Source organism: Theropithecus gelada, chromosome 11, assembly GCF_003255815.1.
Source record: "Theropithecus gelada isolate Dixy chromosome 11, Tgel_1.0, whole genome shotgun sequence".
In the NCBI taxonomy this organism is placed as follows: Eukaryota; Metazoa; Chordata; class Mammalia; order Primates; family Cercopithecidae; genus Theropithecus; species Theropithecus gelada.
The window spans coordinates 66,714,378-66,858,556 of record NC_037679.1 but is presented as its reverse complement, the minus strand read 5'-3'; the positions used below and the strand labels follow the sequence as shown (position 1 = coordinate 66,858,556).

Sequence of the window (144,179 nt, the reverse complement as noted above, 5' to 3'; positions counted from 1 at the left end):
GTCACCAAGTGAATAAAAGACCTGTGCAAACAGGACACAGCCATGATCTGATCCACAGGGTGTTTTCCTTTCTCCCATTGCAGGTGGAGTTCACGGTCAAAAAAACACTGGACATATTCTAAGAGCACTCCCTTGCTGACAACAAATCTAAGTGATGAGAAAGCAGGGACTCTCTCGCCTGCTTTTGTCTAGAGACCCTTCCTGGCTTCAGCTTCCTGATAGGAGTGAGGCTCTGAGGTGTGGTGTGAGAAACAGAAGTCCCAGTAAAGAACTATGACCATCCACTAGAGTCCCTGGAAACAGCCTATCATTTAGATGGTGTGGGTTTGTGTGCAGGAGGGTTGGGAAGTAACTAGGGGTGAGTTGATGTGTAGTGATTGTGAATGTGTTTGTCAGTGTGTGTGTTTCCCCCAGGAAATGTGAACCCACATGCACAGCACAGTACAAGTGTCACTTTTCTTGAATTCCTGTCCTATAGTGACCCTTAAACCTCAATCATGTCATTTTTCGAATTAAAAAAAAAAAAAAACCAACACCGCCATATACTTCACATAAATCACCTCTTTCCTCCCTCACCACAGCTGTACCTGAAGGTCAGTTTAATATTCCTACTCCTTAGATGGAGATGGTGCATAAAAGAATAAACCCAGATTTTGACACCTGAATAGAGGAGGAAAGCATGAACCCAGACATAGGTTCCAGTGTTGACGCTCTGTTACTCAACGGTATCATCACTTAGGCATGGGATAAGGTGTTCCCACACCAGGGAGTTCTAGCATCTGTGAGTACACCTGGAACTGTGACAGCCTAAAAACGTGCCGAGCATTGCCCATCATCATAAGGTGGGCCCAGTGGTCACATAACCCAGGGTAGCAAAAGGTACAGGGAACAGACACCGGCATGGTCATTACTGTGAAATACACGTAGAAAGCCCACAGGCTTCGGGTCAGCTCACAGATTCTGAGAAGTGTATGGCACCACATAGAACAGTGTAGGTCAACATCTGCGAGTGCTGGGGTCATTCTTCAGCACTTGGTCAAAGCAGGGAAGAATAAGGAAAATACTGTATTGTATTTAATAACATGACCACCTCAAGCCAAAGAAATGCTCCAATCCATAGCAGATGGACAAGGTCCACTGCCACATCAGAACTCAGACACAACCTTGTTGTTAGCCTGGCGCCCGTCACCCTAGCTGGAGATCTCCCACACAGTTAGGGTAGTGAGGCTCAGCACTCACCAGGTGCTGAACCCCAGCACGGAGTCCCACTGCCGGGGGCTGGTGTGAGCATGACCAGCCACTGACTCGATGGATGCACACACTGTGAGAGTGGAGCAGGGCTCATTCCTTTGCACTTAGACCCTGGCACAGCCACATGCAACACCCAGGTCTGGTAGAAAACTGAGAAGGAGAAGCCTGCAGGCAGAGTTGCGGGATATCACTCCAACTGTTCCTGATGACATCTAACATTTATCTTCAGATAATGTTGCTAGGAATAGGAAATGCCACATTCATGTGAAAACTCAGTCTCCCGTTACTTAGACTAGTCATGGTTTCTGTGTGCTCTACTCAGGTTTGCTTGAGGGACTGAGCATCAGGGCAAGCTCTTGGGTTCCTTCCTAGGGGGACGAAGGAGAGGTCAAGCTTCACAAGGTGGGGAAAGACAAACTCAGCTGCGGGACATGAGAATCTCAGAATCCCTCCAGGGCCACCAAACACCCCCTAGTTACCTCTATGGTGGGATTTTAACAAGTCACAAGGTAATGTGACCCCCAGCCCACCCTTTCCCACATCCACCACATCCACACTGAGCCCAGCTCTCCCAGGCCCTTGCTCTGGTCTCTCAAATGGAGGTGTTTCAGGGCCTTTGGCCACAGGAGGGCAGGGCTGGGGAGGAAGCCCCTGCTGTGTTGGTGTGGAGGCCTCCAGCTGGGAGGGAGGATCCCTGTTCTTTGAACCCCAGCAGCCCCTCCATGCCACAGGCTCACTCGCCTTGTGCCTCTGCACCCTCATCTGGGCTCTCTGGAAGTTTCATTCCTGGGTGGCCACCTTAAAGATCCCTACCTGCCAGGTCAGGGACAAAGACAGTGAGGCTCTCCTCTCCTCCCCCAGTTATGCCTCAGCCACCTTGCCTTTGTACCATAGGGGACTGGCTTGAGCCAGCTGGCACAGTGCTCCCACTGCCCCCAGACAGCTCTGATTTTAGATTCAGGCTCAGTTCCACACTCACTAGGTGTGTCACCCGGCATGCAGCCTGGGCCCCCGAGACTGTTTTCTCATCTGTAAAATGCGATGGAAACCACACCTACCTCATAGATCATCCTGAGGACTCAGATTTCTGTAGCTATCACCATTGTTCTCACCATCATCCCTCTGAGGAAGAGCCAGGCAGGAGCACCCTCTAATTCCTTTCTTCCCTTGAGCCTCATTTCCACCCTGTGAGGCCTGCACTACAGGCCATGTCATCTTTATAATAATTCCATGGAGTGGGCTTGTGGTTCACATACAGGAACACAATAGTTGCAGTAGCCTGCCCAGGCTCACACAGCTGGGTGTAGAGCCCTCTAGGTCTAAGGTTGCTAAGCCTTTCATGGGCCATGGACATTTTTGAAAATGTGATGAGGCCAGGTGTGGTGGCTCATGCCTGTAATCTCAGCACTTTGGGAGGCCGAGGCAGGTGGATGATCTGAGGTCAGGAGTTCAAGACCAGCCTGTCCAACATGGTGAAACCCCGTCTCTACTAAAAATACAAAAATTAGCTGGGCGTGCTGATGGATGCCTGTAATCCCAGCTACTCGGGAGGCTGAGGCAGGAGAATCACTTGAACCCAGGAGGTGAAGGTTGCAGTGAGCCGAGATGGCACCACTGCACTCCAGCCTGGGTGACAAGAACGAAACTCCTCAGAAAAAAAAAAAGGTGATGAAAGCTACCAGGTTTTCTCCCAGAATAAAGCTATTCCTTACACCCATGTATGAATTTGTCCATAATTCTCGGGGTCTCACTGTTAAGAATACTCGCATGAAACTTGGTGAGCAGAGGGGGCTTCTCCCATTCATTTTTGCATCCATGGTGTGTAGCACTGAGCCCAGCACACAACAGGCACTCCAAAGGACCTTCCCATGGGCGTGTGGAGGGATGAAACAGTGAAGGTGAATGACAGACACACAGCCAGGTGTCGCTCCAATCAGCCTCAGCCCTGAAACCTGTGGGACGCGGAGGGCCCCTGCTCTGCTCCAGGCCTCCAGCAGCCAGGCCTTGGGGTCCCTACTCAGGGAGGGCCATTCACAGATCCTGTGCCTGGTCCCTCTCTGTGTCTTGGCCCTTCTCCCCCACCTACCTGACTCTTCTCTGTGTCCCCCTGACCACCTGCTCCCTTCTCTAGGGGCACCTGGGTCTCATTGGACTGATTGGGCCTCCATGGGACAGGGAGAGAAGGGAGATCTGGGCCTTCCTGGCCCTCAGGGCTGCTCTGGGCAGATGGTGAGGGGTAAATCAAGGGCCTGATCCTGGAAGGTGCAGGGATGAGGGCGGCGACTCAGGTTGGGGGTGGGAAAGGGGGAGTTGACACTCAGCTGTGGGTGAGGGATCCCTGGGAGAGGCCAGCACAGCCCCTCCCGCGGGTGTCACACAGGCGGATGAGGGTCCCTCTCCCCAGGAAGGGGTGGGTTTCGGTTCAGTCCGCAGGGCCCCTCGCGGAAGGGGTGGGGATGGAGTGGGGGTAGCAGTGGTCCCCGGGGCCCCTGCCTGCCTTCTGGGGATCCCAGTGACCAAGGCAGCCCTGGTAGGCACCGCGTGTGTCTGAGCCCCCAGTAAGGCCCTTAAGCTCTCACAGGACGGATGCCGACTGCGAGGTCGGGGAAGCCCTGCTGCCATTGTGGGACTGCCCCTCCAGCCCCCAGCTTTCCGTGGTTCTCTGGGTCCCCTCTGCAGTGGGGCCAAGACAGCCTACCCTGGAGGGACAGAGCTTGAGGGACCCCCCACTCAGCTGCAGCCAGGCCGCTTCCTTTTGCGGATGGTGAAGCTGAGGTCCAGAGGAGGGCGGGGCATGTCCTGGGGGCCACCCAGGGAAAAGGAGCCGACCTCAGGGGTCGGGTCACGGGGAGCGCTCTGCAACCTCTAGGGCCCTAGAACCCGGCAGGATGGGAGACCCATGGCCTTTTGTCCACCCCTGGGACTGGACAGAGGTTCAGCCAATGCCTCGCAACCAGAAGCTGCCCCTGGCAAGGCTGGGTCTTCAGCCCCTTTCTTTTTGAGAGGGAGTCTCACTCTTGTTGCCCAGGCTGGAGTGCAGTGGCGCGATCTGACTCACTGCAATCTCAGCCTCCCGGGTTCAAACCTTTCTCCTGCCTCAGCCCCCTGAGTAGCTGAGATTACAGGCATGCGCCATCATGCCCAGCTAATTTTTGTATTTTTAGTAGAGACAGGGTTTTACCATATTGGCCAGCTGATCTCGAACTCCTGATCTCAGGTGATTCACCTGCCTCGGCCTCCCAAAGTGCCAGGATTACTGGTGTGAGCCACCGCTCTGGGCCTTCAGGACCTTTTCTCTTACCTGTTGTTGAATTTTATGTCTTCCTTGCAGAATTGTCTATTCGGGTTTATTGCCAAATATTAGATTGGATTTTTTTGCACTTTGAAGTGTTTTCTGTATGTACACATTTCACAACCCCTCATAAATTATATTATTGCCTGAAATTTTCACCTAATATCTAGGATGCTTTTTTATTTGAAAGGTAGTTTTCTTTGCTGTGCAGAAAATTTTAAGTTTGATGCAGCCCACACGTTTCTTTTTAGTGCTTGATGCATGTGATTTTGGTCACCCATAAAATAAAGTATATGTCAGTGGAAGGAAAAGTATTCAGTTGTCAAAGAGATTTTTCTTCCAAGGTGTTTTTTGCTTGTTTCTCTTACTCTTTGCAAAGGTGAGCAGAGATTCATGTGGCTCAACCTGTGTTTTAGTTAAAAATGTTTTATGGTTTATGGTCTTTTGTTTTGGCCTTTAATTTTGGGGAGTGGATTTTCTTTCATTGTGTGAAATAAACATCCTATATCTGTCTTATGCTTATGGATATCATTTTTGTCAAAGTTCTTTTTTTTTTTTTTTTTCCGAGATAGAGTCTAGCACTGTTGCCCAGGCTGGAGTGCAGTGGGGCGATCTCCGTTTGCTGCAAGCTCTTTATGTTCAGGTACATTCATAGTTTAGTTCCCACTTACAAGTGAGAACGTGTGGCATTTGGATGTCTGTTCTGGCTGTAGTTCACTTAGGATAATGGCCTGCAGCTGCCAAAGATGTGGTTGTCTTTTTTTGTAGCTGTTTAGTGTTTTATGGTGTATACGTATCACATCTTTATCTTATCCACTGTTGATGGGCGCCTAGGTTGATTCCATTTATTTGGCCTTGTGAATGACACTGCTGTGAACATACAAGTGCCTGTGTCTTTTGGATAGAAGGATGCATTTTCCTTCGGGTACATCCCTAGGAGTGGGATTGCTGGGTCGCATGGTAGTTCGAAGTTCTTTGAGCAATCTCCAAACTGCTTTCCACAGTGTCTGTACTAGTTTGCATCCCCCACAAGACCACATCAGTGTTTCTTTTCCTTGGCTGCCTCGCCAGGGTATGTTCTTTGTCTGCATAGTCATTGCCATTCTGAGTGGTGTAGGATGGTATCTCAACCCGCTTTTGACTAGCATTTCTCTCTTAATGAATGAGTTTCAACATGTTTTCCTCTTTGTTGGTTGCTTGCACATTGTCTTTTGAGAAGTGTGTGTTCACGTCCCTTGCCCATTTATTAATGGGGTTTTTTGTTGTTTTTGCTGAATGATTTGCAAAGGTCCTTGAAGATTCTGGAATTAGACCTTGGTCAGAGGCAGTTTGGGAACATGTTCTCCCCCTCTTTAGGCTGTCTGTTTACTCTGTTGCTAATTTCTTTTGCTATGTGGAAGCTCTTTACAGTATTAGGTCTGACTTGTCCATTTTTGTTGCCATTGCTTTTGGGGATGTAGCCACGTATATTCTTCGCCAAAGCCTATGTGAAGAAAGGTATTTTGTACGTTTTCTTGCAGGATTTTAATAGTTTGAGATCTTCTATTTAGATCTTTTATCCATCTGGAGTTCCTTTTTGTGTCTGGTGAGAGGCGGGGACCCAGTGTTTCTCTTCCAGCCATGGCTAGCCGCTTATCCCACCACCACTAATTGAACAGGGCGTCCTTTCCCCCTTGCTTATTGTTGTGGATTCTGTCAAGGATCAGATGGGTTTTTGTGTGTGAGTTTACTTCTTGGTCCTCTCTCGTGTTCCACTGCTCTGTGTGGAGTCAGGTCCCTAACTTTTCTATAAAATTTGAAATCAGTGGGTGAGATGCATCTGACATAGTCTGGATGTCTCAGGATTGCTTTGGAAGAGATTCAGGGTGTTTCATGGTTCCATGTGAATTTTAGCATCATATATTTAAATTTCTTTAAACAAATTTGCCGAATAGTAAAGGAATGCAATGAGAGGGTAGAGTGCGATGTTTTGGTCTTTCCTTACATTGCAGAATGATGAAATCAGGGTATTTAGTGTCTCTGTTATTTTGTACCATTGTTTATTCTTTTGTGGCAAGAAGCTTCAGTATCCTCCTTTCAAACTGTTTTGAAGATGTAACCATACTCTTAACCCTGGTTACCCTGCTGTTGAATAGAAGAACAGGATTTCTTTCCTCTCATCTGTGTGTAACTTTGTACCCTTTTCATTCCCCCTCTTCTCTCCAACCTTTGGTAACCACTGCTATGCTTTCCAGGTCTTTGAGATACAGTTTCTCAGCTTCTGCATGAGAGGATGCACAGTTTGTCTTTCTGCCTGGCTCATTTCATTTACCATCATGTCCTCCAGGTGCAACCATGTGGTTCCCATGATGGGATTTCATTGTGTTTTTCTGGCTGAAGAGTATTCCAGTGTCTGCATGTGGGACAGCTACTCTATCCCTTCATCTGCAGATGGACAGGTAGGCGGATTTCTTATCTTGGCTATTCTGCATAGTGCTGGATTCCACCTGGGAACACAGATAAGCTCTTCTGTGTCTTGATTTCATGTGCTGTGTATATATACCTAGTAGCAGAATTGCTGGATGAAATGGTAGTTGTTGTTTTAAGGTTTGGAGAAACCTCCAAGTGGTTTTTTTTAACGTGTATACTAGTTTATGTTTCCACAAACTGTTGAGACAAGTTCCCCCTTTGTGGAAAATCCACACCATCATTGTTTTGTCTTTTAATATTTTTCAACTTTTTTGTAGTACCCAGTCCATCTAGAGTGAGATGGAATATGAGTGGTGGTTTTGATTTTGTGTGTATGTGTGATTAGTTACATTTACCAAGTTTTTTTTTTTTTGGTGGGGGGGCGGTTTTTGAAATGGAGTCTCGCTCTGTCACCCAGGCTGGAGTGCAGTGGCACCATCTTGGCTCACTGCAACCTCTGCTTCCTGGGTTCAAGCAATTCTCCTGCCTCAGCCTCCCGAGTAGCTGAAACTGCAGGCACCAACCACCATGCCCAGCTAATTTTTGTATTTTGAGTAGAGACATGGTTTTATTATGTTGGCCAGGCTGGTCTGGAACTCCTGACCTCAAGTGATCTGCCCACCTCAGCCTCCCAAAGTTTTGGGATTACAAGTGTGAGCCACTGTGCCCGGCCATTGTTGAACTTTCTATTTCTAAGAGATAATGTTGTTTAGAGATAAAGTTGATCTCATTCTCGCATGCATGAGGTCATGCAGTGTTTCTCTTTCTTTACCTGGCTCATTTCATTTAATGTCATGTCCCCCAGGTTTCTGCACATTGATGCAGATGACGTGATTTCAGGAATTTCTATGGCTGACGAGAATTCCATTTTGTACTGCGGTTTCTGTATTGCTTCATCTGTGGATGAACAGGTAGGTTGATTCCATATCTTTGCTATTGTGAATAGTGCTTCAGTCACCATAGGAAGGCCAATATCTCTTCAACATAACAGATTTCATGTGCTTTCAGTGCATAACCAGAGTTGAGATTGCTAGATGAAAGGGTAGTTGTAATTTAAAATTTTTGAGGTAACTTCAACTGCTTTGCATCATGTGTATAGTGATGTACATTCCCATCAATAATGTATAAAAGTTTCTTTTGGCAGGGTGTGGTGGTTCATGCCTGTAATCCCAGCACTTTGGGAAGCCAAGGTGGGCGGATCACCTAAGGTCAGGAGTTCAAGACCAGCCTGGCCAACATGGTGAAACCCCATCTTTACTAAAAATACAAAAATTAGCCAGGCATGCTGGCACATGCCTGTAGTCCCAGCTACTCAGGAGACTGAGGCAGGAGAATCACTTGAACCCAGAGGCAGAGGTTGCAGTGAGCCAAGATCGTGCCACTGCACTCCAGCCTGGGAGACAAAGCGAGACTCCATCTCGGGAAAAAAAAAAAAAAGTTTATTTTTCTCCAAATCTACATTGGCCATTGCCTGTGAACATATGGGGTTTTTTGTTGTTTTTGATAAGTGCCTTTCTAAGTAGAATGAGAGGTGTCTGCGTGTGGTTTGCACTTACACATTTGTGTGAGGATTAGTGAAGTTGAGAAACTTGTCTTTGACTTGTTAGTCAATTTCAAGTTTTCTTTTCAGATACAACTTTTCTGGTTCTTTGCCCAGTGTTAGATTGGGTATTAGGTTTTGTTCACTTTCCCAGTTATACTAGTACATTCTACTATCTAGTAGTATATTCTTGTACATATTAGATAACAACCCCTTTCACAGATATGATTTTGTCAAACTTTCTTTCAATCTATAGGATGCCTTCTTTTATGGCTCATTGTTTTTCTTCCCCATGCAGAAGCTCTAAAATTTTGTGTAGTCCCCATGTGTTTGTATTTGCATTTGTTAGCAGTGATTTTTGTGTCCCATCAAAAAAAAAGAAAAAGAAAAAGAAAAGAAAAGAAAGAAAAAGAAAAGAAAAAAGAAAAAGGAAGAGGGGGATGTTCATTTTTCCTCCCTGCAGAGGTTGCACTGAGCCAAGATCACACCATTGCACTCCAGCCTGGGTGACAAGAGTGAAACTCCATCTCAACAACAACAACAACAACAAAGCCTTAAAGATTATTGGTAAAATGTAAATTTTTGACTGGGCATGGTGGTTCACACCTGTAATCCTAGCACTTTGGGAGGCTGAGGCGGGTAGATTGCCTGAGCTCAGGAGTTCGAGACCAGCCTGGGCAACACGGTGAAACCCATCGCTGCTAAAAATATAAAAAATTAGTTGGGCATGGTGGTGCATGACTGTAGTCCCAGCTACTTGGGAGGCTGAGGCATGAGAATTGCTTGAACTGGGGAGGCAGAGGTTGTAGAGAGCCAAGATTGTACCACTGCACTCCAGCCTGGGTGACAGAGTGAGACACTTGAAACAAAAATGTAAATTTTTACCTAGGGTTAAAGGATTGTTTTGAATTAGATAAGATAAAGCTAAAAGTTCAAACAAGTTGTGGAAGGATTGTAAAAATTAATCTTGCAAAATAAATTCCATGTATGGGGCCAGGCACAGTGGCTCACCCCTGGAATCCCAGCACTTTGGGAGGCCAAGGTGGGCGGATCACTTGAGTTCAGGAGTTGGAGACCAGCCTGGCCAACATGGCAAAACCCTGTCTCTACTACAAATACAAAACTTAGTCAGGCATGATAGCACATGCCTGTAATCCCAGCTACTCAAGAGGCTGACGCATGAGAATCCCTTGAACCCAGGAAGTGGAGGTTGCAGTGAGCCAAGATCACACCATTGCACTCCAGCCTGGACAACAGAGCAAGACTCTGTCTCAAAAAAAAAACAAGAAAAGAAAAGAAAAGAAAGAAAGAAAGAAAATAAATCCTATGTGTGAACAAATTTATTAATTCAAAAGGGTATTATATAATTTTTCTGTAAATTGAGCATTGAAATAAAAGCACAATAAGGTACTCTTAAGGCACTTATCTGCTCTTTAGAAAAATTCGTAAAGCATTATAAAAGGTTTTTGCTGTTTTAAAATTTCTGAGTCATCATTCTGGCAAAATAAATAATGGTAATCTAGAATTCTGTTTTATAACATCAAGTGTTTTAAACTTCTAACATTTTTAACAGGCTTCCTAAAATCAAGCTTCAGTTTCAAAATCATCTTTCCTGACACCTGGATATTGAATGCTCCAGCAGGCCCCTGGAGCATCCAGAAGAGAGGTAAACAGGATCACCTGACATGTTTAGGTACATAGGATTACCAAAATTATGTTTAATCTTCTTCAGGTTATATTTTAGGGAATAATATAAATATTTGTTCCAAAAATTGTATGGGATTTCTTAAATTCTAGTGTCTGAGTATACGCTATCAGGCATAATTAAGGATGCTATGTTAAGTTATTGTAAACCACGAAGATAACCAAATTACTCTGTCAGTCAAGTTTATGACTGTAACTACCCTGGATATTTTGTTATTCACAGACAATTGTCTTGTTTTGATTCTCTTCAAAAGATGGTTTATAATCAGCTATAGAACTTTGACAGGTGCTCTCAAATGCAGGTTTCTGATAACTTTGGAGATTATGACATTGGAATAAAGGAAAAACATAGAGGACTCATGAAGAGCTGAAATGCTCACAAATATCAAGCAAAATAAGAGTTAACTGAATGGACTGAACTAGTAGAAAACTGAAGTAATCTTTTTGACTTTTGCTTGGAACATTGCTGATCTTTGTTTTCTTTTTCAGAGTCAAGGAAACTTATTTTGAGCTATTTATGGCCTTTAATAATTGAGTAAGGTATATTCCTGAGAACAAAATTTTGAGCATGTTTGTCTTTCTCTCTCTGCCTGGCTTCTCCAGATTTTAGAAACTAGTTGTGAGTATTCCTAACTTATGGCAATATAGTTATTTGCATCTGTGCAATAAGAATCCAGTTTCTTTTGCAACAGACAAATGAGTTGTTTTACCAAGGCTTTGACTGGAAGGGTATGCTTCCCTTTAAGGAGTCAAGTTCGACTTGCAGAGCCAATAAAATCCCTTGGGAAAATTGACCTCATTCCTTGTCTACACAGTCCCCATACAGGGTTCCTGGCCTGTGGTAAGTAAAGAATGTTTGTTTGTTTCTCTTTTCTCTCCCTTTCCTTCCTTCCTTCCTCCCTCCTTCCTTTCCTTTCCTTTCCTTTCCTTTCCTTTCCTTTCCTTTCCTTTCCTTTCCTTTCCTTTCCTTTCCTTTCCTTTCCTTTTCTTTTCTTTCTTTCTCTTTCTTTCTTTCTTTCTTTCTTTCTTTCTTTCTTTCTTTCTTCCTTTCTTTCTTTCTCTTTCCTTTTCCTTTCTTTCCTCTCTTTCTCTCTTTTTTTTTTTGAGATGGAATCTCACTCTGTCACCCATGCTGGAGTGCAGTGGCATGATCTCAGCTCACTGCAACCTCCACCTCCCAGGTTCAAGTGATTCTCCTGCCTCAGCCTCCTGAGTAGCTGGGATTACAGGCACACACCACCATGCCTAGCTAATTTTTGTAATTTTTAATAGAGACAGGGTTTTGCCATGTTGGCCAGGCTGGTCTTGAACTCCTGACCTCAGGTGATCCACCCGCCTCAGACTCCCAAAGTGCTGGGATTACAGACATGAGCCACCTATGCCCAGTCAAGAATGTCACTTTCTAACAGGCGCAGGAACCCTGTGCTCTTGGGACCTCAAGAAGAAAAGATTTTACCCAACTCACAGGTATTTGAGGATACAAACCCACGACTGGGCCCAGCTTTGAAAGTCCTATCTGATATTCCTTGTGGAACTGAGTTTCATCAAAACCAATCTAAGGCCTATATAAAAATAATTATTGTTGGTGTACTTTATACAAATAATCAGGCCAAGTATAAGACTAAAATCTATTTTGCAAACAATTCAGTCCTATCCTGATTTGTTTTTAACAAAAATGGGGACTGGAGCTAGAGAAATTACGTTTCAAAACTTAACATACATTTGTCATTAAATTCCAGACTCATTCGTTGTTTTTAAGTTTTTGCCTACATTTTAGACTAACCCTGCTTATTCCTGTGAACCAACCAGCAGTCTCCAACTGCAGCTCAGAAGGAACAAAAGGGATGGGTGACGTAAAAATCTGGATAAATATTCTAGTTCTGAGCAATTATCCTGCAAATCCTGCCCGGGTGATGTGAATAAACAGGGTTCTCATCACCCAGAGGTTTCCTTTTTGGGAAAGTAAGACCAAGGGAGCTAACCAAAGCCAAGCCCCATGCACCAAAATCTTAGCAAGCGTAACTATAGCCACCAGTTATCTGGGCATGTAACAAGCCATCCTTTTCTCTCCCTTGTTGAAGGAGGACTCAACTCCACAGCTTCACGTTAGCATTCGGCTTAAGGTAAGGAGTCCATACAACCCCCCACCTGAGACACATTTTTGTCCCAAACTCAATTCCAAGCTTTGTGTGAAAGCCCTAGAAAAGAAAACTGGATCTGAAGGATCCAGAGGCAGATAATAACATAAGTTAAAAGACACAGCACAGGTGAGCATGACTAATTCCTGCCAATTAAACCAACCTTCTTATTTCATGGATTAAAGTCATGCTAGTATCCATGGTATACATGAAGTCTAGGGAAGTCAAAGGCTCCTAACAGCAGGGAAAATAGTGCGTATCTGGATAACAGTGGATATTCCCGACCCCAACCCCCTACGTTAACGTGGGTGAAAGCTGCTTTGACACCCACGAGCAGCAAGCACCCTGTTGCAGTCGCCGGGTCTTGGGGATATGAGACCGGAAGAAAGAGAGCAGTGCCTCACTTTCTCTCCCTCATGTACCTCAGGTATTCACTAGGAAGAGAAGGGAACCTGGATGCCTCACTCCCCTCTTTCTAGATGAGTAGACATTCATCTTCAGTCTGTAGCCCTCTCGAATGCATCCTGAATCCCTGGGACTGCTTTGAAAAAAAAATCTTCTTTTTTCCTTTCTCCTCCTCTGTCCTCTCTTCACTGATCGGTCTCTGTACTACGGGACACTCTCCTCGGATCCATCCTCCAAACTAGAAAAAGTTAATTTCCCAAAACTTAAATTGGCTTAGGATTGGGCTTGGGGGAAGGGAACCCAGAGGCCTGATATGTCAGCAAAAGGGTAAAATTTTTTTTTTTTTACCAGTCAGACTTTTGACCTCCCTCTCCCAGTGCAAATCAGTAAAACGCCTTGGGGATTTTTGAGCTGTCCTTACCACCCCGTTCATTTTGACACATGCTTTCTAATAACCCGGTTTGTCTCTTCTCGCGTTCAGGCAATCAAACTCCATATAGTCTTGCAACTGGAGCCTCAGATGATGGCCCGTTTTGTCAGCAAGCCTTAGCTAGGCCTCTGAGGGAGATCTGACTGCTGTTTTCCCAAATCAGCACCCCCTGTCAGGAGGAAGCAGTTAAGATCAGTCTTTGTCCTTATCCTTATCCTTATAATAATGGCAGTTAGATGGACTTTGTTAGAGGGGGGAATGATAGATGCAGGAGGCAGATGAGGGAAGGTCGCTGGAAAATCTCCAACCTGCCCAACAAGTGTTTACATCAAATGCTTTTGTGCAGATGAGAGAACCTGCCCAGGGTCTTGTCTGCACATGCCTGCAATGGACTGGGGATCTGCCTGGGAGAACGGGGTGGAGCCAGGGGAAATTCGTGCCTTGTGCAGCGGGGAGCAGCCCGGCCTCTTCACCTTGTGTGTGATGGCCTGATATTCAGTCTGTGAGATGGGAGCCTATTGGCGGGACCCCTTTTCGCTTTGCTGAGGGTTTTTGTTTTCCTTTTCACCCAGTAAATTCTGCTGTCCTCACCCTTCAATGTGTCCATATGCTTAATTTTTCCTGGTCGTGACACAGGAACTCGGATTTAGCTGAAATAAGGAGCAAAAATCCTTCATTATTTACATATGAAAAGTCAAGTAACACAGGAGCTAACAATGATAGAGTTACCTAATGTTGAGCTTGAAGGAAGCTAGATGGCCCATAATCCAGCTTCCCAGGACCCACAAGGAAATGAGGTCCAGTGACACCAAGGAACTTGCCAGCCTCACTCAGCACATTGCTGAGAAGCTGGGTGACTGTGTCTTACAATTGACAAAATAAAAAGCAAGCCCTAGTTCTGCCCTGAGAAGGCATTTAGAAATATTCAATGAAGTGAAATGAACTCCACAAGGCAATTCATCACTCACTGAAGATGAAACAATGCATGCTATGGTTTCAGAAGAGGACAAGATCACTTCAGGTGTGAGGGTTCTGGGAACAGCATATATTTTCCCATCTTTCCTGAAAGAAACTAACCACTGTCAACTATGTGGGTGGTAGAGAGGGAGCAAGGCAGCTGAGGCCATCCAGGTGGCTGTTGGACATCTCCCAACCCAGAGCTGCTTACTTCATAAGACTCAATAAACTTCCACCTAGGGCACTGCAGGAATTAACACCTGCCTTCTCACATGATCCAAAAAGAATTAGCCTTTTTCTCCTTTTTAAAAAATTTTTATTAGTTATATAGCCGGCTGAACTGGAAATTCCACTAGGATATTCTGGACTCAGACCCTGAGGCATCTAGCAACAGAGAAGGAGAATCTTCCCTAATAATCTTAATAACTAACATATACTGAGCATTTCCTGTAAGCTAGAGGTTGTTTTATGTTGGAGGTAATTAAGATACTAAAAAGGCTAAAGCCCCTCCAGGCTACCCAATAATTAACCTGATAAATAAGAGCTCTGAAAGAATGTCCAGGAGTCCCTTGAGATGTTAATCAATGGTCCTTAAGTGTTGTGAGGTCAGGGATTTTCCCTAAGAATCTGTTCATACCTAGGCTAGACTCTTTCCCAGAAAAATGCACACAAAAGTTTGCGTATAATACATGGGGTTCATTGAATCATCCTTGTTAAGTCAGTGTGTATGTGTGTGTGTGTGTGTATGTGTGTGTGTGTCTGTTAGAGATGGAGGTCGGGGTGGCTGAAACATTATTTCCTTGGCAGAAAATAAGGAAGTGTTCAATGAATGATGAAGACTTGTCAAAAGGAACCAGCTTGAAGGGACTCCCATGGTCAAAAGAGGAACAATTTGAACATCAAAAATAAATAGTGGCTGAGGGCTAGGTATGGTGACTCATGCCTGTAATCCTAGCACTTTTGGAGGCCAAGGCAGGAGGATAACTTGAGGGCAGGAGTTCAAGACCAGCCTGGCCAACATGGCAAAACCCCGTCTCTACGAAAAATTTAAAAATTAGCCAGGTGTGTTTGACACGTCTATGGTACCAGCTACTCAGGAGGCTGTGGTGCAGATCACTTGAGCCCAGGAGGTCGAGGCTTCAGTGAGCTGAGACTGTGCTACTGCACTCCAGGCTGGGCAGCAGAGCAGGATCCTGTCTCAGCCAATCAATCAATCAATCAACCAATGCCAAAGCAGGAGGATCACTTGAGGCCGGGAGTTCAAGACCTGTGTGGGCAACATAGTGAGTATCCATCTATACAAAAACTTTAAAAATTAGCCAGAAACAGTGGCACATGCGTATAGTCCCTTGAGAGGCTGAGATAGGAGGATCACTTGAGCCCAGGAGTTCAAGGCTACAGCCGTGAGCTAGGATAGGGCCACTGAACTCCAACCTGGGTAACAGGGTAAGACCCTATCTCAAAAAATAAATATTAATCAAGTACAATTCACTAAATGAGTTCATGCTGGTGTGAATAAATGAATCAATGAGAGGGTAGGAAAAGTTCTTCCTTACAAGAGAATGCCAATCAATAAATATGGAGGAACTCACAGAAATAGAGAATCAACACTGGACAACCACTATGGAGGTGACTGATTCATGTGGGAACTGTCGATGAATACTAAGCTAGTTGATGAAAGTGTGACAAAGAACAGGATATTGGCATAATATTGGAATACCTCTCCTGACCACCGATACTAATCAATTACAAAGGTGAAATTAAGGTAGATAAACCCAACAGTCACCAACATGACTAGATGATTAAGGTCAACATCACCAATGGTAGAACAAGCCCATTCCTGGTGTGAAGCACTGAGAGGAGCACAGTGCCATCTCTGTGATGTTCCTGCCATGAGTAAGCGAACATCAGATGGACCTGAGTTGAGGGTTGTCCTACAGAATGTAAGGCCCGCATGCTTAAAACCATCAAGGAAATGAAATACAGGGAAAGGGTGATGACAAACTGTTTCAGATTGAAGAAGTTTGAAAAGACATGACAGGCTGGGCCCAGTGGCTCACACATGTAATCCCAGCACTTTGGGAGGATGAGGCGGGAGGATCACTTGAGGCCAGGAGTTCAAGACCAGTCTGGGCAACATGGTTAAAGCCCGTCTCTATTAAAAATACAAAAATTAGCAAGGCATGGTGGTGCTCGCCTATAATCCCAGCTATCGGGAGGCTGAGACACAAAAATTGCTTGAACCTGGAAGATGGAGGCTGCAGTGACCTGAGATCGCACCACTGGACTGCTCCCTGGACAACAGAGTGAGACTGTATCTCAAAAAATAAAAGTAAATAAATAAAAATTCAGAAACAGGCCAAGGGTGGTGGCTCACACCTATAATCCCAGCACTTTGGGAGGCCAGGAGTTTGAGAGTAGTCTGGGCAATATAGTGAGACTCCCTGTCTCTAATATTTTATTATAATTTTAAAAAAAGATAAAAATTCCCAAGCAACTTATGATAATTAGTACTTATTTACAGAGAGAGGGCAAAGGAGAAAAGAAGTAAAATGAACAATTAGGGAATGTGGGTAAACGCGAGATAGTTCTCTGTACTGTTCTGGCAACTTTAGTGTAAGTTTGAAATTAAAAATATATGATTTTGAAACGAAGAATGACACCTCACACACAAAGGACTTACAGTAGATCATTTGCCAATGGGGCCACAATTTCTCCCATTTTGGATGCTTCTTTGCAATGTTACTTTGTGGCCTTTCCCATGAAGAGGAAAAGCCTATTGTCCTGCCTTTTGAATTTAGGTAGCTTTGTCACTTGCTTTGACCAAAAGAAGGCAGACATTATGTGACTCCTGAGCCTTGGTCTTTTTTTGTTGTTTTTTGTTTTTTTTTTTTTGAGATGGAGTCTCACACTGTCACCCAGGCTGGAGTGCAGTGACGTGATATTGGCTCACTGCAAGCTCCACCTCCAGGGTTCATGCCATTCTCCTGCCTCAGTCTCCCAAGTAGTTGAGACTATAGGCACCCGTCACCATGCCCAGCTAATTTTTTGTATTTTAGTAGAGATGGGGTTTCACCATGTTAGCCAGGATGGTCTCGATCTCCTGACCTCATGATCCACCCACCTCAGCCTCCCAAAGTGCTGGGATTACAGGCGTGAGCCACCACGCCCGGCCAAGCCTTGGTCTTTAAAGGCCTTGCAGCCTTCCTTCTTGCCCTCCTGCTACTCTAAGATCATTGTGGAAAGAAGTCCAGACCTCCTTGAGGAGGAACGACCACATATAGAGAGAGGGCCAACCGTGAGCCATGTAAGATAGACCATCTTGGACCATGCAGCCATTCCAGCTGTATTCTGTCACTGGAGACATGAGCCCGGGGGACACAAGCCAATGGACCACTAGTTAACACACAGACTTGGGAGGAATCATAAATCATTGTTGTAAATTTTGGGGTAGGTTGTTACACAACATTAAATAATCTTCTATGTTACTATAATTAAAGATTTAATCAATATATTAAATATATTGCTTCGAATTTTTCTACATACCTGGACTATAGTTGTATTTTCTCTGCAAAGCTATCTCAAACTTCCATTAGAGAATTTGTTTGCACATGGGTTCATAGTGATAACAGCTCTTTATAGAGCTCTTCTATTTATGTAACCTAATTTCACTTTTACCACAACCCTATGAGACAGAATGGGTGTTCTACTTAACTTGACAAATGAGGAAATAGGTTCAGAGAGGTCATGTCACTTGCCAAGGAAACACAGCCCTTAAGGGGGTAATATCAGGACTGGAACCCAGGTCCTTTCTACTTTGTCAAGGTTTATCTATAGTCATGAGCTTTCTGGAGAGAACACTTTGCCCTCCCTTCAGATGTCAAACCAGAAATATATCAGGAAATGTTCTGAATCAACCTCAGTTGCTGTGAATATGAATGGGGGTGAATGAGAATTCCCCAATCAACCAGGACCCCAAATGCACTTTATTCCACCTGTCCCTCATTTTATTGTGTGGATACTGAGCTGTATAACAACTATAGGTCTCAAACAAGAAGAGCTCACAGGGAGACTTCATGTCAATCTTAAAATATGCTTGATTATGACTGAAGGTTGTCTAGTCATTTGAATGTGGTCGGCACTGAGCCTCAGAGCAGAGACAGGAAACAGATGTTGGGGTGAAAAGTAATTAAAAGTCATTGAACAACAAAAATTCTCTATTTTTCTTTTTAGCCATTATCCTTAAGCTTCCTATAAGCAATCAGTAACTATTTGCTGATAGATGAATGGACAGACAGATGGAGGAAGCCCAAATGAATGACATAATAGAGGCTTAGAGCACAGGTTTTGCAACAAGATGTGGTTTACTACCATTTACCTGTGTGATGCTTCTCAACCTCTCTAAGCCTCAGTTTCCTCAACTTTAAAATGGAAGTGAAATATAATACATGGCCTGTAGGATGGTTGTGAAGATCAGATGGGAATAGTATTTACAAGGACTAGGCTTGGTGCAGTGGCTCATGCCCATAATCCTAGCACTTTGAAAACCCGAGGTGGGAGGATCACTTGAGCTTGGGAACTCGAGACCAGCCTAGACAACACAGTGAGACCTTGTCTCTACAAAAAAAAAAAAAAAGAAAGAAATCTTAAAAATTAGCCGGACATGGTGGTGCATGCCTGTGGTCCCAGCTACTCAGGAAGCTGAGGTGGAGGATCACTTAAGCCCAGGAGGTGGAGGCCGCAGTGAGCTGTGACCGTGCCACCTGCACTACAGCCTGAGTAACAGAGTGAGAGACCCTGTTTCAAACAAAAGTTCGGGGGAATGGGGCACAGTGGCTCACACCTGTAATCCCAACACTTTGGGAAGCCGTGATGGGAAGATCACTTGAGCCCAGGAGTTCAGGCCCAGGAGTTTGAGACCAGCCTGGGCAACATAACAAGACCCTACAAAAAAATTTTAAAAAATTCACCAGGCATGGTGGCATGCACCTGTAGTCCTAGCTACTTGGGAGGCTGAGGTGGGAGAAGTGCTTGAGCCTGGGAAATTAAAGCTGCAGTGAGCATGACTGCAGCACTGAACTCCAGCCTGAGCAACAGAACAAGACCCTGTCTCAAAAATAAAAACAAAATAGTAATTAAAAAAATAAAGGACTAGCCTGCCTTATAATAGGCCCTCAGGAAATGTTACCTGGGAGAGAATATTTAATATTTAATACTTAATATTTAAATGGGAGAATCTGTGTTTGGTGGTCTTTTAAGAAAGAACAGATAGGCTTCCGTCCTGCACAGTTTAACCCTTATGTCTCTAAAATTCCCAGGATCAGATGAGGCCATTTCCCAACGCCCGCTCTAGTCCTATGACTCTGAGATAGGATTCCTCCTTCAGAGACTTTTTCTCATGGTCAGGGAAATGAGAAACAACTTCAGGAATGGCCCCCTCAAGGCCCGCTCTGTGGGCAGAAACCGGTTTGGAGAGTTTTCTCATCCGGACACACTTCCCTCTGCAGCATCTGAGGTTTCATTTCGGCCACGGTTCATGACAGTGAGTAACCCAACATGAAAAGGCCCCTGACAGTTCTTCACCAAAGGATGCAGCTAAAAAGCTAGGAAAGGATTAAAAAAAAACAACCTCACCACCCAGAGAGCCTGTGAGTAAAACACACATACACAACTTAGCAACAATAATCAAAGAGCTGGAGACAGTGCTATGGTTTCATGGTCCAATAAAGAAAATATAAAGCCCCTTCCGTCCGTCTGCCCTCTCCCAGCAGCCTGTCTGTCTTGAGGTGGAGATGAAAGAGCTGGCAATGGTTGACAGAAGGGTCAAAAGAGCTCGCCTAGGGGAACAGTCTGCCTTTATAGTGATCACTGTGAGAAGGATTCTGCGGGTCAACATTGCTATCAAAAGTTTCTTTCCTAGGGTGAAAAATTGGATTGTTAACCATTTTTGGAGATGATGACGATAACTTTGAAAGCTTTGAAGAAAACCTTTGTCTAGACAGAAACAGCTCAGAAAGCTTCTGGCGTGCACACCCATCTGAAACCTCTTGACTGGTTATAGCTGGAGAATGCTGACACAGCCTAGAGATGTTTTCCCCAGCCTGATTCAACTTGGCCCTCAAGTTCAGTTTAAGGCTTTGTGACAGTCCCTTTGGACTGCTATAGCAAAGTACTGTAGACTGGGCAGCTTAAACAACCATTTATTTCTCACAGTTCTGGAGGCTGGAAGTCCAAGATTAGGATGCCAAGATGATGGCTGGATTCTGGTGAGGGGCCTCCTCTGGGTTGCAGACTGCTGACATTTTGTTGTATCCTTAGATGTCACAAAGAAGATGAGAGAACTCTCTAGGGGTCCCTTTTAAGGGCACTAATCCTACTCATGAGGGCTCCAGCCCCATGACCTCATGACCCAATCGCCTCCCAAAGGCCCCATCACATTGGGGGTCAGGATTTCAACATATGAATTTGCAGTGGAGGAGGAACATACAGTCCATTGCAGGCTTATAGCACCTGGAGTCAGGAGGACAGGAATTAAGTCCCAAGGTCCAAGATTGAAGTTCTGTTGTCCACAGATCCAAAATTGCTCTGTGAAAGGCACAGACCCCATATCTTCAGATCTAGATGACTGAAGGGCATCTCAATTCGACTCTCCTCCAAACCCTGTTCTTCTTTGAAAGGTTTTTATTCTTCTTCCCCTGTTCCCAGAAATTCCACAAAGGAAAGAAAGTAAGGTACTATTTATTTCTCTCTAGCCCTTACTCTATTGCATTACTCTGTATTGGCTTCTTTGTTGATGTTTTTGTACATAAGCAGTGTATTTTTTTACCCCAGAAGCCACAGACAAAAGGAAATGAATGAATTATTGAGCACTTATTATTTGCTGCCAGATTCTTGCACAATGTATGTGGCATGAATTATCATTGTCTCATATAATAAACACTAGGCCAGGTGCGGTGGCTCATACCTGTAATCCCAGCACTTTGGAAGGCCGAAGCAGGTGGATCACTAGAGATCAGGAGTTGGAGACCAGCCTGGCTAACAAAGCAAAACCCCCATCTCTATCAAAATACAAAAATTAGCTCGGTGTAGTGGTGGGCGCCTGTAGTCCCAGCTACTCAGGAGGCTGAAGTGGGAGAATTGCTGGAATCCAGGAGGTGGAGGTTGCAGTGAGCTGAGATCGCGCCACTGCACTCCAGCCTGGGTGACAGAGTGAGACTTCATCTCAAAAATAAATAAATGAATAAATAAATAAACACTGCAGAACTTTCTGGAGATATTTATGGTTACAAAACCTTATACTATTAAATAAATATGAATATCATTTAAAATGTGCCATTACAGAGAAGATCTGTGTCATTTTTTTTAACCAAGTCATTAAAAACTGATAACTCAATGCTTTTGAAACTAGTTACCACCAAGGAACAATATTAAACCCACGCAGGTATACTTTTCATACAACCCTCATCTCATTTTCATCTCCACTGTCTGCAAATGGCAGAACCAGCTCCATCTTCTTCAATGACTTAAAAACCTACCTTAGTTTTAGTGCATTACCTTCCAACCCTCTGCCCTCCCAGTTATTTAATCTCTCCAATTCCTAGGACCTTCACCTCCACCTGATTTCAGACTCCTTGAAGCCTTGTCACCTCTGAGCCTCTGAATCAGCTAGACCTGTTTACCTGTAAGACCTCAGGCTCAGAACTATCTTTGGTATCCCATCCTTTCCTCCACTTGGGTCACACCAGCCCAGCTCTCTTTCTCCCTTTACTGTGAAGTATCTAGAAAGGGCAGTCTTCAAGTTGACTTCCACTTCTCATTTCGTCAATCCACTGTGCTATTTCTGCTCTTACAGAGGTCTCTAGCAATAGAGAGTGCTGAAGTCAGGACAGCAATCTAGGCCCTGCCTCACGCAGCACATTGCAGAGAAACTGGGGCCAGAGTGAAGGGCTCAACCCAGTGAGTTCCCCTCATACTTAAACCACCTGACCCCTCTGATTCATAGGATGCTGTCACCCACTCCCTCTTTCTTATATAATTATATCCTCATTTAATTGCCACAATTTCATACCAGCTTGATTCTTTTTCCAACTTCTCTGGCTCCTATTTCTCAGCTCTCTTCAAAGACATTTCTTCTTCTGACACACCTTCAATGCAGGCCTCTCCCTGCTTTCTTCTCTTTATTTATTTATTTATATATATTTTTTGAGACACAGTGCCACTCTGTTGCCCAGGCTGGAATGTAGTGGTGCGATCATGGCTATTGCAGCCTCAACCTCCTGGGCTCAGGTGATCCTCCCACCTCAGCCTCCCGAGTAGCTAGGACCACAGGCATGCACCACCACGCCTGGCTAATTTTTAATTTTTTCTGTAGACATGGGGGAGTCGCCCTGTGTTTCACAGGCTGGTCTTGAACTCCTGGCTCAAGCGATCCTCCTACCTCGGCCTCCCAAAGTGCTGGGATTCCCAGTGTGAGCCACCATGCCCAACTCTTCTCCTTTTCTCATCAACATTCCCCTGTGGAGATCACACCTACTTCTACTACTCCCCATAAGTGTGTGGCTCTTAAAGAAACAGCTATGCTTGACTTTTCTCTTGACCTCAACATCAGCATTTTCAGTTGCTTGTGGGCAGGAGTAGCCTACCAGTATTTTACATTCAGCATCTCCAAAACAAGACTCTTAGATTTTAAATCCACTTCTCTTTCTGTGCTCTCAATTTCAACCACAGTTGTCTTTAATTTCGCCCTCTTCCTCATCCCATCCCCCTCCTCTGAGTTGCCAAGACCTATCAGTTCCACTTGCCAATCCATCCCTCCCTTCCCATTCCCAATGACACTGCCAGAGTTCAGGCCCCCACTTCATTTCCTCTCCCTTAATTACAGCAATACCCTATTGGTCCGCTGCTTCCTACCAATGGGGTACCATGATCCTCAACCACATACCTTCTCCAAAACCGTCCCTCAATTTTTTTTTCGATAGTTCCCCATTGGTTAAAAAACAACTCCAAGCTGTTTTAGCTTGGCTGTCAATGTCCCTAGAGTCTTGCCTCAGCCACCGTGTGTAGTCTCCTATTACTCAGCCTCTCTGGGCTCTCCAAACAGTTCCTGTCTTTTCAGCAACTTTGTTCCTCTTGTTCCCTCTACCTGGAGTTCTCGTTCCATTCTTACCTACTAAACGCTGCATCCACCAAAGCCTTTCCTTCTTGTTCCCTACTCACTTGAGGCTGGACCAAATCCCTCTTTTCTTTGGCTCCTCATAGCATATCTTCCATTTTGGATATCAGTTATACCATGTATACCTTTTTCCTCATATTGAGGTAAAATGGGTCTATTTCCCCACCAGCTTGTAAAGAGTCTTCAAGTTCCATTCCATAAAAAAATTATAAAGCTTTCGGTGATTTTTTTTGTGTTGTTTTGTTTTAATTGGGAATGGTAACAGCAACTAGGAGTCCAAAAAAAAAAAAAAAAAAAGGTAGGCCGCAGCCTCAGGGCTGGATCTTTCTACTGGGAAGAGGGAAATATAGGAACAGAAAGCACCATGCTGTGTGGCAGGAAGTGGGCATGCCTTATTACATTCGTTTCCCCCAGCTGGGATTTGCACAGGTTGGATGCATGACGTTTTCCAGCTGGAAGAGTCTAAAAGATCATGTGATCCACTCTTCATGTGTCCTAGCATAGGAAACTGAGAACACAACAGTTAGGGACTTGCTCAAAGTCACGAAGTCAATGAGTGGCAAGAGCTGGATCCAGTCTCAGGGCCAGGGCACGCTCTGCCACATCCCAACACAGCCCCTCCCACTTTGCACGCTCCGGGTAGGGCAGGGTGGGGTGTCCCAGTGCAATCAAGTGCAATCAAGGGTTATGTCTGGGCTGAGTTGGAAAAATTAAAAAAAGGAAGATGTTGAAGGACATGAAAATCTTTCTCCTTTTATGAAAGCTTCATTGCCATAAAACTCCCCTCCACTCTTGCTTCCACAAAATTCACTGGAAATTTATTGTGTTCTTTTTGAAAGTCAAATTGTTCTAGGGTTAATGAAATGATCACTCACAGAAAAAGAGGTCAAACCTTTTTAAAGGCTTCATTCCCCGATTGGTGCTCCTCCTGTAAGTTACGAGAAAGGTCCCAGAAAAACTGCATGATTTTTTCTTTTAAAAAGTTACATGATTGCAAAAGGCTTTCATTTAATTATTATTATTATTTTAAATAGGAGTCTTACTCTGTGGCCCAGGCTGGAGCGCGGGCAGACACACGGTCATGGCTCACTGCGGCCTGAAACACCTGAGTGCAAGCAAACCACCAACCTCGGCCTCCTGAGTAGTTGGGACTATAGAGGCACGTCACCAACCCTAGATACATTTTTTTAATTTTTGTAGTGACAAGGTTTATATATGTTGCCAAGGGCTGGTCTCATGCTCCGGGCCTCAAGTGATCTTCCTGCCTTGGCCTCCCAAAGTGCCGGGACTACAGGCATGAGCCAGCACACCCAGCTGAGAGAAGGTTTTATTTTTATTTTTCCAAAAGGTTTCTCAAAATCATTGCCTTATTCTCAACAGGGCTTCAAATAAAACCACATTAAGGTTTCCAGTACCAGGGTTGGTCTCAAACTCCTGAGCTCAAGTGATCCATCTACATTTGCCTCCCAATGTGCTGGGATTACAGGGTGAACCACTGCACCCAGCCAATGATATGTTTTAACATGGATTTAGCGTTCAAAGCATGTATCCCAGAACCTTACCAAAGGAGGTAAGAGAGTGTGGTCACTCTGTCCCTCTTGAAACACTGAAGAAATCACACCAACTCCACCTGGAGATTTTATTCTTAATCAGGCTTTACTCTCCATAAACTGAGAAATAGTATTTCCCCCCAAATAATAAAACTACTAATTTATCATTGGTTAGTGCCTTGCAGATTACCAAGGTCATTCACATACACTTCCGTAAACATTTCTGTACAGGTAAGAAAACTGAGTTGCAGCAACATTTGCTCTGCTAGTAAATGACAGAGCAAGAGACAGCACAGTAAGGGAGAAAGAAATCCTCGGCTTTGGGTTCAGGCTCAGGACTTGATCTCAGCTCAAGGAATCCTAGCAACACTAAACTGGTCAAGGTGTGTAACCTCTTTGAGCTTCATATTTCTTTTAATCACAAAATATTTGTCATACCCACCCCACAAATGTATGAAGCTAAATAGGACAAAATGTAAAAAGTCACAACAAAATTCCTAGCACATAAAAGATGTCCATTGAATATATAGCCTGCCTTAGTTGCCACACCTGTAAAAGGGGATAATAAAATCTAAGCAAAATCCACCTGGAGGATGCACTGCCACTGTTAGTTCTCTTTGTCCATTTCCATCTCCCCTTCCTCTTCCCCCACAAACCAAAGCTGCCTCCATGGAAAGGACAATTCGGCATATTAGAAAACAACCTTAGGGATCTTTTCACACATCAGCAAGCATTTAACTTATCTACCAAACTCAAAATTGTTTCTCAGAAAAAAAAAAATGACCCAAATTAAATATTTTAAAAAGGTTTTTAACATGGCCATATATCATTTCCATATACTGTACCTGGGAGCTCCCATGGTGATAAAAATATTTGAGAATGTACCAACTTCAATCCATCCCTTTTGTCCCACATCTTTCCCCCATCCGGCTCAACCCTCAAAAAGGACTTCCAAGTAGATCTCTTTTTTATTTTTAAAGTCACAGTGCCACTTTAGTTTATCCAAAACTTAGATGGAGAGCTATAGGTCGGCGGGCGGGGGGGCGGTGCGGAATGCAGAGAAAAGGAAAATGAAGAAAACAGTGAACAAAACAATTGAGAGGAAAAACAAGTTTTCATACAAATCTGGGCTCTCTTCCAAAGAGATCATTCATTCTAAGATATTTTACTATCTGCTCAATGCTACGAAGCTTCCACGTGGCCACTGGATGAAACAGTGTGTACCAAGCCATGGCTTCCCTGGTACCATCATTCACACAGTCAACAGCACATGCTGGCAAATTCGTTCTCAAGTAGCAGCTTACAGTCTCCTTCACCCAAAGCAGGAGGTCAACAATTGTTTTCAATTACATTTCGAATACAATTTCCAAAGGAAAGAATGCAAGAAAATGTTCCTCACTTTTAAGGTCTGTTTTTGGCTGTTTGGGGTTGTTTCTGTTTTGGTGGCAGTAAAGTTCTTCTTTGGTTAAGGTTTAATATTTATGTATACAATTTACCCACACCACGGAAGGTGGGAAATTCCAGTTGTTCTCGCCCTTTGAGTTTTTAGAATAATCGTATTTACAATGAGGCGCTCAGAATCTGGAACAGTTTGCATTTTAGAAGTATAGGAAAAGAGTCTCCTTAATAAGCACCTATAAGTTGCAGGCACGTAACCAATAAGGGCAGGGGAGAAATTCCCAAAGGTAAAAACACCTCCCCCATCCCCCAAATCCCAGTACGCATTTCTTTTTCCTAAGATTTAGGCCTGGAGAAGATGCCAGATTAAGAATGTAAACCACCTTCGAAGAGGACCTTAGGCTGAGCGCCCAGCTGCGCGCTATGTGGCGGGCGCAGGGATCCTGGCCGGCCCGGGCGCTCGCTAGCTGCCCCCCTCCTCGGGCTCGCTGCTGGGCGAAGGCGCCGAAGAGGCCTTGGACTCCCCGTCGCTGTTGCATTCCGCCCTGCGGCCGGCCGCGCCCTCGGGACCCCGGGCCTGGCGCTCCAGCAGCTCCTGCAGGTGCTTGATGTAGCCGATGGCGGCGCGGAGCGTCTCCACTTTGCTGAGGCGCTTGTCAGCCAGCTCCCGGGGCAGGTGGTCTCGGAGGCGCGCATAGCCCTCGTTCACGTAGCGCACCCGCTGCCGCTCGCGCTCGTTGCGCTTGCGGAGGCAAGCGGGCTCGAAGGCGCCGTCCAGCGGCAGGGGCAGGTACTGCCGTTTCCGTGAGCAGCCGCTGCGCGCCCACTCCCAGCACGCGGCGTCCAGACGCAGGGCGACCCTTAGGGGTTCCCTCCGCGGGAGTCCGGCCAGGGTCCCCGGCACGCCCAGGGGCGCGGCGCGCATCGAGTATGGCAAGGCCAGCAGTCCCGCCGGTTTACGCGTCTCCATCATTTGCTGGAAAGCACACAAATCACCCAAGAGGTCAATCTCTCAATAGAAGAAGACGAAACAGAATCTTAGAAGCAGAGGTGCTGGTGCAGACTGCCTGGCTCAGCAGGTCTGTCTTTGGAGAAGTTTCTGGGTCCAGAAGTTAGGTTCCTGGACAGGCTTCAAGGAAGCGGTGCATGATTTCTGAAGTTCATTGCACTCTTCGATCTTTTTATGAAGATTTAGCAGAGGTGGTAGGCAAAGACGTGGGACCTCCTAATCCACACTTCAAACCCCGTCTTCCCCGCTGATCTTCTTTCAAAAGATAACAAAGGGGGTTCCTCTGCCTGGTCCCCCAGCCTGGTAAGGTGAGCTCACACCAGAGTCATCTTCCAAAGCCACCAAAAGCTTTTCAATGCCTGTAATCCACCACTCTAGGTCGTCAAGAGATGAGTCGTTCGCCAAGAGCCTAGCAATCTTCAGGATTTGAGAAGAGCTCCTCCCAGGAACCTGCAGACCTCCTGGCGGCGGAGGGAAAGGGGACCAGAGGCTTTCTCCTTGAAAATCACTTGACTGTCCTTTGTGGTTTCCCGCGACCAGGTCTAATGGAAGGAGCTTTTAGAGTGTTTGCAAACTTACACTTGCTCTTTCATTTCTGGGGTCTTAGCCTCATCAAAGGAAAAACTGCTCTCTTGCGGTTATCAAATGTGTCAAGTCAAGGAAGACCCGGGGCGAGGCTTGAGGTTTTTCTCCTTCCAAGCGGAATCTTTTAAAAACCCAATGAGGCATGTTTGAAGGGTACAGGAAAAATACAGACTGTAGCAAAGAATATAAGGGTCTGCATATTATGTTCCAACTTATGTTTGACTCAGGGTGTTTTACGGATATATGCGACTGTTTAAGAGCACATCAAAAGACTGAACAATAACAAACGCGCTTAGCCGGTAATTTCTCACAGTGCTTACTGTAAACACATCTTAAATACTGCTTCCCAACCTCCTCTTCTCATCTCACCCAGGATATAAGGACATCATCTTTCCATAGTGCAAAAAGTATTTTTCCATTGGATTCTTCTTCTTTTAAAAAATGCCATTTATTTTCTCGCTTGGGGGCAGGAAAGCAACATTTGAAAGGTGGAGACCCCCAGTTCCAAGGAGAAAGGATGACATCTTTGAAGACTTGTCTTTTTAACACACAGCCCCCCAAAAATGAATAATCAATCCATCCGTGTTGGTAAATCCTTTGAAGATGAAAGTGTCATTAAAAATCCAACTGTACTGGTTAATGTCAAAGAATATGTTATCACACTGAAAATCAGATTTCCTCTTCTGCAAACCAGTACATTAAAGGCGCCTTCTACTTTAAAAGTCCGACTTAAAAACAAGAGAAGCAAAAACCCCCTACATTAATGATGAGACCTTCTGCCTACCTCAGCAGACAAGGTGCTGCCCTAACATGTTTTTCTTTTTAGTTCGGCAAGTCCTGTGCTTCCCTGTTTGTTCTAAATGATCTGCCTGAAGCAACTCAAAAAGCAAGGCAAATAAAATAGAAATAATTATTCCTTTCAGGTATAAGTCAGTCACATTTTAAAAGGTGTAGCTTGGCTGGGTGCAGTGGCTCAAGGTTGTAATCCCAGCACTTTGGGAGGCCAAGGCGGGAGGATTGCTTGAGGCCAAGAGTTCAAGACCAACCTGGCCAATGTAGCAAGACCCCCATCTTTTAAAAAGAAGAAAGAAAAATTACAGTTGTAGCTCCCAATGAGGTTTGTACTGGCAAACAGCCTAATATATCATCACAATTTCTCAGTAGAATTGAGAAAGCCCTTTCTATTAGGAGAAAAGTCGACCACACAGGCAGGTAGGCTGTCATACCACAAGGTGCTTTTTGGCCATGTCAAATATTTTAACCTTTGAGAGTGACAGGAAGATAATGAAATATTTTAAGCAGGGAGGTGACATTTGAAGATCTGTGTTTCAAAAAAGATAACTATATCTGCAGATTGGGGACTAGACTGGAAGAGAGCAAAAGGAAGAACAGTTGAGGTGCCATTTCTCCTTCTTAGATTGGCAAAACTTTAAAAGATTGCTAACATTCAGGGCAGGCAAGGATTAGAGGAAAGGGTGGGAGCATAAATTGCTTCAAGAAACTATTAAAATTATTATTATTTTGAGACAGGTCTCACTCTGTCACCCAGGCTGGAGGGCAGTGATGCAATCTCTGCTCACTGCAACCTCCGCCTCCCAGGCTCAAGGGATCCTCCTCCCTCAACCTCCTGAGTAGCTGGGACTACAGGCTTGTGACTCCACATCCCAGCTGAAGAAACTGTTAAAATTAATAGTGCACATCACATCCTTTGATTTAGATATCTGTCCTGTTTTGTCCTACCAAAATAAATGTAGCAATACCTATTTATGAGTACAATAATCTTTATTGTAACATTTGTAGTGATTTTAAAAAAAGAAGAGTCCAGGTGAGGTGGCTCATGTCTATAATCCCAGCACTTTGGGAGGCCAAAATGGGTGGATCACTTGAGGTCAGGAGTTCAAGACCAGCCTCACCCCCAGGGTGAAACCCCATCTCTACTAAAAATCCTAAAAATTAGCCAGGAAGGTGGCATGTGCCTGTAGTCCCAGCTACTCAGGAGGCCGAGGCAAGAGAATTGCTTGAACTCGGCAGGTGGAGGTTGAAGTGAGCTGAGATAGGCTGAGCGACAAAGCAAGACTGTCAGAAGAAGAAGGAGGAGGAGGAGGAGGAGGAGGAGGAGGAGGAGAAAAGGGGAACAGCCTGAACAGCCTGAATGTCCATCAATAGGAAAAGAGTTAAAAATCTTAGAATATTATGCTATTATTAAAAATAATGAGTAAAATCTATATGGAAGAACTTGCAGACATATCCACAATGTGTTAAGTGAAAAAAGCAAATTGCAGAGTAACATATGCAGCGGGAACATAAAAACAATTCTACATGATGTGTATGTCCTTTATATGTGTTTCTGTGAGCATAGAGAATGAAATAGAAAGACAGACACTAAATAGTTTTTTGCATTGGTTGCCTAAAAAGAAAGGGTGGCACTGGGGAGTAAGGGGGAATGTTAATTTTTCTTTATAAATCTTTCTACTGTTTAACTTGTTAATAACAGCACTATTACTTATTTTTATAACTCAGTGAAACTTAATAAGAGAAAATGTGTAGAAAGTTCAAACAACACACCCTGATCTGGCCCAAACCAACAGATTTATCATTAGAAATTAGAATTCTTGGATCAGGGTTTCTGGCTCCTTATAAATTCTGTCTCTAAGGAAGAAGTAGCTACAAGACTTTTTCTCTCTCTCTCTCTCTCTCTCTCCTAATACCACAATCAAAATTGGTCAAGGCCAGGCGTGGTGGCTCATGTCTTAGTCCCAGCACTTTGGCAGGCAGATCGCCTGAGGTCAGTAGTTCGAGACCAGCCTGACCAACATGGAGAAACCCCATTTCTACTAAAAATATAAAATTAGCCAGGTGTGGTGCGCATGCCTGTAATCCCAGCTACTCGGGAGGCTGAGGCAGGAGAATCGCTTGAATCCAGGAGGCGGAGGTTGTGGTGAGCTGAGATCGCGCCATTGCACTCCAGCCTGGGCAACAAGAGTGAAACTCCATCTAAAAATCTAGTCAAATCCTGATCCTACAGTGGTCTTTTTATAGGATCCAAGTAATATAATGACCTAACTGCATGGTCACAAAGAATGCTGACAGAGCATTCTTTCCTAAAGGACAAAAGCATTGAAAATAAGTGACTTTTCCAGTAGCAACAGGACTGTTTTACTCACATGATGTGCAGGGTATGGGGGTGGGGGCTACCTTCTTTACGTAAGAGATCAAAAGAAGAAGTTTTGACTCCTGGTTACTCTCCAGTCAGTTTTGACCCAGATAAACATTCTCTCCAACCTAAAGCTGTCCTAAGGCTGGCTAGATCAAGTAACACATATGCTAACATATGCTAACCTGCCAAAAGCAACTGAGGCTGTAGTCTTATTTAGGTCTGCTCATGAAAGGGGGCAGATGGGCAAGTATATCTTAATCCTTTCCTTCTAGCTTTCGTCTGTTCTTCCTTGTTTAAGGCTACCTTCTCCTACCGCAAATTTTACAGGGCCTCCTCTTGTCTATATAACACCCTGGTGTGAATTATGAAGAGGCACCAAACTCAAGGCTTGGAGAATGAATGGCTGACTCTAAAATTCATCTGGAAGAACTTTTGGGCAAGGATTGCCCAAATTCGGAAAAGAAGACCAAAAAACGCAACGTGCACTTTTAATATTGATGAGGAAAAAACCACCACTTGCGATTCTAATTGAGGCTGTGTTAAATAGAAAGATTAAATTGGGTCAGGTGCAGTGGCTCACACCTGCAATTCCAACACTTTGGAAAGCTTACACAGGCACATCACTTGAGCCCGGGAGTTTGAGGCCAGCCAGGGCAACATGGGGAGACCCCATCAATGCAAAAAAATGCAGAAAGTAGTCAGGCATGGTGGCATGCGCCTGAGGTCGCAGCTACTCAGGAGGCTAAGGTGGGTGGATTGATTGAGCCCAGGAGATCGAGGCTGCAGTGAGCTGTGATTATGCCACAGCACTGCAACCTGGGCAACAGAGCAAGACCCTGTCTCCATTAAAAAGATTAATTTGGAGAGAATCACCTTTTGTTTAAAAACGTTGCATTTCTCCATATATGCACATAATAGAACTCATTTCTTCAGGTCTTCTTTTTTGCTCATTAGTAAATTTTGGCCAGGTGCAGTGGCTCACGCCTGTAATCCCAGCACTTTGGGAGGCGAAGGCGGGCAGATCACGAGGTCAAGATATCGAGACCATCCTGGCCAACATGGTGAAAGCCCGTCTCTACTAAAAATACAAAAATTAGCTGGGCGTAGTGGCACGTGCCTGTAGTCCCAGCTACTCGGGAGGCTGAGGCAGGAGAATCGCTTCAATCCAGGAGGCAAACGTTGCAGTGAGCCATGATTGCGCCGCTGCACTCCAGACTGGCCAGAGAGCAAGATTCCATCTCAAAAAATAAAAATAAATAAATTAATTAATTTCAAAGGTTTTTACATGTAGGTCTTGAACATATTTTATTATGCTTATTTCAAGATGTTTTATAGGTTTTGTTGCTATAGCGAGTAAGTTTTTTTTTTCTGTTATTCAAAGTTACTGATTACTTCATATTAATCTTTAATACAGTCATTTCACTAAACTCTCTTATTAGTTCTAATGGTTTTTAATCATGATAAGATCTACATACAATTAAATGCACGGATGTTAAATATACAATTTAATGAGCTTTGAATAAATTTATACACTTGTGAAATAACACCCACTCAAGATGGTTTTTTTTTTTTTTTTGAGAGATGGGGTCTCACTCTGTCACCCAGGCTGGAATGGACCGGCACAATCTCTGCTCACTGCACCCTCTGCCTCCCAGGCTCAAGCCATCCTCCCATCTCAGCCTCCCGAGTAGCTGGGACTACAGGCATGCACCACCACGCCCAGCTAATTTTTGTATTTTTAGTAGAGACAGGGTTTTAGCATGTTGGCCAGGAAGGTCTCAATCTCTTGACCTCGTGATTCACCCGCCTGGGCTTCCCAAGTGGGTGGCCCAAAGTGCTGGGATTACAGGTGTGAGCCATCACGCCCAGCCCATCCTGGTATTTCAATAAGAAAGCTTCTGATGTTTCACTATCTAGTAGATATTCTTTACCTAGTTGAGGAAATTTGTTTGTTATTATCAGGAATGGCTATTAAATTTTATCAAATGCTTTTTAACGTCTATAATCATGTATTTTCTTTTTTTATTTGTTATTGTAGTGAATTGCTATGATAGATTTTCCAACATTGAGCCATCTTACACTCTTAGAATAAAATCCTATGAAGGCATAATTCTTTTATACACTGCTGGATTCAATTTGTTAATATCTTATTTAGAAATTTTTTTCTTATAGTCCCAAGTTATATTGGCTCATAGTTTCATTTTCTTGTGCTCTCCTTTTTTGGTATCAGCATTATTTCAAACTCTTAAAAATAAGTTGAGTGGCTTTCCATCTGTTTCTAGGTGTTGGAACCATTTGTAAAATATGAAAATTATCTGTTCCTTGGAGAGTTGCTAAAACAAAAAACACATGTTTTTTTGTTTTGTTTTGTTTTTTGTTTTTTGTTTTTTGTTTTGAGACAGAGTCTTGCTCTGTTGCCCAGGCTGGGGTGCAGTGGCACGATCCTGGCTCACCAAAGCCCCAACCTCCTGGGCTCAATCGACCAGCCTCCCGAGTAGCTGGGACCACCGCAATGTGCCATCACACCCAACTAATTTTTATATTTTTGTGTGGAGATACGGTTTCAACATGTTGCTCAGGCTAGTCTCGAACTCCTGAGCTCAGATGATCCACCTGCCACAGCCTCCCAAGTGTTGGGATAACAAGCATGAGCCACTGTGCCCGGCTATGGACCTTCTTTGGAGGTAAATTTTCAGTTACTTTTTCATTTACTTTATCATTGCTGTTGGAATTTTAGGAGGCCATTAACCAAGACAGTGATCTTGTCTTTCTCTCTTGAATTTCCAGCTTCCTTCAATGGCAACTACTGATCCTTTGTTTATCATCTTAGATTCACGGACAGGCAGTTCAGTTTTTGCCCCTTAAACTTCTAAAATGAATCAGAACAGTACATCAGTTAAATTAACCCCAAAATATGGTGGACCCCAGGTCAAAAACTCATTCCTGATTTTATTTGCTATTTCTAATGAAGGCCATTCCAGTATAGCTGGCCAGAGGTTATACAGTCAAATAAATTACCCACAGAATAATCCTTCAAATTTAAAAAAAATCCTCATTATCAAATTGCTAGGCATAAATTAAAACCCAAAGCTTAAATAAACCTTATCCTTTTAGGTTAAAATTCAGAGATATCAACATTAAAATTTCTTTGGCTAAACTCCTAAAATCATTTCCCCTCTGTGATATTATGATATATTGGGTTTTGTCCACAGTTCCTGGCTTATAACTCCCTAAGCTCTTGTTATAGTCTTTTGTTATAATGTTAGGGCACTCAGAAGCAGGCCTCAGAAAACAGAATCTCTCTCTGAACTTGCCCTGCCCTTCTTTCACCAGCCCACAGCAGAACTCTTATCTTCCACCACCTTTATAATCGCAGGTCATGAGACCCTCAATTCAGGAGTCCTGCCCCATCCCCTGGAGGAAGGAACGCTGCACGGAGGAGACTAGGAAGAATGTGAACAGACAGGCCTTGCTGGGTTCCCCCACTCAGTCTACTAGTATTGGATCACACCCTTTTTGTCCAGTTACATTTCTGCATGGTAGTCAGTCATGTCTATCCAATAATGTCTCCATTAAAGGCCCAAGAGGACAGGGTTTGGAGAGCTTCTGGATAGCTGAACCCCTGGGGGTTCCCGGAGGGTGGCACGCCCAGGGAGGGCAGGGAAGCTCTGCACCCCCTCCCTGTGCCATGCTCTGTGCATCTCTTCATCTGTATCCTTTGTAATATCTTTTGTAATAAACCAGTAAACCTAAGTTAAGTGTCTTCTCGAGTTATGTAAGCCACTCTATCAAATTAATGGGACCCAAAGAGGGAGTCATGGAATCCCCAATTTGAAGCCGGTTGGTCAGAAGTTCCAGAGGCCCGGACTTGTGACTGGTGTCTGATGAGGAAGGGTCAGGGGGAAGTCTGATGGGACTGAGCCCTCAACCTGTGGGATCTGACGCTATCTCCAGGTAGATAATGTTGGAATTAAATTGGAGGGCACCCAGTTGGTGTGCGTTGCAGAATTGACTGCTTGCTTGGTGTGTGGGGAAAACCACCCCACATTTGGTCACAGAAGCCCTCTGTGTCGTGGTGTTGATGATGATGTGTTTTTTGTTTGCTTTTTTTTTTTTTTGCTCACTCTTTGATTCCTTATTCTGCTCAATCTAGTTAGAGGGGTGTTGTTTGAAAGACTGAGTAGAGTCTGGATTCATTCATCGTGCATAACCCTCACAGAAATTAGTACAGTTCCTTCAGATCTGAGAAACTGAATTAGTTTGAAACCATATGTGTTCAGCCTTTAAAGTCCTAAGGCTTGGCCGGGTATGGTTGTTCATGCCTGTAATACTAGCACTTTGGGAGGCCAAGGCAGAAGTATCACTCAAGACCAGCCTGGGCAACATGGTAAAACCCCGTCTCTACAAAACATACAAAAATTAGCTGGGTATGGTAGTGCATGCCTGTAATCCCTGCTGCTCGGGAGGCTGAGGTTGGAAGATTGCTTGAGCCCAGGAGACAGAGGTTGCAGTGAGCCGAGATCATGCGATCTGCACTCCAGCCTAGGTGACAGAGCAAGACTCTGTCTCAAAAAAAAAAAGAAAAAGAAAAAGAAATTCCTAAGAGTTAACAGAACACACAAGATTACCCCAGTTCTACTGCCACATATATTGCGTTTAGAAAACAAGTAATTCTATAGCTTTTAGAGGAGTTGAACAAGTACTGAGGACATTAATCTAAGAGAAATATTGTTCTAAGTACTAGCGCTTAATCCTCTATACCCATGTGTCAGTTTCCTAAGATCAGAGCAGAGACTCAGTGGTAGCCAAGCTAAGGGGGACAGCCTCCTCAGAATGCTATCAATAAAACACTAAGCACATATTTAGCTCTTGAGCCCGAGGATCAGTGATTTGGCCTGACCTCAGCTCAGTTCAAGCATATGTCCCACATGGCAAACTCAGAATCAAGGGGCAGAAAAATAGACTCCATTTTTAGCCGAGAGAAAAAAGGTTGGTTACCGAGAGGAGTAAAGAATTGGGGCTATTGAAAAAATCTCTCTATTTTACTCCCCACTCTAAAATAATTGCACAGTGTAAACTAGGCGCATGTCAGGGGCTCCATAGCCACAGGTGGGCAGCAGCTATCATGCTAGGCAGTACAGTTCTAGAGTCACTGGTGTCCTTGCAATTTCTCAAATCCACCGGGCAGTCTCCTGCCTCAGAGCGTTTGCTCTTGACCTTCTTTCTGACTGAGACATTCTCCCTCTAGATGTCTGCATGGATCACTCTCTCCTCCCCTTTGGTTTAAATGTCACCTTTTGAGTGATGACTTCTCTGTCTACCCTATTAAAATCGCAGGCCCATCCCCAGGCATTTTCTGTCCATTTTCTCAGCCATTCTTTTTTTTATGTTATTTATTGCTATCTGGAATATTGTGTATTTTAATTATTTATTTCTTTATTACCTATCTTCTTCCATTATAATGTAAGCTCCAGAGGAACTGGTATTTTTTGCCTGTTTTGTTTACTACATACCCCCAGTTCCTAGAGCAATGCCTGGCACATAGTAGACACTCAACAAACATTTGTAGAATAAACTCTATGCCTCTCTGCAAATATTAAATAAATAAGGAGGTCAGTTATATTATAATTGTATCAAACTTATGGTAGGAATCCCAAGAATGCCAAAGAACAGGTTTACCCACATAAAAGGTCTTTATTTGTAGATCCTCCTTACCATAAGGAATAGGAAGCAAGATTTTAAACCTTAATTAGGGTCTGTTAAAAGTAAGATATCCTGATCAGCTAAATCTGGGGCCAAATTTACCCATTACTGTCCTTGTCTTTAGTGCTAGGAGATAATGTTTAAAGGTAATTTGCCCTCTGTGTCTATCTCTGATGTCCAGGAAAAATCTTAGTGGTTGTTATCTGGTTGTCTTCATTGATATTATCTCTAAGGTCTACCCTTGATTTTACTCTCCATCATTATTTCACAATCATGCTAATGCAGTCCTGTGCCACACAACGATGTTTTGGTCAACGACAGACTGGATATACAAGAGTGGTCCCATAAGATTATAATGAAACTGCCCCAGACAGGCATACCATTTTTTCATCTTTTGTCCATATTTTTACTGTACTTTTTCTATGCTTAGATATGTTTAGATACACAAACACCATGATGTTACAATTGTCTGGAGTATTCCGTACAGTAACATGCTATGCAGGTTTGTAACCTAGGAGCCATAGGCCATACCATCTAGCCTAGGGGTGTAGTAGGTTAGACCATCTAGGTATGTGTAAGTGCACTCTATGATGTTTGCACAACCACAAAATTGCCTAAGGATGCATTCCTCAGAACGTATCCTCCTTGCTCTGCCACGCCAAAGCTCTTCATTTCTACTTGTGTGATTGGCCAGTTTCTCCCATTTTTGTTGTTGTTGTTTGAGGCAGTGTCTTGCCCTGTTGCCCAGGCCAGAGTGCAGTGGCAGTGGCCTGATCACAGCTTACTGCACTGTCAACCTCCCAGGCTCAAAGGATCCTCCTACCTCAGCCTCCCAAGTAGCTGGGACCACAGGCATGTACCATCACACCGGGCTAATTTTTGTAATTTTTGTAAAGACAGAGTTTCACCATGTTGCTCAGCTGATCCTGAACTCCTGGACTCAAGCAATCCACCAGCCTTGGCTGCCCAAAGTGCTAGGATTACAGGTATGAGCCACTGTGTCTGGCCTTTCCATTGTTTTTATTGTCTTAACAACACCGTGGAGTCTCCTTAAAGGGGTAAGTCACCCCAAATCAGCAGTTAAGGCAATCTTTGAGCAACCATTTGCTGTACATCTCCAAGTACATAGATATGTGAGTCAATATGTGTGGCTTCAAATTATGCCAGTTCGACTTTCCCTCATGCATCAGAAATTTATTGAATATCTAATATATGCCAGGTATAGTGCTATGTTGTATAGCATTAAATAAGATAGACATGAATCTTCTCCCCAAAATTTAAAATCTATTTGGCAAAATAGAAAATTAAACAATTAATTACAATAAACATCGGTAGTATGAGAGAGCATACAGTGGGCTTAGTCTGGGGAGTAGAGTCAGAACACTTCAATTTTTGACATAATTTTTTAATTGACTTTTTGAGGTATTTTTACATACAATAAAATTCACCAATGTCAAGCTTACTATTCAATTAATTTGGACAGATGTATACAGTTGTATAACCTCTACCACAATCAAGACCATTTTCGTCACTTATAAAAGTTCTTTTATGCCCCCACTGTAGGCAATCTCATCCCCCAACCCATTCCCAACTTCTGACAATCACTTCTCTGCTTTCTATTACTACAATTTTGCCTTTTCTAGAATTTCATATACCTGGACTCATAATATGTAGTCTATTGTGTCTGATTTCTTTCACTTAGCATAATATGGCTTTGAGATCCATCCATGTATCAACAGCTTGTTCCTTTTTATTTCTGAGCAGAATTCCACTGTATAGATACTGTACACTGTCATTATTCATTTACCAGTTGATGGACATTTGGGTCATTTCCTGTTCTGGCCTATTATGATAAAGCAGCTATGGACATTGGTGTTCAAGTCTTTGTACATATGTTTTTATTTTTCTTTGGTAAACACCTAAGGAGTATGGAGAATTGTATGGTATAAGAAGTATAAGAAATTGCCGGCCAGGCATGGTGGCTCATGCCTGTAATCCCAGCACTTTGGGAGGCTAAGGCAGGTAGATCACTTGAGGTCAGGAGTTTGCAACGGGCTTGGCCAACATGGTGAAACCCCATCTTTACTAAACATACAAAAATTCGCCAGGCATGCTGGTGAGCACCTGTAATTCCAGCTACTGGGGAAGCTGAGGCAGGAGAATCACTTGAACCCAGGAGGCAGAGACTGCAGTGAGCCAAGACCACAGCACAGCACTCCAGCCTGGGTGACAGTGAGACCCTGTCTAAAAAAAAAAAAAAAAAAAAGAGAGAGACAGAGAGAAAAGAAATTGCCATTCTAAAATGGCTGTGACATTTTTTTTGCATTCCCACCAACAAAATGTGAGGGTACCAGTTGCTCCATATTTGCACCAACACTTGTTATAGTTGGTCTTTTTAATTTTAGCCATTCTAGTAAGTGTGCAATATGACTTCATTGTGCTTTGATTTGCATTTCTTTGATACCTAATGATGCTGCACATATTTTTGTGTGCTTAATCGCCATCTATATATCTTCTTTGGTGAAATGGCTGTTGAGATTTTTGCCTAAGTTTTAAAATTTGTCTTCTTATTATTGTATTTAAAGGGTTCTTTATAATTCAAGATACAAATCATTTTTCAGATATTTGTTTTGAAAATATTTTCTCCCAGTCTCTCGCTTGACTCATTTTGTTGACAGTATCTTTTCAAGATCAACCATTTTAATTTTGATGAAGTTCAATTTGTCTTTTTTTTTTTTTTTTTTTTGAGATAGGGTCTCTGTCACCTGAGCTGGAGTGCAGTGGCAAAATCTTAGCTCATTGCAACCTCACACTCCTGGGCACAGTAGCTGGGGCTACATGTGCATACCACCATGCTCAGCTAATTTTTTTATTTTTTGTAGAGACAGGGTCTCACTTTGTTGCCCAGGATTGTCTCAAACACCTGGGCTCAATCGATCCTCCTACCTCAGCTTCCTAAAGTGCTGAGGCGAGAGCCACTGCACCTGGTCCAATTTTTTAATAGTTTGTGATTTTTGTGTCCTATCAAGGTCACAAAGATTTTTGTCTCTATTTTCTTAAGTATTATGGTTTTAGTTCTTACATTATGTGACCTGATTTTTATGTTCACCTCTCAACGTAATAAAATTGTTCCAAAAGAATAGACATCCAAACCCAAACCTAGTGAAAGTATTTGGCTGTAATAAGATGCATCATCATTCTCTAGGCTCCAGATTTGAAGTCGCATTTCAAAGAATACTGACTCTCAGTTGGGATGATGACCTTCTTGATTTAGACTTCTATTTGTTGTCAACAGAGAGCAAAACCAATGTGACCTGCTTGCCAATGTTCAGTGAGGTTTCCTCATCTGGAATGTGCTTTCTCCCCATGAGAAGTAAAGGAAGGGAAACATTTTGGGGGTTGACATCCCACCCAACTCTCGTCCAAAACGTTGCATGTGCCTCTACCTTTTCATATTAGATTGAATTTTCAAAATTCATCAGTCCCCACTAGACTGCAGGCAGGTGAAGTTCAGGGCTTGTGCCTTGCTGTGTATCCCTAGGTTTGAGATCTAATTTAACAAACGCTTTGTGAATGAGAGGAAGAATCCCTGGATCTGCTGTTTTGCTGGTGTAAGGGAGCCACCAGGCAGTGTGGTGTAGTTTCAAGGTCTACTGCTCAGGAGCTTGGGACCATTTTCCTTTAAAGCCATCTCGGTACTCCGAGCGTTAGGCACAGTGCCTGGCGCGCAGTAGAGAACTAAGGGCAGAGAAAAGGGGAAGGAAATTTGTTTAAAATCCCAAACCCCAGCATTTACGACGGGAAGCAGGCAAACTGGACAGCCTTCAGGCGTAGCAGACGGCGAAAAATATTCAGGATAGAATCTCAATTCCTCCTGGGCAGCAGAGGCAACTCTTGGGGCCAAATCCCGTACTTCGAATTTTGGGGACTTTGTGTGGACCCATGCTTCTCTAGTAGGGGAATGTCATGAAGACTGAAATCTTGAGTCTGCGGGATTCAGGGGATTCAAAACTCACTCCCTGCAGGTATAGCAACCCTGGTCGCCTAGCAACTATAGGTCGATCGCTCGGCGCTCGATTCTAGCCGGCCGGATGGAGACGCAGAGCTCACGGCGGAGCCTCTCGCGGCCAGCGCATCTGCCGCGCGCACGCGCGGAGAGGTCTGGGCTGGGAGAGGGGCGAGGCGGTGCGCCGGCGCCGCTTGCGGGCCGCGGCGGGGAGGGCGCACGCACGGGGGGCGGAGCGGCGGGTGCCGAGAGTGGCTGAGGAGCCGGAAACGCGCCGCGGAGGGTGCGGCCCTGAGGAAGCAGCGGGCTGGGAAGGGCCGGGCCGGGCCGGGCGGGAAACGTTAGGGCAACGGCCCCCGGGGTGAGGGGGCCGAGGGGACGGGCAGGGCCCCGAGGCGAACTCTGCCCGGATGAGGAACAAAGCAGTGGGGCAGGCGCGCGCGCCCCCAGCGCAGCTGTCAGGTGGGCTGCGCGCGGGCCCAGCCGGAGCGGGGCGGGGAGAGGCGGCCCGGCCTGCGGGCCCCCGGCCGGCGGGCTAATCCGCAGCCCTTGGGAGGCAGTGTCGGCAGCGCCTGGGGCTCTCAGGTGGCTAGAAGATGGGAGCTGCGACCTCGTTGTGGTTTTGGTGACCGCTCTTGTCCCACTCCCCCAGGTTGGGCAGCCCCCCTCCCGAAGCTTCTGGACGGAAGGCCCCGGGTGTTCCCCGACATGCCCCAACCCGTGACGGGGTGCACGGCCACCGGCCGTCGGGAGAAGTTGGGCGGCCCCGGGCGACCCCGGGGACGAGTGGCCGCGTCGGTGCAGCGGTTGTGAGCAAGATGCGGTAGCACGTGACCGTGGAACGCAAACCCTGATGCCTGTTCCCCACCACCCGAGCGCTCCTTTCTCTGACATTTGGCCCCAAGCTGATGCATCACAGGTGAGTAGGGAGGTGGGCTTCAGCACTGGTGACATCTTTGGAAACTATCTAGCAAGTGAGTGTCCAGGGTCAGTGCCGTTGTTTTTGGTGCCATTAAGAAGGTTACAGGTGTGATTTGCAAAGGGGACAAGAAATCCAGAAACAAGTATTGGATGGAATGTAATCTCGTGCATCCTAATTTACTCCACATGTGAAAAGTTGTTCCCAATAGTCACACGTTTATTGTTGGCTTGTTGACACCTTTTTCCTGTGTCTTTCAGTTATTTGAGCGTTTAATATATTTTTCTGGATTCCACCGTATATTATTATCTCATTATGCTTCACCTTGAGTTTTGCTGGTATGGCAGGGACGATAGAGTGAGGGAATTAAGTTCTTAATTCTGCAAGCTTCGTGCTGATGTTTAAAGTACTTTTAAGTACAGAAGCAGGCCAAATAAATTGTTGTATTTGGCTGTTTTTTCAAGACCCTTTCAAAGGCCGTATGTTTAGAATGAGGAAGATAAGGCACAAATTCATTGAAATTATTGAAGCCCCACTTTGCAAAGTGGCTGCATTTCAGTTAGTTTCTTATATTTTATGCGAAGAGGTGTAAAATCAGCACCTGGCAGATGGTTGCATAGGTCAATTAGAAACACACACATAAAGTGCAGAACTGTGTAGGATAAAATTATTATCCTGTGTAATTATCCTGTGTAGGGTTAAAATTATTATCCTGTGTAGGGTAAAATTATTATCCTGTGTAGGGTAAAATTATTTTACCCTAAATGAGTAGGTAAGATAGAGCTTAGTATCTTGATTCTTGCCATCTTCCAGGATTGCTTCTTAGAATCTCATAGGAGAAAGAAAATGAGAATAGAATTGCATTTTAGAATGAGAAAGTCTTATGAGGATCATATTGTACATTCCCTTCATCTGCCTTCTCTCTGTGGGATACTCATTACCTTTGGTTTATGGCTGCTGAGGTCATCACGTTTTAGTGACTCACAACAAAGCAGAAATCTGCTGAGCCTCTCGCATTAAACTCTGGTTTGAGAAGGCCTAGGACTCAACCTAGAAACACCATGCTGATTTTTATCTTGAGATTAAATAAATATTCAGGAATTTTCAGAATGAGAGTTGAAGGTGCAGACCTGTAGTTGTACTTTTAAAAAATATTGTAACCAATTTGTTAAGTAGGCTGTTATGGCTGTAGTGATTGTAGTGTTTTAATTATGGTTGTAGCTATAAAGAGTTATGGGAAAAGTCTGTTTTAAATCAACTCAAGCCCAGCAGCTTTCAAAATTAAGGAGATATGTTTTCTTTAGGCTACAGGGATTGTTTGCTTTTTTTGTTTGTTTTTAAGACACAGTCTCACTCTGTCACCCAGGTTGGAGTGTAGAGGTGCAAGCAGAGCTCACTGCAGCCCCGACCTCCCCACTTCAGTCTCCCCTGTAGCTGGAACCACAAGCACGAACCACCATGCCTGGCTAAGTTTAAAAAAAAAATGTTTAGTAGAGACAAGGGTCTCACTGTGTTGCCTAGGGAGGTCTCCAACTCCTGGGCTCAAGCGATCCTTCTGTCTTGGCCTCCCAAAGTGCTGGGATTACAGGTGTAAATCACCACGCCTGGCCTGCTTTATAGTCTAATAAAAACTGTTATTAGCATGCTGTTCTTCATAAGGTGTACCTCATTTGCCAGGTGCTTCTAGCTGTCTTTCTGATAAGGATGATGAGTTAGCATTGCTCCATCCAATTAGAAAAAAAAATTCAGAATGTCTGTTCTATACAAGGTACTACGTTGGCCTTTTACATTTTATTGATGTCTTAGAGCTTAGTTTTATGGGATACATGGCCAGGGATAAGGGTGAAACTTATGGGTGTATCATAATGCAGGAAACAGGTCTATGTGGAACTTTAAATATACGCCACAATATAAGTAGATAGGCCCTAATGTATTGCAACTGTGTAAAAGGCAATATAGTTCCTTTGTTGTAATGTCTTTTTCTTACTATAGTTAAGAGCTTTGGTTTCTTAAATTAGATCTGAATTTAAATCCCAACTCTCCTTACTGGTTATGTGATTCTGGGTTAAGTTTCTTAGCATCACTGAATTTTAAGTTTCCTCATCTTTAAAGTGGGATTAAGAATAATACCGACCTCCAGCCTGGGCAACATAGGGAGACCCCATCTCTTCAAAATAAAAACAAATTAGCCAGGCATGGTGGCACATGCCTGTGGTTCCAGCTACTTGGGGGGCTGAAGTGGGAGGATCTCATGAGCCTAGAAGGTAGAGACTGCAGTCAGCTGTGATCATGCCACTGCATTCCAGCTTGCAGCGACTGAGCAAGACCCTGTCTCAAAAACGAAAACAAAAACAAAAGGATTAAGAGAGATAGTTACATGTAAATTACTTAGCCCAATACGTAGCACACGGTAAGGGAGCCATAAATTTTAGCTATTATTATTTTCAGGTTGATTGATAAAATGGCGTTGCCGTTTTTCAGAATTAAAAACCTATTTAGATTTGATTTCACTGCTGAGGAATATGTAACCTCATTTGATTCCTCTTCTCTGCTTCTCTGCTTCAGCCCTCCCATACGCAGAGAATAATTCATTATTATGATGCTCAGTGTAAGGACTGGAGGTCATTAGAGAGCCCCTTTTGGATAACCTGTTGGCTAGCCTAGTGGTTCTATAATGTTTGTAATATGGCAGTCTCTGAATTCTGATAAAAGAACTAATACTTTTTGATAATAGCCTTCAGTGCTGTTTTATTCAAATCAGTATTACTCTTATTCGAAAGACATTTGTAATGGCAGTGCAAGATGGATTGCATAGAAAAGGTGATTCCTAGATTCTTCACCTTGCCAAAAATAGTCTGTAGTTAAAAAAAAGTTTGGTGCAATGAAAAACTTTTTGGCAGTGTTTTGCAGTTTAATCTGTGTTCTTTCACTTAACAGCTATTGATTTGGGGCATATGACATGGCCTCTTTGAGCCGTAATTCCCTCATCTATCTTACGTTGCAGTATTGGTGTGAGGATTTGAAGTCATTTTAAATGAAGTGGTAGCAAAGCTTGCATAGTGACCCTCAATATATGGAGGACATTAATATTAGGACATTAAAAACTGATACAGAATCTTAGTAAACTGTTGCTGAATGGGGAAAATATGGTGCTTTTCACATCATTGATAATTTGAATCTTTAACTCCTATTGGAAATGATTAGTAAAATTTATTTGAGTAAGTTAAAATGCACTGCCTAAAAAACTACTGGTTTGAAATAATAAGCCATTTGGAGAAAAATAAATATTGTAAAAGACGAAGCTTGAGTGATGTAAAAAAAACAAACTGTCATTGCCATGTGCTCTAAGGATTGCAAACCTTGCTTTAGATGGTGTGCCTAGAGTTTCGAGCAAGGCAGAATTCAAATCCTATTTCTGCTATGTGACATTGAATTGAGTTTTTTAATGTCTCAATCTCAGTTTTCTTATCAGTAGAAAGAATATGGCACTAGCTGTCTAAGAGAATTGTTGAGTGTAAAAGTGAATAGTTGGCCAAGTCCCATTTCCCCATCCCCACTCTTTCAGTTTCTTCAGTATCTTAATACAGAGTCATCAGAGTAAATTTTTGCATAACTAGTTGTGTGTGTTCTTTTCTAGAATGAATGAAATGAACCTGAGCCCAGTGGGGATGGAGCAGCTGACTTCATCCTCTGTGAGCAATGCCTTGCCAGTCTCAGGAAGTCACCTGGGATTGGCTGCCTCACCCACTCACAGTGCCATCCCTGCCCCAGGTGAGTGGTAAGGGAGACCTACTGCTTTCAACACTTAACTGTGTTATCAATTCTAAATGGAGTCTAGAAGAGATCAGAGCCCCTTTAAGGGTAGAAGGGAGAAGGTAAGCAGGCCTGAATGGTGGTTCGACATGTGATAGGTAATGGAAAAGAAGGTTTTTGTAGAGGTAGAATATTAGAGTTCTAGTGGATAGTAGTAGCAGTTTTTTTCTGATAGTCCTCTTCTAAGTTGGTAGCTTTTTGTCTAGAGCTGTAATTAACTTGGCATTTTATTTAGGGTTGCCCATTCATCTGGTTCACACTTTAGTACTCTGTCCCTGGGTTAATAGAAGAGAATCAGTTAAAGTTACTCTAATAACTCTTCCCAGAGAGCATGGGGAATTGGGCTTTATATTCCACTGGGTTTGAAATTAAATGGCAATAACTGCAGATGCACCAGGTCTAAAATTATGTGGAAAGCAGTATGGTACTTTTACATGGGGCTTTTACATGGAACGCCTCATGAGCCTCCATACACAGCAAAATAGTATAGGAAAAATTCACTCTTCCTATCACTGTACTTTTTTTTTTCTTTTTTAAAACAGAATGTCGCTCTGTCATCCAGGCTGGAGTGCAGGGGCACGATCTCAGCTGACGGCAACCTTTGCTTCCCAGGTTCAAATGATTCTCCTGCTTTGGCCTCCGGAGTAGCTGGGATTATAGGCACGTGCCACTACACCTGGCTAATTTTCTTTCTTTCTTTTTTTTTGAGATGGAGTTTCGCTCTTATTGCCCAAGCTGGAGTGCAGTGGTGCGATCTCGCCTCACTGCAACCTCCACCTCCCGGGTTGAAGCAATTCTCCTGCCTCAGCATCCCGAGTAGCTGGGACTATAGGCACATGCCACCACGCTCGACTAATTTTTTGTATTTTTAGTAGAAACAGGGTTTCACCATATTAGCCAGGCTGGTCTTAAACTCCTGACCTCAGGCAATCTGCCCTCCTTGGCCTCCCAGAGTGCTGGGATTACAGGCGTGAGCTACCATGCCAGCCATCACTGTACTTTTAAAACCTTTTTTCTACCTAGCTTCATTTTCTTATTCCATTGAAATGGAATATAAATGGAATAAATATTCTATTGATTATTACAATGATAAGCTGTCAGTTCTTTAGGATCAATGACATTGTAATGTATTGGACTTTCTTTGTCAAAGTAGGAGTTAGTGTAAATATATCTATATCTTGTTTAAATAGTTCTCTAAAGAGAATTACTTGCTTAATTAATAAAATGCAGCAGTTAAATAAGATTCATCGAAACTAGGGTCTCTTCACATTTAAGTGTCCACAAAAGAAATTTTTAAAAATTATTAGTGGTTAACCCATTTGATTGTTTTGTAGGCATTCCTTTTAGTGGGCACTCTTGTTAAGGTGGAAAACTTATTAAAAAATATTGCCAACCAGGCACAGTGGCTCACGCCTGTAATCCCTGCACTTCGAGAAGCCAAGACAGGAGGATCACTTGAGCCCAGGAGTTCAAGATCAGCCTGGGTAACATAAGGAGACCCCATCCCTGCAAAGAAAAAAATAAAAATTAGCTGGGCATGGTAGCACATGCCTGTAGTCCCAGCTATGTAGGAGCTACGTAGGAGGCTGAGATGGGAGGGCCACTTGAGCCCGGAAAGCTGAGGCTGCGTGACCCATGATCATGCTGCTGTGCTCCAGCCTGGGCAACATAGCAAAACCTTGTCTCAAAAAAAAAAAAATATATTGCCCCTAGCAAAAATATGCCAATCAGCCCTGACCTAGTTGATGGGTATTTATTATGATACTTAAGCACAGTAAAAGTCACTTCACTTTGGAAGTACATATAACTCAAAGTAGATACAATCTCACATTTAAAGTTTTTTTTAATCACAAAGTATAGCATATATACAAAAGATTGTATGAAAATGTACATGTACAGTTTTACATCTAACTAAATTACGTTATTTTCCGAGTAGAAATGAAATATTCTCACCATATAAAATGGTAAATATAATAAAGTTTAAAAAATACCAAAACAATTTCATACTATCGCTACCTAGGGACCACTCCTGTGAATATTTTATGTTTCCATTTTTTTCTGTGTATAATTTGTTTTCTTGTGTTTAAACTCGGTTTTTAATTCTAAATTAAATATTTTAGCTGGGCACGGTGGCAGTCCCAGCACTCTGGGAGGCTGAGGTGGGTGGATCACTCGAGGCCAGAAGTTCGAGACCAGCCTGGCCAACATGGTGAAACCCTGTCTCTAGCAAAAATACAAAAATTAGCCGAGTGTGGTGATGTGTGCCTGTAATCCCAGCTACTCAGGAGGTTGAGGTAGGAGAATCGCTTGAACCCTACCTCAAGGCGGAGATTGCAGTGAGCCGAGATCACACCACTGCACTCCAGCCTGGGCAACAAAGCAAAACGCCGTCTCAAATCAATCGATAATTAATTAATTAAATATTTTGGTATTTAAGCACAATACAGACAATTGGAGTATTAACTTGCCAGTTTAGAAGTAACTTAAAAACTATCTTTGGGACTACGACTACTTTGTTTAGGACTATTTGTGGATATTTGCACATCGTCTATCTAAGGATGAAAAGGGGTACTAGGTGAGATTTTTGCCCATATGTAAAAACCTTTCTAAGAATTTAGCCAGTGGTTGTCGTGAGAACTTTTAGTTACCTAGTTTCTTTTAACTGAGAAAAAAAATTTTGTTTTGTAGGCCTCCCAGTGGCAATTCCAAACCTGGGTCCCTCCCTGAGCTCTCTGCCTTCTGCTCTGTCTCTAATGCTCCCAATGGGTATTGGAGATCGAGGGGTGATGTGTGGGTTACCTGAAAGAAACTACACCCTACCTCCACCACCTTACCCTCACCTGGAGAGCAGTTATTTCAGAACCATTCTACCTGGTAAGTGTTATAGTTATTTGGGATGTTAGAAAAAAAGAATGGCGCCAGCTTTTAAGCTTAGTTCCTGAAGATCTGAATAACACTTTTTTCTGTTTGTCACTATTAGATATTAATCTCTAGGCAGGAAAAATGTCTTTGTTTATATTTATGTACTTTTCCTCTTAAAGTGTGCGTATAACACATTATTAATACAGTTTGACTAAGCTGAATTTCTTAATTGCACGTAGTTTTTCTTCTTTTTCTTCCAGTATCTCTTTCATTCAGTCTTTATAATTCTGCAGCTATAATTCCAGTCAAGCAGTACAGAGAGAGTCTCTCTCTCTCTCTCTCTCTCTTTCTCTCTTTCTCTCGGAGACGGGGTCTCACTATGTTGCCCAGGCTGGACTGGAACTCCTGGGCTCAAGTGATCCTCTCACCTCAGGCTCTTGAGTAGCTGGGACTACAGGCACATGCCTGCCTTGAGACCATACCATACTCTTTCTTTTTTATAAGTAACTCTTTTTAAAAAAAGAGATGGGGTTTTGGCATGTTGCCCAGGCTGGTCTTGAACTCCTGCACTAAAGCCATATGCCCACTCCAGCATCCCAAAGTGCTGGGATTACAGGCATGAGCCACTGTGCCTGGCCCAAGACCACACTTTCTGTACAATTGTTTATCTTTACTTTTTTCACTTTATCTTTTTCTCTGCTGTTACGTGGGTATTTTCCTTTGCTGCTACGTGGTTTTCATAATTATCCTTTTTAATGATGCATTACTTTCTACTGAATGGGTATTTGATGGTTTATTATCTTTATTGTTGGACAGTTTGGTTTTTCCAGCTTTTATTACCATTGTAACGCTCTTATGAATGTCTTTATGTATAATATTTACAAAATGGATTTAGAGAAGATTACCATAAGTGGAATTTCTTGTACAAGAGGGTATTAACATTTTTGAGGTTCTTAATAGATATACTTCACAAAGAAGTTTTAGCAGTTTACATTCCCACTGGCAGTTTAGTGTCATTTCACCACATCCTCCCAAGCACAAGTGTTAATTTGTTTTGTTTTAATAAAACAGGTACAATTGTGACTTGTATTAAATAGTTTGTGTTATGATAGTTTAATTATATTAAATTGTATTTAATTAAGTTTTATTTTTCACGTAGAAGATCTGTTCTTAAATCATTTTACCTTTTAATAATTAGTAGAGCAAATTTTACGCCTTAGGACTCAGGAATTGCAGCCATATGTATATTAAAGGTAGTGTTTTCGTTAGTGATTCCCAGTTAGCTTCAAAGGAACATAGTTAACTTTTTAAGGATTTTTGAGTTTTACAGAAAAAACTCAATTATGGTATATGTATGTTGCTATTTGTAAAATGATGTGTATCGATTAAAGAAGCAGGAGATTATTTGAACCTAGTAATATTTGTAAGGAAATAGCTTCTAGTGCTTGGAATTCTTCAATAATGTACTAAAAGTCTCTGATATCTTATCTTTTCCTTTTCTCAGGCATTTTATCTTATTTAGCTGACAGACCACCTCCTCAGTACATCCACCCCAACTCTATAAACGTTGATGGTAATACAGCATTATCTATCACCAATAACCCTTCAGCACTAGATCCCTATCAGTCCAATGGAAATGTTGGATTAGAACCAGGCATTGTTTCAATAGATTCTCGCTCTGTGAACACACATGGTGCCCAAAGTCTTCATCCCAGTGATGGCCATGAGGTGGCCTTGGACACGGCAATCACTATGGAGAACGTTTCTAGGGTTACCAGCCCAATTTCGACAGATGGAATGGCAGAGGAGCTTACAATGGACGGTGTTGCAGGCGACCATTCCCAAATCCCAAATGGCTCCAGAAGTCATGAACCTTTGTCTGTGGATTCTGTGAGCAACAACCTTGCAGCAGACGCTGTAGGACATGGTGGTGTGATACCCATGCATGGGAATGGCCTGGAGCTCCCTGTGGTCATGGAGACAGACCACATTGCAAGTCGGGTCAATGGCATGTCTGACAGTGCCCTCAGTGACTCCATCCACACTGTGGCCATGAGCACCAACTCTGTAAGCGTGGCACTCTCTACCTCACACAACCTTGCCTCCCTAGAGTCTGTTTCCCTCCATGAAGTTGGCCTCAGCCTAGAACCTGTGGCTGTCTCCTCCATCACCCAGGAGGTTGCTATGGGGACAGGTCATGTAGATGTATCTTCAGACAGTCTTTCTTTTGTACCACCTTCACTGCAAATGGAAGACTCCAATTCAAACAAGGAAAACATGGCAACCTTGTTTACAATTTGTGAGTGTGCTTAGCCTTTCTTTTTTGGAAATATTTGTAAAAAGGGCCACCATCCCTAACCAGTTAAGTCACAGTTTGGCATTAAGGGAGTATAGAAAGTAACTAGACCTTGGAACTTTTCTTTGCCTTGGTATTGTCCTTTATATTAATGTGGTGCTTTTTCTTCAAGTAAGCCAAATGATATACATACATTTAGTTGGTTCTTACAGCATCCTCCTGAAGAAATTAAATGTGAAGTAGTCATTTTTGTATTTTGCAGATAAGCTTAGCACGTGCGGTAGTGTGTGCCTGTAGTCCCAGCTATTCTGGAGGCAGGGGCAGGAGGGTTGCTTGAGCCCAGGAGTTTCAGGCTATATTGTGCTATGATCACACCTGTGAATAGTCCCAGCTATTCTGGAGGCAGGGGCAGGGGGTTGCTTGAGCCCAGGAGTTTCAGGCTATAGTGGGCTATGATCACACCTGTGAATAGTACTGCACTCCATCCTGGGCAACAAAGTGAGACCCTGTCTCTGAAAAACAATCATAATGATAATACAGTATTTTTTTTTAAAAGGTCAGTTTAGCCCAGTAATAGTTAAGGTATTTCCCAAGATTTCACAAATAGAGAGTTATAGGGGTAAATTCTAGTAAAGTTGTTTGTGACATGCCTTATGAAAATTATTAGGTCACTTTTATAACCCTATGGAAAAATGTAGGTGAATGTAAATGCATTTTTTTCTTTGCTCAGGGTGCATATAAATTATTATTCTTGGGCATGTAAAAGTTTTTCTTACTGGGCAACAACAAAAAACAATATAAAAACAGTTGATTTACTGGTGTCACTACGTTTCATTCACGCAGGAAACATGTTGAGTGCTTATTTTATTTTATTGATAGGGTTTCTCTGTCGCCCAGGCTAGGGTGCAGTGGTGTGATCACGTCTCACTGCAGCCTCAACCTCCTGGGCTCAAGCAATCCTCTCACTTTAGCCTCCTGAGTAACTGGGACTGCAAGTGTGTACCACCACACCTGGCTACTTTTTAAATTTTTTGTAGAGATGGGGGTCTTACTATGTTGCCTTGGCTGGTCTTGAACTTGACTCAAGTATTCCTCCTGCCTCAGCTTCCCAGAGTGCTAGGATTAGAGATGTGAGCCATCATGCCGGGCTCTTTAGTGCTTACTATGTGGCAGCCTCTGCTAGATGCTAGGGATAGAACGATCTACCAAGAGACGGTGTGTGTACATACCTTTAAGGAGCTTACAGTCTGGTAGGAAGCATAGGAGACTGTTACAGTACAGTGTAATAATAAGTGTGAAGATGGGATTAAGTGCATGGTACTAAAGTAGCCTGAAGGGGAGCAACTAGCCAGGCCATGGAAGGGTCAGGGAAGACTTAACCAAGGGAAGTAACATACATGTTAGCACAGACCTTAAGGACAAGAAAGGTGTGGGCAGTTGAGAGTCAGGAAGATAGGAGTTGGCACCTGTAAGTGCCTAGAACCAAAAGACTCATGAGTGTTTCAGAATTGCTGAAGCATACAATGAGGGTGAAGAGAGGGGTCATGTGGTGAGAGAGAAGTAGGAGCCAGAACACAAAGGCTCTTTTAAGACCAGGTCAAGAGTTTTAGGGAGTAAGGGTTGGGGTAGGGCTTTTGCTGCAATGTGAGAATAAATTTGTTGAGAGGCAAGGAGGTGTGGAAGATACTGTAATTTATGGGAAAGGTGATGATTGTCTAATCTAGAGTAGAGGTAATTAGGATACAGAAGAGTAGAGGACATTTTCAGAGAGCCCAGTTGAGCTTATTGATTGGATAAAGTTGGAGGAGGGAAGGATTAAGGAGAAAACCCTGGTTTTTGGCTTTGGAAACTGGGTAAGTAGAGAAGGCCATGCGTTGGCTCACACCTATAATCCCATCACTTGGGAGGCTGAGACAGAAAGATCATTTGAGACTAGGAGTTCAAGATCAGCCTGGGCAACATAGTAAGACCCTGTCTCTGGAAAAACAAACAAACAGAAACTAAGTAGGTAGGGTAGTAGTAAAAGGCAGAGGAGAATTCGATTTTGATTTTTATTATTTTGGGAGGAGTGACGATTAGTCAAGTTTTAGACATGTTGATTTCAGTGTCTGTAAGACACCCAGTAGAGATGTCTAATGAAAAGTTGTGTGTGGAGCTGAGAGAGATCTGTCTGGAAATATTTAAGAATTATCAACATTAAGATGTTATTTGTGTCTGTAGAAGTGGAACGGAATTATCTAGTAAGCGTATGGAATGAGAAGAGGGCTAGGGATATCAAGATACAGCAGCAGAAGAGGAGCTTCCAAATCGACTCAACGGGAGCGCCAAAAATAGGAAGCCCAGAACCATTCAGTGCCACAAAATCCAGGCGATGGGGAGACTGGTTTTAACCTTTTAAAGTCTCAAATTTAGAATTTTAAAATGTTTTAATCGAAGAATGTAATGAATGTAAGGCTCATTAATTTAGCAGAAGGTAAGAGGTGGCCTAAATAAGCTTACTGATACTTTTCCTAAGGGGGCAAATGGAACCGCTTCTAAGTGTTTGTGTGTTACAATGAGATATAATTTATGTATACATTTTAAATGTGCAATTTAGTGGTTTTTTGGTATATTTACAAGGCTGTGCAACCACCACCACTGTCTCCTTCCAAAACATTTTGGTCAACCTATAAAGAAACTTCATAACCATTAGTCACTTCCCATTCCCTCCTTCCGCCTATTCTCAAGTTTTTGTATGAACATATGTTCTTGGATATTTAGGAGTGAAATTGCTGTGTGTTTAACTTTTTGAGGGACTGCCAGACTGTTTTCCAAAGTGGCTGTGCCATGTTACCATCTTAGCAGCAGTGGATGAGGGTTCTAATTTCTCTACATTTTTGCCAACAGTTAATTAATTTATTTTTATTTTTTTGAGACAGAGTCTGGCTCTGTCACCCAGGCTGGTGTGCAGTAGCGCAATTTCAGCTCACTGCAACCTCCACCTCCCGGGCTCAAGCCATCCTTCCACCTCAGCCTCCCCAGTAGCTGGGACTACAAGTGCTCGCCACCATGCCCGGCTAATTTTTTGTATTTTTGGTAGAGATAATTTGCCATGTTGTTATCTGGTCTCATGCATTCGAGACCAGCCTAGGCAACATGGCGAAACCCTGTCTCTACCAAAAGTATTAAAAAATCAGCCAGATGTGGTGGTGCATGCCTGTGGTCCCAGCTACTCAGGAGGCTGAAGCAGGAACGCCGCTGCACTCCATCCTGGATGACAGATCGGGACCCCATCTTAGAAAAAAAAAAAAGAGAAAATAAGATAGATGACTGTGGTTCTAAGGTTTATGTATTCCAGCTATTTTGTGAGTGGTTTTGGAGTTTGAACGTAATGGTTGAATAATAGTATCGTAAATACTGTTCTTCAGCGGAGTGGAAAGTGTAAAGAATAGAGCAAAAATGGAGGAGGACACTCATAAACTTGTGAAAATGAAGTTGTAGTTAGAATAGAGAACAATATATAAAGGCAGCATCCTCTCTGCCAATGCAGAAAGAAAGACCATATGAAAAATAAGAAACTGAGAATTTTAAGCAAATAATGTCTGCAAGAATACAATTCTGTCTGCCCTTTGAAAGAGCAGGCTGCAGATTGTTTTTGTCTTAAGAGTGTGTCATCAAAACTTGGTTGACCATCTTATTTATAGTGAAGCAAAAGAGTGCAGTGGTGCAGCTGCTCTGACCCCAGTGGCCTATGTTCATAGCACAGTCAGAGCATTGGCACTGAGGTCAGAGCCAGCTGTACCACTGTGGCGTGGCCATATTTTGGCTCTGCATAACAGCATTTCAACTCAGTTTCCTCTTACAGTTCAAAATTGGAATCTTTTGGACTCTAGGGCATCATACCTAAATGTATTATCTACTTAATGTAAGGGATAATGTACTTGATTGTTGAAGTAATATAGTGCTGTTTTTTCTTTTATTATTATTTTTAACTTTTTTTTAAACAGACGGGATTTCACTATGTTACCCCAGACTGGTCTTGAACTCCTGGGCTCAAGTGATCCTTCCGCCTCAGCCTCCCAAACTGCTGGGTTTACTGGCGTGAACCACCATACCCAGCCAATATTTTGATCAATGTTTCTCTTATGCACTGAATAGGAAACTTGTCCTGTTGGATCAAAAGAAAAAAATCAGATCTTATTGAAGTCTGAAGAGTGGTCTAAGAGTGGATATATATGTTAGTGTAAGGAAGTGAGTCTTTGATCAGCATATCTCTGTTAGAACCATGCTTCTTACTGGATACATTTTAGTAATTAGCATTTACATTAAAACCTGGGGCTGGGCACGGTGGCTTACACCTGTAATCCCAGCATTTTGGGAGGCTGAGGCGGGTGGATCATCTGAGGTCAGGAGTTCCAGACGAGCCTGGCCAACATGAGGAAAACCCGTCTCTATTAAAAATAGAAAAATTAGCCAGGTGTGGTAGCACATACCTGTAGTCACAGCTACGTGGGAGGCTCAGACAGGAGAATCACCTGAACCTGGGAGGCAGAGGTTGCAGTGAGCCAAGATCGCGCCATTGCCCTCCAGCCTGGGTGACAGAGCAAGACTCCGTCTCAAAAAACAAAAAACAAGAAACAAAAAAAGCCTGGTGGTAATTTAGCCTCCTTGAACTAAACCCATTTGTATTGCTCAAATTTGCCATCTACAGGGTGCACTCTCTGTGACCGTGCCTATCCCTCAGACTGTCCCGAACATGGACCAGTGACTTTTGTTCCTGACACTCCAATAGAGAGCAGAGCAAGGCTTTCTCTCCCAAAGCAGCTTGTTCTCCGTCAGTCAATTGTGGGAGCAGAAGTTGGTAAGAACCTTGGAACTGTAAAACACTATTACATCTCTTCTTCCTTTGTAGGGTACAGTTGTAAAAGTGGATGTGTATAATTTAGTAATTATTTGGACCAGAAGTCAATTTATGGCTTAAGGTTTATGCTTTTATGGAATATTAGTCTTGTCCACTGATGATAGCAATAAATCAAGTCAAAAACTTTATTGGGAAACCTCTCCTTTGTTAGAATCAGTATTGAGTAAAGCAAAAAGTCCTAGACTGAGTCTTTGAAGATTTTTATTCTCAGCTGTCCCATCCACTAATAATTATTTTAACAACCCATTTCTTAAAACTTAGTTTCTTTTATAGAAACATGGAAAATTCACCACTGATAACCTTGACACAGATTTAGATCAAATGTTTGTAAATTGTATAATGCTCCTTAGAAAAAAGGAATAAAGAATGTAGATTGCCAGACTTTACCAATATTTGAATTTAGCATGGCTTCTGAGTACTGTGACATTTCTTTGGAAATATAAAATTAGGTTCATTATTCTTTTAGCTGCAGTTTGGGTGTGAGTCATTTGAAAGCATCAGACAGTTTAGGTAAAATACAGCAGTGCTTTAAGCACAAAAGATTTTAGAAGTTTGATTTATTTCTATAGTAATTGCTTTATATTTTTACAATAGAATAATGTTTTCTGTTATTTTTAATTAATTAATTTATTTTTAAGAGACGGGGTCTCACTCTGTTGCCCAGGCTGGAGTGTGTTGGCCTGACATCTGGAGTGCAGTAACTTGAGTGCAGCCTGGACCTCCTGGGCTCAAGCAATCTTCCTGCCTCAGCCTTCCAAGTAGCTGGGACTACAGGCATGTGCAGTCACGCCCAGCTAATTTAAAAAAAAATTTTTTTTTATAGAGACAGCATCTCACTATGTTGCCGAGGCTGGTTTCGAACTCCTGGCCTCAAGCAGTCCTGCCTTGGCCTCCCAGAGTGTTGGCTCATTATACATATGAGCTATCATGCCCAAACTTTTTTATATTTAACTCCAAAATAATGTATTTGGAGAGACATGGTAAGATTCCCTGTGGATAAAACTAGGTTCAGGAATTTCTGATACTGCTTCTTACTCAGCATTTATTGTGAGCCCTGTGTTATCTGTTCATTACATTTTATATACTTACAGGCTGGGACCCACAAGGCTTAGCCACTTCTGAGGAGTGCTAGCATATTGGTGTTTTTTTTTTTTTTTTGAGATGGAGTCTTGCTTTGTTGCCCAGGTTAGAGTGCATTGGCCCGATCTCCACTCACTGCAGCCTCCGCCTCCCGGGTTCAAGCAATTCTCCAGCCTCAGCCTCCCAAGTAGCTGGGACTACAGGCGTGCACCACCACGCCTAGCTAATTTTTGTATTTTTAGTAGAGACGGGGTTTCACCCTGTTGGCAAAGCTGATCTCGAACTCCTGACCTCAGGTGATCCACCCACCTCGGCCTCCCAAAGTGCTGGGATTACAGGCATGAACCACCATGCCCAGCCTACATATTGGTTCTTAAGTTCACTGAAAATAAGATTCATTGCATGGGTGAAGCACCTCTGTCTTCTATATCCTGCTATTTAAATCCTTGATTGTGTAGTTGGTGTCCTTCCACTGATAGGTGTATGGACTGGAGAAACCATTCCTGTGCGAACTTGCTTTGGGCCTCTAATTGGCCAGCAGAGTCACTCCATGGAAGTAGCAGAATGGACAGACAAGGCAGTTAACCATATCTGGAAGGTCAGTCCTGATGAAACTTTTCTGTGGCTTCTGGCTGTTTTTCTTAGTAAGAGGTAGTTAAAAAGTTATGATAAAGTCAAAATCAGCCAGAACTGATACAGTGCCATTCACTGGTCATCATTTATTTAATGTACTTTTTTTTTTTTTTTTTTTTGAGACAAAGTCTTGCTCGTCGCCCAGGCTGGAGTACAGTGGTGCAATCTGGGCTCACTGCAAGCTCTGCATCCCGGGCTCACGCCATTCTCCTGCCTCAGCCTCCCGAGTAGCTGGGACTACAGGCACCTGCCACCACACCCGGCTAATTTTTTGTATTTTTAGTAGAGAGAGGGTTTCACCGTGTTAGCCAGGTTGGTCTCGATCTCCTGACCTTGTGATCTGCCCACCTCGGCCTCCCAAAGTGCATTCATCATTCTTGGTAGCCAAGTTATAATATACAGCAAAACACCAGCTACTGGAAAGAGAGGACAAACTGTTTTTGTCTCCATTTTGTGAGTTAATCCAATTATTTTAACCATTTAATGCATTTGAATTACTTGTGGCAGCTGAGACCATGGACTTTGTTTATATGATAAAAGTCTCATTTTATAATTAACTAAAACATTCCTCAAATATTTACCTTAGGAAATAATTCTGGAATAAGAAGCTAAGATTATTTTTCTAGTTTTCTTTTTTTTTTTTTTTTTTCTTGAGGCAGAGTCTTGCTCTGTTGCCCAGGCTGGAATGCAATGGTGCCATCTTGGCTCACTGCCACCTCTGCCTCCTGGGCTCAAGCGACTCTCCCACCTCAGCCTCCCAAGTAGCTGAGTTTACAGGCACCTGCCATCATGCCCAGCTAATTTTTGTGTTTTTGTAGAGATAGAGTTTCCCCATGTTGGCCAGACTGGTCTTGAACTCCTGACCTCAAGTGATCCACCCTCCTCAACCTCCCAAAGTGCTGGGATTACAGGCGTGAGCCACTGCACCTGGCCTATTTTTCTAGTTTTCTAATGAAAGGGGTTAAAAATGCAAGATTTTCACATGGATATCTATTGGGAATGATGCTTGCAAATTTGAAGTAAGGGGAAAATGGGTCTTGTGATCATTGGAAAGGTAAGGTACCACTGTCATTGGGAACTTTAAATTAGGAATGCTAGGCCCATGTGGGAAAATCGTGAGAAGGGATGATCCTCTGCCCTTAATGGACATTCTGTCATTCAGTGCCTACTGTGTGATAGGTGATGAAGACAGGTGAACAGGTAGACTGGTTTTTTGTCTTTTCCAGGCAAAGTTTGAATAATCAAAAACAAAGTCTCTTCACTGAGCACTAACTGTAGGTCTCTGATGGTCTTTACTGTATTGCTGGAAATAGGGAGAATGTTGAAATGATAGCATGTTGGAGAAGGTAGGAATATATTTTGACACCAAGAAAGCTGGGACCTACTGCAAATGAGTAAATGAGATGATTGCTGGCCTAAGTGTAATGTAGTACTTTATTGCATGTCAGTGCATTTGACATGTGTGCTTGCTTTCTGTTGGCAGATATACCACAATGGTGTCCTAGAATTCTGCATCATTACAACTGACGAAAATGAATGTAATTGGATGATGTTTGTACGCAAAGCCAGGTATGAGTAGTCTCAGATGAGAAAAATAGTTACAATTTAGATGTTTTTCAATAGGAAACTTTGCATAAAAGAGAAAAGAGTTATAATCCAAATTACACCAACACCTGGACATACTTAAAGCCCAAGGCAGCCTGGCATGGTGGCTCACACCTTTAATCCCAGCACTTGGGTTGGCTGAGGTGGGAGAATTGCTTTGGGCCAGGAGTTCGAGACCAGCCTGGGCAACATAGCAAGACCCTCATCTCTAAAACAATTTTTTTCAAATTAGCTGGGTGTTGTGGTATACACGTGTAGTCCCAGCTATTGGGAGGATCACTTGAGCTGAAGAGTTCGAGCTGTGATCATACTATGGTGGTGCTGTTGCATTCCAGTCTGGGTGACAAAGTGAGATCCTGTCTCAAAAAAAAAAAAAAAACTTACTAAAGAACAATATCGTTCTGATATACATGTTAGCTGCACTGAATTTGCAAGTGGGTGCCTTTTCTTTATATTGGCTGTTAGTCCACCCCTGAGTTACTGGAGTTAATCCTTGTTTAGCTAGCTATCTCCATGTCTTTGTCATAATGTTTTTTAAGGATTTCATTTTATTTACTTTGTTTGCTTCCAATAAGAGACTCTAGTATTTTTGACTACAAAAGGTCATCAGCTAATATGCTGAAGTAAGAATTCCGTTTCTCTACAGCTGCTTCCTCATAGATAGGATGGGAAATTACAAAAACATTCCAGAGGAAATAGTTCTGCCTGAGCTTTCATATAGGATTTTGCAATGGGGGGAATGTTGTGCTTAGTATGCATTCACAATTAATGTGCTTCATCTATTAAATGTGATAACTCAGGAACCGGGAAGAGCAGAATTTGGTGGCTTATCCTCATGATGGAAAAATCTTTTTCTGCACCTCACAAGATATCCCTCCTGAAAATGAACTGCTTTTTTATTATAGCCGAGATTATGCTCAGCAGATTGGTAAGTTAATATATGTTTATCATGAATCTAGCATAGTAAAAATACCAAAGACCAGGATTGAAGTTTTGGTAATGATATACATGTTAGCCGAAGCAAATCATATACCTTTGTTTGTATAAAAGCAAACTATTACTTCTGTATTTGAGGTGTTAAAATCTGTGAGGTTCTTCACAAGCCGAATGTTATTGACCAAGCAATAATTCATATGACATGGTCTTTCATGGTAGGACTTTGGTTTGGGGCATTGAAGTTCCTAAGGCTACTTTTCGAGCTAGCACCATTGAGATGTAAACTCACGAAGGACAGCAAAGCCCCTCGGTTTGATTTAACCTGCATAGGCTTTCTCTTTGCTGTGCTGTTTCATGATGACAAGTGGTGTTTAAGAGTTTGTGTATGCTACAAAATCTAAATATTTTGCTTATAAAAGAGACCTTATAATCCAATATTTACCAAGTGCTTTCTTGGTGCCTGGTACACTATTTTATTTTATGTATGTATGTGTGTATTTAGAGATAAGGTCTCACTCTGCCAGGCTGGAGTGTAGTGGTGCAATCATAGCCAACTATAACCTTGAACTCCTGGGCTCAAGCAGTCTTCCTGCTTCAGCCTCCTGATTAACTAGGATTATGGGTGTGCACCACCATGCCCAGACAATGATTTTTAAGTTTTTTTTTTTTAATGGGGTCTTGGCTGTGTTGCCCAGGCTGGTCTTAAACTCCTGGCCTCAAGTGATCCTCCCACTTTTGGCTCTCAAAGCACTAAGATTGTAGGCATGAGCCACTGTGCCTGGCCGTAAGTACATTATTTTAGATGCTGGGGATAGAGCACTGAATAAGACATTTGAGTTTTATAGGAAGTGGGCAAATTGGAAATTTGGGGAGAAAGGAGAACTGCAAGTGATCATTGTTAATGTCAAGAACAAGTTTTAAGATTCAAGTATCAGGAGATAATGAGTAATTTTTTATTTTAAAAGGTGTTCCTGAACACCCAGATGTGCACCTCTGTAACTGTGGCAAGGAGTGCAATTCTTACACAGAGTTCAAAGCCCATCTGACCAGCCACATCCATAACCATCTTCCTACCCAGGGCCATAGCGGCAGCCATGGGCCAAGTCACAGCAAAGAAAGGAAGTGGAAGTGCTCAATGTGCCCCCAAGCTTTTATCTCTCCTTCCAAACTTCATGTCCACTTTATGGGTCACATGGGTATGAAGCCCCACAAGTGTGATTTCTGTAGCAAGGCTTTTAGTGATCCCAGCAATCTGCGAACCCACCTCAAGATACATACAGGTAAGTTGTGTTGGCCCATCAGAATGGAATTTTTGCAACAATTAGAAAATGTGATAGTAAAGGCTTTGTAGAGGGACAGTAGGCGGAGTTGAGATTTGATGTCAGAGAAAGAATTCAGGGTGGAAACCTTTGTGGTTTAACTGAGATTCCTTGGAGGCTGTCACTTCCAGTTATTAGGATGTTCTGCTTTCCAGGTCTCCCCACCATAGTTGGAAGGTGCCTGGGAAAATGCACTTAATAATCAGGAAGTCGATCAATGTGTTTGGACTTAAATAGAAGCTTCTGAGTCTGAGCCTCTCATTAGAGCTCACCTCAGTCACCAGCCAGAGCTAGTTTCTCTCCTTTAATATTATTGCTCAATAAATATTGCCACAATTTATTTTTTGAGCTTCCATTTTCTAAATTCCATTCAAACCAACACCTTTCTTTTAGTACTTTTTAAGAAAAAAGTTTTTTTTGAGATAGGGCCTCACTCTGTTGCCCAGGCTGGAGTACAGTGACACCATCTTGGTTCACTATAACTTCTGTCTCCAGGGCTCAGGTGATCCTCCCACCTCAGCCTCCTGAGTAGCATGGACTGCAAATGAGCGCCAGCACACCTGACTAATTTTTGTATTTTTAATATAGATGGGGTTTTGCCATGTTGCCAAGGCTGGTCTTGAACTCCTGGACTCAAGCAATCTGCCTACCTCAGCCTCCCAAAATGCTGGGATTATAGGCCTGAGCCACTGTGCCTGGCCACTAACTTTTTTTAGTACATACTACAAAATAACTGATGGTTTTAGCTTTCTTGTTTGGGTCATCTTTTCTCCAAATCTTCAAAAGTTTCTTCCTCATCCTTTTGCAACAGAGATCTTATGGCCCACAAAGCCTAAAAATCTATCTAGCCTTTAAGAGAAGTTTTGCTGACCCCTGACTTAGAGGAATCTTATTTTTGCACTCTTGGAAGGATTTTGTTTCATCCCTGGTTTATAAGGCAATATTACATGTTTTAAAAAGATAGAAAACTATGAAGTCTAGCTTGTAAAAATATGTTTCCCTATAGACAAGTCCTAGAATTCATGAGGTTGTTTTTTTCTTTTGTTTTTTTTTTTTTTTTGCTTAATGTTTGTGTTAGGCAGGGCATTAGGATTATAACTCATTTTTTTCAAGTTTTATGTATCACCTGTACATTTTTAACAATACATATTTAGATCAGAGGTCCTAAAGGAGATCAGATTAATTTACTAGCTTTAGTTGCAGAATATAAACTCGGGGGCTCTGAGTGGTCCTGCATAGATGACCCTAGAAAGTCAAGTGCCGCTTACCAGTCAACTCTGTTTCGTTACTACCTCTGCTGCATGCCTATATGTGTGCCTGTTTGTCTTGGGGATGCCAGCAGTTGTTTTCTTCACAGTGTGATACTTTGGGCTGATTTGCAGGTCAGAAGAACTACAGGTGTACTTTGTGTGACAAGTCTTTCACCCAGAAGGCTCACCTGGAGTCCCACATGGTTATCCACACTGGGGAGAAGAATCTTAAGTGTGATTACTGTGACAAGTTGTTTATGCGGAGGCAGGACCTCAAGCAGCATGTGCTCATCCACACTCAGTAAGTTATCCTGCAGCCAAGATGTTGTTCCTCAGGTGGGGAGCCTTTGTGTGGCTGCAGCCTGCCTGCTGATTGAAGGGCTGGGGAGTCCTGGCTCATCATCTGTTTCCTGCCTTGGTACCATGGTAGAAGCCTTCTGTGTTCCATGTAGCCAAGCCAAGGTTGGAACATTGTTTTTGGTGTTATCCTGGAAGATTTCAGTTGTTGGCTTCTTTTTCTTATTTTTCACATGTACTCTTTTTTCACACCTACGAAAACATAGGGGCAAAAAGGACTATTGACTACAAGTGGTTGCTTATAGTTGTACAATAGTGTGCACGTAAGAGAGTGATGGAGTGAAAAGAGTAAGAGTCAGCAGCCACACCATGAAGAGCCTTTGGTCCTATTAAGAAAATTCTATTTCATTTTAGAAAATGGCGACACTGAAGGATCTGCTAGTCCCTGCCATTTCAGAACTATTCTGTGTGTGTGTGTGTGTCTGAATTGCAGTAAAAAAAAAAATCATCTTAACACCCAGTTCAATAGTGTTAGTTATATTCACATTGTTGTGCAAACATTATAGGATTTTAAGGAAAGGAGTGTCATAGTGACATACCCATTCTGTTAATACAAAGATTACTCAGGCAGCTGAACAGAGGATGATTGAGGGTGGAGAAGCCTAAATATTGGAAGACCAATTAGGAATTTATTGCATGAATCCAAGTGTAATTAAATGTCTAGACTGCATTAGTCACAGTGGTCATAGAAAGAAGGAATGGATTTTGTTGTCCTTAGCTTTTAACAAGTGTTAGAAGAGGAAGAAAACATTCTCAGCTTATATTATGCAGATTCTCTTTAGAAATCTATCTTCACTGAAAACGTTATATTCTTAATGTAGAATTTGGATAGACTTGGCTTTGATATCAGTTCTTCTGTCTGCTTCCTCATCACAATGCAGCCTGAGATGCTAAACAGCCAAGGAGCCTGGATCTACATTCATAACTCTCAGAAGGACATTCTAAAACAAAGACTTCTTTAGTTTCATTGCTGGTGTGAAATTTTGTAAAATGAGACAGAAATTATCAAATATTACATCAAATTGTGCAATATTGGAGCCAAAAGAGATCCCTGGATCATCTAGTCTAACAGCCTGTCTAGGCAGCTCAGGTTGCGGTAATAAAATACTACAGATTTTGTGACTCAAACAATAGGGGAGAGACACAGTGAGAGAAGGCAGTCATGAGCAATCCTGGAAGAGGGCCCCTTGACTGGCACCCGGATCTCTGACTTCCAGCCTCCAGGACTGTGAGAAAATACATTTCTGTTGAGAGAATGAAAGAGAAAGAATATGAGAGCTCTGATCTCTTCTCATAAGGACACTAATGCCACATCATGGAGGCCCCACCCTCATGACCTCATCTAACCCTAATTGCCTTCCAAAGGCTCCACCTCACACTGGGTGTTAGGGCCTCAACATGTGAATTTGAGGTGAGGGGGACAAATATTTGTCCAGAAGACTGCCCATTATAATTTCCTTGGAAAATGTGAAAAACAACATTTGGTGCTAGGACCCCACCCAGGAATTCTAATTTAATTGTTCAGAGTTAGAGCCCTGGCCTTGGTATTTTTAAAAGCCCCCCGAGTGATTCTCATGCCCAGCCAGGGTTAAGGACTACTGACTTCATCCATGTGCAAGACTGATTTCCACAGTGTCTCTGGCAAGTGGATGTATTGTTTCTTAAATATCACACAGTTATAATTTGAGGAAAAGTTTTGCTTGAATCAAGCTGATATCAGCCTCTATCCTTTCATTTTACATTTGCTTAACAAATGTGGATCTGGACTTTATCAGGATGAGAAAATATGGTAAGCCTCTTTTCCAGACTTTCATGGGATAGAAAGAAGGTTTTGGACAGTCAAAACTTAAAACTGGTATAAGTCATTCATATAAGAAGCACTGTGCCCTCAAACTGTTTTTGAATAAGGCTTTAGGCTTCCTATGGAGATCATTGGTAAAATTTTCAGATGCTTATATTTTTACTTTGGGACATTTCAAAGTGGATATAGTAGTATTGGCGTCTTTTTATTTATCTACTTAAAAAGAAAACAGCTACAACCCTAATGCCAAATGCAAGAGGAGTTCTGCCCCGGTGTTCCGCCGAGAGTTGGAAGGGTTGTGACAGAACCTGGCTTTGCTCATCCTGTAAGAAAGAGGAAGTGAGAGGAAGAGCAGTGATGTTTACTCCCCAGGTCATCTTGTCTCATGGCTTTAGATACCATCTTATGATTTATGTCTCCACCCTTGTACACCTCACCGTAACTCAGCAACTCTGATGCTGGATGTTCACTAGGCAACTTAAATCTAATGTGTCCCAAACTCAACCCAATATTACCCCACGAGCTTGATTTCCTCCAGTACTGAGCAGCTCATTGAATGGCACCACCATTATTCACCTCACTGGTCAAGCCAAACACCTTGAAGTAATTCTCAATTCAGTTTTTCCTTCCTTCAATTATCACCTTGTCCAGACCACCAGCTTCTCTTCTATGGATGGCTTCAATAGCCTCCCAGTTGATCTCTCTGCTACTACTTCTGTTTCTCCTTATCTACTCCGCAACACAGATGAACACACACACACAGTTTTCTGTCCACAGTGCCAGAGCAATCCATTTCAAATATAAGTCAGATTGTGCCTGTCTCCTCTCATAAGTCTCTGGTGGCTTTCCATCGTATTTGTGTTAAAAGCTTTTTACCATAGTCAGGAGGCCCTTTAGGTTATGGTAATAGTACTTGGCTACCTCTCCCATTCACCTTTATTACTTTTCATATTCTGCTTTGGCCACTCTGACCCTCCCCTTGCTACTCCTTGAGCATACTACGCACATCCATTCTCTCAGGGCCTCTGCCTTAGAAACGTCTCCCTCCAGATACCTGCGTGTCTTCTTCCCCCCATTCGGGTTTCTGCTCAAATGTTATCTCCTCAGGAGGGCCTTCCTTGACTATCTTATCTAAAATAGGACCTCTTCACTTTTACCTGGCTTCATATGTTTTCATAGTCTTTATTGCTATCTGATATGTTACACATTTGTTTATGGTGTAATCTGTCCACTAGAACGTAAGCTTCAGGAAGGCAGGGACTTAGCTTACCTACATCCTATAGCCCTAGCATCTAGAGCAGTGCCTGGCATATATTAGACACAGTAAATATGTGTTGAATAAACCTCTAAAAACCATAAGACTAGAAGATTAAAAGTCAGACTTTTGATTGGGGTTTTGTTGTGGCCTTGGGCAAGTTCCTTAGTAGTTTTTATGCACATAATGTTCCCCATCTGCAGAATTAAGAGGCTAGATTAGATTGGTGGTTGTAAAACTGCTCCGGGGAATTCCAAGGATTCTTCAGTGCCATCTGTTGCTAGAAGAGGATGGGAGAAATGCTAAGGAAGCCAGGCTTCAGAACGCCCGACTGCACCCTCTCAGTCCTTCCAGGATTTCATTAATCACTTGCTTTAACTGTTTCATATTGGGCTTTCATAAAGACATGGGGTTCAGCTACTCAAAAAAAAAAAAAAAAAAAGTTAAAAAATTCCTGGTCTGTGTGATCTCTGAGGTTCTTTTCAGCCCTAAAGTGTTTAGGCCAGGGTTGCTCAAACCTTGACGACATTGACATTTTGACCCAGTTAATTTTTTGTTGTCGGGCTGCCCTGTGCATTATAGAATGGTTAGCAGCATTCTTGGCCTTTTCCGACTAGGTGCTAATTGTTCCGCCCCTCCCCAGTAAAACAATCAGAAAGGCCTCCAGACGTTGCCAAATGCCCCTATAGAGGCAGTTGCCCCTACTTGAGAACCACTAGTCTAAGAAAAGGACAGAAAAATGGCAATTCCATAAAAGTGGCATTCAGGGAATACAAATAACAACGTAATGAGAGACCATTAAGTACTGGCTAATTGGCAGACATTATCAAATTTGAGTCTTCCAGTTGTTGAGAATATGGGACAACCAGAACCGTCAATGATGGAAGTGTGTATTGAAACAACTGCGTTGGAAAACCGTTTGTCATTATCTTGTAAAGTTGAAGATGTGCATATTCTTTGACTTAGCTATGTAGCTCTTGGGTGTATACCCTAGAGAAACATATGTATTGCAGAGCACCGTACAAGTATAAAAATATTCAAATGCCAGGTGCAGTGGCATGCACGTATAGAGCCAGATACTTGGGAAGCTGAAGTGGACAGGTCACTTGAGCTCAGGAGTTCAAGGCTGTAGTGCACGATGATCACACCAGTGAATAGCCATTGCACTCCAGCCTGGGCAACATAGCGGGACCCTGTCTCTAAAAAATAATAATAATAATTTTAAAAAATTTAAAAACATAGCACTGTTTAAAAAACTGGAAACCACCAAAATATTCATTAGCTAGAGACAAATCCAGTACCATAGATAAGTTGTGGTGTATTTGTAAATAGTATACAGCAGTGGAAGGGAACAAACAACTGATACAGCAACTTGAATGAATTTTATAAGCGTCATATTGAGAGAATGCAGCAAGACAAAAGAAATACAAATAGAATTTACATAGAATTCGAGAATTTACATAGTATTCTAAAACAGGCAAAATCAGCCTACACTGTTTTCAACTACACTCGTTTTATGAGTCTTCTATATATCGCCTATGCAAAAGCCTGATTTGGAAGGATAGAGCTGCTCTGACAAAAGGCCTGCAGTTATGAAGAATAAGTGTTGCCTCAGTTGTTATTTGTAACCCCAAATCAAATGTTTTTTTCTTGTGTTCCTCTTAGAGAACGCCAGATCAAGTGTCCCAAGTGTGATAAGCTGTTCTTGAGAACAAATCACTTAAAGAAGCATCTCAATTCTCATGAAGGAAAACGGGATTATGTCTGTGAAAAATGTACAAAGGCTTATCTAACCAAATACCATCTCACCCGCCACCTGAAAACCTGCAAAGGGCCCACCTCCAGTTCATCAGCACCAGAGGAGGAAGAAGAGGATGACTCAGAGGAGGAAGATCTAGCAGACTCTGTGGGGACAGAAGACTGTAGGATTAACAGTGCTGTATATTCAGCGGATGAGTCTCTCTCTGCACATAAATAAAAGGAAAAGAAACAAGCTATTTTGGATGAAAATGCAACTGGAAAAACATGCATAACGAGTTATCTACTATAATGGTTTTTATATAAAATGGTTCCTGATTTATTTTCAGCCAATAATCACAACAGACTGGGAATGAATAAAGCACTTACAGAAGAATATCCTAATGAAAATACTTTAAAACAAATTGGGAAAATTGAGCATGTGTCCTATTTTAAGTGATGGACTGGGAGGGAAGTGTCGACTTCTGAGGTCTGTTCTTTATTTACATGATAATCTGGGAGATGCATTTATGCCTGAATCAAAGCTGCCTTTTGCTCAAACAAACCAGATTTATTTCACATTCTTCCATTATTCCATTTTCCTGCTGGTCCTGTGACTTGGTAACATTGTAAACTTGGTCCTTGCCCCATAGCCATCCTGATTGCTGATTGTGTTTTATGCAAACTCCTGTGACTTATATTCACCACAGAATGGATTGGGACACAGCGGCATAAGTGTGCTACTTGGCAGCTAGTAAGTTTAAAGCAGCACCTGCCATAACTGCTCCTGGCTACTTGGGAGTTTAGGGTAGATCTTGCTTTCCAAAGTTTCAGCGGGTGCCTGGAGGGCAAATAAAAAAGCAGCAGTCAGTCAGTCAGTAGTCAACGATGGAGAGAACAAGAGGAGAGATGCCTGGCCTCTGCCAAAGAAATTAGCTTTGATGGAAGCCTGCGTGAGTCACCTGGTTATTGTGACATGGAGGTCTTTGTAGGTTTAGACATGACTCTGTCTCCGGTAAGCTTCCAGCCATTTAGAAAAAGGGGGCCTAGAGATATAGAGAGCCCAAATAATGCCTGCTGGATTGTCTCCTGACGAGTACATGTGGACTCAGGAAGGGAAGGAAGGGAATAATCTTTTATGTTTCATTTACCTTATGAAAAGTATTAAAACTTTGCCAACTCAAAATAACAAATTATTTAATGCATGTGCAAAGTTAGGTCTTTCCAGTTGTCTTGGTGCTGAGGAACCTCATCAGAGAAGCATGGAAGATGCCAAAGGATTTTTGGAAGGTAAAGAAGGCTGAATGGTCACCACATGGGCCTGTTTTCAGGGTCCCAGCTTAGTTAAGTCACCTGTGCCCCTGGTCATTGTGTCTCCCACGCATATCCAGCGTTTTTCAGAAGCAGACCCATCCTTAAGTTGACAGGGTTGATGGAACATGCTCTCCTGCTCAAGGCACAACCTCTGGGTTGGAGTAGAGGACTCTGGTGGGAAGGATTTGCTGCTAATGTATTTATGGAATGAATGTATTTCATTCAGATCTGTATTCCTCTAGGAAGGATTAAAATTAAACTTTTTTAAAATACAGGATTCCTCTGGTAGTCTCGTTTTATGGAGGAAGGAGATGAGTGAGTCTTCTAGGGAAAGTCAAGTACAATTTGAATCTTTCTGAGGTTAGAAGGAGAGAGAGCATTTTTAGAGTATTACAGCTTTCGAGTTCATATTCTTACTGTTTCTGCTATTAGTACTTAAACTGCTTCTTGTGCTTCCAGCCCTCTTCTGCCCTCTTCCTGCCTAAGGTATGCCTTTACTCTGTTACCTCCTTGTAGTAATGTGACAGGTCTGCAGTGGAGAGTTGGGGGATGTGTTGTGGATGGTTAGGGGTGGCTGCTGACACTGGGTCGTGACGCCTCCCTCAGGGCAGGTTTATACTCAGCCTTTTGCCGAAGGCATCCAGCTGGCAGGTTCCCCCTTTCTCAGGAAACCACTGGTACTGGAACTCTAAGCTCTCTTTCTTCCTTTATCTCAGTAGCACACACTGGGTTAATTTCCTTCATTCCCAAGACTGAAATGATGCCCAAGATCGTTATGCGTAGTGTCACAGAAACACAAACAGCCGAGGAAGCTTGGAAACCTTTTTAGTGAAAATGTAGCTGTTAGTGCTTAGTATTTACAACTGTCTCTCCATTTTTTTACCTCTTAGTTTTAAATTCTAAGTCATTTTCACAAGATGAATAAATGAGTAAGCGCCCTTTGACATGAATGTATTCAGCTTTTTCTGCCCATTTTGGGTGGCCTTATTGCTGCTGTTTAGTAAATGGTCACGGTGAGAGGCAGGATATGTATGTAGGCTCTAGAGCCCTGCAGAATGTTCTCTAGTGTGGGCTTTGCTGTTTGATGAAGGTTTGTAACCTTAGCCGAATTATGCAAGCTCTCCATGCCTCTTCCCTTAACTGTAAATGGAGAGTATTAAGAGCGCCTCTTCATTATACTGTTTAGATGTTAAGTTCATACATGTCAGTGGCTCCCACAGTGTTCAATGTAGAGTAAACAGTAGCTGATATTCTTTAGTTTCCCATTAGTCTACATTTTTCATTTTAACATAGGTTTCTACACTAAAAAAATTGAGGTGTAGAATACCCAAGAAGCCCTAGATTTTAGTAATATAAATAAGACTGGAATAATTTGAGTTTTCAAGGCCAAAGCCTATAAACTAGTTCAGAGTATTCTTGTAGCTCACTGTATGCTTGGCATTTCCTTCTCAAAAAGGTGAGTTGCTCATAATCCTGGCATTTTTGTTGTGCTGAGATTCTCAGAGGGCAAAGAGGTAACAGGAACTAGAGTCTTTGTCAGCCTTTTCACGCTTGACCTGTGTCCCTGCTTTCTAGTAAACACTCCTTTACCTGTGTCCCGAGAAGCATAAACATGCCAGAAGCTGTCAGCCCCTCATCAAGTATGTAAACTTGATCTAATCACCAAACTGCATCTTGGAGGCACACACAAAGGAACGACATATCTCCATATACATAAGTGATTATGGTCTGTTATGGGCTGAACACACCGCCCACCACCAGATTCATACGGTGAAGTCCTAACCTCCAGTAATCTCAAAATGTGACTGTAGTTGGAGATACGGTCTTTAAAGAAGGCATTAAGTTAAAATGAAGTCCTTAAGTTAGGACCTAACCCAATATGACTGGTGTTCTTAGAAAAAGAAAATTTGGACAAAGCCTTATACAGAGGGAAGATGATGTGAAAACAGAGGGAGAAGACATCTACAAGCCCAAGGAAAGAGGCTTGGAACAGGTCCTTCTCAGCCCTCCGAACAACCCTGTCCTTGCTCAGATCTCAGACTTCCAGCCTCTAGAACTGTGAGACAAATTTCTGTTTAGTCGACCCAGTCCATGGCAATTTGTTGTGGCAGCCCTGGCACACTAAACAGTCTAATCAAATATATGCTCTTGATAATGATTGCTTAAAGAGGAGCAGCTTCCAGTATAGTGACTTCAGTTTAACCCCAGCTTTACAGATGAGCATGAGCAATATAAAGGCAGTCACCATTTCTAGCGGTGTATATTGCCGCCAGCAGATTTCCCTACTACTGAAAGGGATGAAATCACTCCTTAACAGCTTTTTTGCTCCTTAGTTTTTCTTGCATATGCACTGTTGAGGATCATTAGGCACTCAGGCCTGTGTAGTCCTCAGACAAGGAGAGCGTTCTTTTCAAAAACCCATTTATTAAGTGCTGGCACACTTTAAGGCATTGTAGGGGGAACAGAAAAATGACTAGGGCTCTGCTCCTGCCTTTGGATACTCAAAGTTTTGCAGTAGCTCTAACACCTGTCCTCACATCAGGATTATCTAAGGAAATAAGAGACGTTTAAGTGTCCAGGTGAGCCCCAGCCCTACTGATGAGCTTCCAAGGCTCCCTAGGTGATTGTGAAGCAGTCCACAGGAGTCTTATGCTGGGAACCATGCAAGGTATAGATGGCAGATATCTATACCTAATGCAAGCCAGACTGTGGTCAGCCTTATAATAAAGGAACAGAATTTCTTAAGATCTAGGGGCAGGAGTGAAAAGTCACTCGTAAGAAGAGAAGTCTAAGAAAACTGGTAAAGTTTTAATTAGATGCACTCATGTGAGACTTAGATTCAGAACTGAATTAGGCAGGGAGAGAAGCAGGGCCTGAGGTATCTACTGTGCAGGCTTGGATATTACCAGTGAGGTGTGGTTTTAGAGCTGGTGGTGATGGTAGATGGAGGCTTTCTGACGTGGTAGGTGGCTTCTTGACCATAGAAGCAGCAGATGCACCTTGTGAGTTCATGTCTGTGGTATGGGATTAGGAGTCATTCCTAGAACTCAGCTTAGATTCCATTTTGTCAGCCTTTTCAGTGAGTGATTCCAAGAGTGATCTATATTGCTCAGTAAATTCTTTTTGCTTAAACTAGAGGAGTTGTCTGAAAATATTGCAGATAACAGATCCTTAAGGAAATGACATCTTGAACTACTTATCTGACCTGGCTGGTTTCAAGGCAGTAAAGATCCAGTTACTGTTAGAGGAGGGGAGACAGAATTGTACCTGGCATGCATGGGTGGGACATGGGTTAGATTATCACCCATGATCACCTGCAATTAAATGTATCCGTATCAATAAACACAGTTTAAACTGTGTTTCTCCTTCCCTGGTCTAGAATCTTCAGAATCTTGCTGACACATATTCCTTAAGATTTTGCCAATACATTAGGAAATTCTTGCAATTCTGTTAATATGTAAACTTTCTTTTCCAAGGTTTGACTTCGGAATTATAGAGAATTTGAGGGCTTCACCTTGTCGTAGGTCAGAAACAATAAGAGGTGGTAGGAGTGGTAAATGTAGATAATGGGGACTATTTTAGAAGATAACTACCTGAGGTGTCGTCTTGGATCTTGTATCTTGAATACAAGATAATTCAAGAAAATCAGAACCATTCTCATTAGATAGGGCAGGAGCTACTTCTGTTGGTACATCTTTGGGGTTTTGGGTACTTGGTCATTGTAATGTCAGATATCACCATTCTACTTTTTGGGTTTGCATTCTTTCTTCCAAAGTAATCTAATTGTTATTTAAGAAACCTGCTGAAGCAGTGAATTCAACTTACCTTGCATATCAGTAACCTGCAGGATCAGACTCTTTACTGGTTTTTCACTGTATAACTCTATGGATACAGAGAGAAGAAATTATTTCAGGGCAGTCACTGCTTCTTTGACCTAGCTAAACATGTCTATTGTATATGAATAAGAAGCATGCTTCAATATTCAAATTTTCTATTTCTTCTAGTACCGGTTTTCATAAGTTATGTTTTTCTAGGAATTTGTCTATTTAATATACATCTTCAAATTTAATCACAAAAATTGTTCATATCTTCTTACTGTTTAGTGTCTGTAGTGTTTGTAGTGATGTCTTCCTTTTCAAGTCTGAAGTTAATAATTTGTGTTATGTTCACTATTGCTATAGGTTTATCAACTTTCTTAGTATTGTAAATAATCCATTTTTTCTTTGATAATTTTCTATATTGTATTTGTTGTGTATCACATTTCTACTCTGTTATTTCCTTCTATCCACATTTTTGGGTTTAAATTGCTGGTCTTTTTCTAACTTTTCTTTTTGGAGGGGAGCGGGGACAGGGTCTCCCTTTGTCACCCAGGCTGGAGTGCAGTGGCATGATCTTGGCTCACTGCAACCTCTGCCTCCTGGGTTAAAGCAGTTCTCCTGCCTCAGCCTCCCGAGTAGCTAGGACTACAGGCACATGCTACCATGCCGAGCTCATATTTGTGTTTTTGGTAGAAATGGGGTTTCACTATGTTGGCCAGGCTGGTCTTGAACTCCTGACCTGAGGTGATTGACTCACCTCAGCCTCCCAAAGTGCTGGGATTACAAGCATGAGCCATTGTGCCTGGCCTCCTTGCTTCTTTTGAATTAATCAAGTATTGTTCGCTTTCTCCCCTTTTGGCTTTTTTCAGTACTCTTGTAGTTTACCTAGAGATTACAACATGCATCCTTGATTTATTAGAGTGTAATAGTGATACTTTTATCCCTTCCAAAACAATGCTGAGATCTTAGAATACCTTAACTCTATTTATCTCCTTCTAGCCTTTTGTCAGGCATTTTAATCTTCCATGTATTTTAAGCCCTATACAACATTATTATTACTGTTTTCTGTGGTAATATTCACTTAAATTTACCCATGTTGACCATTATTCCTTCTTGCATTTCTGTATTCCCATCTGGGATTGTTTTCGTTGTGCCTAAGTTTAGCGTAGCTTTACTATTATTGTTGTTTGAGACAGGGTCTTACTCTGTTGCCCAGGCTGGAGTGCAATGGTGTGATCTTGGCTCACTGCACCCTCCACTTCCCATGCTCAAGCAGTCCTCCCACCTCAGCTTCTGAAGTAACTGGGACTACAGGTGAGCGCCACTGCACCCAGGTAATTTTTGGATTTTTTATAGAGATTTTTTATAGAGATGGGGTTTTGCCCAGGCTGGTCTGGAACTCCCAGGCTCAAATAATCTGTTTACTTTGGCCTCCCAAAATGCTGGAATTATAGGTGTGAGCCATCATGCTCAGCCAAAGTGTCTTCATCTTTTTAAAGAAAGTATTTTACTTACCATAAAATTCACCCATTTAAAGTGTACAATCCATTGGTTTTTAGGATATTCAAAATAGTGCAACTAGTGCAACCATCACCATAATCCTATTTTAAATCACTTCCACCACCCAAAAAGATCATTTTTGTTCATTTGCAGTCACACCCTATTCTCACTCCCAATCCCAGGAAATGACAAGGTACTGTCTGTATGGATTTGCCTTTTCCTCTGAAATTTCATATAAATGGAATTATATAATATATGGCCTCATGTCCAACTTCTCTCGTTTAGCATGTCTTAAAGGTTCATCTATGTTGCAATATGTATTAGTGCATTCCTTTTTATCACAGAACAGAAGTCCACTTTATGGCTATCCCACAATTTGTTTATTCATTCACCCACTGATGAACATTTGGATTGTTTCCACTTTGGGGCTGTTAAGAATGACACTGCTGCTGAACGTCTGCATATAAGTCTCTGTAAGGACATGTTTTGTTTCTCTTGGATATATACCAAGGAGTAGTTTCAGGTTCATAAACTTGTGTTTAACTTTTGCCATAATCTTTTTGGATATTGTTCTCCCTCATCCTATTCTGATTCCAGTTACATGTATGTTAGACTTTTGTACCATGCCTGATATGCATCTTATACTTTTTTATACTTTTTACTCTTTGTATTTTAGTGTGGATATTTCCCATTGACCTATCCTCACACTCACTAATCCTTCTTCAACTCTAATGTTGTTAGGCTCATATATAAAATTCTCTTAAGTTCTAGAGTTCTCATTTAATTCTTTATAGATTCCAATTCCTTGATGATATATTCAATCTTGTTTTTTCTTACATTTACCAATCCTGCCTATTTCAAAGTTCATGTCCAACATAAGTCCAATGTGTGAATTTATTATAGGTCTATTTTTCTCGTGGTGCTATTTCTTAGTATGCTTAGAAATTGTTGCTGGAATGCCAGAGATCGTGTTTGAAAAACTCTAGAAGCTGTGGACGAAATTATCCTCTTCCAGGGAGGATTCACCCTGTCCTCTGTCAAACTAGAGCAGGGACACCTCAATCCAGTCAAAAGCTGAGCTTACTCAAGGCTGGGCTTCAGATTCCTAAAGTTAGCTCTACTGGTTTATCTAAACCTTTGGGGTATAGCCTTTGAGGGGTCACAATGAGAGAGCTTGGAGTGTTTTTAGAGAACTTCCTTTTTGAAATCAAGTTCAATTTTTGTCTTTGCTCTGCTCCTTTTTTCAGTTTTCTTACCTTGTACAACATAAAAATTGGTAAATGCTTAAGAAAGTCAGCATAGGCACATGGGGTTAATTCTCTGTACATCCCTTCTCCCAGGATCTTTGCCCTCAAGTCCTGGCTGCCTTAGAAGCACTTCAGTGCCTTCAAATATATGTTGCATGCCTCTTGTTCAGCTTTTGTTTCGTGGAAGCTATACTGTCACATCTAGAAATGGAAGTATGAAACAAGTTGTTTTTGAAACAAAATCTGGCTATTTGTTCTGATAGGATGTTTTAAAAGTACTTATTTTGAAAAGACCTCCCTTGGCCGGGCATGGTGGCTCATGCCTGTAATCCCAGCACTCTGGGAGGCAAGGCAGGCAGATCACCTGAGGTCAGGAGTTTGAGACCAGTCTGGCCAACATGGTGAAACCCCATCTCCACTAAAAATACAAAAATTAGCTGGGCATGGTGGCAAATGCCTGTAATCCCAGCTACTCAGGAGGCTGAGGCAAGAGAATTGTTCAAACCTGGGAGGCGGAGGTTGCAGTGAGCCAAGACCACGCTACTGCACTCCAGCCTGGGTAACCGAGCAACACTCCATCTTAAAACAAACAAACAAAAAAACCTCCCTCCACCTAAAAGAGTATTAAGAGTATAGTATACATTTCATACACCACCTTTACTGAAAAGAGCTTTATAAGATGTAGTTTGGGTTGTCCTGAAAAATTGAGGCCTTTAAGTTCTACCTGTATAATGCTCATACAATATAGTATCATAGAAGTTGGTATTTCTACTTTATAAAACAATTGGTTTTGCAGAATTTGAACTCCCAGATATAATTAGCTGGCACCTGCCTACATCTGGATAATTTTTTTTTTTTTTTTTTTTTTGAGACGGAGTTTTGCTCCTGTTGCCCAGGCTGGAGTGCAATGACATAGTCTCAGCTCACTGCAATCTCCGCCTCCCAGGTTCAAGTGATCCTCCTGCCTCAGCCTCCCAAGTAGCTGGGATTAATAGGCACCCACCACCACGCCCAGCTAATTTTTGTATTTTTAGTAGAGACGGGGTTTCACCATGTTGGCCAGGATGGTCTTGGACTCCTGACCTTGGGTGACCTGCCCACCACGGCCTCCCAGAGTGCTGGGATTACAGGCATGAGCCACCTGGGATTACAGGCATGCCCAGCCATCTGGGTAAAATTGTTTAATAGTATTGAGTTTTCACTTTGACAAATATGATTGGCTCCATGGCATTTCCACGTGCTATGTAATGAAAACACCAGTCACCAACAAACTACCAGTGGTGAAAATGTTACATGTTGTTCCCCCACTTTCTATGCCAGACAGGAATTCTAAGCCACATATCTTTGGGCTCAGATCTACCCACACTTAGGTGCAAAATGTACCCACAGTAGGAAGTGATGTGGTTACTGTTTCTTCAGTCAGTATGACACAATGGAGCCTCCTTTTACATTTGTAATCTGGGCTTGGATTTTAATCCCCACGTTACCCAGTTCCCACAGCTCGACTACCCCTATTGCTTGTCTACTCAGATGTCTTACCCACTGCCTGCACTGGCTTTTAGCGGTAACTGCAGGTCCTGGCCAGCACTCTTCTGGTCCCAGGTGCTCAGATCTGCTCCAACCAGCTGCTTCAGAGGCACATTCTTTTGGCTCAGAAAACACCCCATGCATAGCATTCATCACACTAGCACTTTCAAGTTGGAAACAGGTGTCAACCTCATTTACCATTTGAAAATCTGGTATTTATTAAATACAAATTCTTATTTTAGGCAGATCTATATGACTACATAAAGCAGTGGAAGTTATTTTTCATATATAACCAGGTCTTTTCCTGAGAACTGAAAGTCCTGGGAAGATGCCTATTTTAGAGTTATTATTTATAGAAGAAAACATCAAATTTGAGAGAGAATTAATTGAGTTTAAATCTATTAGAGGACTCCCTCTGTTATTAATTTTTAGTGATCTGGGCCTTATTTTGATACCTAAAAGCCAAATCAAAAGAAAGAAACAGAATACTCTATCCTTTAATCTCTTTAATTCACACATCTGTCCTTTGTATAAAGAGGTGTTTTGGTGAACCCCAAGTTGTTACACCAATGGCATTCCACAGTATTAACACTAGAATGATTGTGAAGTCACATTCATGAATTATACAGGAAATAGCAAAGGTTCATGAACTGATTATTCTTCTGGCAAGTTAGGGTTGGGTCTCCTATTATCAAACTAATTTTTAATGCCTACTAAAATTCATGCTTAAGACAATCTACAATTAAAATTGTCCCTTGTTAGGTGGAGAGCAAACACTTATTCACACTGAATCTCCCATGCCTTGTATAGCACTAGGCACAGAATGGCATTCAGTGTTTCGAGAATGAATGAATGGTCTGACTTTCGTCTTTGATAACAGTGAATATCATGCTAGGAAAACAGGGGCATGTAACTTTTACTTACCAAACTCTACAAGTTGCATTGAGCATATTTCTCAATCACGAGCATTAATTTGAGAACAGTTAGGAAGGAAAGTGGAGTCTCTAGGGCACTTGCCTCTGTCTGTGGCCTCCTGTGCAATCTTAGCCAAATAACAACCTTTCCAGGCCTAGGTTTACCTTAATATTACAGGATTTTACACTTTAAAAATTCTATAAATTACTATTTATTTACAAACCTAGATTAACTGTGACAGATTACGGTATGTTTAAGGAATTACTTTTTAAAAATCCTTTTTATTACTCTTTTTTAAGAAATGCAACAAGAGCCTTACAAACCATTTGAAGAGCAAGCACAAAGACCGGCTCTGTTTGTGGTGCCACCACAGTTGCAGAAAGGAATGTCAGGCAGTCAGAAATGAATTGTGTCTCAGTCACTCTGCATGGTTGCTGCCACACATGGAACATTTTTAGGCCAACTTTTCAAAATTTCCAGTTAAGGTAAAGAGGAAATTAGATGATCTTCATTAAGACTCCATGGGTGTGTCTGAGCTCCTGCTGCCAAAAGGGCCACTAATAGATGAATTTCTTGCACTCCCGAGCACAAGTCTCTCTCGTCTTCCAAATGCTTCATTTACTAAAATACAAACAAACAGTTAAACTAACAGATCAGGAAATTAAGTCAGAATATAAAAAGACACTAAAATGCAGACTTGAGCAATGAGGTTCTCTATTCTGGGGCAAAAATTTTATGAAAATATACTTAATACTTTATAAATGGTAAAGTGAGTAACCAACTCAGAAGTCCAAGTTAATGTTCTGAATGAAGTGAATTATTTTTTTAAATGGTCCAATTTATTTTTGTACTTTACTTTCTTTGCCATGTCCTGGATTTATCTGATCCGCCTTGGTAACAGATGTCCCATTCCTTGTAAGTGACTCTCTCCTAGCCTTATTCTACTTCTGATTGCTTCCTACTTTTTCTTTCACTTTTCTCTGATCATAACCAGGACAAAACTTTTTGGACTTAGGACTCACATCAGAGTAACCCAGAGAAAAATCTCAGGATCCTTGTTTTGCATGGGAGGGAGGATGCAGGAATCACATAGTGGGGATATATATATATTATCTCTGTGTTTACAGAATGCACCAGACTACCTCAAAGTAATAAATAAGCAGCCAGGATCCCCTGAAGGGAGAAGAGTGGCCTCTTCCGGGAAGTTGGATTTTGTAGAATTTTATAGTTGAGCAAAGGGTGGATTAATTGACATTGGTAACTGTGGGGAAGAGGGCTATTTGTTGAGACCATGCTATATTTCTTTCCAGCTTTCCCCAAATATCTTTCAATTTTAAGATATGTATTTGTTAAATGATGTACACACAAAGTGTGAAGACAAACTTATTTGTGAACATGAACATTACCAATTACATCTGATCTTGTCTCTTCCCTAAGAAGACTACACTACTTTTGCTATCTTCCTGATGTAGTCAGGTCACATATTCTGCACTTGGTCTTAGCCAAAATGCTGAGAAACAATTCGAGTCACACATTCTGTGTCGGTCCTTATAGAACTCATTCAGAAAAAGGAGAGGCCAGCATGATGGCTCACACCTGTAATCCCAGCTACACAGAAGGCTGAGGACCAAGGATTGCTTGAGGTCAGGAGTTTGAGACCAGCCTGGGCAACATAGTGAGACCCTGTCCTTTTTTTTTTTTTTAAAGGGGCGGGGGGAGATGTGCAGAGAACTAAAAATCCTTACCTGAAGAGACTGTGCTTATATCCCAGACCCGAAGCCCTTCTTTTTGACCTCCAAAGGCATAAATAAATGGCAAATCAGGGCAACATGAAGAACAGAAGAGAACTCCCTAGAGAGAGAACAGGAAGATGGTGATTTTAATCTCTTCAGAGAGCCCTAATATCTAGATCTTCACTCTTGTCTCTAAGAACCTATGGTTACTCAAAACCAACTTATGAGTATCACTTTCAAGCCTACTGCACAGGTAGCTCAGAGTCAAGTCAGAAGGGCTATTACAATATGAAGCCAGACAAGCACAGCACGCTGGTTCTTCCACGATGGTATGTGCCTGTTCTGACTACCCAGGCTGCTCATCTTCATTATCACTCTGTCTCTTAGGGATTTCCTAATAAACCTAACGTGTCATGTATTTCCAGAAACTTTAGCTCTCCTTTTAAACAATGACAATGATGCCAGTTTAAATCATTTTTAAACTTTAATGTTTTCTTTTTTACATTTTTATTAATAGGTAATATATATTTGTTACAGAAAATATGAACAAGAAAAATATATGAAAATCTCTCAGGGAGATAACCAGTTTATGTTCTGGGATATAATCTACTAGAGTTAAATGGAAGCATTTAGGCAATTATGCATTTAAAAATAAGCATGAGCTAGTACTACAAAAATTGCTTCTGTAACCTGTTTTTCCATTATATTTACATATATTTATTTATTCATACACAATTTTGAACAGCTGTGCAGCGTTATTACGTCTGCAGTCTAACTTATATAACTCAGTGGTTGGCATACAGTAGATGCTCAGTGTTTCTTGAGTGAATCTGGTTATTTCTAAATTTTTCCTACTATACAGTAATTCATTTCAGTGTAGTCAAAACTAGTTATGCAAAGAGATAAAGATACATAAACTGACCCTAATAGCTACAGTGCCCTGAGGTTCAAGATTTCTTGGGAATTTCTTGGGATGGTTTTGATTTCAGGGTGAAAAAAAAGCGGCCATTTCACTTGTGTCCTAGAAAAGCCTCTCCCCAGAGTCCTTGGTCTTACCAAGCAACTGTTAATCATGTGAGTTGGAAAAGAACCAGTCACTGAATTCCCCACAAAGTGTTCTAAGTCATAAAATCCCACCAAATTTGACTAAACTCAAAATTCATTTCCCCAACACATCCATATTAGTTAATGCAATGGTTCCAACAGAAAAACATGCAACACAAGTTCCAAAGAAAGACAAGGTCAGAAACAGAATAAACAAACAGATACCCAGGGAGATTCTTACCATTTTCATGTCCCTAGAATGAACTAGACTTGGCCTATCTCCTAAGATGTCCCAGATCTTCACGTATTTGTCAGCTGAAGCAGTCACGAGACAGCCCTTGATTTGACTGCTAAGATCAAGACCTAAGGGAAGATTAGTTCAGACACTCTCACTTTGAAATACAGATTTACTTCATCATAAGTTAATAAAAATGAAAGAAGCATTACTCTTGCTCACCAGAGATTTCATCATTGTGTGCATTAAGTGTAAAAATTGGCTTATCTGAACGTGCATCCAAATTATACACAAAGCCATCATCTGTACTGGCCTAGAAAGAATAAAAGATGGGCAGGGTCATGCTATGTCACAAAATTTAACAATGGGTAAAAAGTCTAAGTCATAGTGAAAATCAGCTATATGACTTACTGGTGGAGCTTATGAAAAATTAACATGGACAGAAGTCATTTACTTTTGGACGACCTGAGTTTGCACTCACATGGGCTAATTCAGTTGACATGTCTACTGGATATGAGTATGAAGCTGTGGTGAGTGGTCTGGAATGGGGCTAGAGAGGCAGAAGCAAAGAGGCCATAGTTACGTCCACGTGAACAGAGAACTGGTGAGCATGGCTACTCAAGTTGTAGGCTGAGGAGACATCCACAGAAGTGGGTCAGAGAGGGAAGAAGGGACAGGGAAGAGTGTCAAGGAACCAAGGTGTGACCAACAGTCTAATCGACCAGTGTGGCAGCAGAGAAATTCAATCAGATAAGGAACTTAGGACTGAAAGGCAGATTAGAGTGGGTTGTTACACTGTCAAGAAAGGAAGAAGAAATAAAGGAATTAAGAGACAGACACAGAGTCAAAAATGGGAGACAGAAACCTGAGCCTGTATACAGGTCAAGGGCAACAGCCAGTACAAGAAAAATGGATAAAGGACGGCTGAGGCAGTCTGAAGGCTGGGCCAGGGAAGAGAAGGCTTGGCTCTTATTTGAGATAAGAGGGAAGCAGGTGAACCATTTCATCTACTTTAACCTCCCACTTCCCTAAATATTTGGGATTTTAGTATCTATGACCATTTGTTAGCAAATAATCTCTAAGTTTCTGTGCCTGAAGAGTGAGAGCCGAAGTACAATACAACATTCAAGTACAACTGGAACTTCATTCCTGATCATTGTAAAATGAGTCTGGCTTCAGGCTGCCTGGCTAGGAACAGCATGCACCTCTACTAATGGTGCAGAATTGAGATTAAGTATCTCAGAATCATTACTTCAGGAACCTTATTAAAACTGTCCACATCTTTTGAGAAAGCTGTTTTTAAAAAACTTTTTCCCACCTTTGCAACACACTACATATTTACTTTAGGAAAACTGGGCAACAGATTTAACTAATCTTCCCTCTGGATGAAAGCTGGGCTCTTCTTTTTACATGTACTGAAATGTCAGTGGAATCTTTGGATGCTATGTGGAAAATCATCGTCCTCCCTAGATAATAAGGGTATTTAGAGAGAGGTCTTATACTTTTTTTCCTATTTGGGAGATAGTGCTATAAATTAAACAGGTTAGCATTCTCATCACTAGAGCTCCATTTAAGCATGAGGATTTAAATAAAAGAGTATCTTTTTGGACTGATTTAGCCATTAAAAAAACAAAAAATACTAACTATGCTTAGTATTTCAAACAACACTACAATAAAATGATCAAAATCATTGAATAAAATGTGGCACACTTTGGAATGGCCGGCAACCAGCGAAATCATTTACATGTTCACTACTTTTAAAATAAGAGCCATTCTCTTAATTAAAAAAACAAAACAAAAACCTTATGCTTTCAACCCTAAACCCAAATACTTCATTCTGTTAAAACAGAAAAGGCTTTTCAGATAATTCTCTCTACTATGGAATTTAAAAAGTCATTAGTAACCTAGAAAAGCAAAACAATAACATGCGTACTCTTACCAAAAAATGACAAGGTGAAAAGTGATTCCAAGTCACTCTCTCTATCTGCCCACTGAATCGCCACATTCGATGGCTTTCATCTGGACTTCGGCAGTCATACAAAGCCACTGACCTAGACACATTCAGGCAAAGTTAGGGTTTTAAGAGTTCAATTCTCCTATATGTTTTATTTGTAATGAAATAGTAATAAAATAGCACTGTGAAATCAAGATTCATTTAAAGCCTGTTTTAAGGTTCTAAATAAAGGTAGAAAAAAATGAGCTGAGTTTCAGTAATTGATGGATTCTGATCTTAACACTTGAAGGCACTGATGGCTTTAATGTTACAGTGGTTTTGACCTTCTCCAGGTCAAATCTTCCACTCGCAAGAAGAATCCTCTCTATGTCCAAAAGCCCAGGACGATTTCTAATTTCCCCTTCTCTGGTTGAGCTCAGAGCCGGGTTACTTATGTCTTAGGCACACTTACTCTCCACAAGCAGGTTATTGTGTTGGGGGAAGCAAGGGATGCACTTTTGTAATTCTGCATGAATCACAAGAAATGTAAACATACCACGCTTCAAAAGGGTAAGAAATGAAAATAAAGACTGCAAAGCTGGTTTTGGCTTCTGCTATCTGTTTCTCCCACCCATAGACCCAATCTGTAAAAAGGAGCACTGATATGAGGTAGAAACCCCATGGTTGACCAGTGGCCCCAATTCTTCACATCTCTGTATATCCATGGCCTCTGTCATGTGACATGGGAATTCTTCCCATAAAGGCAAAGTACAGCCTCTAAAAGCCAAAGAAGTTCCTAGTTCCTACAGTTATATTATTATGACAGAACCATGTTCCCTTGTAGCCTGAAAGGACCAGAGTTAAAAGGAAAAATAAGTAGTGCAAATAATTTAAACACAAAGGTGGCCTCAGGGATACATTCTGCCTGGGTATCAAGTGATACTTTTAAAATGACTTCTAGAGGATAAAAACAGAGCAGCAATCATTCCTGCTGTGCTTTCTTACTTATCATATGAGCCAGAAATCAGAGTCTGTGCTTCAAATGGATGAAACTGCAGCGTCTGGACCTAAAGGGAGGAAACATAAATGCAGAGATCTCTGTTTGTTTGCTTTTCGTAAAATTACCTAACATGTGGTAAGAATCTATTTGACAGTATTTCTATAAATGCTTCCCTTTGAAATAAACAAAAGAAACATAAATGTACTGCATAATCAAAGGGCAAACCATGCTCCCAAATAAAGACTGGGCACTTAAAGAAAATGTAGTTTCCCCAAACTGTTTGGCAGAATACTTAGGTCCCTCAAATGTTAGAAGATACTCAGAAGAAAAAGGGAAGTAGTCAAACCCATCTGGTGAATTCCCCATGCTCCAGAAGTCCCAAAACAATGTGCATTAGATCCCTGGGGAATAATGCAGTAATGGGTGTTAATTCTTTAATATCATTGTGACTGACAGCCCTCATCCTTTTTTAGGAGCCTCTATAAATATGTTACAGGGCACTAATGTTCCTAGTAACTGTACCTTTCTGTACCCAATTTTTCATCTCTAAGATGGGCATTATACCTACCACACAGGGCTTTGTGAAAATCCTAAGAGATAACAGGTGAAAGCATGCTACAAGCCAGATAAAATTATTTTCAAAGCCATATATAAACGTTTGAGATTATTTTTAGCCAATATTTGTGTCCGATTTTTAAGAACCGCTGATCAACTGAATCACTATACCTTGTCTGTGTGTACAGCGAGGCTAGCTGCTGGTTTCCCCAAGGACATATCCCACAGAATTACAGTGTTGTCCGCTGATGCACTTGCTAAAACATTTCTGAGAAAGGGAAGAATCCAATCAGGTAATCTTTTAAAAGTCAGGAGCATTAAATATGAGAAAAAGATTGCATTTACAATAGCATCAGAAAGATAAAATACTTAGGAAAAAATTTAACAAAAGACTTACATAATGAAAACTACTGAAGATTATGAAAAGAAACAAGAGTATCTAAAGAAGTGGAAAGACACCCCATGTTCATGTATTAGAAGACTTAATAGTGTTAATATGGAAATACTACATCTACAGATGGAGCTATAAACTGATCTACAGATTCAACCAATCTCTTTCAAAATCCCTGATGACTTTTTTCTTTCTTTTTGCAGAAAGTGACAAGCTGATTCACAGCCAGGCACAGTGGCTCACACCTGTAATCCCAGCACTTTGGGAGGCTGAGGCATGTGGATCACTTGAGGTCAGGAGTTCAAGACCAGCCTGGCCAACATGGTGAAACCCCTTCTCTAAAAATACAAAAAATTAGCGAGGCATGGTGGCGCACACCTGCAATCCCAGTTACTCAGGAGTCTGAGGTAGGAGAATAGCTTGAACCCAAAAAGCAGAGGTCGCAGTGAAACGAGATCATGTCACTGGACTCCAGCCTGAGCGACAGAGTGAGACTCTGTCTCAAAACAAAACAAGATGTACTACTATTAGTATTAGCCTAATAATAATAAAACAAAAGTGACAAGCTGATTCCTAAAATGCAAGGAACCTAGAATAGCTAAAATAGTACTGAAAAAAAGAACAAAGTTGGCAAGCTCATACTTTCTGGCATCAAAACTTACTGAAAATCTACAGCAATCACAATGTGCTACTGGCATAATGACATACAGATTAATGGACTAAAACTAACAGTCCAGAAATAAACACTTATAGTCACTGGTTTTTGACAAGGGTACTGAGGTAATTAAATGTTCAATGGGGAAAAAAGTCTTATCAACAAATGGGGCTGGGCACGGTGGCTCATGCCTATAATCCCAGCACTTTGAGAGGCAGAGGCAGGCAGATCACTTGAGGTCCGGAGTTTGAGACAAGCCTGGCCTACGTGGTGAAACCCTGTCTCTATAAAAATACAAAAAATAGACAGGCATGGTGGCATGCACGTGTAATCCCAGCTACTCAGAAGGCTGAGGCAGAATCACTTGAACCCTGGAGGTCGGGGGGGTGCAGTGGGCTGAGATCACACCACTGCACTCCAGCCTGGGTGACAGAGTAAGACACTGTCTCAAACAAAACAAAACAAAACAAAAACAAATGGTTCAGGGACAAATGAATCATCTTCACGAAAAAGAATGAAGTTGGACCCCTACCTCACACCATACACACAAAAAAAACTCAAAATGGATCATGGACTTCAATGTAAAAGCTAATGCTATAAAACTCTCAGAAGGAAACATACATGTAAACCTTCATGACCCTGATTGAGGCAATGGTTTCTTAGACACAACATCAAAAGCATGAACAACAAAAGAAATACACACCATCACATGAAAAACCCGTGCTGCAAATGATAGCACCAAGAAAGTGAAAAAACAACCCACAGAAAAGAAAATATTTGCAAATCATGTATTTGGTAGGAGTTAGGATTCAGAATATATGAGAACTCCAAAAATTCAACATCAAACACAAACAGGCAAAGGGAGGACAGGCTTGGTGGCTCATGCCCATTATCCCAGCACTTTGGGAGGTTGAGGTGGGAGGATCACCTGAGCCCCAGGAAGTCAAGACTACTGTGAGCAATGATTGTGCCACTGCACTCCAGCCTGGGTAACAGAGTGAGACCCCTGTCTCAAAAAAAGTAAGCAAACGACTTGGAAAAACATTTCTCCCAAAGAAGATACACAAATGGCCAATAAGCGCAAAACAAAGATGCTCAACATCACTAATCGTTAAGAAATGCAGATTAAGCCAGGTGTGGTGGCAGCCCCTGTACTCCCAGTGACTTGGGAGGATGAGGCGGGGGGATTGCTTGAGCCCAAGAGTTTGAGACCAGCCTTAGCAACGTAGTTAGACCCCCATCTTACTTTAAAAAAAGGGGGGGAATGCAAATTAAAACCGCAGTGAGATACCACTTCATACCCATTAGGATGGCTATTACGAAAAACAGAAAATAACAAATGTTGGAGATGCTAGAGCCCTTGTGTGCACTGTTGGTGAAAATGTAAAATGGTGCAGCTACTATGGAAAATAGTATGGTAGCTCCTCAGAAAATTAAAAATAGAATCACCGTAAGATCCAGTAATAACACTTCTGGGTACATACCCAAAATAATTGAAAGCAAGGACTTGAATATTTGTACACCCACATTCATAGGAGCATTATTCACAGTATCCAAAAGGCAGAAGCAACAATCCAGGTGACCACACATAAATGAACGGGTACCATACCTTATATACAATGGAATGTTATTTAGCCTTAAAAAGGAAGGAAACTCTGACACTTATTAGAACATGACTGAACCTGAAGACATTAAGTCAAATAAGCCAGTTGCAAAGAAGTAAGTCTGTATGATTCCATTCATATGAGGTGCTTAGTCAAATTAATGGAGACAGAAAGTGGAGTGGTGGTTGCCGAGGCTGGGGGTTGGGGAAATGGGGAGTCAGTGTTTAAACAGCAGAGCTACAGTGTGGAAAGATGAAAATGTTCTGGAGATGCATTGTGGTGATGGTTGCACAACTCTGTGAATGTACTGAAAGCCACTGAACTGCACACTTAAAAATGGTGATATGATTTGGCTATGTCCCCACCCAAATCTCATCTTGAGTTGTAGCTCCCATAATTCCCACGTGTTGTGGGAGGGACCAGGTGGAAGGTAATTGAATCATGGGGACAGGTCTTTCCTGTGATGTTCTTGTGATAGTGAATGGGTCTCATGAGATCTGACGGTTTTATAAAGGAGTTCCTCTGCACATGCCCTTTCTCCTGCCTGCCACTACGTAAGACATGGCTTTGCTCCTCATTTGCTTTCCGCCATGACTGTGAGGCCTCCCCAGCCATATGGAACTGAGTCAGTTAAACCTCTTTCCTTTACAAATTACCCAGCCTCGAGTATGTCTATATTAGCAGCATGAAAAGATTAATGCAAGTGTTAACTTTTGTATTTTGCCATAACTTAAAGAAAAAATAAAAGAGTATATGGTAAGATGTGAAAATAGAGAAAAATGTCTCCTAGGAAGAAACAAAATCCTGTTGCACCATGGGCACTGCCAAACACCCTGTTTTTTTCCCAGTGGTAGTGGAGAGAGGGCACTTGGGGCACCAAACATGTAATGAGCACCCAGAGTGATGAGCTGGCAGGTGACCTGGAGGATGCAAAGAAACAGATGGCAGAGCTCCTGCCTGCAAGCAAAGCATCCTACAAGAAAGGAAGATAGACACAAAAGTCCATGGCACAAATAAAGAGATGAGTGTAGGCATGAGGTAAGATCACAATGGCTACAGTCTTTTACAGTCATTCAAATGTTATTTCTTTTTACCTGATTAGCTTATTCCATGAAAGGTCAAGGACAGCATCGGTATGCCCTTCTGCTGAGGAACTCTGTAATAATTGTTTTAATTATTTTTTGTATTAAAGTCTCCCCATAATAAAACTGAATATATTAATTTGCAAGATTCTTTAAACCTTAAGATTGTTTTGTTTTGAGATAGAGTCTCGCTCTGTTGTCCTGGCTAGAGTGCAGTTACATGATCTCAGCTCACTGCAACCTCCACCTCCTGGGTTCAAGCAATTCTCCTGCCTTAGCCTCTTAAGTAGCTGGGATTACAGGCATACGCCCCCATGCCCAGCTAATTTTTGTATTTTTTGTGGAGATGGGGTTTTGCCACATTGGCCAGGGTGGTCTGGAACTCCTGACCTCATGATCCACTCTCGGCCTCCCAAAGTGTTGGGAGTGTGAGCTACTGCACCCGACCTATTGTTTTGATATTATATAAACTTTTGAAGACTAAAAGAAATAAAACCTTGTCTCCCTGTTAGAGACACATGATAAATTTCATTACAGGGGCTTGGCGTGGCAGCCCACACTGTAATCCCAGGACCTTGGGAAGCTAATGTGGGAACATCACTTAAGGCCAGGAGTTCGAGACCAGCCCAGCCAACATAGCAAAACTCTGCCTTTACAAAAAAGTCAAAACTTAGCCAGTCATGGCAGCATGAGCCTATAGTCTCAGCTACTTGGGAAGCTGAGGTAGGAGAATAGGAGGATCTCTTGAGCCCAGGAGTTTGAGGCTGCAGCGAATTATAATTGTGCCACTGCACCCCAGTCTTGGGAGACAGAGCAAGACCTTACCTCTTAAAAAAAAAAAAAAGAAAGAAAAAAATTTCTTTACAGGGAACAAGGAAGAAACTATAGTAATCTATTTTTTTAAGAGACAAAATATCGCTTTGTCACCCAGGTTGGAGTGCAGTGGCACACGATCATGGCTCACTGCAGCCTCGACCTCCTGGGCTCAAGCACTCCTCCCACCTAGGCCTCCCAAAGTGCTAGGACTATAGGCATGAGCTACTATGACTGGCCTAGCAGTTCTTTGTTTTCCTTGAGACAGTCTCGCTCTGTCACCCAGGCTGGAGTGCAGTGGTGCGATCTAAGCTCACTGCAACCTCTGCCTCCCAGGTTCAAGTGATTCTCCTGCCTCAGCCTCCCCAGTAGCTGGGATTACAGGCACACACCACCACACCCAGCTAATTTTTGTATTTTTAGTAGAGACAGTTTCACCATGTTGTCCAGGCTGGTCTCAAACTCCTGACCTCAGGTGATCCACCCACCTCAGCCTCCTAAAGTGCTGGGATTACAGGTGTGAGCCATGTGCATGGCCCAGCCTAGCAGTTCTTAATCTAGGTACTGTAATTATACAAATATCATTATGGCTCCCAACCCTCATAAAACCTAACAGTTTTAAAAGTTGCAGGAGTTAATACATAGATAATTAGAATTCAACACAATAACAGAATTTTTTTTTAAAGATTAATATATCTGTATAAATAGCTACTGTATTTGAAGGAGGCTCATAATCCGAGAGTCCTTCATCTATGGTAGCTATTTGTATTAATATACTAGCTTTGAACTAGTTTTCTGTAAGAAAGAACAACATGACAATGGAGGTTTTATGCAATCAGAAATAAGTTTTCTTTGGATGGGCTTTTCAAAACTAAAAATTACAATAATTTCATAACTACCTATCCCATCTCACCAAGAATACCTGATTGAAAAAGTGTGATTCTTACCCTTCATCCCTACTCCCGAGTAAACTTATCTCTGACATTAGAGTTTAAGTATTTATTAACTTCTTTACCTTCTTTCCTTTCTTTTTCTTCTTTTTTGAAAGTTTACTTCCGAGTGTAAAGACTGGCTCTAAAGAGTCCACTATATCAAGGTCCCACACTTCAATAACAGGGGTCATGTTTCCTACAGCAATGTAATTTCCTATGGGAGGAAACAATGCATGTATGATTACACAAAAAAAGACATACAGAACTTCTAATCAAATACGTTACACTGTAGATCAACTGAAAAATGCTTTAGAGCAGTGCTTCTCAAACTTATATGCATATGCGGCATCTGAATATTACAAATGCAGATTGTATTTCAGGTGGTTCTGGGTGGGCAGTTCTAACTAGTTCACAGGTGATAACCATGCTGTGCTGCTGCTGGTCTTTGGGCCACAATTTGAGTAAGAAAGGCTCAATCTCTTGGCCCCAGTGTTTTCACTTACATAATGAGAATAACCCTCCTCCCTTCCTCCTTCATGGGGTGCTGCGGGGATGAAGATCAGATCAGATCAGATCATGAATCGTGAACAAGGTTTGCAAACAAGATGTAAGAGTATAATCAGTGTTTATTAAGCACTGACAGTATAATCAGTGTTTACCTTTATTAAAAAGTACGGACAGGGGCAACTAATAGTGTGCAGATGTGGTTACAAAGACTAACATGAGAACCTAATTACTTGTGACAAGCCTCTTCATCTCGGTTTTACCTTATGTTTTCTAAAACAGGTTATGCCACTGAAATCTAGCTGGTAACATCTCACACATCAGGCCATTTATACAGAGTCTGTATGGGACCTTTACAGTTCTACAGTCCAAAAGGCTTCAGGCCCCGTCCTTCAGCCTGTAGTAGAGCAGCTACCTCCTTACCTGTCTAAAGTCTGGGGATTTATGGACCCCAAACAATAAAGTGATGGTGTGTTAAGAACTCTAACTTCATAAAACAACAGTAACTTCAGAAAATATCAGCAACAATTCTGAAAACATTCAAGAGAATACATAATTTATGGAGCTAGGAGAAAATACATAAGACTGGAAATCACTGAACAACCTTAAGTTTTCTAATTACCGGTAGAATCATCTGGGCTAGGATCAAAATTCAGCCATTCCACACTCAGAGGATATGCAGACAAGAGTATATCATGGTGTACATAAAAAGAGTCTTCTTCTTGATTATAAACTGAAAAGATTGGGAAAAGAGACTTTAATGCATCAGAACAAGTCATCAAAAATCACATCCCACTCAAAAAACCAAATTCTATTAAATGTATGTGAGCCATGTGCTTTAAAGTGAGACATCTGATATTATAAAGAGATTCCAGGCTGGGCACGGTGGCTCACGCCTGTAATCTCAATACTTTGGGAGGCCAAGGTGGGCAGATCACTTGAGGTCAGGAGTTCAAGACCAGCCTGGCCAACATGATGAAACCCCGTCTCTACTTAAAATACAAAATTAGCAAAAATTAGCAAAATTAGCAAAAATTTAAGTCTACTGAAAATACAAAAATTAGCTGGGTGTGGTGGTGCGCACCTGTAGTCCCAGCTACTAGGGAGGCTGAGGCAGAAGAATAGCTTGAACCCAGGAAGTGGAGGTTGCAGTGAGCTGAGATCGCACCACTGCACTCCAGCCTGGGCAACAGAGAGAGAGAGACTCCATCTCAAAAAAAAAAAAAAAAGATTCCAATATCATGACTAGGCAAAAATTCTGCTTGTCTAATACAATCCCATCTTGTGGCATACCCCACAGGAGAAAATGAACACTGACATCTGATACTCCACCTGCATCCTTGTCAGATAAATGGTCCTGTCTTCTAGGTCATTCACAGAAAACAAATGTTCATAAGGTCTCCACAAGAAGTACTTATTTTATCTTTTAATGGTCTAGCTGCTTATAAGCCAAAAAGAACAAACAAAAAATAGCACGGGAGAGAAATAACTCATATTTGGAAATGTAAATGTTTATCAAAAATTATTCTTCTTTAATATTTTTTAAAAAGGTTTATGAAGATGAACAATAGAAACAAAGCTCCCGAGAACATCCTTTTGGAATATGGCAACTAACAGCTCCTTAACATTCACAGCTGTAATGTTAAGCAGCAAAAACACTGTAAAATCAACGACTAAGAAGTCTTTTTAAAATTTGAAACACTGATAAAACAGAATCCACTAATCAGAACCCCTCCCCATATGCTTTTATTAAGAAAGAGGTAAATATATAATAAGTTAAGGATTTTATTTTTAATTCCTCAGATCGCTGCTTCTGGAATTGATCCTGGGATTAGCAGATTTGTGTAATGTTCTATCATATCCCTATGATGAGAATTCACGTTCAAAATCATTAGACTGTGGTCCTACAAAAACCTCAACCATGTTTGATATACTCAGCTTACATTTTACATAAAATTGGTAATAATACTTTAAAACATACTCTTAACCACGTGAGATCAATATTCGGATCAGTTTTAGAATATAAATTTGAAGTTATTCTTATACAGACATACTGGGAATTTGGAAATTCCTTCCAAACCCAAATAATAAAGTATATCTATAATAACCTAACTTAGAAGGAAATGGAAATACAACAGCTTTAACTTCTTTCTCAGCTCCTCTTTGATCCTGAGTTCAAAGGAATGACTCTAAGTTCTCAGGAATGCATAAAAAAATCAATGATGACCAAAAAAACTGTAATAGGGTCTCAATTTTTTGAAATTAGAATTGGTCTTAAAAGCAAAGTAAACAAATGGTTTTCATTTGAAATATGTAAAAGTTCAAAGATATCAAGAGTTAGAAAGAATAACTTCACATTAAATTGCCTGCTATGCATAAATAGATCACAATGAGCCATGGGATAAAATGGGCCTAATCTACAGGCTTCCCACGGACAGCCTTAAAGATTCTGAAGAGTTATAGAAATCCAAGCTAAACAATGGGCGCTGTGATGAAGCAACCTAGAAGATGCCGATAAACATTAAGCCTAAGGGTTTTATTTTTTCAAGCTGTGCAACTGTGTTTCCTGTAACAAAAGGACTTATCAGCCTCATAATCTCTTTGAATCTTCAAAGTTTCAAGACGATCTGAAGACTGCTGGGGGAGGACAGTATCAGGCAAGGATGGACTTGTCTGAAGATATGAATGAGCACAGTGGAAGGGGCATGAAAAACAAAAGGGAGAATCTGTAGTCAGAGTGCTCCAGACATTGTGGAAGTCTACTTTTAGCATATAAAAAACAGATTTTACATTAAAAATACCAAAGTGAGGCAAGCCATTCAATTAATATTAAATCAAAAACAGCAACATTTAAAAATATAATTTAAAAATTCCTATTTTCATGCCTACTTCTGATTACTGCAAAGCTTTGGTTTCTGGCTTTGGTACAAATATTCCTTGAAGTGGGAAAGGTGATCAAGATGTTTTGGTTCCAAAAAAGAAATGTGGCCCTTTGTGTTGAATTATTATGAAGAAAATAAAATGTTTTGCAAAGGGGAAATATCTGAAATAACTATTTAAAAAACATGAGAAAAACCTGTCTATCCAGTATAATCCACATAAAGAAAAAATAGCCAGAAAATAAATTAGGAGTAAAAATCCAAGGTGGCAAGTTATTAACTCAGGGGAATAGGATTATGCATTTTTATCTCCCTAAGAGATGGGGTCTTTCTTTGTCACCCAGGCTGGAGTACAGTGGCGCAAACACAGAATCATAGCTCACTGTAGCCTAGAACTCATGGGCTCAAGCGATCCTCCCGCCTTAGCCTCCCAAAATGCTGGGATTACAAGTGTGAGGCACCGCACCCAGCCTTCTATTTTCATATACAGTTTTACTTCCATGTTTTTTATAGTGGGAGTAGGAGATGAGTGAAAAACAGGCAATCCTATTTGAATAAAAGATTAAAAACCTCTATGAGGCCAGGTGTGGTGGCTCACACCTGTAATACAGCACCTAGCACTTTGGGAGGTCAAAGCAGGATTGCTTGAGCCCAGTTCAGGACAGCCTGGGCAACACAGTGAGACCCTATTTATATATAAAAACAAAAAAAGACACCCCTATGAAAAATTTCCAGGGGACTTATTTCCACAGAAAATTCAGATACCAAAGTGATGTACTGGACTACACATGTCCAGAACAATAACCAAGAAATTGGCCACCTGTGTAAAAGTTAACTATGTAACCAACTTAAGCAAGATACAGTAGGATTTGGCACCTAAAAATGAAATGGTAACTAATTCACTTATTATTTTACCATCACTTAGAAAATCTTTTAGTTAGGAATTTGTCACTTACCATGCACCTCTAAATTGCACTGGTCCTGTTCAGCTCGGCCACAAACTATGAGATTATCACTGGGCTTAATCAAGAAATCTTCACGTTCATATTGTTCCTAAGTAAAAGGAAAAACATGTCATTGGCTAGAAGCACAGAGCCAGTAAGGTTTTTCAAACACTTAACAGCATAGTTAGAAAAACGATGTAAATATTTACTGTATCTTTCAGAGTAACGTAAGGATCTTGATCATTACTCCCGTAGACCGTAAGACCCAAGAGAGATTCACCAAGAGTCTCAGCATCTGTAAGAAAAATTGACAAACTAAAATAATAAAATCGTCATCTTGACAAAAACATTTTTTCTATGACATCCATTCTTGGACTTACATGCAACCATCTATTTTATAACTAACTCTGGATCATCTAGAGTTGGGAACGGAAACTACATAAGAGCAGCAGGAATTTAAAAGCCATTTGTATTTGACCTTTGGAATGGATTTCAGACAGTCTTGGAATTCAGGATCTTCCAATGAAAGAATTGTATTAGGGAATTAGACCCTTTTAGAAAATATGAGACCTCTCTTGAGATTCTCTACTAGCTCCCTGCATTCATGACTGAAGGTGCTACAGAGAGGCAGCCTTGAGGACCTGCAAATAAAATGACCCTAAAACACTGAAATCAACACAATAAATAAGGGTTGCCTGGTCAAATAAAATTGAGAAATGACTAGTTTCAAAAAATTAACCAGGTTACTCTACTGCACATGTTCTGATATGCTAATATGCCTTATAAGCATATGAAAAATGAAATACTGTATGCTTTTTCCACTAAACTTGCTTGAAAATGAAATTGTTCTTTTATGGCACATCTACAATAGTAACAAAGGATAACTCAGGAAAGGAAGATACACTGAATTGTTAGAGGAAGCCACTTTGAGGAGGCAGGACTGATAGGTCTTAAACATCTGATAAGCAACAGAGAAAGCAATTTCTGCTGCATGAGAAAGAGATGATTCTGAATGCCATCTCTCCAGGCTGGGTTAGCTCTTTGTTTCTCTGTATATCTATGGCACTCTGTCCCTAACAAGGTTGGAGCCCATAACCCAGAGTCCAGTGGAAAAAACTATCGTCTACTGGACCGTATCTACAGAAAAGATGCAGTGAAAAGAATGAAGGCTTTAGAGCCAGAGAGTGGTCAAAACTCAGCACCATCTTTAACCAGCTGTGTGCCACCAGTAAATGGAGGTAATGATTCCTTTCTAAGTACTGTGGATAATGAAAAATGAAGTTAATAGTAATCCATAGGACAGCTAGCCAAGGGAACAAGGAAAAAGGAGGAATGAACATCTAGATGGAAAAATGGATAAATGACAATTCAATTCAATTCAGATGGAGTGAAGAAATCAGGGTTACTTCTTGTCTGAAGGAAAAGAGGTACACCACCAATAAGAAGACAGAAACTAGAGATATCAATTCTGGAAGGATGCTGCAAAACTCCCAGCTACCTCTGCAATCCCTTTCTTCCATGTCCTCTCCTCCTCATTCCTAGTGCCCCAAGCCAGGCCCTCATTGCTTCTGGCCTAATTTGTCTTAAGTTTCTGCTCCTCTAAGAGATTCACCCTATCTCCCAACCTGTTCTCCACTGCTGCCAGAGTTAACTTCCTAAAGTGCATGTTCAATTATCATGTGTTCCATGCTCAAAAACCTTTAATGATTTCCTCCCGCACTGAGAACACACAGACTGCTAAGCCTGGTATCCTAAGTTTACTGGGACCCAGTAAGTCTTTTTCCCAGACTTCCCAGCAACTCCCCGTCCACCTTCTCTGTGCTTCACTCATGCAGATCAACCTGCCAAGCATTTCCCCTTCTTTGGGTCTTTTTCCAGGCTGTTACCATCACACACATCAGGTCAAGCTCAACACTGCTCTGGCACTAAAGGCTTCCTATAGTTTGTCACATTCCACTAAATTTTCCTCTTACTTGGCTCAGTTCTACCTCCACAATGTTATCTACAGGGCTCAAACATGCCCCGCCTGAGGCATTCAGGCCAAGACAGCTAATTGACTTTGGTCAATCCCATCTCCATCCAGAACCTACTTCCTCATTTCTCATTGCATGTCCGTTGTTTACTGATCTTCCTGTGCCCAACACAGACCATGTCTCATGTCCTATTCTGCACACACTCCAACCATACTGCTCTTCCAGATACCCCACAGATTGGGTATCTGGAAGTGCTCACCATCAACCCGTATGTGTCTGATTTTTTTAAAACGTTCTATTATAGAAATTTTGAAAAATGAACATTAGTAGAGAGGGCATCATGAACCTTGTATTACCTTGCTTTAACAATTAACACTATTTCCTCAATGTCATTTTCGACCCTTCCTCTCCCCATCTCTGGAGTTTTTCAGGCCAAGGCGGGCAGATCGTGAGGTCAGGAGATCAAGACCATCCTGGCCAACATGGTGAAACCCGTCTCTACTAAAAATACAAAAATTAGTTGGGTGTGGTGGCGTGTGCCTGTAATCTCAGCACTCGGGAGGCTGAGGCAGGAGAATCGCTTGAACTAGGGATTGGGAGGCTGCAGTGAGCCGAGATCACGCCACAGCACTCTAGCCTGGGCAACAGAGCAAGATTCTGTCTCATACACACAAAAAGTATATTATTTTACTCAGCATTTCAATGATACTCTAACACAGATATTTTTAATTGTGTGATTATAATTGCTGTAAGACTCTTTAAAACTTTTTAAATTATTTAGACATGGCGTCTCGCTGTCGTCCAGGATGGAGTGCAGTGTGATTTTAGTTTACTGCAGCCTTGAACTCCTGGGCTTGAGCGATCCTGCTGCCTTAGCCTCCCAAGTAGCTGGGATTACAGACATGAGCCACCATGCTCAGCTCTGCTGTGACTTTCTTACGTAGTATTTTAACCACCAATTTAACAGGTAGTTGCGATTTAACAGGTAGTTGTGATTTTACTTTGTCACAGATAACATTTGTATTAAGAGTTAATTTTTGTTTCAGATCATCTATATTTTGATTTTATAACTTGGAAGTAGCTGATTCTAGCTATCAGGATTCCAGGAGTCCCTTCAGCTCCCAAATATGCAGACTGAGATTTACAAGTTAAATAAATAACTTATTTAACCTGCTCAGTGTGCCAAATGCCTATTTCTCAAACCACTTAGGGTAGCACATTCCAAAAGAAACAAAGCGAGCTTACCCAGCTTTTGTCAGACCGTTTTCCATTTATCTTTATACTTACTTCCCTCAGAAAAGCAATATACATAGTTGTCATCTCAGCTCACTTTATTCCCCCGCAAGGCTTTCTATACAAACTTCTAATTCTAATCTGTCTTCTGCTCTATTTCCTTTTTCTCTTCCCACCCATGATTTTCTTTTGCTTTTTGAGATGGAGTCTCACTGTGTTACCCAGGCTGGAGCGCAGTGGTGCGATCTTGGCTCACTGCAGCCTCCGCCTCCCAGGTTCAAGCGATTCTCCTGCCTCAGCCTCCTGAGTAGCTGGGATTACAGGGGCCTGCCACCATGCCTGGCTAATTTTTGTATTTTTAGTAGAGACGGGGTTTCACCACGTTGGCCAGGCTGGTCTTGAACTCCTGACCTCAAGTGATCCACCCGTCTTGGCCTCCCAAAGTGCCGAGATTACAGGGGTGAGTCACCGCACCTGGTCTCCTTTTCTAATTATCTCCAACAGCATCTCAAAATGCACACAGTAGTCCCCCCTTATCCACAGGGGATACATTCCAAGACGCTTAGTGGTGGTCTAAAACCGCAGATAGTACACAAACCTTATATACATTGTTTTTCCTATACGTACCTAGGAATCAAATAATTATAATATACTGTAATAAAAGTTATATGAAAGCCATCTCTCTCAAAAAACTGTACTTTACTCACCTATTTTCAGACTGCAGTTGACTGTGGCTAACTGAAACCAAAAAAAGCAAAACCGTGGATAAGGGGGCACTACTGTATTCTGAGAAAACCGACTGCAGTTGAGGAAAAGGTATATGGATATAAGTTCAAGCACACCATAGCATTGTAACTACATACAAAAACTCACAAGTGGGTTACAAATGATTAAACCTGATATATGCAATAAAATACACCGTACTTTTTTTTTTTAGATCCTAGATTTGTATCTTACATTAGTGAGTTAAAGTTTATCTTCTAAACTAGTTTAGGAATCATGCTGTCTGCCCAAGTCTTCAACCAGATTATCTTACTGATATCAAGAATAATAAAATCTAAGAGTAAAGCTTTGGAACACCACAAACATGATCCAACATATTAAGCTTATAATTACAAACCAGTAGAAGTGGATACACTCTAACCTGGGTCATCTTCCTCATCATATTTATCTAAGTCGTACTCAGCCAGCTCATCCTCATCGAGCGTCCTGTCATCCTCTGGGTCACCATCCTCCAGGGGCTCTCTTGGGCGTGCCTGGGTGCGTGCACTCTGCATGCCATCTTCTGAAGGACTGCCTGTCTCCTCTTCATCACTGCCACCACCTTCTCTATGAGCACAGAAAGAAAAAGAGAATCACCCAAATGGCACCTTCCAATAACAAGACCACACCTGGTCATCATTTAAGATGCAGATTTCATCTGGTCCTAAACTTAACTGCAATTTCTCCTTTGCCTCAGCAATGAGACGTTTTACTTCTTCTTTACTCAGCTCTACCTGTAAGAGAGCAAAGATTTCATTACAATATGTGTAAGGAAATCATCAGAATTCTTTGAATTAAAAAGTAGTTTGCAAACACATGTAAAATGTAACGCCAAGCAATGTCATCAAGGTAAGAATCAAACATCCAGACTCTACATTAAAAAAATATAGATTTCATAGATCCTTACAATTAAGATCTCTCCCCACCTGAAACTTCAAAATTCATGCTCATTCTACTCTACCTCTCAGTCTTAAAACCCCAAAGACTGGTTTTGGTAAAGTGGCTCTGTGGTACTCCTCTGGTTTTCTTCCAACTATCTCTGACTCTATCTAGGGCACCTCCCTCTCTTCCCTGGGGGCATTCCTTAACAAACCACCCTTAAATTAGTCCTCTGTTTTCTGGTTTCTTGTTTTTTTTTTGAGACAGAGTGTCACTGTGTCACCCAGGCTAGAGTGCAATGGCGCTATCTCGGCTCACTGCAACCTCCACCTCCCAGGTTCAAGCGATTCTCCTGCCTCAGCCTGAGTAGCTGGGATTACAGGCACGTGCCACCATGCCCGGATAATTTTTGTATTTTTAGTAGAGACAGGGGTCTCACCATGTTGGTCAGGCTGGTCTCGAACCCCTCACCTCGTGATCCACCCGCCTCGGCCTTCCAAAGTGCTGGGATTACAGGCGTGACCCACTGTACCTGGCCTAGTCCTCTGTTCTTTTCCCTATTATCACTGCCACATGGTCACTCATCAGGCTCATGTCCTTGCAAAGCTCATTCATTCTCAAGACTGAAACCACCACCTCTGAACTGATTACTCCAAACTTTCTTCTCTCTAATCTTGTATTCCATTTTCCATTTCTCCAACTGCCTACAAGACTTCCCACCTGAATATCCTTTAGCCTAATATTACCAGGTTCAAAGCTGAATTCAATCTCTCTACTTCACAACTGACATTCCCTCACCTAATCAATGCTTCAGTACCTTTTAAAAACACCCCTATCACGGCTGAGTGCAGTGGCTCACGCCTGTAATCCCAGCACTTTGGAAGGCTGAGGTGGGAGGATTCCTTGAGCCCTTGAGACCAGCCTGGGGAACACTGGGAGATCCCCATCTCTACAGAAAATTAAAAAATTAGTCAGGCATGGTGGTACACACCTGTAGTCACTTCAAGAGACTGAGGTGGTTGGATTACTTGGAACCCAGGAGGTTGAGGCTGCAGTGAGCCATGAATGCACCACTGCACTCCAGCCTGGGTTATAGAGCAAGACTGTATCAAACAAACAAAAACACCCCTATTACAACTAAACTGTAAGCTCTCTGAAGACAGAAACTGGCTTGCCATTGTATATCTCAGCACGTAGTTCAGTGCCTGGCCAACGGTGATTGATGCTTAATGACTGATGAATAAATCAATCACCTAGTTTCCACTACAATGCCTCTAGTAATATGGAAATCCTCTTGAGAATTCCATTGTGGGCTAGCTCCGGAAATTAGTTGCTTGATTAAAAGATGCTTATTTGTCCGGTTTATTTATTTTTATTTTTAATTTTTTTTTTTTTTTTTTTTTGGGGGAGGGAGTCTTGCTTTGTCGCCCAGGCTGGAGTGCAGTGGTGTGATCTCGGCTCACTGCAGCCTCCGCCTCCCGGGTTCAAGTGAATCTCCCACCTCAGCCTCCCCAGTAGCTGGGATTACAGGCGCGCACCACCACGCCCGGCTAATTTTTGTATTTTAGTAGAGACGGGGTTTCACCATGTTGGCCAGGCTGGTCTGGAACTCCTGACCTCAAGTGATCCACCTGCCTCACCCTCCCAGAGTGCTGGGATTACAGGCGTGAGCCACCGCGCCTGGCTTTAATTTTAATTTTTAAGAGATGTGGCACGGTCACAGCTCTCTGCAGCTGTGAACTCCTGGGCTCATGCGATCCTCCCACCTCAGCTTCCTGAATGACTGGGATTACGGGCACGAGACACCGCAACTGGCTTGTCCAATTTCTCTTATTTGGTCCAAGTTTTCCGTTCTGGGATTTCCTAAAATAAATTCAACCTCTTTTTCCTATAAACTCCTCAAATATTGGTTCCCAGACTTGTCTGTACATTAGAATCACCTAGGGAATCTTAAATAATTTAGGCTACACTCCAGGCTAATTACAATACTTGGGAGTGGGACATAAACATCAGTATTTTTTTAACCTCCCCAAGTGTGAGATTTTCAATGCGTAGACTCTCTTGGAAATCACTGTCTTCAAGTATTTGAAAGGCTATGTCTTTTTTAATAACTGTTTCCTCCAACAATTTTTTGTGAGATAATTTTCTGTCCCTATTCTATAAATATACACCGAGTGCCTACCATCAACCAAACCCTGGAGAAACCGTGGTAAATAAAACAGTCTGTGCCCAGGTGGAATTTACAACTACTGGGACTACTCCCATCCCTCATTCCTGTTAACTCCATGTCCAAGCCAATCACATTCCTATCACCATCATTATTATCTTGGTCAATTACATTCAAATCAAGCCCTTTTACTGTTTGGTTGCACTTACTCCCACTGACATACTATATGTGCACATGTCGACTCCATAAACGCAGGGACTTTTTCTGTTTTGTTTATGCCTATCCCAGGACCCTGAACAATGCCTGGCCTACAGAAAGCTCTTAGTATCCAATGAGTGAATTAAGTAATCTTCACCTCTGCTACAGTCTTAGTCTTCAACTCCTGTAGGTTTTTCACGTGTTACATTTACCTCTCATCCTCACTGCCACCATCAACATCTCACCTGGATTACTGCAAGAAATTCCCAATTCATCCCCCAGCCTCACGACATCTTAGTCTCCACACCTGTTTTTCTACACCACATTCATCCTCATTCCTTCAGACACGGAGCACAGGAATGGAAAGTGGAGTTTTCATGCTCTCTTCCCACTTATGCTTGAAAATGCATTTGGGTGCTAGTGAAGCTGCGGTGTGGTCAAAAAGCCTTTGGGGGTATTACCAAAACAGCAGCTCACCCCTTTCCGGCCCGCTAAGTCCACGTGCTTGCCAATTTGGGGATGGGGATGGGGATGGGGCTGGGCTTGAGGGTGGGAACAGTGAGGAGGTGCGGCCCCTGACTCCCCAGGCTCAGGCGAACCAGACTCTCTGAACCGCAGCTCTAATCGCGACAATAGGGGCAAAGCCGCCCTCACCCCAGCCAGTCGCACCAGCCAACTCCCCATGTTCTGGGTCCACGTTCCCCTAGCCGGGCGGACCCCCAGTGCCGTAAAGACGCTGCTCCCCTTGTCTCCCAGCGACCAGGCCTCACCTTGTCTGGTGTCTCTTTGGCCACGCCGCAGCGGACCCAGGCCACGCACGTCACCTGGCGGCTGCGGTTCATGATCCTTAGGTCAAGGGCGTGTCAGGCAGGCTAGAAACCCGGCCGCAGCGGGCGGGACCACAGCCTCGCTGGGGCCCAACGCTCTGGTCTCCGCACAGGCTAGCTGCCAGGGCAGAGCGCATGCGCGGGCTCCTACTCGGGCAGCGTTGGCGCTCGTTTTGACGTCATTTTGAGGCGCCGAATGGGAAATGGGAGGGGACAGAATGGAAGCGGAAGCAGCCGGGCGAGGAATCCACGTGGGCTGGGCTGGGCTGGGCTGTGTTGAGTATCGAGAAAAGGCTTTTCAGTACTGCATGTGACGATGCCTACGGGCTTTGTAAAGGCCAAGAAAATATTTGGGACTGTAGGGGTCAGTCAGAAGCAAAGTTCCACCAGTCTTTATTTTGCTTGCAGTTCCGTAGACTTCAAGCTGACCAATTGCAGAGGTTTGTGGTTTGCGTTTTTTAAGGCTTTCTCCAAAAAGAATTTGTCGTTTCATGGAGATCCCACCATTCCATTCGTAAATGTTACTTTCTCACTTTAAAACATTTAGCACCAATTATATACTAAGTATGCGGTACTGATTTAGTATTGGCAAATACAAAGTGCTTGCTTATGTTGAGGTCGCAGTTTTGAGTGCGGTATATTCACGTGATTACTTACCCCTTTGTGGGAGGTCCTATTTCCCTTTTACACCTGGGAAAACAGGGAAAACAGCGATCCTTCCCAAGGTCACACTGCTAGTAAGTGGTGCAGCTGGGATATGAACCCAGGCAGTGTGACTCCCTTGTATTTATGTCACGCTTCTCAGCTAAGATCAGTCATCAGTTAGAACTTGTGAGTGGCTGGACGACTGTAGAATGGAAAATCTCAAACTAGCATCCCAGAAAACGCTGGGTTTTGATCTCTTTTTCTTGGCTATGTGTCTCTGTACTGGTCATTTACCCTCAATGCATCTACCTCTGAGAGAGGCAAGCAAAAGAAACAGGAAGGTGGCTGCTATGGGGAAACAGTGGCAAGGATAAACTGGCAGTACACATGATCTTCCCCCGTCGCATTGTCAAACGGGGGTGTCCACCTGTGGGCTCTATTCGGGGACCTTTTTGCAACACATTTATCTTTATATACAATATTTTACTTGGTTCTCACAACACTTTGTTTTAAAGATGAAGTTACATTCCCCAGTAGTCAAATACTTTCCTACTCAGATCACACACTCAGGAGCTGATACAACTACGAGTTCTGTCACCAGCTCTACTCAGCCTAGTGTCCTTGGCAATCTCCCAGCCTGAGGAGAGACCCTCCCAGGAGTAAATTGCTCATTGTTTGTGTAGGCAGATTTGTTCATTAAGGCTTCTCCTCCTGCTCTGTTTCTGTAAGATGATTCTTTTGTGGTTTCTTTGCTTTTAATCCATTTTAGAAAGATCATATGGCAGATAATATTTTTCAAGGATGGCTGCAACAATATAGTCCTTCACACATGTTTACCTGCAATGTGATCTTGATATTCCTGCATCAAAGCACACCCCCACCCCCAACTTGAATCTGGGTAGTTGTAGGTCTGCTTTGGCCAATAAAGTATGACAGAAATGACAGTTCCAAGGTTAAGTCATAAATGGGATGCAGGTTTTGCTTCTGCACCTCCACACCCACTTCTCCACCTCTACACTCCCCTTCCCCGCCACTGCCCACTGGTAGAACACTAATGTTTGGAGCCCTGAGCCACCATATAAAGTTTGGCTACTATATTAGTCTGTTCTCACACTGCTAATAAAGACATACCCAAGACTTGGTAATTTATAAAGAAAAAGAGGTTTAACGGACTCACAGTTTCAGTTGGCTGGGGAAGCCTCACAACCATTACAGAAGGCAAAAGAGAAGAAAGGCATGTCTTACATGGCAGCAGGCAAGAAGAGAGCATGTGCAGGGGAACTCCCCTTTATAAAACCATCAGATCTCGGCTGGGTGCAGTGGCTCACGCCTGTAATCCCAGCACTTTGGGAGGCCGAGGCAGGTGGATCACAAGGTCAGGAGTTCAAGACCAGCCTGGCCAATATAGTGAAACCCTGTCTCTACTAAAAATACAAAAATTAGCCAGGCATGGTGGTGCATGCCTGTAGTCCCAGCTACTTGAGAGGCTGAGGCAGGAGAATCACTTGAACCCAGGAGGCGGAGGTTGAGGTGAGCCAAGATCACACCACTGCACTCCAGCCCAGGCAACAGAGCAAGACTCTGTCTCAAAAAAAAATACTAAATATAAATAAATAGTTAATAAAACCATCAGATCTCATGAGACTCATTATCATGAGAAAAGCACAGGAAAACCCTGCCCCCATGATTCAGTTGCCTCCCACTGGGTCCCTCTTACCACACGTGGGGATTATTACAATTCAAGGTAAGATTTGGATGGGGACACACAGCCAAATCATATCAGCTACCCTGAGCCCACTATGCTGTGAGGAAACCAAACCACATGGACAGACCACATGTGGTACTCCAGTAGACAGTTCTGGTTTTTGAGTTAACCCAGACCTGTAAATGAGAGTGCCTTTAGATGAATCCAGCTACCAGACATTGATTCACTCCCAGCCTTTGAGTTTGCTCAGCTGAGACTCAGCCATCATGGAACAGAGACAAGCCATCCCCACTGACCCCTGCCCAAAGTTCTGACCCCCAGAATCTGTGAGTTTAGTAAAAGATTGTTTCTAACCACTAACTAAAAAAAAAAAAATCCTTCCACAATTTCTTTTTTATTCTGGTAAAATATACATAACGCAAAATTTGCCATTTTTAAAAAAAGACAGATTTAGGGTGGGCTCAGTGGCTCGGCCTAAATCTACTTGGCCCTCCTTTGAGAGGCCAGCACTTTGGGAGGCCAAGGCAGGAGGATGACTTGAGCCCAGGAGTTTGAGACTGGTCTGAGAAACATAGCAAAACCTTGTCTCCACAAATAAAAAAATTAGCTGGGCATGGAGGTGTGCACTTGTGGTCCCAGTGATGGCAGCAGCTGCTGCCATCATGCCGGCTACAGCAAGGAGGCACAGCTGGGACTGCATGCTCCATGGAGCCGGTGGGAGCCCTGCCCCTTCTGAGTTGGGGCGGGAGCTCCCCGGGTACTGCTGCAGTCACCCAAACTGCAGCTGCAGACCCAGGCCTCCTGCTTTATGGAGCAGGCAGCAGCCACCCAAACTGCAGCTGTGGATCTGAGCCTCCCTGTGCTCTTGGTGGTGGTGGTGGCGGGAGCAGGCAGGATCTGCCCTCCCAGGTGCAGCTGCAGCCGCCTGACCAGTGACTGCAGACCTGGGCCTCCTGCTCCATAGAGTAGGCAGGAGCTGGGGACAGGTGGGATCCCGGCCCCTCCCGAGTTGACGGGGTGGGAGCTTACAGGATGCAGCCGTGGCTGCCCTCCTGGGCGCAGGACCAGGCCATCTATATAGCCTGTGGTCTCAGGGGCCCGGGAAGGGCCCCCAACCCTGTCACTCAGGGCTGTCTGCTTCTACTGCCTGACTTCTCTCCTCTCTTGGAACCTGCTCAGATCTTGGAGCGGGCTTGGGCATGAGCCCCAGGGCCATGAATGGCATCAGGAGGCAGACAGATTCCTGGGCTGCAGTTCCCCAGTAAGGCCTGATCTTCAGGCCAGGGAGAGCCTGAAGGCTGGGGGCCAGCTCCCAGTTCCGACGCCAAGAGTGGGGACTCATGGTGCCTCTTCTGGGCCACCAGGGGCCACCCCTCGACCAATGGGCATGTACTTCCTCCCCTCTGAGGTCCATAAAAGCCCGGGCTCAGCCAGCGCACGAGAGAGGATGGCCAGAGCAGGGCAGAGGACGCAGACTATGGGAGGACCAGCTGCAGAGAGCAGCTCTCCTCTACTGATAGCTGGAGATGACAATACGACTTGCCGGCAGAGAGGAGCCACCCTCTCCAGGGCCTCCTCTCTGCTGAGAGCTGAACGCTCGACTGGCCGACCTGCCTACAGAGAGGAGCTGCCCACTGTGGGTCTTCTCTGAGCTGTTTTAACACTGAATAAAGCTCATCTTCAGCATGTTCACCCGTCACTAGTCTGTGTTCCCCATTCTTCCTGGACTCAGGGTAAGAACTCGGGCAAAGGTGCCACCTGCCACAGAGGTTTCTGGCCAGAAAATCGACACCTCAAAGATCCCATAAGACCAGCTATTCGGGAGGCTGAGGTGGGAGGATTGCTTGAGACCAGGAGGTTGAGGCTGCCGTAAGCGATGATTGCACCCACTGCCTAGGTGACAGAGTGAGATCCTGTCTCAAAAACTAAAAAATAAAAAGGAAAAAAACAAAAAACAAAAACAAACCCTGAGTTGCAGGTTTGGTGCTCCCTTCTTGCAGAGTCCAATAACAAGAATGAGGTCTGGTATAAAAAAAGTGACTTGGCCGGGCACGGTGGCTAACGTCTGTAATCCCAGCACTTTGGGAGGCCAAGGCTGGTGGATCACCTGAAGTCAGGAGTTGAGAGCAGCCTGGTCAACATGGTGAAACCCTGTCTCTACTAAATATACAAATATTAGCCAGGTGTGCTGGCACATGCCTGTAATCCCAGCTACTTTGGGAGGCTGAGGCAGGAGAATTGCTTGAACCGGAGAGGCAGAGGTTGCAGCGAGCCAAGATGGCACCATTGCCCTCCAGCCTGGGTGAAGAAGCGAGACTCTGTCTCAAAAAAAAAAAAAAAAGTGACTTTTAATTCCAAAGCTAGCTTAAGGGAAGAAGTATAGGCTTCCTGCCTTAAGGGTAGGAAGTATAGGCTTCACTTCTGGGGCAGAAAGCTGGGGCTTTTAAAGGAGGATGTGGCATGAATGGCATGCATGGGAAAGGGCAGGCAAATAGGGGCCTATGTGACTTGCTTCAGTGCCTTATCTACCAGATGGTTGAGCTGGTGCCTTCATGGGCAGAATTAAGTTGTAAAAATGGCCCTTGGTCTCCAGATACTCTCCAGGTGAGGGAGTGTTTTGTAGGAGACACCCTGTGGTTGTAAATTGACTGTTGTCTCTCGAGGCAATCTCCTGGTGGGAGAAATTTCCACTCTGGAGCTTTTAAGCACATAGTTAGATAAGCTTGCCCTGTAGAGTGTCTGGTGAAGGGAAGGTAAAAGGTTATAATTGCATTTCTAAAGAGCTAAGTAGGAAGTGGGGAACAGGGGAAAAGGAGAAAAGAGAAAAGAATAATGAAATTTAAAAAATAACTCATTCTCTTAAAAAATGGGGGTGCTTGGTTACAACTCTGTCATCCAAGCTGGAGTGCAGTGGCATGATCATAACTCATTGCAGCCTCGAACTTAACCATTTTTAAGAGTAGTTTAGTGGTAGTAAGTACTAAATCACTAAGTTTTGAGGTCATCTTTTAATGCAGCCATAATAAAGCAGGTGAGAACTGTGCTGTATTTAGAATAAAGCGCATGAACTGATTTCTTAGCAGAGGCTGATGTATTAACCCCTGGCTAGGCTTACATGGGCTCACCTGGTATACGGGACTGGGCTTAGGCTTGAGTATTTGACTCTAGGTCTTTTGCCCCCATGGATTGCCCTCTCATGAGCCAGCTTCTGCTCCATGATGGCCCAGTCCCTGTCAGCTTTGCTGTCACACCCAGCACAGTGCCTGGTGCAGGGTGGGCTCTTGATAAATATTAACAGTTGTTAAATGAGTGAATAAGTTAAATAATAGAAGGTAAGCTAGGACTCCAGTTATTTTGGGCCTGCTCAACTCAGCTTCTTTTGCAGGACTTATTTCTGACATTCTGCCACTTCAGCCCAAGCTGTGAATTCCTTTTAAAAATGAAAATCCCATGGCACCAGGTATGATTAGTTCCTTATAATGAGAATTGAAAGAGATTGAGCTTAAGTAGCTCTGTTTCTGAGCCTTATTATTGGGAACTGATGAACATATTTAACTCGGAAAAGTCTCTTTGCCAGAGGCCAGAAAAAATGTCGTTGGTGGCACGCTGGCTATTCTTAGTTAAGGGTCCTAGAGGATCGAACCCTGGGCCATGCCAGGCTCTTGTTACACCCTCTAGTTCAGTGTCATCTGTACTTTGGCTCATAAACATTTTTTTCTAAATGGCATTGAGTGCTGGGAAGGAAAAGAAGGCTGTGGTACCCTCCTCCCCCATTGTACATTTTGTATATTCTGTTTCTTGCTCCTCCTCTAGCTGACCCTACAATATTAGCTGATAAGGAGTGGGAAGAATGATAGCTACCAGTTACCAAGTGCTAGAGACTTAGACCACAAATAGATTTGACAGTGACAAAATCAGGTGTACAAAAATGAAACTTGATTTTTCTAGAACTGAAGTTAATTGGCATTTTCACAAGGACGAGCGCCATGAGGGTCTTGTTACCAACAGTATTGCCAACACCTGGCAGAGTGCCTGGCACAGCAAATTTCAGTAAATATTCGTTGAATAAATGAATAATATTAGAGTTCTAAACTGAAGTTCAAATACATTAGGAAGGCTAGGCCTGGTGGCTCAATCCTATAACCCCAGCACGTTGGGAAGTCGAGGTAGGTAGATCACCTGAGTTCGAGACCAGCCTGGCCAATGAAACTTCGTCTCAAATAAAAATAACAAAATTAGCTGGGCATGGTGGCACACGCTTGTAGTCCCAGCTACTTGGGAAGCTGAGGCAGGAGAATCGCTTGAACCTGGAAGGCAGAGGTTGCAGTGAGCAGAGATCGATCGTGCCACTGTACTCCAGTCTGGGTGACAGAGCAAGACTCTGTCTCAAAAAAAAAAAAATTTTTTTCAGGAAACTTGCCCAGTGTCACAGAGTTAGTAATCGCAAGATACTACCCCCACTCCTGAGATAGGATCCTGTCTGTCATGTGACACACGTTTTCTAGTAGAGTTGCTCATCAATTCATTCATTCGTTCCTTGGTCTGTCAGGACTCTATTGAATGCAATTGACAGCTAACCAACTCCAATTGCCTTGGGCAAGAAAGAGAATTTACATGCTTGGTAGCTCAAGAACCTACTGACGTAAATAGTTTCCGACATAGCTGGATCTAGGGGCTGAAGCCACTGTCATCAGGATTGGACCTCTCTCCCATATTTTGTCTCTGTCTTCCAATCTGTTCACTTAACTTTAAGCCATCAGCAGCTTCGGGCTTGCTGCATCTTTACTACTTGCAACCTCAGCAGAAAAAGCACTTGCATTTCTCTCTACTTCTCGCTTTCTCATTTGCCTCTTTGGTTCTGGAATGATCACTAGTCACTGTGGTCAGGAGGAGGTAATGTTCTGCTTAGCAAAGCCTGAGCCTCATGCCCAGCCCTGGAGCCAGAGACAGAATTAGGTGTACAGGGAACACAGACTGTGGCAGCAAGAATTCTCTGGAGGAAACCTGGGGTGCTGCTGCAAGGAGGCAAGAAGAACGGTCACCCATGCCATGCAACAATTGTTTTCTTTGCCATCTTTATGCAGGACAGTTTGGGAGGCAGGGAGCTACAAAAATGAACATGACACAGCCTTTCCCTCCAAGGACTTTGTACTCCAATGTAGGATCAGAGGTTTATGGTCGAGGGAAAATTAAATAAGACGTGCAAGCAAATGTGGTTGTGACAGTCTGATTGGTGACTACTTCATTCTGTTCACCATCCAGTTGCTGGGTGGCAGCTGAGGTTTCTGACCATCTACCCTTTACCAGAAACTGCATTCCCTCAGTCCCCTCCCCCTTGATGCCATCACCATCACCACCTGTCAGAAAAACTCCTTTCCATGGACTTGAGTAGTTTTCTGCCGCCTCTAGCTTCTGTGTAACAACTCAATGTTAAAGTGTAACTTCAACCCTATACACTTTCCAACTCAAGTTCTACCTTGGTTTTCTGCTCCAGTCTGTCTCCAGATGACCAGCTGTGTGGTACCAGGGTCACAATCCCAGAAGTGAGGCTGGAGCAGTGTGAACAAGGAGACAGAGAAGAGGGGTGACAGGGAGCCAGATGATGCGGTCTTGCTGTGGGTGGATAGGGAGGCACAGGGCTGTGGGTCGGGGCGTAGGATGATGAATGACACCATTTGACTTAGGTTTCAGGTCATTCCAGCTCCCGCATGTGGAATGCAGGGGTGGGGGTGGTGGGGTGGGCAGAGTGAATGTGGGGAGAACTATGAGGAGGTCATTGCAGTAATCAAGGGGCAGATTCCGATGACTTGGACACGTGTTGCCTGGCTGTGGGATCGAGGGGAGTAGAGAAAGATGCCATCTCCTGATGGGAAAGTCTGTCAAAAATTTGTGGCTACATTTAATCTACCACAGCTGGGAAGACTAACGAGAAGAAGGAGGTGACTGACCTAAGACCACACATCATCTAAGTGTCAAGATGGGGGACAGAGCCTGGGTTTTCCAACTTTAGTCCTGTGTGATTCCTTCCATACCCATGCCACCTCTTTTGGAAGGAAAGACAGAAATGTGTGCCCAGGGAAAAGTGAAAGGCTCCACCAAAGCCCTGGATATAATGAAATCAATCACATCCTTGCCATCTCAAACCCCACCTGATATAGTGTGGCTGTGTCCCCACCCAAATCTCACCTTGAATTGTAGCTCCCATGATTCCCATGTGCTGTGGGAGGGACCCGGTGGGAGATAATTGAATCATGGGGGTGGTTTCCCCCATACTGTTCTCATCATAGTGAATAAGTCTCATGAGATCTGATGATTTTATAAGGGGAAACCCCTTTGTCTTCATTCTCATTTTTGCCCTTGCCTGCTGCCCTGTAAAACATGCCTTTCACCTTCCACCATGATTGTGAGGTCTCCCCAGCCACGTGGAATTGTGAGTCCATTAAACCTCTTTTTCTTTATAAATTACCCAGTCTTGGGTATGTCTTTATCAGCAGCATGATACCCCACTTATGTGGCACTCACAGAGATTTCTGAGAGGACAGGGAAATGGACCAGACTGTTCATGAGAAGCAGAGGAAGGATGGGCTGGGCAAACGTTTTGATCTCTCCCTTTGTGATGCCAGAGGAGAAAAGAGGATCTGAGCATGGTTACTGGGCCCCCCCAGCCAGGCTTTGGCAGGTGTCAGTCACCATGTAGGTCAGGCTGAGTGGACACTGGTCATATGTTTGTCTTCTCCACTAGATGATCTTATCCATCTTAGCATGCCCAGGGACTGGGAGAGAGTACATGCCAAATAAATACTCAAGGAATAAGTGGAAGGTGACTTCTCAGACCTTGTTAAGGATAGGATGGTGTACTTGTTGCATGGCTGTGAGATTCATCACAGAAGCAAATAATTTGTTGCTGGAAGATAATTACAGCTCCTAAGTACTGCATTTAGTGTTGGATTCCCATGCCTGGCACAGAGTGGGTGCTGAGTAAATATTGAATGAATGAATGGATGAGTGAAACTTAATCCCTCAAGTATGAGCCACATTCATGCTCTTCAATAGAAAAAAAATAATAATTAAATTCTTGGGAACCCAAGAATGCAGAAGTGTGGCTCCACCTAGTGGACACTCCAGGATTATGCCTGGACTTTTTTTTTTTTTCCTTTCTTTCTTTTGAGAGGAGTTTAGCTCTTGTTGCCCAGGCTGGAGTGCAATGGTGGGATCTCAGCTCACTGCAACGTCTGCCTCCCGGGTTCAAGCGATTCTCCTGCCTCAGCCTCCTGAGTAGCTGGGATTACAGCCATGCGCCACCACACCTGGCTAATTTTGTATTTTTAGTAGAGACAGGATTTCTCCATGTTGGTCAGGCTGGTCTTGAACTCCTGACTTCAGGTGATCTGCCCGCCTCGGCCTCCCAAAGTGCTGGGATTACAGGCTTGAGCCACCATGCCCAGCCTTTTATTTTTTTTTTTAAGACAGGGTCTCGCTCTGTCATCCAGGCTGGAGTGCAGTAGTGTGATCTGTGCTCACTGCAACCCCTGCCTCCTGGGCTCAAGGGCTCCTCCCACCTCAGCCTTCCCAGTAGCTGGGACTACAGGTGCGCACCATCATACCTGACTAATTTTTGTATATTTTGTAGAGACGGATTTCTAACATGTTGCCCAGGCTAATCTTGAACTCCTGAGCTCAAGAAAATCTCCTGCCTCTGCCTTCCAAAGTGCTGGGATTACAGGCATGAGCCGCCACACCTAGCCTATGCCTGGACCTTGAACATTTTTTTTACCACTTGTTTTGTTCTGTGTCTTCCCCAGTTGTTCCTGCTTTACCCACTTTGGCACAGACTACCGAGCATGGCAGTGTGGCCCTGCAGGTGGGCAGAAGCCTATCTGGAGCCCTGAAATGGGCAAGAAGTTGTAGGGGGCAGAGTGGACTAGATGAGTTGGCTTAGAGCTGCCGATGCTATGCACAGGACAGTGGACCAGGTGTGCTGAGGACTGTCACTAGTTTGCTGTGTGGCCCTGGGCAGCCCACTTTCTCTCTCTCAGCCTCATTTTTATTATCTAGCAAGGCAGAGGCTGAGATCAGACACAGCTGTGATGACTGAGCCCTTACCTTGTGCCCCCGGGGCTAGTTCTCAGATTCCAACGCAGCCTCGCTTGACTGGTGGGGATGATTAGGCTTTAGATTAAAGTAAGGAGCCCAAGGCCTCACAGCTAATAAGGGTCAAAGCCTGGAGTTGAACTTGGATCTGCTTGACTCCAATGCCTGAACCACTCTTTATAGACTTTCTGAAGCCTTTCTATGATTCTACACATCTTCTTGAGTCTGCCTCTCTCCTTATGAGAGGATGTATATGAAAATGGCTAAGGGTGGTGGCCTCTGGAGCAGAACTTTCTCAGTTGAATCCTGATTCAACTTACATACCTACTCCTGAGTTGCGTGACCTTGGGCAGGTCACTCAGTCACTCTCCGTTTCGGTTTCCCCATCTGTAAAATAGGAAGATGACAACAAAATGTTGCCATAAAAGTTTACACATGGCACACACCTGTAATCCCAGCACTCTGGGAGGCTGAGGTGGGTGGGTCACCTGAGGTTGGGAGTATGAGACCAGCCTGGCCAACATGGTGAAACCCTGTCTCTACTAAAAATATAAAAATTAGCTGGGCGGGATGACAGGCACCTGTAATTCCAGCTACTTGGGAGGCTGAAGCAGGAGAATCGCTCGAACCCAGGAGGCGGGGGTTGCAGTGAGCTGAGATTGCACCACTGCACTCCAGACTGGGTGACAGAGTGAGACTCCATCTCAATAAATAAATAAATAAATAAAAAATAAAAGTTTGTACACACTCACGTCACTTAGAATGCTACCCAACATATCCAGTTTTTATGTTTTAACTATACATAGTTATACATATATGTGTATAAACATGTAAGTACTTGTATGTTTTAACTATGATTTTCTGCCTCTGAACTTTTGTTGCTCCTTATGATAAAGCCTCAAAGAGCTGTAAATTTTTATCTTTAATATATTTCTAAGTAAGTATATTTATAGTTACAGAGACACACTGACAGGACTGAGGAAAAGAAAGCTTCCTTCAGGTTGTACCCTACTGTAAGGCAATCCTGTCTCTAGGGCACTGTGAGTTAATATATAACTTGTATAAATATTGCAATTATATTGTGAATAGTACAAGTACATTGCATTCCATTAGTGGGGGGTAATGGGGTAATTTCTTACATGCAAATATTTATATTTCTTATGTGCAAATATTTAAAATAAATAGAAATTTTTATAATTTTATTTTGGCCTCTTTTTGTACTTTTGTACTTTTTTTTGAGTAGATTCCGGTTTCGCCATTTTGGCCAGGCTGGTCGTGAACTCCTGACCTCAAGTAATCCTCCTGCCTTGGCCTCCCAGAGTGCCAGGATTACAGGTGTGGGCCACCACACCCAACCTCTTTTTGCTTTTACAATTGGAGCCTCCGAGGCAGTTCCAAGATGGCCAAATAGGAACAGCTCTAGTCTACAGCTCCCAGCGTGAGCAACACAGAAGATGGGTGATTTCTGCATTTCCAACTGAGGTACCGGGTTCATCTCACTGGGGCTTATAGGACAGTGGGTACAGGACAGTGGGTGCAGCCCACTGAGCATGAGCCGAAGCAGGGCAAGGCATTGGGAAGCACAAGGGGTCAGGGAATTCCCTTTCCTAGCCAAGGGAATCTGTGACAGACAGCACCTGGAAAATCGGGTTGCTCCCACCCTAATACTGTGCTTTTTCAACAGTCTTAGCAAACGGCACACCAGGAGATTATATCACACGCCTGGCTTGGAGGGTCCCACACCCACGGAGCCTTGCTCATTTGCTAGCACAGCAGTCTGAGATCGAACTGCAAGGTGGCAGCGAGACTGGGGGAGGGGTGCCCGCCATTGCTGAGGCTTGAGTAGGTAAACAAAGCTGCTGGGAAGCTTGAACTGGAGGGAGCCCCCAGCAGCTCAAGGAGGCCTGCCTACCTCTGTAGACTCCACCTCTGGGGGCAGAGTGTAGCCAAACAAAAGGCAGAAGAAACCTCTGCAGACTTAAATGTCCCTGTCTGACAGCTTTGAAGAGGGTAGGGGTTCCAGCATGGAGTTTGAGGTCTGAGAACAGACAGACTGCCTCCTCAAGTGGGTCCCTGGCCCCCGAGTAGCCTAACTGGGAGGCACCTCCCAGTAGGGGCAGACTGACACCCCACACGGCCGGGTACCCCTCTGAGACAAAGCTTCCAGAGGAATGATCTGGCAGCAACCTTTGCTGTTCAACAATATTTGCTGTTCTGCAGCCTCCGCTGCTGATACCCAGGCAAACAGGGTCTGGAGTGGACCTCAAGCAATCTCCAACAGACCTGCAGCTGAGGGTCCTGACTGTCAGAAGGAAAACTAACAAACAGAAAGGACATCCACACCAAAACCCCATCTGTATGTCACCATCATCAAAGACCAAAGGTAGATAAAACCACAAAGATGGGGAAAAACAGAGCAGAAAAGCTGAAAATTCTAAAAATCAGAGTGCCTCTCCCCCTCCAAACGGAACGCAGCTCCTTGCCAGCAACAGAACAAAGCTGGACAGAGAATGACTTTGACGAGTTGAGAGAAGAGGCTTCAGACAATCAAACTTCTCCGAGCTAAAGGAGGAAGTTTGAACCCATTGCAGAGAAGCTAAAATCCTTGAAAAAAGATTAGATGAATGGCTAACTAGAATAACCAGTGCAGAGAAGTCCTTAAATGACCTGATGGAGCTGAAAACCATGGAACGAGAACTACGTGACGAATGCAAAAGCTTCACTAGCCGATTCAATCAACTGGAAGAAAGGGTATCAGTGACTGAAGATCAAATGAATGAAATGAAGCAAGAAGAGAAGTTTACAGAAAAAAGAGTAAAAAGAAATGAACAAAGCCTCCAAGAAATATGGGACTATGTGAAAAGACCAAATCTACGTCTGATTGGTGTAACTGAAAGTGACAGGGAGAATGGAACCAAGTTGGAAAACACTCTGCAGGATATTATCGAGGAGAACTTCCCCAACCTAGCAAGGCAGGTCAACATTCAAATTCAGGAAATACAGAGAACACCACAAAGATACTCCTTGAGAAGAGCAACTCCAAGACACATAATTGTCAGATTCACCAAAGTTGAAATGAAGGAAAAAATGTTAAGGGCAGCCAGAAAGAAAGGTTGGGTTACCCATAAAGGGAAGCCCATCAGACTAACAGCAGATCTCTAGGCAGAAACTCTACAAGCCGGAAGAGAGTGGGGGCCAATATTCAACATTCTTAAAGAAAAGAATTTTCAACCCAGAATTTCATATCCAGCCAAACTAAGCTTCATAAGTGAAGGAGAAATAAAATCCTTTACAGACAAGCAAATGCTGAGAGATTTTGTCACCACCAGGCCTGCCCTACAAGAGCTCCTGAAGGAAGCACTAAACATGGAAAGGAACAACCGGTACCAGCCACTGCAAAAACATACCAAATTGTAAAGACCATCAATGCTAGGAAGAAACTGCATCAACTAACGAGCAAAATAACCAGCTAACGTCATAATGACAGGACCAAATTCACACATAACAATACTAACCTTAAATGTAAATGGGCTAAGTGCTCCAATTAAAAGACACAGACAGGCAAATTGGATAAAGAGTCAAGACCCATCAGTGTGCTGTATTCAGGAGACCCATATCACGTGCAGAGACACACATAGGCTCGAAATAAAGGGATAGAGGAAGATCTACCAAGCAAATGGAAAACAAAAAAAGGCAGGGGTTGCAACCCTAGACTCTGATAAAACAGACTTTAAACCAACAAAGATCAAAAGAGACAAAGAAGGCCATTACATAATGGTAAAGGGATCAATTCAACAAGAAGAGCTAACTATCCTAAATAGATATGCACCCAATACAGGAGCACCCCGATTCATAAGCAAGTCCTTAGAGACCTAAAAAGAGACTTAGACTCCCACACGATAATGGGAGACTTTAACACCCCACTGTCAACATTAGACAGATCAATGAGACAGAAAGTTAAAAAGGATATCCAGGAATTGAACTTAGCTCTGCACCAAGTGGACCCAATAGACATCTACAGAATGCTCCACCCCAAATCAACAGAATATACATTCTTCTCAGCACCATATCACACTTATTCCAAAAATGACCACATAGTTGGAAGTAAAACACTCCTCAGCAAATGTAAAAGAACAGAAATTATAACAAACTGTCTCTCAGACCACAGTGCAATCAAACTAGAACTTAGGATTAAGAAACTCACTCAAAACTGCTCAACTACATGGAAACTGAACAACCTGCTCCTGAATGGCTACTGAGTACATAACAAAATGAAGGCAGAAATAAAGATATTCTTTGAAACCAATGAGAACAAAGACACAACATACCAGAATCTCTGAGACACATTTAAAGCAGCGTGTAGAGGGAAATTTGTAGCACTAAATGCCCACAAGAGAAAGCAGGAAAGATCTAAAACGGACACCCTAACATCACAATTAAAATAACTAGAGAAGCAAGAGCAACACATTCAAAAGCTAGCAGAAGGCAAGAAATAACTAAGATCAGAGCATAACTGAAGGAGATAGAGACACAAAGAACCCTTCAAAAAATCAATGAATCCAGGAACTGGTTTTTTGAAAAGATCAACAAAATTGATAGACCACTAGCAAGACTAATAAAGAAGAAAAGAGAGAAGAATCAAATAGACACAATAAAAAATGATAAAGGGGATATCACCACTGATCCCACAGAAATACGAACTACCATCAGAGAATACTATAAACACCTCTACGCAAATAAACTAGAAAATCTAGAAGAAACAGATAAATTCCTGGACACATATATCCTCCCCAGACTAAACCAGGAAGAAGTTGAATTCCTGAATAGACCAATAACAGGCTCTGAAATTGAGGCAATAATTAATAGCCTACCAGCCAAAAAAGTCCAGGACCAGACCGATTCACAGCTGAATTCTACCAGAGGTACAAGGAGGAGCTGGTACCATTCCTTCTGAAACTATTCCAATCAATAGAAAAAGAGGGAATCCTCCCTAACTCATTTTATGAGGCCAGCATCATCCTGATACCAAAGCCTGGCAGAGACACAACAAAAAAAGAGAATTTTAGACCAATATCCCTGATGAACATCAATGCAAAAATCCTCAATAAAATACTGGCAAACCGAATCCAGCAGCACATCAAAAAGCTTATCCACCATGATCAAGTAGGCTTCATCCCTGGGATGCAAGGCTGGCTCAACATACACAAATCAATAAATGTAATCCAGCATATAAACAGAATCAAAGACAAAAACCACATGATTATCTCAATAGATGCAGAAAAGGCCTTTGACAAAATTCAACAGCCCTTCATGCTAAAAACTCTCAATAAATTAGGTACTGATGGGACATATCTCAAAATAATAAGAGCTATTTATCACAAACCCACAGCCAATATCATACTGGATGGGCAAAAACTGGAAGCATTCCCTTTGAAAACTGGCACAAGACAGGGATGCCCTCTCTCACCACTCCTATTCAACATAGTGTTGAAAGTTCTGTCCAGGGCAATCAGGCAGGAGAAAGAAATAAAGGATATTCAATTAGGAAAAGAGGAAGTAAAATTGTCCCTGTTTGCAGATGACTTGATTGTATATTTAGAAAACCCCATCATCTCAGCCCAAAATCTCCTTAAGCTGATAAGCAACTTCAGCAAAGTCTCAGGATACAAAATCAATGTGCAAAATCACAAGCATTCTTATAAACCAATAACAGACAAACAGAGAGCCAAATCATGAGTGAACTCCCATTCACAATTGCTTCAAAGAGAATAAAGTACCTAGGAATCCAGCTTACATGGGATGTAAAGGACCTCTTCAAGGAGAACTACAAATCACTGCTCAATGAAATAAAAGAGGACACAAACACATGGAAGAACATTCCATGCTCATGGATAGGAAGAATCAATATTGTGAAAATGGCCACACTGCCCAAGGTAATTTATAGATTCAATACCATCCCCATCAAGCTACCAATGACTTTCTTCACAGAATTGGAAAAAACTACTTTAAAGTTCATATGGAACCAAAAAAGAGCCCGCATTGCCAAGACAATCCTAAGCCAAAAGAACAAAGCTGGAGGCATCATGCTACCTGACTTCAAACTATACTACAAGGTTACAGTAATCAAAACAGCATGGTACTGGTACCAAAACAGAGATATAGACCAATGGAACAGAACAGAGCCCTCAGAAATGATACCACACATTTACAAACGTCTGATCTTTGACAAACCTGACAAAAACAAGAAATGGGGAAAGGATTCCCTATTTAATAAATGGTGCTGGGAAAACTGGCTAGCCATACGTAGAAAGCTGAAACTGGATCCCTTCCTTACACCTTATACAAAAATTAACTCAATATGGATTAAAGACTTAAATGTTAGACCTAAAACCATAAAATCCCTAGAAGAAAACCTAGGCAATACCATTCAGGACATAGGCATAGGCAAGGACTTCATGTCTAAAACACCAAAAGCAATGGCAACAAAAGCCAAAATTGAGAAATGGGATCTAATTAAATTAAAGAGCTTCTGCACAGCAAAAGAAACTACCATCACAGTGAACAAGCAACCTACAGAATGGGAGAAAATTTTTGCAATCTACTCATCTGAGAAAGGGCTAATATTCAGAATCTACAAAGGATTCAAACAAATTTATGAGAAAAAAAAACAACCCCATCAAAAAGTGGGTGAAGGATATGAACAGACACTTCTCAAAAGAAGACATTTATGCAGCCAACAGACACATGAAAAAAGTGCTCATCATCACTGGCCATCAGAGAAATGCAAATTGAAACCACAATGAGATACCATCTCACACCAGTTAGAATGGCAATCATTAAAAAGTCAGGAAACAACAGATGCTGGAGAGGATGTGGAGAAATAGGAACACTTTTACACTGTTGGTGGGACTGGAAACCAGTTCGACCATTGTGGAAGACAGTGTGGCAATTCCTCAAGGATCTAGAATTGGAAATACCATTTGACCCAGCCATCCCATTACTGGGTATATACTCAAAGGATTATAAATCATGCTGCTATAAAGACACATGCACACGTATGTTTATTGTGGTACTATTCACAATAGCAAAGACTTGGAACCAACCCAATGTCCCTCAGTGATAGACTGGATTAAGAAAATGTGGCACATATACACCATGGAATACTATGCAGCCATATAAAAGGATGAGTTCATGTCCTTTGTAGGGACATGGATGAAGCTAGAAACCATCATTCTCAGCAAACTATCTCAAGGACAAAAAACCAAACACCGCATGTTCTCACTCATAGGTGGGAATTGAACAATGAGAACACTTGGACACAGGGTGGGGAACATCACACACCAGGGCCTGTCATGGGGTAGGGGGAGGGGGGAGGGATAACATTAGGAGATATACCTAATGTAAATGACGAGTTAATGGGTGCAGCACACCAACATGGCACATGTATACATATGTAACAAACTTGCATATTGTGCACATATACCCTAGAACTTAAAGTATATAAAAAAAATAGACTGGATGAAGAAAATGTGGTGCATATACACCATGGAATACTATACAGTCATAACAAACAATGAGATCATGTCTTTTTTGGGAACATGGATGGAGTTGGAGGCCATTATCCTTCTCAAGATAATGCAGGAACAGAAAAACAAATATCGCATATTCTCACTTATAAGTAGGAGCTAAGTGATGAGAACACATGGACATATAGAGGAGAGCAACACACACTGAGGCCTATGGGAGGGTGGAAGGTAGGAGGAGGGAGAGGATCAGAAAAATGGCTAATAGGTACTAGGCTGAATACCTGGGTGACGAAATAATCTGTACAACAAATATTCACGACCACAAGTTTATGTAACCAACCCGCACTTGTAGCCCTGAACTTAAAAGTTTTTTAAAAGGCTTCAAAAAAAAAAAAAAAAAAAAAAAAAAAAGGAAAAGACACTTGTACTGTATTTCCACCATATGGAGGACACAATGAGAAGGGGCTGTCTACAAGCCAGGAAGAGAACCCTCACCAGCAACCAAACCAACCATGCTGGCACTCTGCTCTCAGACTTCCAGCCTGCCTCCAGAACTGAGAGAAAATAAATTTCTGTTGTTTAAGCAATAATAATAATAATAATAATAATAATAATAGGAGCCTCCAAAATGTATGTGACCTGGGTTTCTCTTGACCTCCCAGAAGCCGTAATCTAGGTCAAAGGACCAGGATTAGAAGAAGCTAAAAACCCTAGAAATCCCTCTGAAGGGCCGAAGTGTCAATACCTGAGCTCTGATGTCATAAAGCGCCCTGGGGTGACACAACCGAATGGTACTGGACTTGGCTCTGGAATGCAGCACAATCTAGCTCATCCCAGAGGCTGTTGATGTTGCTTTTCCTGTGGTTGGAGAAACCATGGAGGAAGTGCTGGCCCCTATTCCTTCAATATTACTGTGAATATTCCTGTGCTTTGCAGTGAATGGAGGCTCAACCCCATCTCCCAGAACAGAGCTTCTTAACCTCAGCACTACTGACATTGGGACTGGAGAATTCTGGGTTGTAGGGGACTGTCCTGCACCGTGTAGGATGTTCAGCAGCATCCCTGGCCTCTGCCCACTAGTAGCACCCCATTGCCAGCTGTGACAACCGAACACATCTCTAGACATTGCCAAATCTTCCCAATACAGAGCCACTGCCCCAGAAGAAATAGAAAGACTCATGAGGCAGGTGGTTTGCTAAACTTTTTCCAAGTAATGTGACTAGTCTCCTCTGGTCTGATACTTTAGTGAAAGCCGTGATGATGTTGTATATAGTGGTAGTGGTGTCGGGGGCGGGGGAGAGGTTGGCCTTTTATTATCTGGATAATTGATCAGTCCTTCTTCATGCCATGTTGTAGACAGGACCATGGTCTCCTTTGGATGAAAAGAAACACTTTTTTTGTACTACTGAAAAAGTCATGTTTCATTAATAGGATGACAGGGACATAACCTAAAGGCTGAAATCTTAGGAGTTTGGGGCATTCTGTAAAACTCGATTTCTTATTATTACTTTTATATTCTCAGAGGACATTTCTAAGGAAGACATTTCAAATTGTGACTTTTGCCCCCTAGATGTACCATTCAGAAGTCCCCCTTTAAGCTGTCTTCATCCATCTGGGCTGCTCTCACAAAAATGCCATAGACGGAGTGGCTTAAACAACAATTTATTTGTCACGGTTCTGGAGCTGGGAAGTCCAACATCAAGGCACCAGCAAATGAAGTATCTGGGGAGAGCCTGCTTCCTGGTTCATAGACTGCTGTCTTCTCACTGTGTCCTTCCATGGCAGAAGGGGCGAGGGAGCTCTCTGGGGTCTCTTTTATAGGGGCACTAATCTCATTCTTGTGGACTCCACTCTCATGACCTAAGCATCTCCCAAACATCCCATCTCCTAATACCATCACATTGATGATTATGAATTTTGGGGGGACACAGACAGTCTATAGCATAAGCCATACAAAAACTTCCTTCTCTTTAATCCCTTTCTCTGCTGTTTCCCCTTCGTGGCCCATCTGTCCTACTTTGGGCACAAGCTGGTTTTGGCAAACCTCACACATGTGTATGTGCTTTTAGAAAAAGCCCTTAACCTTCTGTGTCATCATTCTCCAGAATGGAATGGTTTTTGTCTAATGATTGGTAAAGAAGCTATTCATAAAGTTGTCAGCAGAAGCAGGTGGCTGGAAAGGGTGATTGCTTGCACAGTGCTCTAAAGCTTTTTCACAGCGTTCCCCTGGTGAGAGACAGCAGGGGAAAAAAACATCTAATGGGTAAGGTAATTTAACAAACATTCATAGTGGGCTTGAAAAACATCTCATACCTCTAGTCAGAGGGGAAATCATTGGCAATAGATGGGTGCACAAATGACTTTCAGAAAATGCCTCAGAGAACATGGCGTTCTTAAAATGACTTATTACAGATAAATACAAAAACATCTTAAGGATCTTACCTGAGTCCTGACCATATATATATAGATGATCTCTTTTTTTTTTTTTTTTGAGAGTCTCGCTGTGTCATCCAGGCTGGAGTGCAGTGGTACGATCATGGCTCACTGCAGCCTCAACCTCCCAGGCCTAAGCAATCCCCCCACTTCTCCCACATCAGCTTCCCAAGTAGCTGGGACTACAGGTGTGCACCACCACACCCAGCTAATTTTTTATTCTTTTGTAGAGATGGGGTCTTACTATGTTATCCAGGCTTGTCCCAAACTCCTGGGTTCAAGCAATCTGCCTGCCTTGGTCTCTCAAAGTGCTAGGATTACAAGCATGAGGCACCACGCCTGTCCTAGATGGTCTTTTTTTTTTTTAGGTATTGTTTCAAGTATCCTCTGAGAGAGAGGAGCAGAAGAACCCGATACCATCGCAGTGACCTGGGAGAACAGAGCAGTCCTTCTCAGACCTCAGTGTGCTCAGCACTGGGCCTCTAGTTAAAATGCAGATTCCATGGTAGTAGGTCTGGAATCGAGGCTGAGATTCTGCATTCCCAGCAAACTCGCAGTGATGCGGAAGCGACTGTCCGGCTCCACTTTGGAAAGCGAGGAAGTCGAGTACTTATTTGGGGAAAAGCCACAAATGCTCACAGGGATGGAGAAGCAGTGACCCAGCACAGAAGTTACTTACCTTGCCCAAAGTTGCAAACAACAGTGAGAGTGAGCGAGATCTGTGGCTGGCGCTCCTGGTTCCTGAGCCCGTGTTCAAGTCTAGTTGATGCTGTTTCCCTCATTCCAAGTACAAGGAGTAGCTGCTGCACGGTAACCTCCCCATCGGACAATGAAAGGATTTTACGCCCCACTTCAAGCTGCATCCTACCCAAAACTACCTAAGGAGCCATTACCCTTCTTTAAAGGCAACTGCGTGACCACTTAGGAGTGAAATAACTCCACACAATGAGCCAGAACCATCCAACTCAAGGCTGGCATTTCTGAAGGCTTGCACTGGGAGGAGCCCACTCTGCCGCTCAGCCCTGAGTCCACAACCCCAGCTGCAAGTTGCTCAATGTCCTGACCTCCTGCTGCCTCGACATCAGAGCTATTTACCGATTTCCTCTCTTTACTGAAACAGCCACCACCACAACAACAAACTTCTGATCATCTGGGGTTTCCCAATCTGCCCTCGCACTTTTGCTCCCCGAGAATCCAGTGCTGTATGAACAGTGGGAAATGGAAACAATGGAAGCATGTTTCAGCTGAAACTGGCACAATTAGGAAAAAACCACCAACCACAAAAAAAACTAGAATGCCTACATTAGCTTGGGGATTTTTTGGTGCTTTATTCTTAAGACGCTTTTGAAAGGTTGCAGCTAAAAGTAAAATTTGTTTTGGTGGCATTCTCAGCAACAGAAAGCAAAGGAATGTCTTGTCCTCCCCATGGAAGTAAAAAGAAGGAGCCCAGTTGCTGCTCTGCAGAAAGTGGCCAGAGAATTTGCCTTCTCTGTCCTTAGAATGAAGAGCGTCAAGGCAGCCTTCATTTGCAGGCTTTGCAGGACTTTGCTGATATAAAAAGCCTTAGAAGCCGTTGAGTCTTTGAAGTCTTTCTTGACTCTAACAGGAGGCTAAAAGCCAAGTCTCTCGAATTCAGATTGTTCCCCGGGCCTGGAAAGAGACTGAAATCCAGCTTGGTGGTCACCCAACCACACGTGCTCCACCACACCCTGCGGGAACAGAGTGAGACCCGGAGGCCAGCAGACGGCCTTTTGGGGGTGTGTCCCTGGCAAGTGAGGTGCCTCACTGAGTGACTGTTTGGGGTGAAATCAGCCTTTAGGGAACATTTCTCAGATACTTTTCTTGCTTTACCAAATGAGGCTGAGCACCCAGATTGGTGGGACCTTGGCCCAATGAAAGCCAAAAGTCCGAGTTAGTGTATTAGTACAGAGAGAAACAAAGTAAGTATGAAGAAAAAAGTATTTTAAAAATCTGAGTTAGGAAAGGTGCAGACTCAGATAAAAGAAGCAAAATGGGTCAGTCACATCTCCTGTTGAACCCAGTGCCCAGCTGAGCTTGACCATGACAATCAGTAACCGTGGACCCACCTGCCAGAGGTGCCTGGCCATCCTGGGTGGTGGGTCCTCAGTGGCCGTCTGTCCCCACTCCTGCCCCCTCACTTCACATCAAAAGAGTTGGCTTGGCAGCAACTAAGCCCCCCAGGCTGTGTCTGTGTGTCAAGGAGCAGCTCGAGGGACCCCGTCTTCCACACCTCTGTGTCCCCTCTGTGTCCTCAGTCCCATTAAACATTGATGTATCTACATTGAATCCTCATGCCACCTACTATCTCTTTCTCCCCCAAACAATAATCACCAAAAAAATGACATCCAGAACAAGTAGACCGGTCATTACAGTTCATCACAGATACACATGACTAACATTTGTCTTAGCCCAGAAAGCTCTTTCTTCCTCCTTCTCCTTTTTTCTTTTTTTTCTTAAAGACAGGGTCTCACTATGTTGCCCAGGCTGGCCTCGAACTCCTGGGCTGAAGTGAGTCTCTTACTTCAGCCTCCCAGTATGTTGGACTACAGGCACATGCCCCCACACCCAGCTGATCATATTTTTTATTATTATTGTTTTTTGAGACAGGGTCTCATTCTGTCACTCACCCTGGAGTGATCTTGGCTCACTGCAACCTCTACCTCCTGGGCTCAAGCCTCCTGAGTAGCTGGGCCTATAGGTACCCGCCACCATGCCCGGCCAATTTTTTTTTTTAATTTTTTGGTAGAGACGGGGTGTCACTTTATTGCCTAGGTTGGTCTCAAGCTCTGGGCTCGAGCAATCTGCCTGCCTTGGCTTCCCAAAGTGCTGGGATTACAGATGTGAGTACTGTGCCCGCCTTGATCATATTTTTCAAAGCAGTGGAGAGGGGAGGCGCATCTTATTCACTCCCCTCTCTCTTTAGAGCAGGCATTGTAACTGAAGAGGCACCGCAAAGAGTTGGGCTTAGAGGTCAGGTCAGCCTAGGTCCACATTCCCTCTCGGCCACTTTTTAGCCTTGTTGCCTGCACCTCAGTTTCCCTATCTGTAAAAATGGGAATCAAAATTCTTACCATATAGGATTTATTATGAGAAGTCAGATAAAGGCATAAAGAGGAGTACAAAATATAAAGGAATGGAAAACAGCGGCCTCCCGTGTACTGAAAATCGCCCATGATGTTTCAGCCACGTAGAGGCGTTTCCGCGCAGCACACAGAGGCACGGTGTTCAGGCATCGTTTCCATTGCCTCTGGGATGAAATGTGACAACTGGCTGACAGTCACATAGTCACATTCCCTCCCGAAGAGCTCAGAGCAGGAGATGAACAAAATGCTGGGGTCCTAGGGGACTCTGGGGAATGAGGCTGTCAAGAGAGTGCCGCGAATCAAACCGGAGCCTGGTGGATGAATCCTCATACTCCACAGTGGAGTAAGAGTGCAGCCAGTAGGCTGCCCCAGGCTGATGGCTTACAGAGCCACTGCTGGCCTTTGGGGACCTGAGGCTGCTGGGGAGGTGGAATTAACCAATCCATGATAAAATTGGAGGTGGCCATGTCCAGGGCACAGAAAATCCCTCTCTTGCCTCTTGCTTCTCCCTTCATTTTGACAGAGTTATCCCTTCCACCATTACTGCACGAGTGTCTCTCTGTCACCTGTCGTGTTAATGCAATGACATTCCCATACTGCAGGAGGGGAGACTGAGGCTGACAGGAGACCTCACTCACCAGCCACTTGTGCCAAACTGATGCATGACTCATGGGTTTTCTTTGTTGAGTCTGGTTTAAAAAAATGCATATCAGACATGGTGGACGTGTGCAAATTCACATACCTGGATTTCATCCTACTCTCAAAAATGGCCTTTTCCCAACTTGACCATTTTACTGAAATGCATTTTTTTCTTTATAAAAAGAAGTCCTACTTTTCAGTGACCAAATTGCTTCTAGCTACTTTTTCTCTTCCCAGCTGGTAAGGTTTTGTGGACAATTTTTCTTGCTTCTGTATTAGATAAGTAAGAATAATGAATTGATCTGTTGCCTCACAACCTGATGAAGATAAATAGGGTGGTGTGCTGTAATAAAATGCAGCAGTGGCCAACAAATGAAGACTGGGAGGTCATTACAAATTCTACATAAGCTATATCAAGATTGATATCCATTTTCTGAGGCCAAATAGATGATGTGTATCAGAAGGAGGGAACTAATAATGACAACGCCCCTGAGTTGTAAGGAACCTGTAAATTCTACCCTCCCTTTATTGCTTGAATGTCTATCGAGGGGTTGGCTAGCATTTTCTGGAATGGCTCCTGTCATGGAGAACTCACTACTACCTCTTCATTCCATCTTTGGAAGGCATTGCTCTGACTGTTAAAAGTTCTTATTTATACTTAGGTGAAATCTAAATCCTTCAAGGGTCTGTCACTGGGACAGCTCTTATCTTTGTTATCATACTGAACAAGGTAGTTCCTTTTTCTTTTCTTTTCTTTTCGATGGGGATCTCGCTCTATTGCCCAGGCTGGGGTGCAGTGGCATGATTGCTGCTGACTGCAGCCTCTACCTCCCAGGCTCAAGTGATCCTCCCACCTCAGCCTCCAGGGTAGCTGGGACTACAGGATGAACCGCTGCACCTGGCTAATGTTTTTAAAATTTTTTGTAGAGATGGGGCCATACTATGTTGTCCAGGCCAGTCTTGAACTCCTAGAAACAAGCAAACTTCCTGCCTCAGCCTCCCAAAGTGTTGGTATTACGGGCAGAAGCCACCACACTCAGCCTGATTCCTCTTATCTATAAGGCCTCTTCTGCTGTTTGAAGACAACTAAAATTAAGATGGTCACCCAAGTCTTTTCTCCTACAGGCCAAACATCCCAGTTCCTTTGGCTGTTCTTTTTCTTTTTTTTTCTTTTTTTCTTTTTGAGTCTCGCTCTGTTACTCAGGCTGGAGTGCAGCAGCATGATCTTGGCTCACTGCAACCTCCGCCTCCTGGGTTCAAACGATTCTCATGCCTCAGCCTCCAAGTAGCTGGGACTCCAGGTGCCTGCCACCATACCTGGCTAATTTTTGTATTAGTATTTTGTATTTTTGTATTAGTAGAGATGAGGTTTCATCATGTTGGCCAGGCTGGTCTCAAACTCCTGGCCTCAAGTGATCCACCCACCTCGGCCTCCCAAAGTGCTGGGATTACAGGCATGAGCCACCATGTTCGGCCTCTTTGGCTGTTCTTTCACCTTTGGTTACTTTCTTCTGATGAGGCTGCAATTTCTCTGTGACTTTCATCAAGCACAGGGGACATTTGTCATGTTCATGGCTACCCATCATCTTTGTATATTTGTAGAAATCACACAGTACGTTTCCTATCTTCCTAACGTAGCGGCGAGAACTGAAACTGCCAGCCTCCCCGGCAGCTAAGGTGCAGGCATGTGACCTAGGTTCTGCCTGTCAGATGTGGATGTACCCAGTGAAATTTTGATACTAAAGGGCCAACATGAGGAGATGGGAGCTTCCATTATGTAGTGCAAGTGGAGGCAGAAGCACTGAGCTTTTTGGGGTAGGCCGGGTTCCTGATGTAGGAACGACATTGGTGCTTGTGGAAAGAGCAGTGACTGAAGCCAGGTTTCTGGGAACTACAGAAATACCGTTAGTGATTTCTGCTTCCATATCATTTGGTGGAAGCAGTGGCAGCAATGACCTCATCAGGCCAGTTCAGTGTCATGGTTTATAAGTTATTACAAAAGGTTCTGCCTTTAATGGTTTCTCCAGCCTTCCCGACAACTGTGTACATCTTCTAATAGTTTTGAATAAACCCTCTTTCTTGTTAAATGAACCAGAGTTGCTTGCTGCTAGAAACCTTGACTCATGCAGGATATGATCTGAGTGCATAATTCCAGCAGAAAGCCCTCCAGTGCACAGTGGAGCACCATCACCTCCATCATTCTAGCAATCTTGCTTCTATTAATGGAGCCCATAGCTAAATGAACTCTTCTAAGCAGCCACATTACACAGCTGACTTACATTAAACTCACTGGTCAACTGAAACCCTCACATTTTAGGGGCAAGGAATCATTCCTCGGCTCAAGGAATTTCTAGAAGAAACAGACTTCATTTACTTTCTCATGACTTATTCAACAGAAAACACCATCTGAGCTTTTCCCTTCCCCAAACAAAATATTTAATGTATGACAGCAAGTCCCTTCAAGTGCCGAAAATGCAGTCGTTCCTTTCACAAGTAAAGAAAATAATGAGTAATTATGGATAAGATCCTACCAGCTTTTCTTCCCCACCCCCTCATTCCCTATAGCATACAACTGAGAAGTGTCAGGGTCACCCAGCAGCCATTTTGAACCACATACTCCAGCGTCCCTCTCCACTATCAAAGTGTTGTGAAGTGGACAGGGAGGGGCAGCGTCTTTGATTCTTCCCTTGTTGATTCTCCTGGGTGTCCCTGCCACCCCAGGGGGGCTCTGTGAGTGCAGAGAGAAGCCTCAAAACATACTCTGAAAATAAACAAGAGTCTTTTCTTTTCCTTCTGCCGCCAACCCCGAAGGAAACAGGACAAAGAAAAGGGGTGAGGTCACCTTTGGTTACCTTTGCTTAATGCCATTGCACAGAGGTGGGTCTCTTATATTAGGGCATCAGTAAATACCCGTGAAATAAATAAACTTGATTTAGATCAACAACAGACCAGGGAAAAGTAAGGCAGAGTGAGGTTATGAGTAATTCCTTTGCTTAATTCAGAATGTTAGAGCCCTCGACCTAGGAAGACAGAATTACATTTATTTATCTTTATAATTATACTTTAAGTTCTAGGGTACATGAGTAGAATGTGCAGGTTTGTTACATAGGTATACATGTGCCATGGTGGTTTGCTGCACCCATCAACCTGTCATCTAGGTTTTAAGCCCCAAATGCATTAGGTATTTATCCTAATGCTTTCCGTCCCCTTGCCCCCACCCCCCAACAGGCCCCGGTGTGTGATGTTCCCTTCGCTGTGTCCATGTATTCTCATTGTTCAGCTCTCACTTATGAGTGAGAACATGTGGTGTTTGGTTTTGGAAGACAGAATTTCAGTGATTTTTTTCGGATGTATTGTGAAAATATCTCCCCTGGGTCAGAAAGAAAGGCTCGAAATAACTCTCAAGGTTGAGACTCCAGAAAGGCCAGGTGACAGAACAGGTGTCACAGGTTGGTCTGGCAGCAGAAAGGGCTTGAGATGAATCTCTGACTTCCAGACTCTACACCTTTGCTACTCAAAGTGAGGCTCCTGGAGCAGCAGTGCTGGGATGCTTGTTAGAAACAATGAATTTCAAGCCCCACCCCAACCCCATAGAGTCACTTTAACAAATTTGGGAAGCACTGCCCTACACCATTAGTGAGATGTCTAGAAGTCGTCAATTACAGAAAGACCTAGTTTGGGAGCAGCCTGGACAACATAGTATAACCTCATCTCTACAAAAAATGAAAAAATTAGCCAGGCGTGGAGACTCCCACCCGTGGCTACTCTGGAGGCTGAGGTTGGAGGATTGCTTGAGCCTGAGGAGGCTGAGGTTGCAGTGAGCCGTGATCACGCCACTGTACTCCAGCCTGGGTGACAGAGAAAGCCCCTGTCTCTCTCTCTGGTTAAAAGGTGATGGGATGCTGGGGAATGCTACTCAGCAATGAAAAGGAACAAACATTCCATATGTGCAGCCTCCTTGGATGGGTCTCTGAGGCATTCTGCTGAGTGCAAAAAGCCAGCCTCGCCGTTTGAGGTGCTAACACCTGTAATCCCAGAACTTTAGGAGGCTGAGGCAGACAGATTGCTTGAGCTCAGGAGTTTGAGAGCAGTCCTGGCAACGTGGCGAGACCCTGTCTCTAATAGAAAAATTTTGAAAAAGTGATCTGGTAGCAGTGTGCATGCCTGTGGTCCCACTACTCAGGATACTGAGGTGGGAGGATTGCTTGAGCCCAGAAATTCGACACCAGCCTGGGCAACATGGTAAAATCCTCATCTCTACCTAAATAAATAAATAAATAAATAAAAATTGGCTGGGCATGGTGGCTCATGTCTTTGGTTCCAGTTACTTGGGAGACTGAGTCAGGAGGATTCATGAGCCTGGGAGGCAGAGGTTGCAGTGAGCTGAAATCGCACCACTGCACTCCAGCCTGCGTGACAGAACGAGACCCTGTGTCAATAATAATAATAATAAAAACACCAATCTCCAAAGGCCACTTACTATATGGTCTCATTGACATAACATTCTTGAAATAACAAAACTATAGAGATGGAAAACAGATTAGTGGTTGTCAGGGGTTTGGGATGAAGTTGGTGGAGGAAGGGCCAGAGTGATTCCAAAGGGGTAGCATGAGGGAGATCTTTGTAGTGAGAGAAGAGTGACCTTGGTGGTGGTTACATGAATCCACACCTGACAAGATGTCACAGAATGATACACACACATTGTAGCGATGTCAGCTTCCTGGTTTGGATATTGTACTAGATTTATCTAAGATGTCACCATTTGGTTACTCTATATTATCTTTGCAACTTCCTGTGAATCTGTAATTGTTTCAAAATAAAAAGTGAAAAAAACAAAACAAAACCCAAAACCAAAAAGGAGATGGTAGTCATGTAGCAATGATCTGGAGAGATGCCATCTTCATGATAAGATAGCTGAAGCCTCATTCTAACGCTTTATCTGGTTTCCTGCTGGGAGCCTGTTTTGCTGAAGGCATCATTGTGAAATGATGAAAAAGGTCCTTTTTGCTAAATCCTCCTGGTTGCAATCTAGAATGTCCTATTACACAAAATGATGTTCTCACAAGGCTCTAATATAGGAGCGTGGTAAGGAGAGTGTGACAGGTTCCGGTCTAGGCTCACAGGACATCAAGTTAGAAGGAGTTGAGGAAACAGGTCCAGATGGAGAAGAGGCCTGAACAAGGTCACCCAGGTAGCAGATGACAGATTCAGGGTCAGGGGTGAGATGTGGTGCCCAGCACAGAGCCCCTCCATTGTACCAATCAGCCTCTTCCCTTTGTAGCTCTTTATCCCAGAGGTTTTCCACAGCATCAAAATTCAGAACTCATCTGAAGGTTAACTCTGAAAAGCAACATCCAGAGAACGCATCAGTGACATCAGGGCATCTCTTCTAATTGCCTATTCACACAGACAGATAGTCTTTTCAGATTCAGGGCTAAACTTGGAGATGTGTCCTTTCACAGGGCACTCGTTATCTGCCTGCCTCATCAGTGATGGGAACTAAAGCACGATGTGATTGCTGAGTATGAGTTCTATTTTTTTTCTGCCAAGCAGGAAGTTCAAAATCTGTTGAGTTATTTTTAAAGAGGGTGGAAAAAATAGGCATCATAGCAGCTTCTGCAGTGGCCGCAGCCAAAGGCACGTGCTGCTTTATTCAAGGCATTGGCCAGGCTGGAAGGAACGGAGGTGACGTGAAGTTCCACCAGGGAGGTTTCTTGGTGGAGTGGGGGCAGGGATGAGTGTCCACACACTCAAGTGGCAGCACAGGGCATATGGGCTTGCCTGCTAACTTGAGGAGGACAGCAGTCCCAGATTTTTCTGGAGGGATATCTAGCAGTTTGTTTCATTTGGGGTTTGTGGCTACCCTCTCCCTCTCGACAGAGTCGTGGTCCTCAAACCCTGGACTGAGAGTTGGCTCTGGTGGGTGTGGGCCCTGCTCAGCCATTTGTGGGGTCTTGGACCTTAGACACACACCATGGGAGTCTTGTGTCATCCAAGTCACACATGTGAATCTCACATTCCTGTGTATTCTCTTCCAAGGAATTTGGAAGAGTGAATCCCTGCAACTCTAATCTTTTGAAAATATCATGTTTATATGAAAGGAAATCCAGGTGTACTTGGCTTCTATTTGCAAACATTTCTTGATTACTTTGTGTGAAGCACTGTGCTAGGAACTAGAATCACAAAAGAGCTCAGTTGTGGGGGAATTCTCCTATACTCCTCAGAATAAGTAGCAAAACCCTAGAGAATCACAAATCACCATGGGAACCGCTCCTGTAGAAAGTTCTAGAAATGAAGGCATAGTCATTAGCCTTCCTTTCCTTGTATGAATCATCAATTTCCCCTTCCTTCTGCTCAGTCTTAGAAGTTTAGAAAAGCCTTTTGCCTGCTATTAACAGTGTGAGACTCATACAAACTATCTCCTTTAATCCTCCCAACAACACTATTCACTAGTTATAGTGGTTTTATTTTTTTTCTTTTTGAGACGGAGTCTCGCTCTGTTGCCCAGGCTGGAGTGCAGTGGCACAATCTTGATTCACTGCAACCTCTGCCTCCCAGGTTCAAGCGATTCTCCTGCCTCAGCCTCCCTGAGTAGCTGGGATTGCAGGTGCCCGCCACCAAGCCCCATTAATTTTTGTATTTTTAGTAGAGATGGGGTTGTGCCATGTTGGCCAGGCTGGTCTCGAACTCCTGATCTCAAGTGATCTGCCCACCTTGGCCTCCCAAAGTGTTGAGATTACAGGCGTGAGCCACAGCGGCCGGCCACTAGTTATAGTTAAACCCTTTTTTTTTTTTTAAAGAGGAAGGTGAATACTAGATAGAGTAAGCAACTTGTCCAAAGTCTCAAAGCTAGTCAGGGGTTGAATCCAGTCGGAACAGGGTTTTCAGGTCTGTGCTGGAGTCCAGGGCTCAGCAATCAGTGCTGCCAACAGAAGGTGCTCAATAGATGTCTCCCTGAGTGGAGAAACCCAGGAAACTGCTGGCCATGGAGGCTGTGTAGGGGCCAGGCAGAAAGAACTATAAGTGGGAGAATGTGAGCCCTTCTGCGACTATTCATTCATTTCTGACGCAAGGTGGGGGTGGAGGGAGGTGGACAGCGAATTCTGAAGCCAGAGGACTCAAGACTGGTGAAATAGATTTTCTCAAAGAACCCTTTATCCACACAGCCCGATGCTAGCAAAACACTGTGTGATAAAAGTCTTGGTATGACAACATGCAGTCGAATAGCACTTTTTGCCTGGGGCTTTACAGGAAGAAACAACGTGAGATCCAAAAGCAGAATCGCAGAATGGGGAACACAGAACAAAAGCAGAATCACAGAATCTCAGGGTGGGGGAGGTCCCAGAGCTCCTCCTTCAACCCCGCCCCCATGCCTGACTGCATCATCTTCCGGTTTCTGCCTGGGCATCTCCCTGATGGGAGTTCACATCCTGATCTTCATTTTCAGTGGATTCTCCTTCTTTTGAGGAGAATGAATGATATCCAGGTATGGTATATGTAAGACCAATGGCCATGGGGGTGGGCACAGAAACTAAGTCGGGTCCTTGTGTTTCTTGGGGGCGCCTGCACGAACACACTCCTTCCAGTGCCCCATTGCAAATGGAAGGGGCGGAGGGAACCTGTGGCAGGCAGCGCCCCCCCACCCCGCCCCGCCCCACGCTTTCCTCCACACCCTAAGATGCTAATGGGCCCCTGCATGGGCTTTGCTGAGGCCTGAATGTCAAAGCCACCTGTCAGACAAGTACAAGGCGAATGGGGTAGCATGCACTTTAGCATCCTAAAAGCAATAAGTCAAAAATGCCTACTCACCCTGAGGCCACACCGAGGGCGACACACAGTCAAAAATAAACCGACCTTCTGCTTTCCTGGCCTGACTCACAGTTCTGGCCCTGGCACTGGGTTGCTTCCTAGAGAAGGAACAGACCTGGATTGCTAAGCGGGCTTGAGCAGTCATTTCCGGGAGGTGGGGCGCTGTGAGCTCTCTACCGGGCCTCACTGGCCCAGGTCTCCCAGGGCTGGCTGGGCCTCTCCCCAGACCTGCTTGTAGGCTTCTGTGGATTGGCAAGGCGATTCATCTGCCCACATGCCTGGGTTGGGCCCAGGCTGGGTCAGGAGACACAGCAGAGCCCCTGGGGACTTGGTTTGACCTCAGCAATGATGACACCCAGGAAGAGAGCTGCCTGTCCCTCCGTGACCCCCACCCCCATCCCATAATGCTGCCACCATCCCCTAGCATCAGCTCATGCTGGCCCTTGGTGGGGACCCACCACGTGGAGATAACTTGTCTTTCTCATCCCCCCAGCCTCAAAAAGTGTCATCCAGGCACACGAGTGACAGCCAGAACTCTACCCTCTGCAGGCGAGTTCTCTGCCTTAGGCAGTGCTATGGCGGTGGCCCAGGTGGTGGCACCTGTAGCTTCTCTGCCTGATGTAAAAAAGATCACTAGGGCTTGGCTGCCACACCGCCAGCAACAGGAACATTTGTCTTTTATCTAGCGTCTTCATTTCCCTTGACTTTTTCTGCGGGACCACATTGTCCAATCTCTTCACCGAGTGAAGTTCTGAGGCTTGAACTGTTGGGATAAAGAGCTCACTCAAACCACACACATGGTGCACGGCCTGGGAAAATCATTTCTTTTAATGACAGAGAAAGCACACAAATGATAACAGAAGCCCCATTGGGAGTTGCCACTGTACAAATCAATGCCTGGAGGCCCTGAACTAGCATTAAGACATTCACAGGGAAGTCAGCTGAGGTTAAGGAAACATCCACGCAGCATCTCTGAGGATACAGAAGAGGGAGGAGGAAGGTGACAGCCGCGATGCACACGCTGTGTATCTGTAGCTTGGACTCTTCTTCAGGCAGTTCTTGTTTTCCTTCCACATTGGATGGTAGGGGCTGGGGGAGGTTTGCAAATGACCATGTGGAAGAGAGGCCTTGTGTATCAGCCTCGCAGAAGAGCCAATACTGTAGACAGATGTCACCCAGATGCTCCATGGGCCATGCCCATGAAGCGATGTTACGTTGGTCCTCTGAACAATGGTTCAGGGAGCTCGCACAACAGAAGAACAGTGGCTCCTTCACAATCTAGGGTCTGGCGCAACTTCCTGAAGGCATGCTAGGAAATAGGTTTATCAACAAAACTTGGCCGTCCCCAAGGGTAAAAGTCATTCTCCTAGTTTTTACTGCATGTATCTAGGTTTCAAATTAAAGAACGAGAAGAAAGGCAGCAACTGAAAAGTTATCTGGAATACTGTGGCACTTTACCAATCTCTTTTGCTTATGATATATGGCAGAGCCAACGAAACCCTGTTGATATAAACTTTCATTATAATAATCCTATACTGTACACTCTCAGAATACAGAAAGAATCCATCCTATCATACATGTTTCTTCTTTAAAAATAATCTAACATAGTCATACTCTCTGGCTAGTAACAAACTATTAACATCTTCTGAGAATACAGAGAAAACTCTGGGATTAATAGTAAATTCTCTGACGTGCTGCCCCCCTCCCCCCCATTCAGCATCATCTATGAACACATTTCTGCAAAAGCATCCCCAAATCATCCATAACTAGGAAAAGAAATGGATATGTTAGTTTCACCAAATGGAGTTTTAGCTAGAAATGATGGAACGTTTTTACGTTGGCAAAAATGAAGCACAAACGTAACATTTCACAGGTTCGGACCCATGCAAATGCATGTTATGTGGGGTGTTTTCTTCTCACCCCGAAACCACGATTAGCATGCAGGTTGTTTTCAACTATTGAATTAGAGATACTTATTGGCAGTGCACCTCTTTTGTGTAATCATGATCACTAAGGCAAGATTATTTCGACTTGTTTAGAATACCAGCAGTATCTTATCAGATGCATGTTTACACAGTGTGGACCTGTGACTTACTATTTAAAAAAAAAAAAGAAAGAAAAATCTCAAAACACAGATCCCTAAACACAATTTAGTTGAAAACGAACTGTTAAGCTTTTAGAAATATATTTTAAACTACAAGACTGCCCTGTTTTTGTTTTTGTTTTTTTTAAATGAACATTTTAAAAAGTTCCCACCCCTAAAAATTTGCCAAATTATTTCCTCATTATGGGTCACAGCCTCACCAATTTGCTACCATGGTTGACGTTTGCTGAAGCACAGCTACCAAGGTCCTCAATGTGTAATACAATCTCTTCAGGATCGGTACGGTGAAGTCCTCCAACTGTCAACCTGGAACCTGAGTGACCTTTGAAAGGCCTCAATCCATTCATTCGACAGTGGTCCCCGGCAGTGGGTGTTCAAAGGTCCTAGGGGTGCTTTCGGTTGGGGTTAACTTGGTTGTCCAGTTGCCCGTTAAGCTCTGGACCCAGCTGATCTGATCTGCAGACCGGTGGAAAGTCCTTTGTTTTTCAACAGGAACACGTGGGAGCAGTAGAGGCAGCTCCTTGGCCCAGCCAAAAACAGGTGCCAGGTGGAATTTGTCTGTGTTTGTGTAAAGCCAATGCGGCAGGAGAACTGGAAGGTTCCCGGGAAGCATTCGCTGCACTGGGCATTTCAAACCACGGAACCTTTGGAAGATGACAAGTGAATGGACTGAATTCTGATGGCCAACGTCCTCTGTAAGTCCTGGAGCACATCCTGGCCGGTCCCTTCACCATTTTTGTCATACAGGAGCTGCTTGAATGCTTCGTTTTCAATGAGGACCATCATGTTTTTGAGAAAGTAGCCTTCGCAATATGCTGAGAGCTCCGTGACGCCAAGAAACTGTGGAGAATGGAGAGGAAATGGGAGATGGTTATGCTTCTGAAAAGCACCTTTCAGATTATGCCTTCAGAGCTAATAATGGCGCACACCTGCTAAGGAAGACTGGCTGCAGAATGTCTCTGATTCCCCAGCACACACCCATGGGGTGTGACTTTGCAGCTCATCCTGTCAAAGGGCTGGAGTCCATTCCTCCATTCCTTGGCCTCGTGCCAATCAAATCACTTCTCTGGGCCTCAGTTTTCCAAGTTACAAAAGCAAGGGGTGGACTACAGGGGTATTGTGCTCTGCTGTGCCATTTAGGACAGGGATGCATGTAGTAATTCTGTGGTCTCCAAGAGGCTTATAAAGCTTGATGATGTTTATCAGTGAGTGGACTAGTTATCCCACAAATGTCCATATAGATGCACAAATCCTGGAGCTCTGGAACTGAGAGAGATCTTAGCAATCCTTTCATTCTTATTTTTTTGAGACAGAGTTTTACTCTGTTGCCCAGGCTGGAGCGCAGTGGCATGATCTTGGCTCACTGCAACCTCCACCTCCAGGGTTCAAGTGATTCTTCTGCCTCAGCCTCCAAGGCAGGCCTCCCAAAGTGTTGGGATTACAGGTGTGAGCCACTGCACCTGGCTTAGAAATCTTTTCATTCTTTCAACATGAATCCTGCTCTTAGAATCACAGAGTACAAGGCTTCCTGGTACAGGTGAGGGAACTGAGGCTCAAAGTTGCCAATCTGATTCTGAGGACACAGTGAGCACCCCCCACCAGCACACCGGGCACTTGCTTTGTAGATTAGTGTCATTCAGCACATGTTAGTGGAAAATAAAAGCATAATATATACCTATATTGATAATATTTGATAGTATTTATTGAATGGTGACTGTACATCAACCTCTGGCCTATCTCCACACAACTAATTACTAACAAAACTGGGATTGGAGCTCTCATTCCCAAGACCAGTGGTTGGCAAACTATAGGCCTGAAGGCCAAATATGGCCCACCACCTGTTTTTATAAATAAAGTTTTATTGGAACACAGCCATACCATACCATTCATTTACATATTCTTTGGCTGCTTTTTGCAAAATTGAGTAGGTACAAAGCCAACTGTGTGGTCTGGAAAGTTGAAAATATTATCTGGCCCTTGTCCTAGACTCTAATTTTTTCAAGGGCAGAGACCATGTCTAACTTTTTTTTTTTTTTTTTTTTTTTTTTTTTTTTTTTTTTAGACAGAGCCTCACCCTGTGGCTCAGGCTGGAGTATGGTGGCGTGATCTCTGCTTACTGCAGCCTTGACCTCCAGGGCTCAGGTGATCCTCCTGCCTTCTGAGTAGCTGGGACTAGAGGTGCGCGCCAGCATGCCCAGCAATTTTTTTTTTTTGTATTTCTTTTTATAGAGATGGGGTTTCACTATGTTGCTCGGGCTGGTCTCAAACTCCTGGCCTTAAGTGATCCTCCCACCTCAGCCTTCCAAAGTGCTGGGATTACAGGCGTGAGCCACTGCGCCCGGCTCCTCTAATTTCATATTATATTCTGAATATTATATTATATTCAGAATATTGTATTATATTCTGATGAATACAGCTCCTAGGAAATACTGGCTACTCAATAAACACTAGCGAAAAAATCCTTTGGTTTCCAAACCTGTGTTCTTTCCATCATGATGCACTGTTGAGCTTAACCACAACAGCTGAAATTCAGTCTGATGAACCAGCTTGTTCTTTTTCTCAAGAGACACGCTGAAAGGGCCACAAGAAGCTCCAGGGCCTCTTTTCATAACTGAATAGTTTGGTACAGGTTTACTAGGAAAAAACAGATGGCTAAGCCATGCATTTGTGGAATGGGTTTCTCCTCTGTATAAAATTCTGCAGCTGTCTCAAGCGGTTAGATGTAATACAGAGGTAACGTTGTGGAGGTCGTCGTCGACATTTGGAACGTGGCTCTTAGCATCTAAACGCCTGTATTGCCTGGAGTTACAAATGCTAAGTGTTGGTTTCTCTCTTTATCACTCTTTTTCCTAAACTAGCCTCTATTTGCAGCACAATCTGCAAGTCATCGAATCCACATGGTGTGTGGCCGTTAGCGGACTACAGCATACACAGCACAGGGGAAGCAGTGCACAGAAAGGGCAGGGGGCGGCTGGCATTGCACTGCCCTCCAGGTGACTATCACGAAGGGCAGATATTTCTCTTGGAAACACTCCAGGTAGTGGCCTGGACGTCTGAGGCAGAGCTGGTGTCCGTAAAAGCCAAAGCCCTGTCTGCAAAGCATGTCTGTAGGTATATATATATGTATATATGTATGTATGAAAGAGGCAGTTTCTCTGCCATAGGTGTTCTAAGCCTGTATTCCCAGCCGGGGCTCACATTGCATCAGGCGACATTATTAAATCACAAGATATGCTACAGAAGCTGCCTGCCAACAAACTTGAAAAGATTAAAATGGGATTGTGAAACAGGCCTCACTGCCAAGGTGGTAGGCCACAGAAAAGCCACCGTGGATGTCAAGTTCATGGGGCAATTTGAGTGACCATGGTCAAGGAGGAGGGCAGAGGAGCGCAGAGGAGCACAAGGCTAATCAGGCTCTCTGCCTTGGTGCAGAGAAAGAGACCTCTCTTCTGCAAAGTAATCAGTTTAAGATTGAAAAAAAAAAGCTTGTGTCCTGAGAAACCAGATTTTGGTATAATCCTCATTTAACTAGAACCCAAGTGTGTGTGTGTGTGTTTGTGTGTGTGTGTGTGTGTGTGTACAATGTAGACTGACTGTACTTTTTGATTTACTGATAGCCAATCAGAAAATCTTGAGTATCAAGGATTATTGAAAATATTTCCAACATTTATTAAGCCAGACAGTAAACACAGGGTTAAGAACCTATGCTTTGGAGTGAGACAAATCTGGGTTCAAAAGTCTCAGTACTACACTTCTGGGGATATACCCCAAATAACTGAAAGCACAAATTTGAGGCCAGGCGCGGTGGCTCACGTCTGTAATCCCAGCACTTTGGGAGGCTGAGGCTGGTGGATCACCTGAGGTCAGGAGTTCAAGACCAGCTTGGCTAACATGGCAAGCATCTGTCCCTAATAAAAATACAAAAATTAGCCAGGCATGGTGGCGCATGCTTGTGGTCCCAGCTACTCAGGAGGCTGAGGCAGGAGAATCGCTTGAACCTGGGAGGCAAAGGTTACAGTGAGCCGAGATCATGTCACTGTACTCCAGCCTGAGTGACAGAGTGAGACTCTGTGTCAAAAAAAAAAAAAAAAAAAAAGGCAGGGATTTGAACAGATATTTGTACACCCATGTTCACAGCAACACAATATTGTTCACAATAACCAAAAAGTGGAAGCAACCAAAGTGTCTATTGATAGATGAATAAACAAAATATGGCATGTACATACAGTGAAATATTATTCATCCTTAAAGAAGAAATTCTGACGCATGCTACAATATGGATGAACTTTGAGGACATTATGCTAAGTGAAATAAATCAGTCACAAAAAGACACATATTGTATGATTCCACTTATGTGACATCCCTTGAGTAGTCAAATTCATAGAGACAGGAAGTAGAATGGTGAATACCAGGGCCTGGGGGAGGGGAGGAATGAGGAATTGGTGTTGAAAGGGTATAGTATCAGTTTGGAAAGATGAAAAAATTCTATAGATGAATGGTAGTGATGGTTGCACAACAATCAAATGTACCTAATACCACTGAACTGTATACTTAAAAATGGTTAAAGTGGCAAATTCTATGTTATGTACATTTTACCATAATACAGAAATCTCATTACTAGCTGTGTGACCTTAAGCAAGCTACTTCACCTCTCTGTGCTTCAGTCTCCTTATGATGACATGGGACTAGTGTAGCATTTACCTAAAAGGGTTGTAGTGAAGATTAAAAAACAAGATGCAACAAGGCTCTTAGCACAGGTGCCTGCACATTAAAAGGGCTCACTGAATGCTGTCTTAAGCAAGTAGCATCTCACATGCAATCTGATTTTTCGCAACAAGCAATAGGAGCGTCATTCACGTGCACTGTTACTGTCCAGAGCTGTGTGTGATATGGGAGTCATGTGTACTGGGCTCCAGTTACATAAAACAGGAAAATTTTGTTGTAAAGTCCTAAAATAACTCTTCATGGCTGGGTGCGGTGGCTAATGCCTGTAATCCCAGCTATTTGGGAGGCTGAGGCAGGAGAATTGCTTGAACCCAGGAGGAGGTTGCAGTGAGCCTAGATTGCACCATTGCACTTCAGCCTGGGCAACAAGAGTGAAACTCCATCTCATCAATCAATCAATCAATCAACCTAACTCCTCATCTTAACGGGTTTTATTGTTTCTTGCTGGAACTGTTAATGCCCCCTGTGCTCAGCACGTGGAACAAAATGCAGTGGTACCCGGACAAAGTATTTTACTTCTCTTGGGCCCAGTCTCCCCACTGATGAAGTGAGTTGGATGAAATCAGTGGTTCCTGAAAACTGGAGTGAAGACTGGTTTGAGGGCTGATGTCACTCTAGCAGCTTGTTAAAAATAGAGATTTCTGGGCTCCCTGAGGGGATACTGCTGAGGTCGTCGGGGATGGGGGACTACACTGGCATTCCGAAAGCTCCCCCAGGTGATTCTAATTCATAGCCAGGTGTTGGGTCCACCTGATTAAGCAGACGCCAAAGACTTCAGCAGTGCTTACAGCCTGTTCTCAATCTTGGCCACATCTGAGCATCACCTGGGAAGCTTTGAAAGCTGCCTTTCTCCAGGTTCCACTCCCAGAGGCTGACTGATTAGTCTGTGATGGGTCCCAGGCATAGGAAGTTTAAGTAGTCCCCAGGTGATTCTAACATGCAGCTGGCATTGAGAACAATTCTGGAAAGGCGGTTCTCACCCCTGAGCACGCATTAGAATCAGCTGGAGGGCATGCAAAGCCACAGGTGGCTGGGTCCCCCTCAAATTTCTGACTCAGTAGGTCTGGGGTATGGCCTGAAAATGTACCTTTCCGACAAGTTCCCTGGTGCTGCTGGATTGGAGAACCACTGTTCTAGAACCTTAGAAGGTGTCCCTTAGATCATCAGCAGAGACATCACCTGGGAGCTTGTCAGAAAAGCTGAACAGGCCCATCCCAGTCTATGGAACCGGAGTCTGTGACATGAGTCATATGCACGCGAGAGTTTGCGAAGCACTGTTTGAGAACTCTGCCTTTGAAACTTCTGGGCTCCTCCCTTCCTTGTTCTGGGTGGGGAGGTGGAAGGCATCTTTTCTAGAGCAGGAAGCAGATCTTGGCAGAAGCCAGCAGCTTAGCCTTCAGAGAACTGGCCCAGCACCCGCTCTCTGCCCTGCCTCTGTGTTTGCCAAGGAAAAGCCTCCGCGGCTTCAGCGCTCCTGTGTGCGCACTGCGCAGTAATGAGATTGATTACCTTGGCATGGTTGTAAATATCCACACAGTTGTCGGTATTGATGCTTTTCGCACAGATGATCTCACAGTGTCGCTGCAAAGCCTCCAGCTGGAAAAACTTAGCAGCAGACAGAAGCTAAAAACAACAAAAAGAGTCTGTTAGAGGCTGGGAGGTGGATGGAAAGGAGGTAACAGTAAGGAACTGCAGTGGTAAGACAGTCTTATCCTCATCTTCCACAGCAGCGTCAAGGGTGGGGGACAGAAAATGATGCACAAAGGTAACATTAGAGGAAGAGGACAAAGATAGGATTCCGTCGTGGGGGAAGATGGGGGAGGAGGGGAGGACTAAACAAACTCAATTCATACCCATCACAGCAGGAGGTCAACCCAAAATGCCCAAAATTGTTATGTCCAGAAACAAGGGTGAAAATCAGGGTATTATCAGCAAGCTGGATATCGAGGTGGCTCACTCCCTCTGTTGGCCGGGTCTCCACTCAGATGTCGCCTCCTCAGAGGAGCCTCCCTCTACCCCATCTATCTTCCTTTCCTCCTTGCCCTGTCTCACTCCTCACAGTCACAGCACACCAGGTGTGACGTCATGGCTGCCTCCCTCACTAGAGTCCAGGAGGGCAGGGATCTGTGTCAGTTTTCATCACTGCTGTAACCTGGCCCAGAGTACAGTGCCGGCCTAGGAGATGCTCAACAGATGTGTGTTGAGAGAACAACAGGCTTTGGGGAGGGGATGGAAGAGCTAAGAGCAAGAGTTCAAAGGACTGGTTTTGGGAACGGGGACTGGAGGGAGGGCAGGGTGGGCCCGGGCAGCTGCTTTGTATTCAAAACCCTTCTGTATGATTGAAATGATTTAAATGTATATTCCTTATTTTTAGTTAAAATTATTTTTATTTTTATTTTTGTTAAGGCTAGACAAATGAAGCAGTGGGAGTGGAGAAGGAACACAGAAATTCATAACTGGTTGTGATCAATTTGTTGTAAACAGCCGGGTGCAGTGGCTCACGCCTGTAATCCCAACACTTTGGGAGGCTGAGGTCAGGAGTTCGAGACCATCTGGCCAACATGGTGAAACCCCGTCTCTACTAAAAACACAAAAAATTATCTGGGCATGGTGGCAGGTGCCTGTAATCCCAGCTACTCGGGAGGCTGAGGCAGGAGAATGGCGTGAACCCAGGAGGCGGAGGTTGCAGTGAGCCAAAATTGCACCACTGCACTCCAGCCTGGGGGCAGAGTGAGATTCTGTTTAAAAAAAAAAAAATTAGTTGTAAACACCACCGCACTTTTGTTTACAAACGAGCCCACATCCTTGAGAATAAAACCATCAGAGGAGTAGTCCAGGGAGACAAGAGAGTCACTGTGTGTCCATGTGTGTCTGCATTTGTGCATGTTTGGGTGGGGAGAGAGTTACCACAGAAGGTTTCACAGAGTAAGAAGAAAGGACAAGTGGGCCTGCAGTGAATACATAGTCCTAATCACAATCACTATGTGCCAGGCATTGTTCTAAGCACCTTAACAATTTTTTAAGATCCTCTGAAAAACCCAATGAGGTAGATAGTTATCCCCATTTTACAGGCGAGGAAGCTGAGGATTTGAGGTTAAATAACTTGTCCACAGTCACACAGCTCAGAAGCTCTAAAGCCTGGATTTAGACAAGTCTGGCACAGCATCCGTGTTGTAACCACTGTGTGAGGTCTGCTCTTGAACAGTTGATTGTGTCCTGACATCTC

General features: G+C 43.2%; 4 protein-coding genes across 9 annotated transcripts in view; 1 reads left to right on the top strand and 3 right to left on the bottom strand.

The window, feature by feature from the left end:
• Positions 1–25,843: 25,843 nt before the first annotated feature.
• Positions 25,844–28,088, bottom strand: ASCL4 (achaete-scute family bHLH transcription factor 4). The gene has a single exon (XM_025403527.1). It carries the CDS (start codon positions 27,256–27,258, stop codon positions 26,749–26,751), a length of 510 nt encoding a protein of 169 aa, XP_025259312.1. The 5' UTR covers positions 27,259–28,088; the 3' UTR covers positions 25,844–26,748.
• A 12,933-nt stretch (positions 28,089–41,021) lies between these two features.
• PRDM4 (PR/SET domain 4) lies at positions 41,022–69,099 on the top strand. The gene is made up of 12 exons (XM_025403259.1): positions 41,022–41,207; positions 41,398–41,664; positions 45,302–45,435; positions 48,166–48,351; positions 49,844–50,638; positions 55,326–55,475; positions 57,095–57,213; positions 58,732–58,817; positions 59,654–59,781; positions 60,755–61,069; positions 62,491–62,659; positions 67,437–69,099. The coding sequence occupies exons 2-12, from the start codon at positions 41,654–41,656 to the stop codon at positions 67,747–67,749; spliced, it is 2,406 nt and encodes an 801-aa protein (XP_025259044.1). The 5' UTR covers positions 41,022–41,207; positions 41,398–41,653; the 3' UTR covers positions 67,750–69,099.
• Positions 69,100–77,107: 8,008 nt separating this feature from the next.
• On the bottom strand, positions 77,108–102,356 carry PWP1 (PWP1 homolog, endonuclein). 4 transcript variants are annotated; one of them, XM_025403645.1, is made up of 15 exons: positions 102,116–102,356; positions 98,777–98,835; positions 98,484–98,668; positions 94,343–94,428; positions 94,146–94,270; positions 90,933–91,043; positions 89,890–90,020; positions 88,074–88,135; positions 84,501–84,597; positions 83,780–83,841; positions 82,781–82,892; positions 81,064–81,154; positions 80,848–80,969; positions 79,575–79,680; positions 77,108–78,450 (listed from the first exon to the last, which is right to left on the bottom strand). In XM_025403645.1, exons 7-15 carry the CDS (start codon positions 89,995–89,997, stop codon positions 78,341–78,343), a joined length of 870 nt encoding a protein of 289 aa, XP_025259430.1. In that variant the 5' UTR covers positions 89,998–90,020; positions 90,933–91,043; positions 94,146–94,270; positions 94,343–94,428; positions 98,484–98,668; positions 98,777–98,835; positions 102,116–102,356; the 3' UTR covers positions 77,108–78,340. The 4 variants fall into 4 exon arrangements, with proteins under 4 accessions (XP_025259430.1, XP_025259427.1, XP_025259428.1 ...); XM_025403642.1 differs by having other exon boundaries at positions 94,146–94,242; XM_025403643.1 differs by having other exon boundaries at positions 94,146–94,242; positions 98,484–98,666; positions 98,772–98,835; positions 102,116–102,309.
• A 32,575-nt stretch (positions 102,357–134,931) lies between these two features.
• The window catches only part of BTBD11 (BTB domain containing 11), a 337,775-nt gene continuing 328,527 nt past the window's right edge, over positions 134,932–144,179 (bottom strand). For all 3 annotated transcript variants that reach the window (XM_025401973.1, XM_025401974.1, XM_025401975.1), the window contains 2 exons: positions 142,463–142,576; positions 134,932–137,068 (listed from right to left, as the gene is read on the bottom strand). In XM_025401973.1, coding sequence (XP_025257758.1) covers positions 136,859–137,068; positions 142,463–142,576 — 324 coding nt within the window. In that variant the 3' untranslated portion in view covers positions 134,932–136,858. The remainder of the gene's footprint in view (positions 137,069–142,462; positions 142,577–144,179) is intronic.

What these genes read in the sequence shown, in the direction of transcription:
- ASCL4 (XM_025403527.1), bottom strand. Translation starts at nt 27,258, where the DNA reads ATGATGGAGACGCGTAAACCGGCGGGACTGCTGGCCTTGCCATACTCG.
- PRDM4 (XM_025403259.1), top strand. An exon ending in GGCAACCTTGTTTACAATTT is followed by an intron (nt 50,639 to 55,325) that starts GTGAGTGTGCTT and finishes TGCCATCTACAG; the next exon opens with GGTGCACTCTCTGTGACCGT. An exon ending in CATGTGCTCATCCACACTCA is followed by an intron (nt 62,660 to 67,436) that starts GTAAGTTATCCT and finishes TGTTCCTCTTAG; the next exon opens with AGAACGCCAGATCAAGTGTC.
- PWP1 (XM_025403643.1), bottom strand. Translation starts at nt 102,187, where the DNA reads ATGAACCGCAGCCGCCAGGTGACGTGCGTGGCCTGGGTCCGCTGCGGC. An exon ending in ACGTTACTCTGAAAGATACA is followed by an intron (nt 94,243 to 94,342) that starts GTAAATATTTAC and finishes CCTTTTACTTAG; the next exon opens with GAACAATATGAACGTGAAGA. An exon ending in ATTTCTGGCTCATATGATAA is followed by an intron (nt 82,893 to 83,779) that starts GTAAGAAAGCAC and finishes GAATGTGTCTAG; the next exon opens with GTCAGTGGCTTTGTATGACT.